The sequence below is a fragment of the Monodelphis domestica genome, chromosome 6, assembly GCF_027887165.1.
Source record: "Monodelphis domestica isolate mMonDom1 chromosome 6, mMonDom1.pri, whole genome shotgun sequence".
NCBI lineage: Eukaryota > Metazoa > Chordata > Mammalia > Didelphimorphia > Didelphidae > Monodelphis > Monodelphis domestica.
Window position 1 is genome coordinate 211,227,547 of NC_077232.1, and position 144,179 is coordinate 211,371,725.

A 144,179-nucleotide genomic window follows, 5' to 3' on the forward strand; every position below is an offset into this window, starting at 1 on the left:
TTTTGTACAAGTCTTTTTGTCCATTATCTCTTTGGGGTACAAACCCAGCAGGGCTATGGCTGGATCAAAGGGTAGATATTCTTTTGTCGCCCTTTGGGCATAGTTCCAAATTGCCCTCCAGAATGGTTGCATCAGTTCACAACTCCACCAGCAATGAATTAATGTCCCTACTTTGCTACATCCCCTCCAGCATTCATTACTTTCCTTGGCTGTCATGTTAGCCAATCTGCTAGGTTTGAGGTGATACCTCAGAGTTGTTTTGATTTGCATCTCTCTGATTATAAGAGATTTAGAACACTTCTTCATGTGCTTATTAATAGTTTTGATTTCTTTATCTGAGAACTGCCTATCCATGTCCCTTGCCCATTTATCAATTGGAGAATGGCTTGATTTTTTGTACAGTTCATTTAGCTCGTTATAAATATGAGTAATTAAACCTTTGTCAGAGGTTTCTATGAAGATTTTTTCCGAATTTGTTGTTTCCCTTCTGATTTTAGTTACATTGGTTTTGTTTGTAGAAAAGCTTTTTAGTTTGATGTAGTTGAAATTATTTATTTTACATTTTGTGATTCTTTCTATGTCTTGCTTGGTTTTAAAGCCTTTCCCTTCCCAAAGATCTGACATGTATACCATTCTGTGTTTACCCAATTTACTTATGGTTTCCTTCTTTATGTTTAAGTCACTCACCCATTTTGAATTTATCTTGGTGTACGGTATGAGGTGTTGATCTATTCCTAATCTCTCCCACACTGTCTTCCAATTTTCCCAGCAGTTTTTATCGAATAGTGGATTTTTGTCCCAAAAGCTGGGATCTTTGGGTTTATCGTATACTGTCTTGCTGAGGTCGCTTGCCCCCAGTCTATTCCACTGATCTTCCTTTCTGTTTCTTAGCCAGTACCAAATTGTTTTGATGACTGCAGCTTTGTAATATAGTTTAAGGTCAGGGACTGCAAGGCCCCCATCATATGTGTTTTTTTTTTTCATTATTTCCCTGGATATCCTTGATCTTTTGTTCTTCCTAATGAACTTTGTTATGGTTTTTTCTAAATCAGTGAAGAAGTATTTTGGTAGTTCAATGGATATGGCACTAAATAGATAAATAAATTTGGGTAGGATGGTCATTTTTATTATATTAGCTCGTCCTATCCATGAGCAGTTAATGTTTTTCCAATTGCTCAAGTCTAGTTTTAGTTGTGTGGAGAGTGTTTTGTAGTTGTATTCATATAGTCCCTGTGTTTGTCTCGGGAGGTATATTCCTAGGTATTTTATTTTGTCTACGGTGATTTTGAATGGGATTTCTCTTTCTAGTTTTTGCTGCTGAGCTGTGTTGGAGATATATAGAAAAGCTGATGATTTATGTGGGTTTATTTTGTATCCTGCAACTTTGCTAAAGTTGTTGATTATTTCAATTAGCTTTTTGGTTGACTCTCTAGGATTCTTTAAGTAGACCATCATGTCATCTGCAAAGAGTGATAACTTGGTCTCCTTCTTGCCTATTTTGATGCCTTCAATTTCTTTTTCTTCTCTAATTGCTACTGCTAGTGTTTCTAGTACAATGTCAAATAGTAGAGGTGATAATGGGCATCCTTGTTTCACTCTTGATCTTATTGGGAATGCATCTAGTTTATCCCCATTGCAGATGATATTAGCTGATGGTTTTAGATATATACTGTTTATTATTTTTAGGAATGACCCTTCTATTCCTATGCTTTCTAGTGTTTTTAATAGGAATGAGTGTTGTATTTTATCAAATGCTTTTTTTGCGTCTATTGAGATAATCATGTGGTTCTTGCTGGTTTGCTTGTTGATGTGGACAATTATGTGGATGGTTTTCCTAATGTTGAACCAGCCCTGCATCCCTGGTATAAATCCTACTTGATCATGGTGGATGACCCTTCTGATCACTTGCTGGATTCTTTTTGCTAGTATCCTATTTAAGATTTTTGCATCTATATTCATTAGGGAGATTGGTCTATAGTTTTCTTTCTCTGTTTTTGACCTGCCTGGTTTTGGAATCAGCACCATGTTTGTGTCGTAAAAGGAGTTTGGAAGAACTCCCTCTTTGCTTATTATGTCAAATAGTTTGTATAGTATTGGGATTAACTGTTCTCTGAATGTTTGATAGAATTCACTGGTGAATCCATCAGGCCCTGGGGATTTTTTCTTAGGAAGTTCTTTGATGGCTTGGTGGATTTCAATTTCTGATATGGGATTATTTAAGAATTCTATTTCCTCTTCTGTTAGTCTAGGCAGTTTGTATTTTTGTATATATTAACCCATATCAGTTAAATTGGTGTATTTATTGCCATATAATTGGGCAAAGTAATTTCTAATGATTGCCTTAATTTCCTCTTCATCAGAGATGCTGTCCCCCTTTTCATCTTTGATGCTGTTAATTTGCTTTTCTTCCTATTTTTAATTAGATTGACCAGTACTTTGTCTATTTTGTTTGTTTTTTCAAAGTACCAGCTTCTTGTCTTATTTATTAAATCAATAGTTCTATCACTTTCGATTTTATTAATTTCTCCCTTAATTTTTAGGGTTTCTAGTTTGGTTTTCTGCTTGGGGTTTTTAATTTGGTCGCTTTCAGGTTTTTTTATTTACATTTCCAATTGATTCATCTCTGCTCTCCCTAGTATGTTAATATAAGCATTCAGGGATATGAATTTACCTCTGATTACCTCTTTGGCTGCATCCCAAAAGGTTTGAAAGGATGTCTCTCCATTGTCATTTTCCTCGATGAAATTTTAATTGTTTCTATGATTTCTTCTTAACTAAAAGGTTTTGGAATATCATATTGTTTAATTTCAAATTAGTTTTTCATTTGGTTTTCCATGTACCATTACTGATCATTATTTTTATTGCCTTGTGATCTAAGAAGGCTGCATTCATTATTTCTGCATTTGTGTGCTATGTTTCTGTAACCTAATGTATGGTCAATTTTTGTGAATGTGCCATGTGGTGCTGAGAAGAAGGTGTATTCCTTTTTATCCTTATGTATTTTTCTCCATATGTCTATTAATTCTAATTTTTCTAAGATTTCATTCACTTCTTTGACCTCTTTCTTATTTATTTTTTGATTTGATTTATCTAAATTTGATAATGGTTGGTTTAAGTCTCCCACTAATATGGTTTGACTGTCTATTTCTTCCTTCAATTCTCCTAGTTTCTCCATTAGAAATTTGGGTGCTATATTATTTGGTGCATACATGTTGATTAATGATATTTCCTCATTGTCTAAATTCCCTTTTAACAAAATATAATTACCTTCCCTATTCCTTTTGATCAGGTCTATTTTTGCTTTGGCTTTATCAGATATCATGATTACCACTCCTGCCTTCTTTCTGTCAGTTGAGGCCCAGAAGGTCTTACTCCATCCTTTAATTCTGACCTTGTGGGTGTCAACCCGCCTCATGTGTGTTTCTTGAAGACAACATATGGTAGGGTTTTGGATTTTAATCCATTCTGCTATTCGTCTACGTTTTATGGGTGAGTTCATCCCATTCACGTTCAAAGTTATGATTCTCATTTGTGGACTCCCTGGCATTTTGATAGCCTTCCCTAATTCTAAACTTTTCTTCTTCTGCTCTACCTTTTAGTCCAGTGATTTACTTTGAATCAGTCCCCCTTGTCCCCTCCCTTGATGTTTCCCTTTTTAGTCCCTCCCTTTTTGTTCCCTCCCCCTCCCCCCTCTCTTTCCCTCCCTTTTTGTTTTCCCTCTCCCCCTCCCCCCCTTGGTTTCCCCTCTCCCTACTCTTGTTGGGTAAGATAGAATTCCAGATCCCAATGTATCTGGATGTTTTTCCCTCTCAGAGTTGATTTCCCTGAGATTAAGGTTTAAGTAAAAAACCCTCTCTTCCTCTCCTTCTTATAGGAGTTTTCTTCCCCTCCCCTTCCCATGTGAATCTTTGTGTGAGAAAGATTATTCTATTTGGTCTTTCTTTACCCCCTATTTATACATTACATTTTCCCCACATGTTAGTATACATAGATTGATAGAGATGTAGTCCTTATAGAAGAGAGTTTGAGTAAAAGAAGAAGATAACATTTTTCCCCCTTTTTTTAATATTTACCTTTTCAGGTATTCCTTGCTCTTTGTTTTTCGGTATCAAACTTTCCACAGAGCTCTGGTCTTTTCTTTGCAAAAAGTTGGAAGTCTTCTATTTTGTTGAATGCCCATACTTTCCCTTGGAAGTATATAGTCAATTTTGCTGGGTAGCTGATTCTTGGTTTATGACCCAGCTCTCTTGCCTTTCTGAAGATCATGTTCCATGCCTTACGATCATTCAGAGTAGAACTTGCAAGGTCTTGTGTGACCCTGATTGGCATTCCTTTATATCTAAATTGTCTTTTTCTGGCTTCCTGTAGGATTTTTTCTTTTGTTTGAGAACTTTGGAATTTGGCAATTACATTCCTGGGAGTTGTCTTTTGGGGGTTTAGTGTAGAAGGTGTTCTGTGAGCTCTGTCAGTGGCTGTATTACCCCCTTGTTCTAGAATCTCTGGGCAATTTGCTTTGATTATATCTTGTATCACGATGTCGAGTTTGGTGTTTATTTCTGGCTTTTCTGGAAGTCCAATTATTCTTAAATTATCTCTTCTCCCTCTATTTTCCAGATCTGTCACCTTGTCGGTGAGATATTTTATGTTCTCTTCTAATTTCTTCGTGTTTTGGCTTTGCTTTATTAATTCTTGCTCTTTTACACGATCGTTGTCTTCCAGCTGCCTAATTCTGGCCTTTAAAGCCTGGTTTTCCTTTTCACTTTGGTCAAACTGGTTTTGTAGATGCGTGAATTTCTTTTGCATTATTTCCCACTTTTCCTCCCAGAAGGCTTCCATCTTTTTGGTCATTTCTGATTCAAATTCTTCATGGGTTTGTGGAGAGTTTCCATTTCCTTTGGAAAGTTTCAGAGCATTTTCTTGTGCATCGTCTTCTATCTCCTCTGTATTTTGTATTTTGGTTCCATAGAATGTGTCCAAAGTTGCCCGTTTCTTCTTATTTTTCTTGGGATTTGGGGGCTTCTGTGCTTCTGTGGAGTTTGCCATCTCTGAATGGGGAGGATTAGCTTTTCTTATCTCTGTCTGGTGTTCAGAGGCTTTAGTCCTGGGCAGATTGTCGGTTCTATGAGCTTTCCCTGGGTTAAATTGAGTATGCCTTCCGGCAATGACTTTCACTGGAACTGGAATGGAAGGGTCGGACCAGGGGGCCACACTCTCCCCTGGCTCTATCTGCTTCCCTGCTGCTAAGGTGCCCCCTCGACGACTGGGTCGGGTTGCTTTCCGGAAGTTGCCTTCAGAATAGCTGGCCGTGAGGCTGTTTTGTCGGCCCTGAGGGTTGCTGTTCTTTCAGATGACCCTGCACTCCAAGGGGGAAGGAGTCGCGGCTTCACGGAGCTCTGAGGGCAGTGATTTTCACTGAGACTTGGATAGCAGGATCCAGCTGGTGAGGCTGTCTTGCCCGCCCTGAGGGTTGCTGTTGTTTCAGACTACCCTGCTCTCTGAGCGGGGTGGGGCCGCGGCTTCCCGGAGCCTTTGTACAAAAAGTATATTAATGTCCCAATTTTCCCACATTTCCAACATTTATCATTTTCCTTTTTGGATCATATTAGCCAGTCTGATAGGTATGAGGTGGTTTCTCAGTTATTTTAATTAATATTTCTCTAATCAATAGTGATTTGGAGCATTTCTTCCTTTAGAAAATTTTAATTCTTCATCTATAGACTATAGATACTTTTAATATCTTAATCTGAAAACTACTTCTTCATATCCTTTGACCATTTATCAATTAGGGACTGCTTTGTATTCTTATAAATTTGGCATAGTTCTCTATATATTTGGGAAATGGGGTCTTTGTCAGAGACACTTACTATATAAAATTACCCCCAATTTGTTGTTCTAATTTTGGTTGCACTGGTTTTGTTTGTACAAAACCTTTTTAATTTAATGTAACCAAAATTATGCATTTCAATATTCTCTGTTTTTTGGTCATAAATTCTTCTCTTATCCATAAATCTTATAGATATACTTTTCTATATTTCCCTAATTTGTTTATGGTAACCCCCTTTATTTCTAGATCAAGTATCCACTTTGACTTTATTTTGGCATGTCGAGTGAGATGTTGGTGTATGTTTAGTTTCTGTCATATTCTTTTCCAGTTTTCCCAGCAGTTTTTGTCAAATAGTGAGTTCTTCCCCCAATAACTTAGATCTTTGGATTTATCTAACACTAGGTCACTATGGCCATTAATTACTATTTGTTAATTTCCTAACCTTTTCCATTGATTCCCTGCTCTGTTTCTTAGCCAGTGCCAGATTGTATTGATTACTGCTTTCTACTATAGTTTGAGATCTGGTATAGCTAGGCCTCCTTCCTTCAGTAATTCCTTTACCATTCTTGACCTTTTGTTTTTCCAGAAGAATTTTGTTAACATTTTTTCTAGTTCTGAGAAATAATTTTGGGGTATTTTGGTTGATATGTACTGAAAAGGCAAACAAATTTAGGTAGAATTGTCATTTTTATGATATTTACTCAGCCTATCCATGAGCAATGAAAATTTTCCATTTCTTTAAGTTTGACTTTATTTGTGTGAAAAGTATTTTGTAATTGGGTACATATAGTTGATGGGTTTGTTTTAGTAAGCATACTCCTATGTATTTTATATTGCCAATAGTTCTTTTAAATGGAATTTCTTTTATATGGCTTATTATTGAATGTGTTGATGATAAATAGAAAATACTAATGTTTGTGGGGTATATTTTGTATCTGCAAATTTGCTTAAGTTATTGTTTTTATTAGGTTTTTTTGGTTGATTCTCTGGGTTTCTCTTTGTATCCCATCGTATCCTCTGCAAAGAGTGATCACTTTAAGGAAAACTTTTTTTATTCCAAATTTTTATAATGTTTTTATAAGGATTGGATGTTATATTTTACCAAAGGATTTTTCTGTATCTATTGAGACCATCATATGATCTCTGTTGGTTTTGTTATTGATATGATCAATTATGCTGATAGTATTCCCAATATCAAACCGTCCCTGCTTTCCTGGTATAAAACTCTGTCATGGGCAAAATCCACCCTTGCCCAGGGTATCCCAACTGGTGGTGAACAATCAGTAAACAAAAATAACAAATGGAAGACAGCTTAATCATTACAACCATGAGATTGTTTTGCATCTGACAGCTGCTCCAACATTCCCAGGCCCGGGATTTATTTTTATACCCATTTTCTTGGCATGAAGGTATACAAAATCAAAGAGAGATAATTGGAAAAGTGATACATTAACTTTTAACAAGTCACTTGATTAACATTCTATATTTTTGTATTGTGATTACAGATAGAATACAAGATAAATGATGTTGTCACAGGTGGCTTACTAGGGAGTTTGAGTTACTGATTTCTGTAATTGAGTCACTGAGGCATATTGAAGCTTAGTGTACCTGTACTGTACCTGTATGTATTGTGTGGGCCTCTATGATTGATTTGTGTGCTGGCTTTATGAGAAAGTTTTGGGCGTGGCCTGTAGCTGTGGTTTTGCTGGGAATTATGTACCTAAGTAAAAGTTAACCCATGATAGTCTTTTGGGATTGGGTTTGAAGGTCTGATCTTTTGGTGATGTTTTGGAGAATAAGGGTACATGTGTTTTGCTCTTGCATTATTTCTTTTGAGACTAGGGGGAATAATAATCATGTCAATTCATAGGTAAGGGGCATTGATGAAAGAGGTCATGCAAGGGGGATAGAGTGGGCAGTCACATCTTGCTAAGGACCACTCTGTGGTCTCCCCAGCTACCATGCGTGACTCTGTCAAGGTGTCATGGACTGATGGCCCCCAGCAAAACTCATATTTTCACAAATGAATTTTAGATTTACACCACCCTGCTATGAACCTTAAAAATTCTCAGACCCTACTTCATAAGGTTAGGATTGTGAACCTTAAAAATTTCCAGACCCTACTTCATAAGGTTGGGTTAAGACCATTCCCTGTTGGGACCATTCCACATTTGGGCAGTGAAGGTACTAGATCAGGAATGTGAGAACTCTACTTCACCATACTTAAGCATGCCTTAGGAGAAGATAAAGTTGTAAACTCCTTGCTGAACAATGAAAAGTACTTAAACCCATACTTATAGTAAGACAAAATGTTCTTAAACTATGCCTATTTTTGGATATAATACAAAAGGGTGCTAAGTACCTATAAAGGTCAGGCAACTTGTGAACTTACAAGGAGCAAAGAGGTGAAAACTTACTCAGAGATTCTAGTCTACTCAGGTGTGAATTACTCAAAAGATTAGTCTACTCAGGTGTGAACTAAGAATGGTCTGTCCTTTGAAAAACGTCTACTGTGATTGGTAGATGTGAGAACTTAGGGGACATGACAGGAGAAAATTCCCTTTAAAAGGAGAAGAGAAACTGAGAACAGAGAGAGGCTCTTAAAACACAGTCTCTTGAAGACAGTCTCCTAAAGGAGTCTCTGAGGACAGTATCTTAAGACAGTCTCTTGAATACAGTCTGAAGGAGGCTGACTCTGGCTGGAACTCCCTCTGAGGAGACTCTGTGCCTCTGAATCCTTGCTTGGACAGATCTTGTGGTGAATGATAAAAGACTGACTGATCCCTCTCTTCCTAGGCTGGCTCATGCCGGCCTAGGCTGGTATGGCCCTTTTTTCCTCATTATTTCCTTTCTCTCTCTCTCTCTCTCTCTCTCTCTCTCTCTCTCTCTCTCTCTCTCTCTCTCTCTCTCTTTCTTAATTCCTCATTTGTATTAATAAAATCTCTATAAAATCCAGCTGACTTGGGTATATTTCATAATTGGGAATATTTCCCTGGTGAACACCTTATATTTGATTTAAAAACAAGACACTGTCTTGAAAACATATTTTCTGTAGTCACAATTTACTCTCCAACTCTTTTATCTACTACAATTTAAGTCTTCCACTATTTTAATCATTACAGTTTCTGGCCGCAACTATTTTAACTCTTACACTGCTTAGTCTTTAGAATTTTAGCAACCAGGAATGTGTACACCCCCTCTTAAGGATTAAGTGTGGGGAAGGAAGGCCTTTGACCCATGTGTGCTAGCAAGTGACAAATCAGAAACAACCGACTGACCCCCTGGGCTATCCAAAGCCAAGTTTAAGCCACCATTGGTACATGTAAGACACAGGAAGTGATGTAAAGAACTGCTTTTATATTTCGCATCACTTTCTGTGGGGTAGACTTGGCAATGGAACTTGACTTGGAGGAGCTGGAGCGTGAGACCTCAGACTACTTCCCTGAGATGATCACGTGGTGAATGTTAAGGCTGATTCCCCTTTCCTTGACTTTCTGGAGGCACCAGCCTCCTAGGAGGCCCCTTAACTTGGAGGAGGCCTCATGGCTGAAAGCCGAGCTAGATTTAATCTTCTGGGAAGGCCCCTTGGCTGAGGTCTCTGAACTCCTGACTGGCTCAGACCAGGCCATAGCAGATCTTCCCTCCTCCCCCCTCATTCTTAATTTCTTCCTTCTATTATAAATAAACCACCATAGATTTCATTCTGACTTGAGTATTTCATTGTGGCCAACTAAAAAATATATTCAGTCTCAACCCTGAATTTTATCCTTAATCTGGCTAATCCATGAAGGTTGTGATGACTACCCTCAATTTCTCTGAAAAATTTTCTTTCCTCTTTTCCTCTTTACTACCTCCTATTAAGCCTACAATTTAAAACAGTTGCTAAATCAGGTGAGTATAAAACATTTCCCCTCCTTTTCTCCTTAAATTGAATTGAACACAGCCTTTTTTTTTTAACCTTAAGCAGCAGGGCCCTGAGGTCTTAGATGGGGAACCTGTTTCCAAATCTCCCTTGCCTTAGGGAACTGTAAGGGGTAAATTTAGGTTTTTTTTTTACTAATATATTATATTTATGGTCACAAGGGATTAATTCAAATCCCAATAAAAATACTCAAGTCAGTTTGGGAATTTTATGGTGGTTTAATTAACATAGAGGGAAGGAATTAAGAAGAGAGAGGGGAAAGGGTATAAATTTCTCCAGCCTAGCCTGAGCCAAGGGGAGTTCAGAGACCTCAGCCACAAGGCCTCCTCCAAGATTTAATCTAGCTTGACTTCCAGCCACGAGGCCTCCTTCGAGATGAGGGGCCTCCTAGGAGGATAGCATTTTAGGAAAGGTAAAGGAAAAAAAGGAATCAGCTTAAACTCCGAGAGAGCTCAGGGAAGATGCCTCACCTGACCCACACCAAGGCGTCAAAACGCTGCCATGAGCCGCACTACTAGTTGAACCCAACATCTCCGAGAGAGAGAGAGACCCTGAGCTCCAAGCCTCTGCTGCCAAAAAGAGAGCAGCAAGAGGAAGTGATGCAAATATATAGACTTTTACATCACTTCCTGAGTCACACTGTGTCTCACAGTACCAATACTGCTTAAGCTTGACAGCCCAGGGAGTCTGTCAGTTGTTTCTTATTTGTCATTTGCTAGCACATGTCTGCCATAGGCCATCCTTCTCAACACTTAATCCTTAAGTAGGGGTGTATACATTCCTGATTGCTAGACTAAGCAGGGTGGGGTAAAACTAAAATTCACAGAACAAGCAACCCAATTAGCCAACTGTCACTGACAGTACTATCTGGCTACATTACTCTTAACTAACTGTGAGGAAAACCTGGAGAAAGGAGCCCTGTTTCAATCTCTCACAACAAAAATGGCTAGATCACCAGAGTAAAGGTATTGAGGTTTTTGTTTTGTTTTGTCTTTTTTTAATTTAAGTGGGCTTTGCTCAAAGAGGTTTTATCCTGAAGGGGAGGGAGAGACTGGATTGTGGCCCCTCCCAAACTTAAAAAAAAAAAAACCTCAGCCTCAGGCAAAAGGATTTGTTTTCTGTCTGTTCTTTCACCTAGAAGAGTTGATTGTATTAAAGGCTTTTAAAAGAGACTACACCCTTACCTTTTGTTTTCACACCCTGACTTTAATCCCTAGCCAGTAACATCATCTACTGACTAAAACCAGAATCATAAATAATTTTTAAAAAATATAAAAATGAATAATATGTTCTATGAAATTTTCTTAGCATTTGAATAATTAGGAACCTTGAAGATTTCAGAATTCCTCCCATTCCTCATGTTCTTAGGTCATTTTATTTTTCTATGCCTAACCTTGTGAAACTTTGAAGCTAAAATGCAGGAAGACATACAAAACCAATTGGATAATTTTAAATACTTCTTACAGGGTCAAATGGCAAATACTGACCCTACCCAAAACATGTCTGACTTTTGCAAGCCTGTTTCCGAACCTCTAAATGAGGAAAATCCTTACCCCAAAATGGAGATGGAAGATACCTCTCCTATAGCTTAGCTGCAGAACTGCTTCTCTTGTGGTCTGCAACTCTTAGTTGACCTTACTTCCCAAGACCCTTCCTCTGAAATCCCAGTTTCTCCTGTTCCTTCTTCCACCCCAAAACCAATTCCAGCAAAAAAAAAAAATCTCATCCTCCTAATAAAGCTGTTTCTAGCCAAACTGACTCACTCTTACCCAATTCAACTAGAGGCCTTTTCCCCCATAGTGCATCCACCTTGTGATATCATTGTGTAATCTCCTTGTTAGTATTTTATTTTAAAAATTTGCATCAAAATTCACTGGGGATGATTACTCTATAATTTTCTTTATATGTTTTAGCTTGTCTTTAGGGAGTTGTTTTCTTCAGGGTTTTGGGGGGATGGGAGACTCCATTTCCATTTGGTCTATTCAATTTCCAAGTTGTTGAATTTTTCAATCATTTATCTTATTATTTGATTTTTTATTTTTGAACTTCTTTTCGAGTTCTTCCAAGAGTCCTTTTGGGTCCTGATATCCTTTCCCATTTTCCTTTGAGACTTCACATGTTTGCTTTTTGCTATTGTTGTCCTCTTCTAAGTTTATATTTTGATTTTCCCTGTCACTATGATAACTTTCTAAGGTTAGTTTTTTTCTTTGCCTTTTGTTCATTTTTCTAGTTATTCCCCCCCTCCCCCCATCTTGTTACCTATCTGTTAAAGTTCTATTCCACTCCTGAGGTTGAGAGAGTCTATTACCAGCTTGCAATGTGTAGCCTATTCTGGTGCTTGGGTTAGGTCTAGTCATCTTTTGATGCCTCAATGTGCATTTCCAGGGACTGGACCAACTGACTTCTTATGAGGAGGCTTGTAGCATTTTTTTTTCCCAGCTGGATTCTGCTCCCCCTGCTTTTGTTTTCCCTTTTGTCTCCCCCCCCCCCCCAGCTTCAGACAGTTTGGCAATTCCTAGGGCTGTTTTCTGCTTTATCTTTTCATTATTTTAGGCCATGTTGAAGGGCAGGGCTGGTGTTAAGCTGCCTCCCCATCTTCTACTGGCTTTGCTGCCTCAGGCAGTAGGGTTCCTCCTGCTTCTGAAGTTTTCCTACCTTCTTTCTTTAAGGCTGGTCTTGGACTATTTCCTTTCTGCTGCTTCGTTGCCTCAGGCATCTTGGCATGGAGTAGAGCTACACCTGTATTCATTCTCTAAGCTCCCCCAGTGTAGCACTCATTGACCTACTTGCTCCTCTCATCCTAGGGAGACATGACCCTTCTGTTTTCCTCTGTTTTGAGGAACTTCATTTTCTACTTTAGTGTGTTTGGAGAGTTTAGGAGAGTTAAGCATCCCTTTCTACCCCATCTTAACTAATGCATGCATCTTGAAATGTTTTTAATAAGCAGTTTATTGTAGTTAACATTTTTTCTTCCTTAGATATAGAGCCATTGGGGTTTGATTTGGGCTCTACTATTGATGACTTTTAAAAATATTTAAAACAAGACATTATTGCATTGTCTGATCAAGCTAGCTATTAAAACCCAAAGTTTATTACAGAAGTTGTTGCCTTTAAACAAATATTTGCTTCTCTTTGTCATTAAATTCTTAAGTTTAGATTTTGAATTTTCACTGAGAAAAGCTTCAAGATACCAATTTAGAATCATGAAATTTAGAACTAAAAAAGCCATCTGTTCATTTTACCAATGAGAAAATTAAAACCCAGAATGAAGAACTGAAGGTCACACAGTGAATAAGCCCTAGTTATTGATGTCAAACCCAATATTCCTTCCATGATACTGTCATGGGCATTGTACCCCCAGAAACTCAGACAAACAATTATCAGGGAAATTCCTTTGCTCCCTTAAACCCTCTGACTCCCAAACCAAAACATCTGACCCTGAAAGGACCATCCTCCTTTGATTGTCCCATTGATTTGAGATTGACAAAGAGACACCTCATCTGTCTTCCAAATCATGAGAACCATCCCTATGCCTTCCGGGAAACCTCCTCCACAACCCCTTGCCCCAGAGTCACGTCCTCATTGCTGTAAAAGAATATAAAACCCCCAGACCTGAGGCATTCTGGGAGCAACCTCATGCTGTCTTGCTTGCCAAAAATTCACCATTACTAATAAATCTCTCTTTACTTTTAAGTTAAGTTTCGGAGTCTTGCATTCTTGCAAAAGGTATCCTTCCTGAACCCCAGGGGTACACATCTGCATCCTACAACATCACCACACTTCTTCTTTCTATATTTCTCTAAACCTCACAAAGCAAATTATTGTGTGCACAAAATGCCAGAAGAGTTAAATCATCACCATCACTGTGACTGTCATCTCCCTTCAGGGTCCATGGAGAAGGCTAGACCATTGAGCCCAGAAACGTTGGGAATAGCAATGATTCCAAGTCAGTGCCCTTAGCCATTATGCAGGTGATACAGCCACATCTACTGAAGACCCAGAGGAGAAAATTCTTGCCCCCAAAGTCCTTGGCCTTGACAAATGGTTCAGCAACAGAAATGGATATAATTTTTAAAGGAGAGGGATTACGCTCATTTAGTTGCTATCCTGTAAGAGACTTTTCTAGCAAACTTGTAGCTAAAACCTTTTATGTGTTGTCATCTACTGGAATGTAAACTCCTGGAGAGCTGGGATTGTTTGACTTTTCTCTTTGTATTTCTAGCTTTAAACATAATGCTTTGTACTTAGTAAGTACTTTCTAAGTACTTCGTTCATTCACATCATACAGGTATTTGTGTTGCATCTTCCTATTATTTCATGAATTTCTTAAACAACTCAAAATAACAACAATGATGCTCTCTTACCGAGGGCCAACTATTTTCTGTAATAATTATTTGATTAGTATTGGGCTACAAAGCAAGGAACTGTGCTTCTTGCTTTGAGGGAACATCAGATTTAAATAAATACACATATCTAGGCTTGTCTCTAATTCCCTTCTTTTCTACTCTTTCAAGTACTTCTTTAAGAGTTTAAAGCTCCTTTGAATCATTAGACCTACTATGCTTTGGGGAAAATGTTCAATACCTAAACTAGGGGATTTAGATAGCTGATTTTTTTTAAACCCTTGCCTTCCATCTTGGAATCAATACTATGTATTGGTTCCATCTTGGAATCAATACTATGTATTGGGGAAGATTTTTATGAAGTGTATAACATAATGAAATGAAAGCCATAAGAGCAGTATAAAGAAGGATTGCAGCAGTCTGAGTAAAACACTGAAAGACAACGAACTCTTATAGTGAATATTGACATTAAAGACTGGTACTTGTACTATCAGTGACAGTGACCATTCTTCCTCCAAAGTCACTGAACTGTGTATACACTTGACCTAGAAATACCACTGTAAGACTTGTACTCCAAAGAGGTCAAAGAAAGAAAAGATTCCTTTGTGCAAAAACTCTTTTTGCTATAGTAAATAATGGGGATGGCTGAGCAAAATATGTATATGAATGTAGTAGAATATTACTGCTCTATAAGAAATGATAAAAGAGATAGTTTCAGAGAATCCTAGGATGACCTGTAAGAACGGATGCAGAGTGATGTGAACAGGATCAGGGGAATAAGTTTTACAGTAAGAATAACACTCTAAAGATGAATGTCTTCGAAAGACTTAAGAATTGATCAATGCAGTGACCAGCCACAATTTGGTAACAAGCATGCTGTCCACTCCCTGACCAAAAACTGATGAACTCAGGATGTCAAATGAGACATTACATTTTTGGACATGATTTATGAGGGAATTAGTTTTGCCTGACTGAATATCTGTTTCAAAAATTTCTTCTCTCAATTTTTTCTTGGTAGAGTAAGTAGAAAATAAATGATTAGTAGAAAAAAAAAGTCAGAAAAAATGCCTCACAATTCATTGGAAGTCATGGAATATAAGACACGAACTGCTCGAGTCAACTTGGAAAAACACAGAACCACTAACGTAGTCAAAAAGACCAAATCTTTCATCAGGATGTCAACTGGAAAAAAACACAGAAGTATTAAATAGTCGGAAAAAACACTCCTGAATCAAGGAAAGGAGTTAGGCGCTAAAATTAGGTCTCCTCCCAGAGCTGTGCACCATCAACCCACAAAGAGTCCCAGACTCTGGTAGCTGGGGTCACCAAACTCCTGGGAGTGCCACCGAGCTAGATGACAACTCCAAGGAGCCATTAAAGTGGGAAGTCTAAATACCTTTCCAAGGGACTGTGGGGACTGAGGATGAGAGGGATAGTTGATTGGCTTTACAGTAGTAACAAAGGAAAATGAAGGGTCCCAGACAGGAATAACAGTGAAGGGCTGATGCTTTACAATGGACACAAAAGGGAAACATCTTCTGACTGGGTATTTTGGGACTTTGCCCGCCTTGTTGGGTGAAAATAATTTGACCCCTGAGCCAAGGAAAGCTGTTAACCACTTATGCAAAATATTTTTTTAAGGGATTAAAGTAGTTTCCATTAACTTCCTTTACTTATTCTCTTACACAATAAGAATTGTTTGGTACATTTGGTGCCTCTACAGGTCTTTTTGTCTATTTGTGTATCTCTGTGTTGTATTTTAGGCAGCTAAGTCTCTATGGGGTAAGAAATTATTTATTAAATGAGTAATGCAAAATAATTATTTTCCATTTGTTTAATCTTGTGCAGTTGATTAATTAAAAAAACCAGAGTTCCTCACACTTTTCCAATTTTAAAGAGGCACAGAAATCCATGGAGATACCTATAAAGCCAACAATGCTTATTGGACAAAAGAGAATACATGAAGGTCTCAAGTTTAGGGCAATAATGGGAAGCAAAACATATCTGTTGGGACTAGAATTAAGGATTCAGGTTTGTTACCTTTGGTTTATAATATTTAAGGTTAAGTTTCCTTTTCCTGTTTTCATAGGACTTGTCCCTCATGTTCCTTTCCATAGATAGAGGATTTATTTCTAAAGGTGGCAGAATGGCTACATTTCACTGATTTTTTTTTTTTTGCTTCCAGTTCTAAATTGATCACTCAGGCTAAAGCAGGAGATCTCAGAGCACTGGGCATTGAGGAAATGTGGAAGCTTTCCATTGTTTATTTTGGGGGGAGGGGAAGTGGGCTGTAGGCAAATTAAGCATGCTTTAATTGCATTGTATTTCAAAGCACCTAACAATACTTTCTACACTTTATCTAGGTGCTAATGGAAACAGTGGTGTTTGGAAGTGATTGCTTGGTTACATGGAATTTTTTAATAGAAAACTTCAGAAACCTGGAGGTAGATTTGAATTAAGAGGGAAGGAAATAACACATCTGGTGTGGAAACCTATTGCTCTAGAAATTATTCTTTAATGAAGTCATAGGTAGGACCAAGGACTGAGATTTAAATACTTCAGTTCTTTTCCTCTATAGGATATACTTTAGAGCTATTCTGCTGCCCACACTGTGGTCAGTTGGCAAGCTGGCTCATCTGAGGACATCAATTCTGTTCCCTCACATCTCCTGGGATAACTTTGAGGGGCTTGGAGTATCTTTTCTAGGACTGTAGCTCATGTCCCCCAACTTGGATGCTTTCTCTTCCATGACTATCAGTTGAAATAAACTAGTCAGCCAGATTTCATTCTTGTTCAGAAATAGGCATAAGCTTCAGTGGATGGTTGGCACAAAACATGCCTCTCAAATTCTCAGGTATAGTCCCTACACTTCCCTGGTTAGCCCTGTCCACGTGGAATCTAGAAGTCCCCAAGCTTGCAGCCTAGGAAGATTAAATGACCCCCACTTTACTTGGCTTGAGGGTAGAGGCTCCTAGTTTGACTCCTCCACGAGGGAAAGTCCTACTTCACTGCCTCTCAGACTCAGAGTGAATGTACCTCTGCTCCCTAGAGCCAACCAGGTTTGGGTTGGGAAATCAATTCTGCCCCTTTCTTCAAAGTTTCCCTGTGGGCCCTATTTTTGTTTCTAGCCTGATAGCGCAAAGATGAATACCATTAGATGCCAGAGCTGGACTTCATGTGCCCAAGTTCCCCCACACTGTACACCCTCTAAAGCTGAAAGCTATGGACACGGCTTAGATGATTTAGATGGAAAGTCATTAAGATCTTGTATTTTTTGGTTTTTATCACCATCCTACATTTCTAGTCTTACTGCTGCCCCAGAGTCCTCTAGTTATGCATAGTTCTAGTACTTTTGGGCAGAGGTTAGGCTGTTAGGTACAGAGTTTGCAATTCCTTCAAAAATTTAGTATCTATTATACTTGTGTCAGGCACTGTGCTAGGCAATAGGAACACACAGATAAAGAAATGAAAGTCTCTTCCCTCAAGGGCCCTAAAGACTCCTTCGATTATAATGAAATGGATTCGAATCAGTTTTCTAAATGATTGATATGCCTCAGAAACCAGAAGGCTAGATCACCTTCATTGTCACAAAGTTGTACAATTGTAGGAAATGTGATATTTAAATAATACCCCTACACCTGAACTGGTGTTTGGTCACAAAATGCAAATAAAAACTCTAATACTAGTCAGACTGACAAGTTGCACTATGCTAAGATAAAGGTGAGTTTTAGACTTGAGATCTTTTAAAAATCCCTATAGTGATCAGTTTTTTGGACCTCTCAATAACCTTTAGTGGCCCTCTATTATTTACCAAGGCATTCAAGACACTCTGTTATTGGATCTTAACATTCCCTTCCAGCATTACTTTATATTGCTCCTTTTCACATGTTCTAATTAAACTGCAATGCTTGCTATTTCCTTATCTCATTCTCCCATCTCCTACCACTGGTCAGTGGTATGTGACATTTCCAAAGACTGGAATTGACCTCATGTTCTCTCACTCTTTCTCTGTCTATCTATCTGTCTGTCTGTCTCTGTCTCTAAAAGTCCTTCATATTAAAGAATCAATACTGTGTTTTGGTTCCAAGGGAAAAGAAAAGAAGGGGCTAGGAATGGGGTTGCCAAACTTCTGATGTTGAACCTCTTTGAGTTTATAGAGCTGACCTTTGGATGACAGACCTAGTCAGGGCCATGACCAGGACCATATTGGATGTAACTCCAGGAGCTGCCAGAGCTTACTTGTTCTCTGTAAACTTTAAATTACTCCACCCTACTTAAACCTTACTTTAGGGGAAGATAAAGTTGTAATCTCCTGATTGAACAATGAAGGTACTTAGTTCTCACCTTATAGTGAAGCTAGAATGTTAAGCTAAGTCTCTTTTTAGATCTTAATACAAAAATGTATTAAGTACCTATAAAGGTTAAATTAATAAAAAAAAAGGTCAAGTAACTAACAAAAGGTGAACTGCTGGGGGCCATCAGACCACAACGCCTTGACAGAGTCATGCATGGTAGTTGGGGAGACCACAGAGTGGTCCTTGGTGAGATGTGCCTGCCTACTCTATCCCCTTTACATGACCTCTTTCATCAATATCCCTTACCTATGAATTGATATGATTATTATTCCCCCTAGTCTCAAAAGAAATAATGCAAGAGCAAAACACATGTACCCTTATTCTCCAAAACATCACCAAAAGATCAGACCCTCAAACCCAATCCCAAAAAGACTATCATGGGTTAACTTTTACTTAGGTACATAATTCCCAGCAAAACCACACCTACAGACCAAGCCCAAAACTTTCTCATGAAGCCAGCACGCAAATCAATCATAGAGGCCCACACAATACTTACAGGTACAGTACAGGTACACTAAGCTTCAATATGCCTCAGTGACTCAATTACAGAAATCAGTAACTCAAACTCCCTAGTAAGCCACCTGTGACAAAATCATTTATCTTGTATTCTGTCTGTAATCACAATACAAAAATATAGAATGTTAATCAAGTGATTTGTTAAAAGTTAATGTATCACTTTTCTAATTATCTCGCTTTGATTTTGTGTATCTGCATGCCAAGAGAATGGGTATAAAAATAAAGATCAGACATCGGGAAAGGGGAGCAGCTGAGATGCGAAAGCAATCCCATGGCCCTAATGATTAAGCTGTCTTCCATTTGTTATTTATTTTATTTTATTTATTTTGACTGATTGTTTGCCACCTGTCGGGAACCCTGGAATTGTGAGTGGAACTAGACCGTGACCACGGCAGTGAACTTAACAAAGAAGTATTAAGTAACTCAAAAATCTAATCAAAGAAGGTGAGAACTAAAAGTATGGGCAGTCCTGGAGAAAGCCTTTGATGTGATTGGTAGATGTGACTTTAGAGGAGGAGACACAAGAGTGAAAGGCCTATATATTTGGGATTTTTTGTCTCTCAAAAAAACAACACTTTCTTTCCCCAGAGAGGTAGATCTGGCTGATCACTTTCTGTGAGCAGCCTGGGCGCCAGTTTGATACTGGAACTCAGCCTGGAGGAGCTCACTCAGAAAGCTTCCTTGAGACGGTCTCTTGGTGACTTGGGTAAGACTGACTTCCTTTTCCCTTGGGCTCAGGGAGGCCCCTTTGATCAAGGCCTTTAACCCCTGCCTGGCTCAGCCTGAGTCGGAGCAGTTTAAATGAACACTTTCCTCTCTCTCTCTCTCTCTCTCTTTTTCTTAATTCTTTCTCTCTATATTAATTAAAATCACCATAATTTCCAGCTGACTTGGGTATTTTATTATTTGGGATATCCCATAGTGACCAATTAATTTAGATTTTAAGTCACAATGATAAAATTATGCTTTACAACTCCATAGCCAAAGAGAGGCCATGGAATGAGGAGCTGTATCAATAAGACCACTTTAGTGAAGAGCCTTATACATTGTAATTACTTCAGCATTTATTGAATTGAGTTTTCTCTCCTTTGTTATGAAATCATTATGAAATCCTATTTCAACATCATGCACATTAGACCTCACTGGAACTCTAGGTCAGATATGTGCTCTTCGTGCTCACCAAGCCAGCAGAAAATGAAGCTGGCAAATTGCTTGCATATTGGGTGGCAGAATTTGACCCAAACCAAGCCAAACACTCAAAAATTCATGTTAGGCCAAAGTAGTATGCTGATCTTGTGAAATGAAATTCAGTAGATACAAATGTAAAGTCTTACTGTTGAATTTTTAAAATCTAGTTTTGAGGCAGAGGATGGATGATACAGAAGCAAGGATATGTAGCAGTTTGACAGAAAAAGACCTGCAGTAGACTTCAACCTCAGAGAGAGTAAACAGCATAATTTGCCAATCAAAAAACTAATTTGATATGGCACTGTATCAAAAGAAGTGGAATGTCCAGGAATAAGGTGATCTCTCTGCACTATACCCTGATCGGCATTGTATAGCTAGGTATTGTAAAGGATAATTTTAGCATTGTGACCTAAACTATATTAATTATTGGTCACCATGGGATATTCCAAATAAAATGCCCAAGATACCTGGAAATTTATGGTGATTTTAATTAATATAGAGGAAAGAAATTAAGGAGAAGGGAGAAGGAAAAGGTGTAGGATTTCTCCCACCTGGCTGGTGCCACCTCCAAAACCCAGACAAATAGCTGCCACCACACCAAGATGTTGGAATGCTTAGCACGCTGCCAGCCTGAGCCACATCTCCAGGGGAAAAGGCCGAAGAGAGGAAGTGACGTGAAATATATGGATGGTTTTACATCACTGTCCTGTGTCTCATTTGTATCAATGGTAGCTTAGCTTGACTTAGGACAGCCCAGGGGTCTGTCAGCTGTTTCTATACATGTCTGTTAAAGGTCATCCTCCTGAATGTTTAATCCTTAAGTATGCCTGTAGACATTCCTGATTTTGTTAAAGAGAGTCTTCATTGTTACAATCAGGAGATAGCTAAATTCAATCTTCATAATCCCCCCTGATGACCATTGGGAGACTAGTCTCCCCACTGATCATTTAACATAATCCTCTTGTAGTCCTATAGCACTTCTAACTACAGAGGTATACAATATTAAATTTCTAAAAGGAAATTACAATAGTTATATAGAAGAGGGAAATAGAAAAAAGACAGACAGCAAAACCAATGTTTGCTGAGCACATTGACAAAAACCAATTAGGGGACAGTCCCCTTTTGGCATAAGAGTATACATTCAAATAAATGTTCAATCAAACTTCAGTTCAATCAACCACACCCAAACTTCATTCTTGGTCTTCTTGATGTAGTGTAGGCTTTCTGGCATCTTTCTGCAACAGTTCATTCTCTGGATTTAGGAATTAGCAAGCTTCTTTCCTTGAAGATCTTTCTCGAACAAAAATTCAAAATCTTGGATTTTTATTAAAATACAATCCCCCCCTGAAGTGGGTATTAACAAACATCCAATTCAGCTCAGGATGCAATGTTGAGTTATGGGGGTGTATGAGTCAATTATCAAAAGAAGATAAAAACAAAGAAAAAAACCCCAAAATATAAAGAAAAAAATGAAAGAAAGTTAAACTTTTGGTAGAAAGAAAAAAAAATTCAAATTCAGAATCAAAATACCAAAATCTATGTATATAGAATGTTGAGTAAGCAAGAATAAATTCATCATAGGACCTTGTAAAGGTCCACTTTAAAGTAATTTCTATCCCACAAGTCTGTAGGAAAGAGTGCAGTAATATTTCACTTACCCATTTGCAGTCAAAACTACAGGAAGTTGCCATAGTATAAGAAGAAAAGAAACTAGAAATTTATTTTGATAGGGAAGTATCATTCCCTCGACTGATTTTTCCTTTATTATCAGGGATAGAGGGAGCCAGGATGATAGCCAAACTTTGGTACTTTTCTGTAAGTATTTTCACAAAGAGTGTGGATATAAGGAAGACCTACGTTTAACATATGTCAACCTCGAGTCTCACACTAGGTTCATGTCCTTTGTATTGGCTTAGAAGTGCATCAATCCAGGGACTTCCGGTCAAGACGGCGGTGTAGAAGCAGCGAAAGTTCAGACCTCAGAAACTCAGAGGGAACAGTGACAAACTATATAGGATGAAAGGACATGGACATATATAGATATATGCATGCATAAATACATATACATGTGTATGTATATATATATATATACATGACTAAAGCTAAAAAAGAAAAGAGGTTATGACTAAAAGAAATGGGAAAAGAAACAAATGGGGGTAAATTTATATGTCACAAAGAAGCTCATGGCAGGAGGGGGGAGAACATTGATACACAGGAAGGGTAAAGAGGTTGGAGATAGGAAATACTCAACTCTTACGTACTTTGAAACTGACCCAAAGAGGGAAGAACAATCCAATCCATTAAGGAAGAGAATAGATTTGCTCCCTATAGGGGAGTAGAAGGGTAAAAAACAGACTGGTGGGGAGGGAAGCAGTACAAGGGAGGGAGAGGGGGGGAATCTTAAAAAGACTACAGGGGAAAATAAGGGAGGGAACAAGAAGGGAGGGGGGTAGAAAGGGAAGTACAAGGGGGACTGATTTAAAGTAAATCACTGGACTAAAAGGTAGAGCTGAAGAAGAAAGGTTAGAATTAGGGAAGGATATCAAAATGCCAGGGAGTCCACAAGTGACAGTCATAACTTTGAACGTCAATGGGATGAACTCACCCATAAAACGTAGACGAATAGCAGAATGGATTAGAATCCAAAACCCTACCATATGTTGTCTTTAAGAAACACACATGAGGCGGGTAGACACCCACAAGGTCAGAATTAAAGGATGGAGTAAGACTTTCTGGGCCTCAACTGACAGAAAGAAGGCAGGAGTGGCAATCATGATATCTGATAAAGCCAAAGCAAAAATAGACCTAATCAAAAGGGACAGGGAAGGTAATTATATTTTGTTAAAAGGGACTTTAGATAATGAGGAAATATCACTAATCAACATGTATGCACCAAATAATATAGCACCCAAATTTCTAATGGAGAAACTAGGAGAATTGAAGGAAGAAATAGACAGTAAAACCGTATTAGTGGGAGACTTGAACCAACCATTATCAAATTTAGATAAATCAAATCAAAAAATAAATAAGAAAGAGGTAAAAGAAGTGAATGAAATCTTAGAAAAATTAGAATTAACAGACATATGGAGAAAAATAAATAGGGATAAAAAGGAATACAACTTCTTCTCAGCATCACACGGCACGTTCACAAAGATTGACCATAGCACACAAATGCAGAAAAGCAGAAATAATAAACACAGCCTTTTCAGACAACAAGGCAATAAAAATAACAATCAGTAATGGTACATGGAAAACCAAATCAAAAACTAATTGGAAACTAAACAATATGATACTCCAAAATCGTTTAGTTAGAGAAGAAATCATAGAAACAATTAAAATTTCATCGAGGAAAATGACAATGGAGAGACATCCTTTCAAACCTTTTGGGATGCAGCCAAAGAGGTAATCAGAGGTAAATTCATATCCCTGAATGCTTATATTAACAAACTAGGGAGAGCAGAGATGAATCAATTGGAAATGTAAATAAAAAAACCTGAAAGCGACCAAATTAAAAACCCCAAGCAGAAAACCAAACTAGAAACCCTAAAAATTAAGGGAGAAATTAATAAAATCGAAAGTGATAGAACTATTGATTTAATAAATAAGACAAGAAGCTGGTACTTTGAAAAAACAAACAAAATAGACAAAGTACTGGTCAATCTAATTAAAAATAGGAAGAAAAGCAAATTAACAGCATCAAAGATGAAAAGGGGGACAGCATCTCTGATGAAGAGGAAATTAAGGCAATCATTAGAAATTACTTTGCCCAATTATATGGCAATAAATACACCAATTTAACTGATATGGATTAATATATACAAAAATACAAACTGCCTAGACTAACAGAAGAAGAAATAGAATTCTTAAATAATCCCATATCAGAAAATGAAATCCAACAGGTCATCAAAGAACTTCCTAAGAAAAAAATCCCCAGGGCCTGATGGATTCACCAGTGAATTCTATCAAACATTCAGAGAACAGTTAATCCCAATACTATACAAACTATTTGACATAATAAGCAAAGAGGGAGTTCTACCAAACTCCTTTTACGACACAAACATGGTACTGATTCCAAAACCAGGCAGGTCAAAAACAGAGAAAGAAAACTATAGACCAATCTCCCTAATGAATATAGATGCAAAAATCTTAAATAGGATACTAGCAAAAAGACTTCAGTAAGTGATCAGAAGGGTCATTCACCATGATCAAGTAGGATTTATACCAGGGATGCAGGGCTGTTTCAATATTAGAAAAACCATCCACATAATTGACCACATCAACAAGCAAACCAACAAGAACCACATGATTACCTCAATAGACGCAGAAAAAGCCTTTGATAAAATACAACACCCATTCCTATTAAAAACACTAGAAAACATAGGAATAGAAGGGTCGTTCCTAAAAATAATAAACAGTATATATCTAAAACCATCAGCTAATATCATTTGCAATGGGGATAAACTAGATGCATTCCCAATAAGATCAGGAGTGAAACAAGGATGCCCATTATCACCTCTATTATTTGACATTGTACTAGAAACACTAGCAGTAGCAATTAGCAAAGAAAAAGAAATTGAAGGCATCAAAATAGGCAAGGAGGAGACCAAGTTATCACTCTTTGCAGATGACATGATGGTCTACTTAAAGAATCCTAGAGATTCAACCAAAAAGCTAATTGAAATAATCAACAACTTTAGCAAAGCTGCAGGATACAAAATAAACCCACATAAGTCATCAGCTTTTCTATATATCTCCAACACAGCTCAGCAGCAAAAACTAGAAAGAGAAATCCCATTCAAAATCACCGTAGACAAAATAAAATACCTAGGAATCTACCTCCCGAGACAAACACAGGAACTATATGAACACAACTACAAAACACTCGCCACACAACTAAAACTAGACTTGAGCAATTGGAAAAACATTAACTGCTCATGGGTAGGACAAGCAAATATAATGAAAATGACCATCCTACCCAAATTTATTTATCTATTTAGTGCCATACCCATTGAACTACCAAAATATTTCTTTACTGATTTGGAAAAAACCATAACAAAGTTCATTTGGAATAACAAAAGATCAAGGATATCCAGGGAAATAATGAAAAAAAAAACACTAATGAGGGGGGCCTAGCAGTCCCAGACCTCAAACTATATTACAAAGCAGCAGTCATCAAAAAAATTTGGTACTGGCTAAGAGACAGAAAGGAGGATCAGTGGAATAGACTGGGGGCAAGTGACCTCAGCCAGACAGTATACGATAAACCCAAAGATCCCAGGTCTTGGGACAAAAATCCACTATTCGATAAGAACTGCTGGGAAAATTGGAAGACAGTGTGGGAGAGATTAGGAATTGATTAACACCTGACACCCTACACCAAGATAAATTCAAAATGGGTGAAAGACTTAAACATAAAGAAGGAAACCATAAGTAAATTGGGTAAACACAGAATAGTATACATGTCAGACCTTTGGGAAGGGAAAGACTTTAAAACCAAGCAAGACATAGAAAGAATCACAAAATATAAAATAAATAATTCCGACTACATCAAATTAAAAGGCTTTTGTACAAACAAAACCAATGTAACTAAAATCAGAAGGAAAACAACAAATTGGCAAAAAATCTTCATAAAAACCTCTGACAAAGGTTTAATTACTCAAATTTATAAAGAGCTAAATCAATTGTACAAAAAATCAAGCCATTCCCCAATTGATAAATGGGCAAGGGACATGGATAGGCAGTTTTCAGATAAAGAAATCAAAACTATTAATAAGCACATGAAGAAGTGTTCCACATCTCTTATAATCAGAGAGATGCAAATCAAAACAACTCTGAGGTATCACCTCACACCTAGCAGATTGGCTAACATGACAGTTATGGAAAGTAATGAATGCTGGAGGGAATGTGGCAAAGTAGGGACATTAATTCATTGCTGGTGGAGTTGTGAACTGATCCAGCCACTCTGGATGGCAATTTGGAACTATGCACAAAGGGCGATAAAAGAATGTCTAGATCCAGCCATAGCACTGCTGGGTCTGTACCCCAAAGAGATAATGGACACAAAGACTTGTACAAAAATATTCATAGCTGCGCTCTTTGTGGTGGCCAAAAATTGGAAAACGAGGGGATGCCCATCAATTGGGGAATGGCTGAACAAACTGTGGTATATGTTGGTGATGGAATATTATTGTGCAAAAAGGAATAATAAAGTGGAGGAATTCCATGGAGACTGGAACGACCTCCAGGAAGTGATGCAGAGCGAGAGGAGCAGAACCAGGAGAACATTGTACACAGAGACAAACACACTGTGGTATAATCGAATATAATGGACTTCTCCATTAGTGGTGGTGTAATGTCCCTGCACAATCTGCAGGGATCAAGGAGAAAAAAACACTATCCATAAGCAGAGGACAAACTGAAGGAGTAGAAACACCGAGGAAAAGCAACTGCCTGACTACAATGGCTGAGGGGACATGACAGAGGAAAGACTCTGAGCGAAAACTCTGATGCAAATACTAACAACATGGCAATGGGTTCGAGTCAAGAACACATATGATACCAGTGGCATCACGCGTTGGCCACGGGGGGTGGGTGGGAGGGAGGAAAAGAAAATGATCTTTGTCTTTAATGAAAAATGCATGGAAATGATCAAAGAAAATACTATAAAATTAAAAAAAAAAAAAAGAATCCAGAAAGTGATCAGAAGGGTCATCCACCATGATCAAGTAGGATTCATACCAGGGATGCAGGGCTGGTTCAATATTAGGAAAACCATCCACATAATTGACCACATCAACAAGCAAACCAACAAGAACCACATGATTATCTCAATAGACGCAGAAAAAGCCTTTGATAAAATACAACACCCATTCCTATTAAAAACACTAGAAAGCATAGGAATAGAAGGGTCGTTCCTAAAAATAATAAACAGTATATATCTAAAACCATCAGCTAATATCATTTGCAATGGGGATAAACTAGATGCATTCCCAATAAGATCAGGAGTGAAACAAGGATGCCCATTATCACCTCTGTTATTTGACATTGTACTAGAAACACTAGCAGTAGCAATTAGAGAAGAAAAAGAAATTGAAGGCAACAAAATAGGCAAGGAGGAGACCAAGTTATCACTCTTTGCAGATGACATGATGGTCTACTTAAAGAATCCTAGAGATTCAACCAAAAAGCTAATTGAAATAATCAACAACTTTAGCAAAGTTGCAGGAGACAAAATAAACCCACATAAGTCATCAGCATTTCTATATATCTCCAACACAGCTCAGCAGCAAAAACTAGAAAGAGAAATCCCATTCAAAATCACCGTAGACAAAATAAAATACCTAGGAATCTATCTCCTGAGAACTATATGAACACAAGTACAAAACACTCGCCACACAACTAAAACTAGACTTGAGCAATTGGAAAAACATTAACTGCTCATGGATAGGACGAGCAAATATAATAAAAATGACCATCTACCCAAACTTATTTATCTATTTAGTGCCATACCCATGGAACTCCCAAAAAATTTCTTTACTGATTTGGAAAAAACCATAACAAAGTTCATTTGGAATAACAAAAGATCAAGGATATCCAGGGAAATAATGAAAAAAAAAACACTAATGAGGGGGGCCTAGCAGTCCCAGACCTCAAACTATATTACAAAGCAGCAGTCATCAAAACAATTTGGTACTGGCTAAGAGACAGAAAGGAAGATCAGTGGAATAGACTGGGGGCAAGCGACCTGAGCAAGACAGTATACGATAAACCCAAAGATCCCAGCTTTTGGGACAAAAATCCACTATTCGATAAAAACTGCTGGGAAAATTGGAAGACAGTGTGGGAGAGACTAGGAATAGATCAACACCTCACACCCTACATCAAGATAAATTCAAAATGGGTGAATGACTTAAACATAAAGAAGGAAACCATAAGTAAATTGGGTAAACACAGAATAGTATACATGTCAGCCCTTTGGGAGGGGAAAGACTTTAAAACCAAGCAAGACATAGAAAGAATCACAAAATGTAAAATAAATAATTTCGACTACATGAAATTAAAAAGCTTTTGTACAAACAAAACCAATGTAACTAAAATCAGAAGAAAAACAACAAATTGGGAAAAAATCTTCATAAAAACCTCTGACAAAGGTTTAATTACTCAAATTTATAAAGAGCTAAATCAAGCCATTCTCCAATTGATAAATGGGCAAGGGACATGGATAGGCAGTTTTCAGATAAAGAAATCAAAAGTATTAATAAGCACATGAAGAAGTGTTCTAAATCTCTTATAATCAGAGAGATGCAAATCAAAACAACTGAGGTATCACCTCACACGTAGCAGATTGGCTAACATGACAGCTATGGAAAGTAATGAATGCTGGAGTGGATGTGGCAAAGTAGGGACATTAATTCATTGCTGGTGGAGTTGTGAACTGATCCAACCATTCTGGAGGGCAATTTGGAACTATGCCCAAAGGGCGACAAAAGAACATCTACCCTTTGACCCAGCCATAGCACTGCTGGGTCTGTACCCCAAAGAGATAATGGACAAAAAAACTTGTACAAAAATATACATAGCTGTGCTCTTTGTGGTGGCCAAAAATTGGAAAACAAGGGGATGCCCATCAATTGGGGAATGGTTGAAGAAATTGTGGTATATGTTGGTGATGGAATACTATTGTGCTAAAAGGAATAATAAAGTGGAGGAATTCCATGGAGAGTGGAATGACCTCCAGGAAGTGATGTGGCGGTGTAATGTCCCTGAACAATCTGCAGGGATCTAGGAGAAAAAAACACTATCGATAAGAAGAGGACAAACTGTGGGAGTAGAAACACCAAGGAAAAGCAACTGCCTGACTACAGCGGTTGAGGGGACAAGACAGAGGAGAGATTCTAAATGAACACTCTAATGCAAATACTAACAACATGGCAATGGCTTCAAATCAAGAACACATGTGATACCCAGTGGAATCTTGCGTCGGCTACGGGGGGTGGGGGGGAGGAAAAGAAAATGATCTTTTTCTTTAATGAATAATGCATGGAAATGATCAAATAAAATACTATAAAATTAAAAAAAAAAAAAGAAGTGCATCAATCCTACCTGGATTGGTTTCTTTCTTTCTTTCTTTCTTTTTTTTGACTTGTGTGATCTTTTGTCACTATTTGGGTTAAGTCTGTGCTCCCTTTTGATCCAGTTTCCTAGAATCAGACACAAAGTTTAATCACAGTCCCATAACAATTATCAATAAATGGCAGGGTCCCACAGTCTAAAGTTGTTTGGGTATGTATTTATATTATAGTAAGTATATATATATATATTCATATATATATATTAAACTTATATTATTGCAAAATAAAATTAATATTGATTGTATGTACCTTAAGTACAAGAAATGAGAAAAAGGAAAAAATCAAATATTCTAATAAAAAGAAAAGCAATAATAAAAATATGGAAAAAGAGAAAAGAGGAAAAATATTCAGGAATTCAATGTGTTAAAAAAATAGCTTCTCTTGTCAATGGATTATTATCTCTAATGCATGTATAGGATACAGTCAATCAATTTCCATAGAAGATGCTCTCTTTACATGTGATCCAAGTAAATCCAAGCAGTCAATCCAAGAGTCCTTCTCTCCAATATTTATAGATGTTGGAGTAGGTAACAATATTTGGAATGGTCCTTCCCAAGAAGGCTGAGTTGCTCCAGTATGCTGGAAATTCTTAAAATATACCTTATTTCCTGGGTTCACGTCATGAAGAGAAAAGTCTAGTGGTCTGGCTTGTATTGTAGCTCCAGATTCATGAAGTTCACATGTGCTGTGATTCCTGTATATAGGAAGTAATAGTAGTATCTCCCCCTAATAGTGATGTATATGCAGGGGAGAAAGGCTTTGCCTGTATAGGCGGATGTCCAAAAAGCATCTCAAATGGTGAAATATGTAAGTCTCCTCTAGGCCTGCTTCTAAGATAAAATAGGGCCAGAGGAATAATTTCAGGCTATTTAAATGTGTCTCAGTGCATAATTTGCCAATCACAGTTTTAAGTTCTCTGTTCATTCTTTCAACTTGGCCTGAGCTCTGGAGATGATATGGAACATGGAATTTTGGAGTTTTCCCCAAGCAAGAATATATCTGATTTAGGACAGAATCAGTAAAATGGCTTCCTCCATCTGAATCAATATGTGCTGGCAGGCAAAACTGAGGAATAATTTCTTTTAAAAGCACCTTAGCACCTTAGCAACAAAAGCCGCTGTGGTTTGAGTCACAGGAAATGCTTCCAGCCATCTGGTCAGTTGATCTACTATGACTAGACAAAATTTATAATGTCTGGCCTTTGGCATTGTTATGAAATCTATCTGTAGGTAGATACGATACGATATGAAATCTATCTGTAGGCTCAAAAGATGTGTAAACCAGAGGATGCCCACCAAAGACTTTGCCACAAAAGGCATGTTGGTTATAGGCTTGGCAGGCAGAGCAGGTCGTATAGGCTATAGTAGTTATAACAGGGGCTATCCATACTCTCTTAACAGAGTCCATGATGTCCTGGGTGCCAAAGTGACCATTTTTATAAATAGTGTGGCATATTTGGTGATAGAAACTTCTAGGGAGCAGGGGTTTTCCTTCAGATGACACCCATACTCCATTAATTTGTTTTGCTTTGAATTTTTGTTAGCATTTTTCCACTTCCATTTCATTATAGGAAAGTGATACATTTAAGTCATCAGTGGTTGTTAATGTTAAAATTAATTCAGGCCCTTCTTTGGCTGCTAGCTTTTCAGCAGCATCTGCTCAATCATTTCCCCTAGAGACAAGGTTAGTGCCACCTGTATGGGCAGAGCAATGAACTATAGCTAGGGCTTCCTGCAACTGGAGAGCAGAAAGAACTTCATTAATAATTTCTGCATTAGCTATAGATTTTCCAGCTGAGGTTAAAAATCCTCTCTGGAGCTATAGCATCCCGACTGAGTGACAAATGCCAAAAGCATATCTCGAATCCATATAAATTGTTGCCCTTTTATCCTTGGTAATTATACAGGCATGTTTCAGAGCTATGAGTTCTGCCCCTTGTGAATCTTAAAACTATTCCACCCTAATCAGACCATTCTTTAGAAGATTTGACTTAGCTATTTCCTGATCAATTACAATGGAGATACTTGGAATAACATAATCAGATCTTGGAAACCCACATTCTCCAAACTACTCAGTTTAACAAGATTTTGAAAGGTCTGCATCAAACCCAAGATTTAATTATCTGAGGAGATGGCCTTCAACAGACATGTGCAAAAAAAAAAAAGGACAGACCTCTGGGCTGTCCCAAATCAAGCTAAGTCCTCATTGGTACAGATGAGATGCAGAAAAGTGATGTAAAAACATCCATATAAGGCACGTCATGGGCTGCCTCTCTCTCTTTCCCTGGAGAGATGACTCTGTCTGGTGGTGTGCTAAGTGTTCTGACATCTTGGAGTGTTAGGTGGTGAATTTTTCCCTGGAGCTGATTTCAGGTTCGGGCATCTTAGCTAAGCCTCTTTGGAAGTCAAGCTGATTCTTTCTTCCTACACACTCAAAACCTTACTTTCTAGATCTCCTATCTTCCTGCCCGGTACTAGCTCCTTCCTTTCTTCTTCGTAGAATCTTATCTACTATATCAATTAAATCACCATAAATTTGGCAACTAACTTGGGTATTTTATTATTTGGGATTTCCCTTGGCGACTACTTAAATTTAGACTTTTTTCAGTCTCAACCATAATTTCACCCTTTACACCCTTAAACACTAAAATTAGAGGGCAGTGAAGCTGACCACTCAGTGGCAAATTCTGTGACTACAGCAGCTACAGTGTAACAAATGCCATCTCTCATAAAAGAAGAACCACTAGTAAATAAGACTAGATCTGGATTGTCTCAGGGAGTGTCCAAGAGATTGTCTTGAGGTGTTTCTGCCAAGGACAATAGTGTTTCACAAGTGTGTAATGGTTCTTCTGAAACTGGTAAATCTGGAAGCAAGGTGGCAGGGTTAAGGGTTGTATAGTGTTTCAAAGTAATGTTTTTCACTATTTAACAAGGTTATTTCATACCTTGGAATTTGCTGATCCAAGAATGCCTGTGTTCTATGCTTTAGCAATGATAATGATATTGGAAACTACGGAGTGTCTCTTTATAACGTGATTGTTCACAGTCCTCAGATCCTGTACGAATCTATAGAGGTGCTTGCCATCGGGTCCCTTTTTCGGTTTTTTAATGGGCAGGATGGGTGTGTTGTATTCAGAGTTACAAGGTATTATTATTCTCTGGTCAATTAATGAGTTTATTACTGGGGTAATACCCTCTATTGCCTCTTTTGAGAAGTAATATTGAGGAATGGATGGAGGTAGGCTAGATTTAGTTTTAATCTGCACAGGAATAGCTGATTTAAGTATGCCTACATCAGAAGAAGATGTGGCCCAAAGAGACTCTAGTATATCTGTAGGTATTACAAAGGTGGGATGCTCTTTTTCCTCCCGACTCTCTGAGAGAATTACAGGGAGTAAATTTAAACATTCTTCAGGTACTTCTAAAGATAAGGAACCATCTGGGAAGCAAGTTATTGTGGCTCTGAGTTTTCATAGAAGGTCTCTCCCCAGCAAATTTAAAGGGGAGTCAGGCATCAAGAGGAAGGAATGTTATACCTTTAGAGGTCCTACAGACACCATTCTAAGGGAAAGGTTTTTTAACCCTTTGGGGTATTCCTGACACTCCCATTACATTTTCTGAAACAACAGAATAACAATGTAAATCACGTGTACTCTTTAATACAGACGTGGAAGCTCCAGTGTCTAAAAGACAATCATAATAGGTGTTACCCACCTTTAAGGTAACATGGGGTTCATTAGTATAGGTGGGGCAGTGGATAGGGACAAGAGGTAGTAGGACATCAGGGTCTGGAAAATCAAAGGTTGTATCCTCTGATTCCTATTGCCCATCCCCACCCCACACCTTCCTTGTATTTGGGAAGTTCCTTGGGCACCCCCCTGAAGGGCACCCCCCTGAGGGGCATTAGCACCCCAAGTACTTTTTGGACGAGCACCACTTAAATTATATTGTTGTGTGGTCATTTGGTTTGTTATTTTCCTAATATCTATTCCTATAGTTATCATTCCTAAAGTTGTGGTTTCCATTATTATTATAGTTATTTCTATAATTGTCACTTGTGTAGTTGTTATTAAACCCCATATTCTTTCTGAGTGCCCTGAGTAAAGTTGTTCACTCTACCATTCTGTAGCCCTTCTTCTCACAGAATTGGCAGGTAACAGATCGATAATTAGATTCCTGGAGAGAGGCAAGTGCCATTGGTTGAGTATCATGCCCACTGTTCAGTTTAGTAATCATATCTTTTAAATATCTCAATTCTTTCTTCATTTCCTCCATGAGATTATTATTTTCTTCCTCCTTTTCTTTGTTTCCCTTTGAAACATATAGAGATATTTTCTGCAATTCTTCAAGGTCCATCTCCGGCCATCTTGAGCAATGTGTTCTAAAATAATCCCTAATCACTTTGCAAGAGTTATTGACAAAGTGCCTTCTAACTTGTCTTATGCAATTTTCTTTAGACATGTCAAAATCCAGGTATCTACCCCCAAACTCAATTATTCTGTCCAAGAATCTGGAGGGTGTCTCTTCCTTATTTTGCTTAATTCTTTCAAATTCTGTCTACTTATCTGTACTCTCTGCCCACTCTTTCATTGCTTTTGAGATATGGCCTCTACAATGGTATAGTTGTAAATAATCCTCAGAGTTGTTATAGTCCCATTCAGGATCCTGAGATAGCCAGTGTGCTGCATTGCGCCCCCGGGTTTTGTTGACATGAGCAATTATTTTATTTTTCTCACATTCAATTAAGAAAGCCTGTAGCAAGTTTTTAATGTCTTTGTAAGACAGATTATACTGAAAAAATATGTCTCTCATCTTTTTTGTTACTAGAAAGGGATCTTGTTCATATGTGGGAATATTTCATGTAAATTCATTTATTTCTTGGGAAGTAAACAGTATATTGTGCCTTAAAGTCATCACATCCCTGTTCCATCCTATTTCAGGTACTTCTCTTAGAGGAAACAGGCCTCAAATTGAATTTGGTACCCGTGGGTCAGTTTGACTAAGATGAGTTTCTTTAGAAGGATGAGATTTTATTTGGGTTGGATTTGGGTTTTGTGTAGGAGAAGGGGCATGAGAAACTGGGATTTCAGGAGAAGGGATTGGGAGATTAAGTTCAGCCAAGATTTGCAGACCATGAGAGAACCAATCTGTTAGCTGAGCTATAGGGAGCTATTCCATTTCTATTTCAGGGAAGGAAATTTTCTTATTTAGAGGTTCAGAAACAGGTCTGTGAGGTTCAGACCTGATTTGGGTGAGTTGGATGTTTGCCAATTGATCCTGTAAGAAACATTTTAAATTGTCCAATTGGGCTTTCATGTTCTCTTGCATTTTAGCCTCAAATTTTTAAATATTTTCCTGAGTTTTATGTTGCATGTTTTTTATGTTTTCCTGTGTTTTATCTTCAGATTTTTGCTTAATTTTCTGCATTTTAACTTCAGATTCTTGCATAATTTCTTGTATTTAGAGTAAAATAATTTTTCATGTTACTATCTCTAAACACTGTACTGAGCAGTACAAAAATGACATTACCTAATAATATAAAAAATTGGAGGTATGCTGAATTCCTCAATGTTCCTAATTCTTCAACTGCCATATAAATGTTGAAGAATGTAGTATTCATTTTATGTATACTCATTTCCTACTACTACTACTTCCTACTACTCATTTCCTTCTTCCTTCTCCTTAATCTCCTCCACTATCAATAAAATTTCTAGCTGACTTGGGTGTTTCATTAGGATTTTATAAATAAAATCCTTGGTGACCAAAATAATTATTACATTCAGTCTCAACCATAATTTTAACCTTTACAAGCCAGAGCCATATCTCTGGGGAAAGAGGCCAAAGAGAGGAAATGACACAAAATATATGGATGGTTTTACATCACTTTTCTGTGTCTCATTTGTATCAATGGTAGCTGAGCTTGAGTTAGGACAGCCCAGGGGTCTGTCAGTTGTTTCTGCACATGTCTGTTAAAGGACATCCTCCTGAATCCTTAATCCTTAAGTATGGGTGTAGACATTCCTGATTTTGTTAGAGTCTTCATTGTTTAAATTAGGAGATAGCTAAATCCAATCTTCACAGTATATAAGTGAATAGAACATGGGACTTGGGAGTCAAGAAGAGCTGAGTTTGAATCCAGTCTTAGACATTCCCCAGAAGTGTCACTGAACCTCTCCATGCCTCAGTTTCCTTATCTGTCAAATGGAGATAAAAATAGCACTTTCCAGAGTTGTGAGGATCAAGTAAGTTAACACATATAAAATACTTTGCTTAATTCTTAAAGTGCTATATAAATGCTAGCTGTTACTCTCACTCCTACTAAGTTTTAGACAGCACATGGAAGAGTTGGAGAGAACCCAGTGGGGGACAATCAGGATTGTGTCATGTGAGGACTAGTTGAAGGAACTGGAGACTCAGAGGGAAGTGAGAGCTACATACTTGTGGAAGTGGGATTTATTTTGTCCAGCTTGACCTCAGGGACCAGAACCAGGAGCGATGAGTAGAAGAAGTCCATTTAGGCTTGATATCAGTAAAAACTTCTTAGCAATTAGAGATGTCCCAAAGTGGAATGGATTACCTCAAAAGGTTGTCGTTTCCTTCCTCTTGGAAGTCTTTAAGTAGAGGCTGCATGACCCCCTGTTGAATATGTTATAGTAGGGATTCTTTTAGGTAGGGTTGGACTAGATGCTCCCTGAAGTCTTTACATTTCTAAAATTTTGCATTTCTGTGTTAGATGCTATAATCACCAACTTGTTGGCTTCCTCAAAATGCACCTTTTTTGTTGCCTACATTTCACTTTTGGATGTCCTGTGTTTCAGTGACCCCTGGATCTATAAGACGAAAAATACAAAAACAAATGAAAAGTCAGAAAAAAAATGCTTAAACATCCATCCAATAAAGATCTCTTGTTCACTGATCACTTGGATGAATGGTGTCGGAAGCCAGCCCCATCACCGTTGTCTCCAGTCTCAGTTGCAGTGCGCCAACATTTATCTCATGAGATGGGAATCTTCTGATGGCAGCGGCTAGATTAGAGCTGCAAAGTGAGTTAGAAGATGTCATTGGAAATGCTCCTGTGGAAATAATTCCTCCAGATGGTAGAGACAGATCCTGGCTATGTTTGTTCTCTGGGACTCAAATGCCTTTGAGATAGGCAGCTGTTTATAGGGAAGTGTTCACCATAATGAATAACTTGGAGCAAAGACTGAGGCATGTTTCATGCTCCTCAAAATAAAATTTCTGATTTCTTAAAGAGCTAGATTTTAAGTGGCTTAAAAATTAAGTAAAACTAGCCAGAGCTTCAGGAAATGTTTTGCCCAGATGTTTATTATCAATAATGGTTTAAATGAATTTAACATATAGATTGTGGCCCCACTCTATTGATCTCCACTCCACGGGCAGGTTGGTTCCCAGATTTTGGATACTTCTCCCCCTCAGGTTCTTGAACTAATCCTAGGGGGTTGGGACAATTTCCCCCCTAATATTGTTCATGATCTCCTATTTCATTTATCTACCCCCCCTAATATTATTCAGTAAGTTACTTTGTCTCTATTGTTAGTTTGACCAGTTGCCACCTTCCCTAATATCAATTGCTAGCAAAATTTTCAACATCAATGACCAAATTAATGTTAAAAAGGGATATTTACTGAGAAGATATAATATGAACCTAAGTATAAAAACGTCTGAAACTGTGATTGTGTCCTCTTTTACCACCTTGATCCCTGAGGAGAGAAGGCGCACAATTAAAGTGGTTGTGAAAACGTGTGCTAAGTGCTTTACAATTATTATCTCATTTGATCTTCATGATAGTCAGGGGAGATAGATGCTATTATTATCCACATTTTACTAATGAGGAAACTGAGGCAAACAGGTTTAAGTGATGTGTCCAGGATCACATAGGAAGTAAGTATCTGAAACCAGGTTTGAACTCAGAAATTCCTAACTCTAGGACTGATATTCTATCCACTGAGCCACAAAGTCATTGGGGAAGGGGAACACTAAGAATTTTGGAGAGGCTTTTTGTAAAAGGTGTCCTTGAATAAAAGAAGTGACAAGAGGTGAAGTGAGAAGATAAGTCCATTTTAGGTATGGGGGACTATGTCAAGATACTGGAGGCTGAAGATGAAATGTTTTACTTGTGGAACAGTAAAAAGGTCAGAGGAGTGAAGAGTGTAATATATGGTAAGACTTAAAAGGCAGACTGGAGCCAGACAATGAAGGACTTTCAATGCCAAAATATGACTATATTTTATCTTAGAGAAATTGGGGAGCCATCAGAACTTCATGAGCAGTGACTATTAGACATCTAAAATACTTAAAAGACACTGTATATACATATCTACCATTTAGTAAGGCAGTCCCTACTTTTCATTACAGCACTATCATACATGCCAATCAAAGAAAAATGGATCATTTTACCTCTTTGTATGTTTTGTCCCAGAAACTTTCTTAACCTTAAATGATGGCCATATCTTAGGAAATAATGATGCCAACTGAGTTTTATATGACTGTTTTCGAAGAGGCACTGATGAATGAATAGATAAAAGATAGGTAATGTGAAGAACAATTTATGGCACATACTTATGTAACATCCATTCGTTCATTCAGGCAACACTGTGAAAGGAAATTCTTCATTCTCTTTGTCTATTTTGAGTTAATCAATCAAGAAATCCCTACTTAACCATCAAGTAAGAGAATTGACAAGTCACTTACTTAGAGATCTCCATCCTTTTAACTCAATCAGTCAGAAACTTGTGAATCCTTTGATAAGAGTTTATACCCTCAGAGGATGAGAGGTGGATCCTACAGACACTGCCCCCCTGGACAGCACTAGGCAATTTGGAAGCTGTGATTGGCCCCTGTGAAGAGGGGAAGGGACAGGAAGTGATGTGGAAAAGGGACTATAAAAAGTCTGGAAATTCCTGTTGTGAAGATTAAATTTAACTCTCCCCTGATTGTGAAGATTAAATTTTAACCCCTGCCTATTTTTAGATTTAATCACCAAAAGTGTAAACATCCCACTTAATTATTAAGTGGGAGGTCTGTGACCCATATGTGCAATAGTGGGCAATAAATCAGAGTTGACTGACTGCCTCCTGGGCAGTCCTAGATTATGATTTGTCCACATAAAAAGTGGAGGAAGACACAGGAAGTGACACAAAAGAAAGTGTCTTTAAAAGGGAGTGACAACTTCCTGAGTTCAGTGCTACTGGCTGGTGGAAAATCTGCTGACTGGACCTGAGACCCTGCTTCTGGTGAGGCTGTTCTAAAATCTCTTCCTTTGAACTGACACATGGTGTGTGAAAAACTGACTCTTAACTGCTGGATTTTCTGAAAACAAACAAACAAACTAGCCTCAGGAGAGCCTTACCTCTTGAGAGAGACTTCTCCAGGTCCTCATCTTTGCTGAGGCCTAAGGACTAATTCTCCCTGCCCAGGTTGAGCCAGGGCTGGGAGTAAGTTACTTAGTGCTTAGGCTAGATATCTTACCCTATCCTCTCTCTGATTTCCTTCTTCATTCTTCCAATATTTTGTAAATAAATTTAGTAAATAAATCTCTTTGGAATAAATTGAATTCTTCTCTACCTTATTTTAAATATAATCCAGTCAAACCTTTTTATATAATTAACCCTTTTTGCTCCTTACACTGTCTTTGTCTCTTCTCCTTTGGACTTCTTTTTTGAAGGACTGCTGCTTGACACTTCTCCTTTGAATGTCTCCTCAGGACTCTCAGGAGAGATTCCTGCCTTGATTGCTCTGCAAGGAGACCCTCTTTGCTCGTTGACCGTGGGACACACCCTTCAGCATGAGTTCTGTGGAGAGACTCTTTTCCTTAGATCCTGCATCTGCTTGCTGGTGAGTGACTTACACATGGAGATTGGAACTTTGTCAGGGAGTGAGCTGAATTTCATTGGATCAGGACTTAGGGTAGGCTAGGCAATTCCTTATCTCTTTCCCTCCTACATTTTATACTTCAACTTTTTCCTTTCCTCTTTATAAATAAAAGCTGCTAACAGTTTTTTTTATGGCTCAGGGATAATATTTTTATTTTGACAACCACAACATTGAATTTATAACTCTCTTGTTTAGTCAAAACTCCAATTTAACCCTTACAACATTCACTTATTTATCATGTAAAACACACCCCCATATTGGTCATTGTTGCAAGAGCACATTCATACAAAAGCAAAACACCAAAATAAAACCATAAATACACTGATGTGAAAGATAATATGCTTTGATCTGTATCCAACTCCAACAGTTCTTTCTCTGGAGGTGGATAGCATTGTCATAATTTTTTAGGATTATCTCAAATTGTTGTATCCCTGAGAGTAGCCAAGTTTTCACAGTTGATCACCTCACAATATAGCTATTACTATTGTAAAGATGAATTTCGATTTGTGACTTAAAATCTAGATTTAATTGGTCACCAGGGGAAATCCCAAATAAAATAAAGTCAGTCTTGTTATCTTATGGTAATTTAATTAATATAGAGGGGAGGAATTAAGGAGAGGGAAGGAAGGGGATATAGGATTTCTCCCGCCTGGCCAGGGGGAATTTAAAAATCCCTGCCTCTAGGTCTCTGAGGAAGATTAGAGGCTTCTAGGAGGATAAAGTTGGAAAATAAAGGAGGAAAACTCAGACAGAAACTCACCACCGAACCGGACAATAGCTTGTAGTCAGGCTAAGATGCTGAAAGGCTCAGCACGCTCCTCTCAGCTAACTTTCCACCGCCAATAAGAGAAAGAGAGTATTATTTTTTGAGAGATGAAAAATCCCAAATATATAGACCTTTCACCCTTGTGTCTCCTCCTCTAAACTTTCATATCTACCAATTACATCAAAGGCTTTCTCCAGGACTGCCCATACTTTTAGTTCTCACCTTCTTTGATTAGATTATAGCTTTTGAGTTACTTAACACTTCTTTGTTAAGTTCACCTTTTGTTACTTACTTGACCTTTTTGTGATTAATTTAACCTCTATAGTTACTTAACATGTTTTTGGATTAACACCTTCTTGTATTAAGATCTAAAAATAGACTTAGCTTAGTGTTCTAGCTTTACTATAAGGTTAGAACTAAGTACCTTCATTGTTCAATCAGGAGATTACAACTTTATCTTCCCCTACAATAAGGTTTAAGTAGGGTGGAGTAATTTAACATTTACAATTCCCCCTGATGATCATTGGGAGACTAGTCTCCCCATTAATCATTTAACATAATCATCTTGTAGTCCTAAAGCACTTCTAACTACAGATGTATACAATATTCAGTTTCTAAGAGGAAATCACAATAGTTAGGGAGAAATAGAAAAGAGAGAAAGCAAATACAATGTTTTGCTAGGTGCACTGACAAAAAGCCAAATTAGGGGCAGTCCCCTTTGGCATAAAAGTGTACATTTAAAATACATGTTCAATCAAACTTCAGTTCAATCAACCACATCCAAAGTTCATTCTTGATCTTCTTGATGTAGTGTAGGTTTTCTGGCATCTTTCTGCAACAGTTCATTCTTTGGATTTAGGAGTTAGCAAGCTTCTTCCTTGAAGATCTTTCTCGAAAAAAATTTCAAAATCTTGGATTCTTATTAAAATACACTATGTACCATGTTCTCCTGGTTCTGATTATTTCCCTCTGCATCAGTTCATGGAGATATTCCAGCTTTTCCTGAAATTATCTTGCTTATCATTCCTTATAGCACAATAGTATCAATATCATATATATATATATCAATATATCAACAATATGGACCACATTTTGTTCAGCCATTTCCCAACTGATGGACATTTCCTCAATTTCTTAGTCTGTGCCACTACAAAAAGAGCTACTACAAATATTTTTGTGCAGGAAGATTCTTTGTTCTTTTTTATTATCTCTTTGGGATACAGACCCAGTTGTGGTGTTACAGGATTAAAGGGTGTGCAGTTTTATGGCCCTTTGGAAAGGGCTCCAGATTTTAAGCAACATTTATTAAGGACCTACTGGAAGTGCTGTGCTAGGTACCAAGGACACAAGCTAAAGAGTATTTGCCCTCAAAAGTTGCTATTTGATTAGAGGAAGGCAGAAGAAAGGAATAGGACATATAGACTGATAAATATACTACACACTCTACATCTAATGTATATAACTTTACAATTCCATTAAGATAACAATTTTTCCCCCAAATGAAATGTTTTGTTTTGTTTTTTTTGCTTTTTGGGATATATTAGTTGTATGGCACAACTTTCCTGGAGAAATCAGGATTCTGATTAGCTAGCATAAACCATTTATTGTGCATCAAGCAACACATTTATCATCAAAAGAATTCCATGCTATTTCTACTTAAAAGGGGAAATCCCTTTTTTATTGTTGGGTTTTTTGTATTCTTTATTTATAAAAAAGTACATTTTTCCCCCACTACATTTTTACCCAAGATTTTTCCCCCCAAAGGGGAACAAATCCCTTGAGTCAGAATGGGGAATCTGGTGGACTCTCCTGTAAGTGAAGGCACAATCAAAGAACTATACAGAATACATTGAAAAGTCTTTACTTCATAGATTCTTGGGGGAATAGACCTAGAATTGAATGGGACCTTAAAGACCATCTAGTTTAACTTCATCATTTCATAGATAAGGAAACTGAGTTCTGGGGAAGTTAAAAGGAACTTGCTCAAGTTCATACTGGTAGTAAACAGTTGAGTTGGAATTTGATCCCAGATACTAAATACAAAGCTCTTTCCACTATATCACAGTGCCTCCTTTGAAAAACATTAAAAAAAAAAAGGCTTAATGAGGCAACTAGATAGCTCAGTGGATTAAGAGCCAGGTCTAGAGATGGGAAGTCCTAATCAAACCTAACTTCAGATACTTCCTAGTTGTGTGACCCTGGGCAAGTCCCTTAAACCTAATTACCTAGCCCATAATGCTCTTTTTGCCTTGGAACCAAATTTTATTATCAATTATAAGACAGGAAAACCCCACAACTTACATTTTTTAAAAAATTAAAAATTTTAAACATAAAAAACATTTTTTTAATGTTCCCATTGTGATGGCAGGCTTTCTCCTATATAGAAATGTCATAAGGTCATAGCTGGAAGAGTTAGAGGCCATCTAGTGAGCTCCTCCATTTTACAGATGAAAACACTGAGGCTCCAAGAGTTCTCATTTTACAGATGAGGAACATGAGGCTGCTCCCAAGTGACTTGTCCAGGGTTATTCCTAGTGGTAAGTGAGGCAGGTAGGCAGCCCAGTGGGGAAGATGCTGAGCTTGGAGTCAGGAAGACTTGAGTTCCAATCCTACCTCAGATACTAACTTAGCTGTGTGCTTCTGAACAAGTGACTTAAATTAGGATAATAACAGCATCTCCTTTCTAGTGCTGTTGTAAGGGGAAAAAAATGCGATAATATTTGTAATGTGCTTGACACTGCATGGGGAACCTAGGAAATGCTTGTTGCCCACACCTCTCTCCTTTTTCCCCAATGAGCGGCAGGAATCACATCCCCATCATTTGATCCCAAATCTAGCATTATTTCCCCAGGGCAGGATTTTATATAGATGAAACCTCATTTTTAAAACTCAAAGTAATATATATCATGAAATGATTCTTTATGCCTTTCAATGAGGCTTAAGCAAGGTCGACAGGATAGACATTTGAACCCAGGCTGAACTATGGCGACCAGGACGTCATCAAAAGGGTCAACCACACTGGCCACACCAGCATCAAAGAAAGCCTGGCCATGGGCTCCCTCTTTCCTAACCTGGGAGCCCCAACTCCTCTTATCTCTCCTGGTGTCTCCCCTTTCCTGCACACCCCTGAGCTTCTAGCTGGACCTGGACCGACCGTACCAAGGAAGAGATGAACTGGGAAGTTGGAATCGCTGGGTCTTCAGCCCTCCTTTTGTTTGCCCCTGCCCAGCATTTGGCTCTGCTTGAGTTTGATGACCAAAGCCAGTGGGGTCTCTTGGGTAACCACGCCTCCGACCTTCTCCCCGAAAGCCCAGTAGCTGCTTCCTGCCCCACGCCCCTAACTCCTCCCAGCGCCAGGCTTTGGGCTATTGTGAGCGCCATTTTGTACACACGTGACTTGTCCAGTTATCAATTCAATAAATTCTGTTGAGCAGGGGAAAAAAATCCCAGTGTTCCTCCAAGTGTGGTTTGGTTATTCCAAAGTGTGCTTCCCTGGCCACCACTCCCCTACGGGTGCCAGCTCACCCATAAAAATGTAAGCTCTTTCAGGGCAGGGAGGAGGGAGGGGGGAATATTTGCTTCCCCCCCCCCCCACTTTCTATCTACAGCTGTTAGACCAATGCTTGACATAGTGTAAGCACTTAATGATCACCTTTTTTTTTTTATCCATTCTTTTATTCGTTGGCAATAGGAATGAAAAGAATTATAAAGTGAATTAATGCCGAACTCATTTGTGTCCTGGGACACTCACTTTCATTGGCTCGTTGTGATGAAGTTGGGTTTATACATCCTTAAAAAAGGTTCTAAAACCCTTCGATTCATATTTATCCTGCTGGATTTTTTAAAAAAATAAGTTCTTAATTTTAGAAGTTACTGCTGGTTACAAACCACGGCATCTGGGTGTGTCTTCAAGGTTTATACACATTGTCTTTGAACTCGCCCCATCTTCATCACCCTGGCCTAGATAATTTTTTCGCTTCTTCCCTCTGGCTGTTCACAGCTGAATTCCCTGGGCTTAATGCCATTAAAAATGTGTTTACTGTGCTACAACAAACCATATGGTGCTTTGAAAGGGCCTTTATAATTATGTTTTTAAAAATTCAGGGAGAACCCAAACTCTTCCTCTTTAAATGATTCAATTAGATGTTTGCTTTTTAATTATAGCAACTAATACTCCAAAGAAGATCGCAATTCAGGTGTAAGCAAGGAAGGAAATCAAGATATGGGATAGAATGTGAATTTAGGGTAAGGAAAAGGGTACTTGTTTCGACTACGGTCAATGACAATCAATTTTCCCAAAAAGATAATTAAAATTCCATAACATTTTGTAAATAACAGCTAGCATTTATATATTGCTTTAAGTTTTGCAAAATGTCTTATAATTATCATTTTATTTTATCCTTTTAGCAACCCTAGGAGATGAGGAAAAAGAGGCAGAGGTTAAATGATTTGCCCAGAATAACAGAGCTAGGAAGTGTCTGAGGATGAATTTGAACTCAGGACTTTCTGACTCCAAATCTGGGACTCCTTCCAATATGACTATATATTTTGAGAGACGAAAGGGATTTTAGAGCTGTGTACTTGTTTCTGTAGCCTATATGTTCTTTTGAACTGTCCAGGCTCTAACAAGTACAGTCTTCATTCTGATTGCATTTATTCATTTTTCAAGAAATGAGGCAACTCGATGTAAGTTTGAAATATTTAAACATTAATTTTGAACACCAAATACAGGGGTGCTCCACTTTAAAAAATCTCTAGAAAAATCAGATTTTGCATAACTCAAATTAAGACAAGGAATTTTCCCACAGTTCCTTTAAATTAAATATTGCAAACTCTCCAAGCAACGCTAAAATATGAATTCTTATGCGTTAATTCTTTTAGGATTTGAGGTTTCATTGGTGTGGCCACTTCTTCCATGAATGTCCATCACTAGCCTTCTGCTTCTTAGTGGATTATTTTCATTATTCCATTGGAGGTGAGTTTCCTCATGATTTACCCAACAGACCCACACACTGTTGCCAGAACTATATTAGTGATTCTCAAAACTATTTTTTCCCTCTGTGGCACATTGAACTATTAATTTGGCTGGGAAAGTCAGCTGAGTTCACAGCCCAAACTGAGAATGGGCAATTTCTCTTCAATAAGGGCAGCTGTTTATGTTGAATTGTTTGCAAGTTCAAGGTCTGATATGTTTTAAGAATAGTAGGAATAGGTACTAGATCTGTAATTTGGTTGGAAATTCCAGATGAAGAATTCTCTTTATTTCTGCTGATGGGTACTTTTGCAACCTAGAGGATTCTTAGAGCAGGGATTCCTTTTATTTTTTGTCTCAGTAAACAGAAATTTTCTTTAAAAAATTAATTAAGTTAATTAATTTAGAATATTTTTCAATGGTTACAAGATTCACATTCTTTCCCTTCCCTCATCTCTTCCCATAGCCGATGCACAATTCCACTGGGTTTTACAACTGTGTCATTGATCAAGACCTATTTCCATATTATTGATAATTGCACTAGGATGTTCATTTAGAGTCTGCATCCCCAACCATATCCCCTCCACCCATGTAATCAAGCAGTTGTTTTTCTTCTGTGTTTTTGCTCCCACAGTTTTCCTCTGAATGTGGATAGTGTTCTTTCTCGTAGATTCCTCCAGGTTGTTCAGGATCACTGCATTGCCACTAAAGAAGTCCATTACGTTCGATTGTACCACAGTGTATTAGTCTCTGTGTACAATGTTCTCCTGGTTCTGCTCCTTTTACTCTGCATCACTTCCTGGAGGTTGTTCCAGTCTCCATGGAATTCCTCCAGTTTATTATTCCTTTGAGCACAATAGTATTCTATCACCAACATATACCACAATTTGTTCAGCCATTCCCCAATTGAAGGGCATTCCCTCATTTTCCCATTTTTTTGCCACCACAAAGAGCGCAGCTATGAATATTTTTGTAAACATATTTTTCCTTATTATTAGAGCTGGTATTCTTAAAACAGTTTTTGTGTTATGGATCCCTTTAGCAATCTGGTGAAATCTATGGAGCACTTCTCAGAATTTTATTTTTAAATGCAGAGAACCCACTATATTTAAATACAGTTATCAAAACAATTTTTTTAAAAGGTTGAATAAGTTAAAATAAGGTAAAAACTCTTATCTTTGGGAATGGCTAGGTGGCTCAGTGGATTGAGAGCCAAATTTAGAGATGGGAAGTCCTGACTTCAAATCTGGATTCAGATACTTCCTAGCTGTGTGACCCTGGGCAAGTCACTTAACCCCCTTTGTCTAGCCCTTACCATTCTTCTGCCTTGGAACTATATTGATTTTATGACAGAAGGTAAGGATTAAAAAAGGAAAAGAACTCTTGTCTTTGAAAATTGATCAGAGCTAAAAAGTAATTTGCCCAAGGGCACATAGCCAGTATCCGAAAGTGGTGGAATTTGAACTCATATCTTCCTGGCTCTGAGACCAGTCTCTATTCAAGAAATTATATATATTATAATTTTTGTGTGTATATATATATATATATATGTATATAAAAGTATATAACCTATATACTTTTTTTGAGTAGATATTAGACTTATACTTCCTGTGCTGGATAAGTAAAATTTATATTATGTTTATTTTTTTTTCTGTGTTTGAAATGTGGATACATCCCCAGGTCCAGTGTATATTGGGGTAAGGGACATCCCTTTTTTCACACACCACACAAAATGCCAGGGGTGGGCCAGTCAGTTGAAGTTATGGCCAGCTCAGCCTTGGAGATGCAGTCAGGAGATGCCTGCATCTTTTCTGCCAAATACTATAGCAGCAGAGGGGAGAGCTGAGAGCTCCAGGACCTGGCAGTGGCTGTGGAGGGTGGATGTAGCACAGAGCAGTGATCCAGAGGAAGAACTGACTGTTATTGACACAACACAGACAGGGTCTTGCTAGTAGCCACCAGAGGGACAAGTTGGTGCAGGGAAGTTTTTCAGAGCATCCCTCCCTCCAGCCGCCCTGGAAGCTTCAGGTGGGGAGGCAAGGAGCTGGGGTTGAACTGTTCCTGCAACAATGCAAGGCAGCTCTCCCTTGGGTGATTTCACAATGTGTTGGATCCCTTCCTGAGACGCTACTCAACCAAAGGATTTGGTATTTTCTTCCATGAAGTGTGTGTGTGTGTGTGTGTGATCATTTTCCACTGGTTGGTGAGGGGTTAAAATATTTTTGTCGTTTGGATTTTCCTCTTATTTATTTTTGGGGTATATTTCAATTAAAGGCTTTATCAGATAGTAAAACTTCCCTGGATGGGGCTTGAGTGAAATAGATCTCCTCTCCCTCAGACTGAATCCAAGCACAGTAGATACCAGTCTGATGAAGGAGAACACAGTCCTCTATGGCTTCAGTTTTATATTAATGAGGAAACTATGGGTTACTACCTTATTTTTTTCCTGTAGAACATCCTTTCTCCTTTTTCTGGCCATTCATTCTCTTTGTTCCTATTTTAGAACAAGGACAAAATTAGATGTAATTGTTGTTGTTAGCTACTGTTCACAAAGGCTAATAACACTCTGCTATAAAGCAAGAAAGCAAATGCATTTTAAAAAGCCATTCATTTATTTATTCACTCATCAATCAAACAAACAAAGTATTTAAGAATACTGCATTAGAGACAGGGAGACTTGCAAGGTTTAGATAAGGCACAATTCCTACCCTCACAGAGCTTACAGCCTAGTACAGTTTTAAGACATGAAACAACTGAATTGTTAGTTCAATACAGATCCATTTGTAGACACTTGACACTTGACTTTTGTAAACAAAGCTATCTTCTAATTTACTCTTTATTTTTCTTTTCTACCTATTGATAAAGAATTAGAAAAGTTCAAAGGTTTCTCTGGCTAATGAAGAATACTTACTGGAGAGTCTCTATTATTTGAAATTTAAAAGAGTTATTGGATAATTCAAGCACCATTTAATTTTAATTCAAAGTGAATTTTTCTGGGGAGGCCTTAATCTCCACAAACGATCTTTAGTCATCACAAAGTACCCTTACTTGCTTTGTTCACACTTGGCTTTACTTTGAATCAAACTTTTTATAAGAAGTATGGGTTGATAATTTCTAGAATGTTTCAGTTGACTTTGAATTCTTGAATGACAAGATGATATGATTTCTTACTCTCTGGTATAGATCCTGCAACCTTGGCCTTACTTGAACATATAAGGTTCTCTCTGTATGGTTCCTAGTATTAGGCTAGTCTAATTCAGACTTAGAACACCTTTGCATGTGCTTATTGATAGTTTTAATTTCTTTATCTGAAAATTGCCTATTCATGTCCCTTGCCCATTTATCAATCAGGGAAGGGCTTGATATTTTGTACAATTGATTTAGTTCCTTACAAATTCACAAAATTAGACCTTTGTCAGAAGTTTTTGTTATAAAGATTTTTTCCCAATTTATTGCTTCCCTCCTAACGTTGGTTGGTTTAGTATTGTTTGTACAACCCCTTTTTAATTTAATGTAATCAAATTATTCATTTTATATTATGTAATATTCTCTATTTCTTGTTTGTCTTAAATCTTTCCCTTCCCATAGATTTGACATGTATACTATTCTATGTTCACCTAATTTACTTATAGTTTCCCTCTTTATATTCAGGTCATTTACCCATTCTGAGTTTATCTTGGTGTAGGGTGTGAGGTGTTGATCCAAACCTAATTTCTCCCATTCTGTTTTCCAATTCTCACAGCAGTTTTTGTCAAATAGTGAGTTCTTGTCCCCAAAACTGGGATCTTTGGGTTTATCTTATACTATCTTGCTGAGGACATTTATCCCAAGTCTATTCCATTGAGCCTCCTTTCTGTCTCTTAGCCAGTACCATACTGTTTTGACGATCACTGCTTTAATAGTACATTTTAAGATCTGGTACTGTTAGGACCCCATCCTTCACAATTTTTCTTCATTATTTCTCTTGCTATTCTTGATCTTTTGTTCTTCCAAATAAACTTTGTTATAATTTTTTTCCATTTCAATAAAAAAAAAGTTTCTTGGTAGTTTGATAGGTATGGCACTGAATAAGTATAAAACGATAAATTCTCTCTCTAGTATTCACTACTTGACTGCCAGTAAGACATAAGAAAATTCAATCAGATGAAAATTCTTAAGAAATTTCCAAGCAATTGAAAAAAGTGGTTTGGAATGCAATCTATTGCAATAAAACAACTAGAAAAAACAACTCTGTAGTCAGATTTTCTATAAAAATCATAATGGCCCATTGTAATTTTTGACAGTCATTAAAAAGCCTTTCAGTAATGCAACATCCATGATTAAATCTCTAAGAAAGCACAGGTATAATCTCACCACCAATTTCTTCTTTGTGAAATATGAAAATTGACAATGTGGAAGTCCATGAGTAAAATGATTCTGCTTTTTCTTCCTTCATAAAGACTCTTTTATAAGTTCAGCCAGTCTCTGAAAAGCCTAAAGTGAAAATAAAGAGATTGTGAGAGAAGAGAGAGCTCTGAATGTTATCTTCTCTCTTTCTCTCCCCTTCCCTTCTCTTTCCCTTCCCCTTATTTTACTTTCCTTTCCCTCTATCTTTTCCCTTTCCCTTTCCTTCCCCTTTCCCTTTTCTTTCTTTTTTTGATATTATTATTTGGGAGCTAGGAGGCATACTGGACTTCCAAAGGTCTGTGTTAGAAACTGTGTGACTCTGGATATCACTTAACCTCTCAGCCTCCATTTTCTCATCTGTAAAATGGGGATGATAAAAAACACCTGCCTCACAGGGTTGTTATAAACTCAAATTAAATAACATTCTCATAGGAGAGTTTTGCAAATCTTTAAAAGAAGCAATTTTCAAACCTTACAAAAGCACTATTATTATTACATTGTTTTTTGTGTACTCTAGCAAAATGCCATCACTGTCCCCTTAACATTCTTAGGAACCAATGTGATAGCTAGGAGTCTTCTGCCCTTTTGTTTCTTGGGGGTCCTATCCTTTATTGGTCACCATTTCCATATTAAAAGCATAGATATGATTGTTTTAGGGGAAAGGTAGTTGTATGCCCACATATACATTCATTAATGTAAATGAATGGAAAATTTTCAAATGGATTTCAGTTTTTTCCTATTTAATCAGTTTCCTCCCATAATATACAACTTCATTAACTGTGAGTCAGGATCAATGTTGTAGCCCAGACATCCTGGTGTCTCTCTGGCTTTTGATTCTTCTGATCTCAGCAGTGCCATCGATGAATGTTGAGCCAGACTGTCAGTAGGTCCAGTCCTTGTGATCTTCTCACCTGGGACACTCCAAGTATTGAAATTCTGTCTGTCTCTAACTTAAAGTCTTAGAGAGTCACCTGATGCTCCAAGAGGTCTGAGTGATTTGTTTAAGGTCACACAGCCACCATGTATCTATTCGAGCCAATATTTGAACCCTCATCTTCTTGATTTCAATCCAGGGCACTCACTAGCCCCCCCCCCCCCTTGCCTCTCATATAGAGCCACAATTGTTCCTTTCATTGTAAGACTTGAAGGTAAACGTCTAACTTGATGTATGGTTAAAATGTGACTATATTACTGCCACCTCATACAAACCAATAGGAATTCTGCTTTCATTTTTCCATTATACATTCATATTTCATATTTACTAGGCTTAACACATGAAAGTTATTGTATTTACTGAAGACAGTCTCTTCATTTTCATTCTATTTTTTTGGAGATTATTTTAACTTATAAAAGCAAATCAATTCTCTTTCATGGTGTCCTGATAATCTGTCAACACTGCTCAGCAGGCTGGGTAAACCCATTTATGGAGGTGTAATAACAATAAAAATAAAAAATGTAAATCCTTACTTTATTAGAATGAATCCTGTGTATTGACTCCCAAGGCAGAAGAATGGTAAGGGCGAGGCAATGGTGTTTAAGTGACTTGCCCAGGGTCACACAGCTGGGAAGTATCTGAGGTCAGATTTGAACCTAGGACCTTCCATCTTTAGGCCTGGCTCTCAGGCCATGGAGTCAACTAGCTACCCCCTATAATCTCTCTCTCTGTCTCTCTCACTCTCTCTAAAACACACACACACACACACACACATGCAGACACACACACACACACACACATACACACACACACACACACACACACACACGGATACCTCCATTTATTATGCTCATAGAGGAGAATGAGAGGGGTCTCGAGATCCTCTGTTCTGACTAATCCCTTCATGAGTAAGGTGTCCTTTGAGGAGCACCCAACAAAGAATGCTGGATATACAATCTCTGTTGAGCTCCATACCCCAAAGCCTTTCCAGCTCAGCAGGACTGGCCAGAGCTGTGGCTCAGGAGCCCGGGGCTGCCATGACACCATGAAGAAGCCTTTGAGGAAGACTTCAGCCGACACTACATCTAACGCTTTCTCATCTTTGCCCAAAAGCAGTATAACAAGGAAGCGCTATGCACCTCATGGGGATGTTTCATGTTATTCAAGTCAGAAAACTAAGAAAATCTTCACTGGGCTAGAAGTTCCAAACACATTGATAACAAATAGGGCTGAGGATGATCCATTTACTGCAGAGCAGAGGTTAGTAACCTTATTGTGTGTGGTGGCGTAAGTCCTGGTGGCAGTCTGCATTAGTCTATGGATTCTTCCTCAAAAGAAGACTTGTTGGTTATACCCAGTGTAAACCTTAAAATTTCTTAGACTTATGAATGTTGGAAATTTCCCCCATTGGGAAATCTTATACTTGAAAAATTACCTACTGATAGTAAGAACTCTATTGGGATGTGAAACTCCTTGATATGGGAGGATCCTTCTCCTCCCTACTAAAGACTACTTTAGGACAGAAACCTTTTGCTAAACAATGGAAAGGGCTTTGACCTATGGATAGAACAGGAAGTTCTTTGAGTCATGATTGATTTTAGAATCGATACAATAGAGATACTTGGAATGACAGAATTAGGTCTTGGAAACTACAATCTCCACCCTACTCAGGGTAACAGGATTTAGGAAGGGCTGCAGCAAAGCTCAAGATTTAATTATTTGAGAATATGACCTTCAACAGACATGTGCAAAGGGGACAGACCTCTGGGCGGTCCTGGCTTAAGCTAGAGCCACCATAGGCACAGGGGAGACATCGACAGTGATTGGTAGATGTGAGAACTGAGGGGAGAGAACTTAGATTTTTCCTTAAAGATAGCAGGGTCTGAGGACTCAAGGCTGCTTGCTCTCTGAAGATTCTCTTGTAGGGGACTTTCTCTGAAGGAGGCTGGAGGTGGAGGCCCTGAGACTGTTTCTCCATTTTGGTCACTTGAGTGATAGGGACTGATCTCTTTTCTTTGCCTCAGCTATCTAAGGGCTTGGGCCTTTGGCCCAGCCTAAGCAGAGGGGGTATTTAAGCCCTATTCCCTTCTCTCCCCTTTCTCTTTCTCTCTCTCTCTCTCTCTCTCTCTCTCTCTCTCTCTCTCTCTCTCTCTCTCTCTCTCTAATACCTTTCTTCCTCCTGTTTGTAATTAAAAACTCCATAAAAGGTTGACTGCTGACTTGAGTTTTCATTTAGGAATTACATAGCTGAATTCCTTGGCGACCTTAAATTAATATATATCAGTCTTTTAAAGTGATTTCCATATCACACCAGTGGGCCATGAGACTTTTCTATTGGAGATGAAACCTTCCATATATGTTACCTCCCTCCCCAAATAGGATGTGAGCTCCTTAAGGGATGATCTTATTTATTTGTATCTTCTGCTTTGTGAATATTAAGCATAAATGCTTTTTCAAGGGGCAGCTAGGTGGCACAGTGTTTGGAGAGCCAGACCTGGAGTTGAGAGTATCCTTTGGGTTCAAATCTGATCTCAGACATTTCTTAGCTGTGTGACCCTGAGCAAGTCACTTGATTCCAGTTGCCTAGCCCTTGCCCCTCTTCTGCCTTGGAACCAACTTGTATTGATTCTAAGACAGAAGGTAACGAATGATTTTTCATTTATTCATTTATGTTTTCATAATGAAGGAAATGCTAAACTTTAGTTAGAAGTTAGTGAAAAAAAAGATGTATTTTTTTTCCCATCTAAGTCCACAGACTCCTTCCCCACTTCCCCCTGAAATCTATCCAGAGATTCCTTGGCAGGGGTCCGTGAACCACAGGTTAAGAATCTCTGGTCTACTGAATAGACCACACTCACCTGGTCCATTTGTTCTGGAGAAGACAAAGAGAAGGAAGCTCTGACATAGGGACTAGGCTTTGAATCATCAATAGAGAATGCATCCCCAGGAACTAGTAATACCTAAAAGAGATCTATGTTAATTTAAATGGTTCAACTGAGTATGACCTTTTAAAAAGGTTTCTATTATGAAAACAACATTTTGGAGACTAAAAAAGAAATTGAAGTGTCCAAGAGAATGTAAAGCCTTCTAGTGATAGGAGTCAGATCTCAAATGCTTGGACTCCTGAAGCCCACATTTTAAATAAAGTTTAAGGCTATGAAAACTTGTACTATAATAAATCATATTAGCACTTACTATGATTTATGAAAGCGTTTATTAAGTGCCTAATAGTAGTTCATGAAAGATACCATATTAAGGTGCCTTCCATGCAGATTTTGTGATCTAAGATAAATACTGAAGTTCACAGATATCTTTGGGACATTGAGGTGAAAGTCAATAACTAGGTGGCTATATACACTGAACAGTGTACAAACGGGGTTGAGCAAAAGAATTTCAAAAAGGAAGAGATGGTGGATGGTACCACAAGCAGCAGAGAAGGCAAGGGCAATGATGGCTGGATTTGGCTATTGGCCGATTATTGATAGAAGATCATATAAATTTGGAGCTGGAAGGGACCTTATAAGACATTGGACACAATTTTGTTTTTACAGGTGAAGTGTCTGAGGCTTAGAGATGTACAGGGACCCAATAACAAGCATATGTTAAAGGTGGGATTCAAGCTCTGGTCTTCCTGATGGCAAGTCCAGCATGTTATCTACCATGTTACACTAATTTCATTGTCAGGTTGGGGGTGGAAGCCAATTGAAGAAAGAGTGGGGAGGTAGAAAGTAGTGAAGGAATATGGAACATTCTTCCTAGAGTAGTATGGGTGGTTCCTTCTTCACTTGGCCCAATTTATTTAATGCTCTTATGTATAGAACTCACAGCCAAAAAAAGAGTGTGCCTCCCACCCCTAATTCTTAGTGAAATTTTAAGCTATTAAAGCTATGTCTATCACATACCCAGGGATGAGAATCCATCATCCTCTGGATGCTTCTTGGTTTCCATGACACTATACCATTCTGCTTCTCCTAATGGTAACTTCTCATTTGTCTCCTCTTTCTGTATCCTCTTTTTCCTATCATTCCCTAAAGGATCACAGATCATAGGTTTAGATCCTAAAGGGGCCTCAGAGATCATTAAGTCCAACTTTCTTCTTTTATATTTGGGAAACCAAAGTCTAGAGATTAGAGATGTTAAATGACTTGCTAAGAGTCTTAGTAAATCTGTAAGGTAGGATTTGAACCCAGGACTTCCTGACTCTAGGTCTAGTAGTCTATCTGGTCCCCCACATGCATCTCAAAACATTTAGTAACAAGACTAATCGATAACTGTTTCAGAGTTCACAGCCATCAAGTTGGGAAACATGGGAAATTTCATGATCATGTAAGTAAAGAATTTACATTTTTGTTGGGATTTTTTTTACCTCTTTTTGTAAGGCCTTTTCCATAATCAGTTGTTTTGTATCAGAAATACCTTTAATCTTAAGCCACAAAAACATCCCAGCAACAGGGACATGCCATTCTGCCAAACCTAGAAATAGAAGAGAGGGGTTAAACTTCTTTCTTTATTAACTGCAGTAGTGATATCAGAGAACCTACTTGATGACACAAAGACCTAATCTGTGTCCATTTTTTCCCCCAAAGTTTTTCTCTCAAATATAACATTTAAAAAAACCCATAATTTTCAAAGTTCTAAAAATGGATATCCTATCATTTCTTTCAATATTTAAATCATCTAGAAGTAATTAAGCCATTTGGTTTTTAAAAATTAGTTCATTTGTGTGTGTGTGTGTGTGTGTCTGTTTTTACTAAATATTAGTACAAATAGTTGAAGGATGACAAAAATTTCCATTTTAAAAAGTGACTTTTGGGAAAAAAGATAATCTTGGACTTTATGTTGTTTTTTTCTTCTCCCTCACCTGTCATTCAAATTTATCAGAACAACATCATTATTCTTGTCAAGCCAGAAAGACTTCAATCATTACCAAGATTTCCCTGGGGAATTAATACTACAAAATTGGTTCACTCAAGTTTAAGGCTTAACTCTAATTGAGAGAAAGGTTTTATTTTTAAGTGTACCATAGATAGTCATGTGAGTCACTCATTCAACTCACCCTCTAGTGAGGAAATGTGACTCAATGATATTTTAATGACATGTCAACAAAGATTTGCAGATAGACATATACATTTGATGTTTGACATAAGATGTAAATAAGCTTGCAGGATTTAAATCACTTTGGAATGAAAGTTCTCAACAGATAAATTGGACTGTTGCCTGAGGTCCCAGGAAAACACTACAAAGGATTTCTAAAAAGGGTTGTCTCTAGAGTCTATTTCTTTAACCAAAGACTTAAGGACCTCAGGGGCTCCTTGTTTACTTCTTTAATCTCAGAGAATCAAAGTCTCAGAGCTACAAGGGACCTCAGTGGCCTCCTATTTACTCTTTAACCTAAGAGAATTGTAGACTCTCCTGGAGAGAAGGAGCCTCAGTGGCCTTCTGGTCCAAGCTGTATCTGTGCAAAATAACTAACAAACGGTCCTCCAGTCCTTGCTAAGACTTCCTGAAGGCACACCACCTTAGGAAGTAGCCCATTCTCCTTCTGATTACCTCTAATTGGTGTTACCTTACATCAAGTCTAAATTTCTCTACAAATTCTACCCATTTTCTTAGTTCTGCTGCTCTCTGGGGTCACCTGTAATGAGTATGGTCCCTTTCTCACAATAGCTTTTTAAACACTCAAGTCTACCACCATGCCCTCACCACATCGTCTCTTCTCCAGGCTAAACATTCCTAGTTTCTTTGGCTGATACCTTTTGAGGCCATTCAACCATCCTGGCTACCATCTTCTGGATTGCTCTATGATTCTTGTTGCTCTACAGGTTAGCAAGGCTTTTTCTATAAGGTGATACACAGATCCAAACTCAATGTTCTATATGAAGTCTCACTGGGGCAGAGTGCAATGGGATTGTTACCTTTTTAGTCTTAGGTACCTCACTGTATATCTTCTGAGAAGTGCCAGAGTCAATTGCTCTTTTTTCTTATGCCATCTTCTATGTAAAGTAATTAAAAAGGAACTCCCACATTCTAGCAATAGTCATTGAATGTAATTTTTAAAAAGGCCAAGCTATAGTTTTATTTAAATTTTAGTAAATAACCCAGGTGTCTCTTTAGACTAACAAATGATAATAAAGAAAATAATGAAAAACAAAGCATGAATACATAGGATTGTGTTAGATATTTGTTATAGTAGAGTTTCTTCCTGACCTTTTGGTTTCAGCCTACAGTTATGAACAATGGGGAGTTGGGCTCAGCCCAAGGAGGGTAGTTATTATTTATTTATAAGGATATGATGTGGAATCCACTGACCTTTGAGCCACTTGTCTGCAGCTGTCAGCATGGCGTCCCGCTGCCCCTTATAGAAGGCTATCACCCTAGAAGCCAAAAGCCAATAAGAAAAAGTCAGAACATTCTTGGAAAAGGTTGCAGAGGCTAACAGGCCTCTAGAGGACAGTTGATGAGAAATTGCTCTGGGTTTCAGGTTTCACCAAAGCATACAGTGCTTCGTAAAAGAAGATAATAGACCTATTTGTCTATGGAACAGCCCCCAAACAATGAAGAAAAATGTAAAAATGTGAACCCTGAAAATAAGGTCACATTTGAAGCAGCAGAATCAATCAATCACTCATATGGGAATGAGGAAAACTAGATTATATTTTCAGGCCCATCAGTAGTGACATGGGTGACTTAGAAACGAGGTCTACGTAAACAAAGTAACTTACTTGATTTGAGTAACTGCCTTGATTATTCAGACAGTATGCCTCCTCAGGCCACTATCTCCAGGTTGCTTTTGTCTACATTTCTGTGCACGGAGCACTCATAGCCAAAAAAGAGTGCCCCCAAAGTCTTAATGACATTTTAAGCTATTAAAGCTGTATCTATGGCATTCCCAGGGATGAGAATCCATCATTCTCTGGATGAGTTTTCAGTTATGTATGAGAAAACCTGCAACTAGATGCTGCCTTCAATGCTGTTCCTAGAATATATATGTACATACACACATATGTTATAAAAATTATTATACACATGCATTATCTGTATAATATACACATATATAAAACTGACACTTTTTAAAAGCTTTTATGATCTTACTATGACAAGCAGTACAGTGTAGTAGATTGAGGAAGTCAGGCAGACCTGGATTCAAGCCTATCTTCGGACATACACTTGCTGTGTGACTCTAGGCAAGTTATTTAAACTTTTGGTGCCCCCAGGAAAGTTTCTAAGACTATGAGTTACAGAGGAGCTGCCCATATGCATCAGAGAAGAGTATTTCCACATCAGGAATTCTTCACACTGAAAAATTCACAAGTCTAGATAAAAAACATGCAACCCCCCCTTCCCCCATGAATTGTACCAGTATTTTAATAGTATCTTAAATTTTTTTAACCTTTATCGTCCATTTTAGGATCAATACTGTGTATTGGTTTCAAAGCAGAAGAGCAGAAAAGGCTGGGCAATGGGGATTGAGTGACTTTCCCAGGGTCCTACAGTCAAGAAGTATTGAGTTCAGATTTGAACCTAAGACCTCCCATCTCCAGGCCTAGCTCTCAACCCAGCTACCCCTGTCAGTAGCATCTTAATAAGAGAAAGTGATAGGAAATGTCATGGAAATGAACTTCTACCTCATTACTAAGGTCTGCATTATTTTGACTGCCCTCTACACATACAAAAGGAATATACAACACACACACACACACACACACACACACACACACACAGGAAGGACAACAGCAATAACTTCCATATAGATATTCTGACTCACATAGAAATCTGAAGCGATCTTCCTGCCACCCCAACACCTACAATAGGAGCATCTGTCCAACACCCAGTAAAACCATCCCGCAGGTGGAACTGTCTGTCCAGTTACAAGGGCTAAAGCCCCTACAGAGCTCTTCCCAAAGACTTCAGTACCTGTCTACATGCTTCAGGAAACCCTCCTCTCCCCACTGTTGCAGAAGCTGGGCAATCAGCAGCTAAAAGAGAAAAAATGATGTCAGGGTCACAGCTCGTTCCCTAAGGCACATAGTAGTCGCTTAATAAACATGTACTGCCTGACTAAAAGTTGCCTATAGCCCACTGCTAAAGGACGCTGACATTTGTTTCCTACTGGCTAAATGTAAAAGTGGGGGTGGCTGCTCATCGTCTTCAGTGGGCTCTGGTTCTGAATGCTCTCAGATTCACACTGCCCTGAAATGGAGCTTGCCAGAGCTTTCCAAGTCCGAAGTTTAACACCGGATCAAAGCAAAAGAAGTAGCTTTGTTCTTATTAATGTATTTATTTTGTCTTGGCAAGTGAAATTCACAGCTATGTCATCTACACTTAGATCCCCAGTTGGAGGCTACTGAGAGGTTACTGATTCTGATCTCATTTGGCACATCAGAAAACCAAAGCCCAGAGAGGCTGGGACACTTGCCCAAGGTCATATAGACAGTAAGGAGCAGAGCCAATATGGAAGACCCATGGTCTTTTGTCCAGATAAAGTACTTGCTCCAGCTTGAAAGCTCGAAACTTTTTTAAAAAACCCTTACCTTCCATCTTAGAATCAATTCTGAGTGTTGGGTCTAAGGCAGAAGAGTGGTAAGGGCTAGGCAATGGGGGTTAAATGACTTGTTCAGGGTCACACAGCTAGGAAGTGGCTGAGGCCAGATTTGAACCCTGGACCTCCTCCTGTCTTTGGGCCTGACTCTCAATCCACTGAGCCACCCAGCTGCCCCCTATAATCTTTTTTGAGATGAGTGAGGCTAAGGAACAAAAACATATAAGCTAATTAAAACACTACCTATGCTAAAACACTTGAGAAGAAACTACCAAAACTCAGGGCTCAGAGGAAAAAGCTATTTTTTTGGAAAGGGCCAGTGTGGGATCCTCTTGATTGACTATGCATATTTGTTATGGGGCATTTATTTTTCTTTTTATCACTGGGAATTAGGAGGTATTAACAAAAAAAAAGCCTGAATTAAAAATAAATAAAAGCAAAATCAGATGAGATATTGCCTCAACTGTGAAAATAGATTTGGAAGGGAAAGGGCTTGGAGAGTCTCTGAGGTAGAGATGGCCACTCCATGGCTAGGAAGAGTCCCATAGCTTCCCATTTCAATTCAACCAATCTAGTGCATGCCTCCCACACAGGGCTAGGTGCTAAGGAAAATGCCAACTTGTCATAGAATGCTTTCACAGAACTTATTAGTAGTGGGATATGACACACAATTAAGTATAAATCCAAATAATAATGCTAAGTCCATTAGAAAAGACCAAAACAAAATACAAAGTTATAGGAGGGAATTTCTGTCTTTTCTGTCTTCCTGTTCAGTTGTTTCTAATTATGCTTCTGTTCTAGAACTTTACTTTCTTTTCTTCTTTTCTCTGATTTTCTTGGAGTAGCTAAACATATGGTAGGTATGTAATGTTTAAAGAGAACTTCGCAGTCATCTCCTCCAACTCATACATGAAAGGAACTCTCATTTAATATATCTGACAAGATATCTTGGATATCTTGAGGATATCCAAGGAGAGGGTGCCTACCTTCTCTCAAGGCAGTTCCTTTGACTTTTGGTGGCTCTAGTTGTCAGGAAATGTTTCATGTGTGAAGCCTAAATTGGCCTCTTTGTCATGGCCACCCATTGTTCTTGGTCTTACTTTCTGAACAAATCTTTTGCGTCTCCTCTCCCCTCAAGTCATGTGTTTTCTTTAGGTGAAATGTGCTCAGTTCTTTTGAACATTCCTCACATGACATGGATTCAAGGCCTTTCACTATCCTGGTTGTCCTCCTCTGGCTCTTCTCCAGCCTGTCACTGTCTTTCTTAAATAATGGTGGCCAGAACAGAAATTCCTAAACTTTTGTCAACAGACATATTCCTATTCCCCAGGAATGGTCTCGTGGACTCTTTCCTTGAGTGAAAACCATGGAGTCATTTTTCACTATTGTATGGGTCATGGGAGAGAAGTGAGGCTGCTCTGTTAAGCTCATAAGGATAAGGAAAAATTCCTCATTTTCAAAGTAATTTCCCTGGAGAATATCAGAAATTGACAATAACGAATAATCTAGCTGAGATGTGTGGGCTGGTCAGATTCCTCAAATTTAATTAAACAAATAGCTATTTAGTAACTATAAATAAACAGATGGAAACCTATGCCTCAGGGGCTATAGTTCATATATAAATCAGTCAATCAAGAAATATTTATTATGTAATAATTCTGGGGATGCCAAAAGAGGCAAATGACAGCCCTTGCCCTCAAGAAGCTTACAATCTAATGGGGGAAATAGCAAGCAAACACATGTGTACACATATATACAAAGCAAACTATATTCAGGATAAGTAGGAAATCATTAATAGAGGGAAGACCCTGGGATTAAGAGAGTTTGGGGAAGGCTTCCTTACCTGCCCTGGCTTCCCTGCCTCAACCTGTCCTTCAGTGATCATTACACTTGAGCCTGCAGAGAGTGGCTCACCTTATCCTTAGGAAGAGAGTCTGAAAAGCATCTCTGAAAACCTCTATTTGAGGGAAATTATACAAAGAGGATGCTGTTAATAGAAGAGTGCAAGAGTCTGCTAAATGTTAACAAATGTTACCCATTATTTTCTTCTCTTTTTCCTACCTTTCTACTCTTAAAAAAAAAAATCCCTTGGTTATACCATTCCTTCAAGGATGTGTTGACCTTAGGCAAATCACAATCTCTATGCCTCGGGCTCATCTGTAAAATGAAGAGGATAATACTTGCGTTTCCAACCACATATTTATTGGCTCTTCAACCCAGAATTACCTTGCCATTCTGAGACTACCGTTTCCTATTCCACAGAATGGGGTAACTGTCACTTGCAATACAGGGGGTTATGGTGAGTGAATTCAAACCCTTTGCAGACTCTAAAATGCTACATATCAGCTGTACTACTGTAATTGTTGCTTTGTTTCATATATACTGTCTACCACCTAGAACAAAATTACTTTGTAATAGATGTTAAATGATAATTTTATCAGTTTTCAGAAGTAGCATAGCTTTGGAAGTGATGTCCTAAATTGGTAGGGCTAGATATTATTTAAGCAGATGGGTATATTTTATAAAAATGAGGGGAAAATATGTAGGAGATATCTAAATGTTACAAAAATGATAAACTTTCATAAGAATCTTTTGGAATGAAGAGAAATATGTAAATAACCTGTTCTAGTATGGTGTCAGAGGACACAGATCTGGGTCACAACACTGTGTACCTCAGTTTGCTTATCTGTAAAATGAGAGTTGAACTAGATATTAATTTCTAAGTTCCTTTTCAGCTGTAGATTGACAATCCTCTTGTCTCTTCAGTCTACATTCTTCAGGATTATTTTTCTCTCTAAAGGCGGTGTTTTGCTTTGTTGACTTTGGAATAGCTACAGTTATTTCTAAGGATGTCATGAATCTCACAGAAGAGTCCTCAAAATAAAAATCAAGCTTAATTTTCCTTATTTAATATATATGTACACCCACATGCACATGCACACATGCACACCTAATATGGTATTCTAAAGAGTAAAGTATGAGCATTAGTGTTTGTGATTAAATAAAGAGGGAAAAGATTACAATTACAGAACTACTTAAGATTCAAAGACAGACAGAATCTGAAGGTACATTGGTCCAGGTTTCATTGTCTGTTCTCTATGGTCCTTTTCTCTTTTAGATCCTACATCTTAATTAAGATCTTACAATTAATTAATTGGTCCTAGAGAAGAGACCATTTTACATTAATGGTTGGGGCTGCAATAGGACTACAGAGATCAGTGCAAAATGGTTCTTATTTTTAAAGATAAGGAAATAGAGATATCATGATTAAGTGATTGACACATATATAGCATTTGTAAAAATTTTCAAATAAGCTTTACAAAAATTATCCCTTTTGAGCTTCACAACAACTCTGCGAAGTAGGTGCTTTCCATATCATTACCTGCATTTTACAAATGAGAAAATTGAGGCTCAAGGCTAAATGACTTTCCCTTGATCACACCTAGGCAAATTAGTAAATGTCAGAGGTGGGATTTCAACTCAGTTTTCATGCCTCTTCTACCCCATGATAACCCTCCTTTCCCCAAGAGCACATGGTTTACCAGAGGTAGGGAAGGCTCCAGAATCCAAATGTTCTAATGTGTGTAAGGGTCCTTCCTAGAATACCTCCTCCCTGTTCCTAGCCCTCTGCTCCATTTGAAAAAAAATTATTTTCCACACTTATCACATAAAAGATATTCCATTTAGTCACTGGTACCTTACCTGTGTAAAAGTGCTAGTGTGCATTGTTGAAACTTGCATGTGCAAAACTATCTTATCAATCAGAGGCTTGGGACCAGTTATAAAACCTATCCTCAACCTGTGGGAAAGGAGAACAAATATTACACAAATGCCAAAAATATCATTTATTGCTCTTATAACTTAACTAGCTACTCAATTCCTTTAAAAGACCCATTTTAACTCAGAGGCCACACGGTGTCTTCAAGGATGTGTATTCTAGAAGTGTATAGCATTCTAATCATATTATTTCATTTCTCACTTAAAGAATGAATTTAAATGTAAGAATAAATTTTTAATGAATGGTTAAACTGTGACCTATATTTCTGGAAGAACTACATCAAATATATATGAAAGTGAAAAATCTAGCAGCTAAAATATTCCACAGCCTGAGTTTTATCAGTTTTACTCAATGATTTCACAACAATTAAAAGCCTTTGAAAAAGGAAGGCTCATTAAGGAAGAAAAGGTAGATATTATTAATCAGATGGAAAAGTTGGCATTTCTCTTCTCAGGGCATTTTATTAAGACAAGTGGGTTAAAATGTGCAAACTAAAATAATAATATCTTCATGATTGACTTTTCTAAAAGAGGTTTTATAGGTCCCTTTCTTTTATTATTTTGGGGTGATTAAAAAGTCAATGACTCAGCAAGTGTCTAGCTTTCAAGAAGGCAAGAATATATATCTCACTGCTGTAGCCACAGGCTTAGACCACACTAAGACTGGTTTTGCTGGTTACAACAGCAAGAACAATCTGAACATAATGGATTGTATTATATTATTAGAAATGACAAATATTAGAAATATGGAGAAAATAAATTTATTAATAGTGAGCATTTATATAGCACCTACTATGTGTCAGGCATTATCCTAAACACTTTATAAATATTATCTCATTTGAGTCTTACCTTAATTCTAGGAAGTAGGGACTATTATTATCCTCATTTTACAGTTGGGGAAACACAAGTTAAGTGACTTACCCAATGTCACACAAACAATACGTGTCTGAGGCTGATGTTCCTGATCCCAGGTCCTGAGCTCTATTCCCTGTGCTTCCTAGCTCTGGTGGGTGTATTTCCTCATTGATCTAGGCTTCCATTACTAGGGTTAAACCCTAAGGGCATTATTGAGAGGGTAAAAATCTGTGAATGTATGAAAATATTCATGGAAGCTTTGTTTATAATGGCAAAATAAGTGGAAATGACAAATATAATGATTGGGAAAATGACTGAATAGATCATGATATTTGAATGTAATGGATTACATCATGTTATTAGAAATAACAAATATTGGAAATATAAAGAATATAAAGGAAACACATGAAGAGATGAAAAGAAAAGAGAATAAGAATAATATATACTATGATTACATAAAAAAGCCACATAATCATGAGAAAAAAGTATCCAAGTAAAAAAGATCCAGTGGGAACTTAAAAGTAGAGGATGTCCATATTAGCACACATATATATAATTTACATCTTTTAAAATAAATTGTAAACAATGTAGAGTTTGTGGTTTTACAGATAATTTTTATACATTTATTTATTTAAATGTTTTTGGTGGTGGTGGTTACTAAGCATATAATAAAAATTAAAAAAAAGAAAGGAATGAGAGTGAATAGTTTCTATTTTTGCTGTGAAAGATGAGATGAAGTTTTCAACTGAAAGGCTGGGGAAGAGGGTTGTATGGATGACTTGAGGAGAGAAGAGAATATATGGAATACCTTCTGTCAGATAATCAATTAGGAGGAAGTAAAAGGATTGCTTAGGTAAAATAAGATCCCAGTTGAGATTAGATAACGTGAATTTGTAGAGGTTGCCCTTTTGGGATTTCTTAAAACTCTTATTTAGCTACCAGTGAGTAGGAGCAGAGGAGAGAGAGGATGGGAATAATATAGGATGAGGGGTCAGCAAGGTGTGACTGGCAGTAGGATCTGGTAAGGTAACAGGGATTTGAGAGTACAGGATAATATAGAATTGAACTGGTTAAATAACAGGTTCAGAGAAAAGTACTTCTAGAGTGGGAGTGATGGCCTGGGAAGTACTAAGAGGCAGGCCTAGAGGTCAAGGTGAGTCAAAGAATAGATATGGAGTGGTGAGGCAGAGGGAAAGAGGGAGCAAGAAGAGGTTATGACCACACATGGGATTTCCAGATCTCTTCAACAAAGAAGGTCATCAAATTTGGGGGTGATGGCAAAATTGAGTGACTGTCCCTGTGTAACTGAGGTGAAGTAGGCTTAAGTAAGTCCTGGGAACTGAGCAGATTGAGGAACTGGAACATAAAGTATCTAAGGAAACATCAAGGTGAAAGAGTCCCCTAGCAGGAATTGGCATAGAAATGACAAACAAAAGGAATTCCAATATGCATATTATCTGAAAAACCATCTTACCCTGAAGAGAGAATTTTTGAGAAAGAATCAGTTCTTATGACACGACCATCAGTATCCATAGAAAGAAATGTTGGCGCCCAAGGCTGAAAAACAAAGCCAAAAGTGATTACAGATCATACTAGATGCCAAAAAACTATTTTCTTTAGTTAATTTTTTTTTCTTCTGAGAGCAAGAGAGCAGGCTTGTTAGGACGGGATTTGTACCATTTCCATTGTCACGTTCGCTTGTCTTGCTCATGACTTCTTTAGTAATATGCTGTACTTTTAGAAGAAGCTCCAGTTGTAGAAGAAACATAATTTTTATGAACTTTAGGGAAATCCCTAATAGTCTCTCTCACTCCACCAGGCTGAAACAGGTTAAGAGAAAGGAGTATGGGACAAGATGAAAATGAAGAATGGCGGACAAAATAGTGAAGGGTAAATGAGGCAAATAAAATGAGGAAAACAGAAATGGGAATTGGCATAGTTTAAAGAATAGGGCTTGGACAACCCTAATTGGATACAAAAGACAATCTTATTATTATTCTCATTTTACAGATGAGGAACTGGAGGCAGACACAAGTAAATCACTTGCTTAGTGTTAGGTAGCTAGTAAGTGTCAGAGGTTGGATTTAGACTCCAGGTCCAGGACTCTCTTCATTGAACCACTTAGCTGCTTCTGGCCTTCACCAGAATGGCCACGACTCCTGTGTCCAAAGGTAAGATCCTTTGACTCCAAAGTTTCCTTCTTTGATGAGGACCAAAGTTTGAAAACCAATTATCATAATAGGTAAGAATCATTGTAGTATCTGCCATCCCTGATTTCCTGCCATCAAGACAACTGCCCAGACCATTACAAGAACTTCCACTGTGATCAAAGCTTTGGTTTTCACCAAAGCCATCTCCCAAGTTCCCAGAACTTCTGTGACTATGTTGGTAGACAAAATCACTATCAATTACTTTCTTAGACAGGCCCTTTCTCACTTGTTCCACTTACATGGTGATATATATATTTTTAAGTTTTGGAAAATTTTATCTAGTTAATTAAATTAGAATATTTTTCCAAGGTTACAAGATTCTTGTTCTTTTCCTCTCCTCCCTTCCCCTCCCTCCCATAGCCAACACACAATTCCATTGGGTTTTACATGTGTCATTGATCAAGAACTATTTCCATAGTATTGATATTTGCACTAGGGTGATCATTTAGAGTCTATCTCCCCAATCATATCCCCATCAACCCATGTGATCAAGGAATTATTTTTATTCTATGTTTCTATTCCCACAATTCTTCCTCTGAATGTGGATAGTGTTCTTTCTCATAAGTCCCTCAGAATTGTCCTGGATGCTGCTAGTAAAGAAGTTCATTACGTTCAATTGTACCACAGTGTATCAGTCTCTGTGTACAACCTTCTCCTGGTTCTGCTCCTTTCACTCTGCATCAATTCTTGGAGGTCGTTCCAGTTCACATGGAACTCTAGTTTATTATTCCTTTGAGCACAATAGTATTCCAACACAATGATATTTTTAAATAATAATCTTATACAGGGAGTTGCAGTCTTCCAAAGTCACAAAAGCATCAGTCTTTGCCCCACATGATTAATAATCTCTATCACTTCAATCTTATTTCAGTCTTGGGTCTTTATTATCTTTGTTATTGTAGTCACAAAAATCTTCATAGTTAGACAACTGGCCTTTGAATGCCATCTCTGGAGATAACTCTCTCTGGTTCAATAGCTCTGCCATTAACCTTGTGTGACTTTCCAACTACCTCTTCTATTGCAGTAGAGATATCAAAATCAAAGTCCCTGAAGTATGGAGATAAGCATATAATTTATGAGTCTGTGCCATTGTTCAAATTGGCTCCTGTTGTTTATGAAACACAGGCTTACATTTAAGAGCTCCAGGTTCCTTGGGGGACTCTACTTTGACATGGCAATAAAGGGCAGTGACATTTGGAGCTCATGAATAAGCACGCTGAAAATCCATTTTTCTATTGTCAGCTTTCAGACCACAGTATTGGCCACAGTGTAATACTTAAGAAAATATGAACCATAGAATACAATTTGGTATTCATATAAAAAAATATCAACTCTGGTCCACTCTGTCAGATCAAAATTTATGGAAAACAAAAAGACCTGGCTAGAACTCATGTTCAATAGCTCATGTTGCTTCATATTTTGTAGGTAAACAAGAACCCTATAATAAGTAAAATGCTAACATAATAAGTAAAAATGCTAACAATTTTGGGACAGAGATAATATTATTCAAATATCAGATAAAGAACACTTCCAGGTTGTGTGACCCTGGGCAATTCATCTTAAATTTCTGTGTTTAGTTTCTTTATCAGTTATTATCTACTTTTTAGGGGCATTAAGAAGGTATTCTGTAAACTGTATAAAAATATTCTCTGAAAAGGAATGGGTTGCAATCAGCATGAGTAAAAGCACCACTCATGCCAAAGATATCAAAGATCCATTCATTTCTTTCCATAAATTTTCCACAAAAGCTTTATTTATTCACTTGAATAGAAATCTTTCGGGTCTGTCATTCTTCATGTTATTCCTTATTTTTGAGAAACAGACACACATATCTTTGACGAGGTTTCTTACGCAACTTTTTGCACTTAAGTCATCTATGGTAACATTCTGTGGACTAATTAAATGCTCACCAATTAGTGAATTCTTCTGTATTGATTCATAAAATTCTGTTATTTACCATTTATGAAAAAAGTTTATTTTAATTTGAACAAGATATCATTTTCAAAACTTGGTACTTAATTTAAATTTATTTATTTAAGTAGTTATAATCAATGTGTATTTTTTTCTGTTTTATTTTTCATTTTGCATCATTTCATATATCTTCCCACATTTCTTTAAAATTGTTCACATTCTTCATTCTTGGTAGGTGTGTGGTGATATGATGAGTTGTTTTAAATCTCCATTTCCCTGATTAGCAGCAATTTTGATTACTTTTTCATGTGCTTGTTAAAATTTTTCATCCTCAATTGGAAAACATGTACAATTTGAATTGGTATTTTCTGTCATATGATTTCTTTCTTTCTGGTGCCTTGGAAGATTCTTACCATGGTTTTGAAGATCTGAAGACTGAGCTCTACATTTCTAGAGGACCTAAATTTGGAATTCCTTTGTCAGTATCTTGTGGATTCTTGAGTTTGCATCTTGCCCTGTTATCAACACTATTGGGAATTTTTTTCTTTGGTTTCCTGAGATTATCTATTTAGGCTATTTATTTCTTCAAATATTTCTGGGAGATCAAGAAGTCTCATATTGTTTAATGAATTTTGTTTCTCAGCTCTCTCTAGCCTTAATTTCAAATCTACTTTTCTTCTGATTTTGATGTTATTATTAGTTCTGCCCACTCTATAGTTCTGTATGTTATTTGAACAATTCTGTTATTAGATAATCTATCTTTTAATTAGAATTTTCCTCAGAAGGTTCCACATAGTTCAGCCTTATATTTACCTTTTTTGTTTTCCCTTATTTTCTCTTTTGATTCATATTAAACTTATTAACCATTTTGAAAGTTTATTTGAAAGATTAAACTTCACTTCTGAGAAGTTTTGTTGTTACTGCTATAGTCTGTCTTTTGCCCTTTTCTTGTCCTTATTTTCTTTTACCCCATAAAATGTATTTTTTTTCCTGATAAATTCTTCAGCCATTCTCTTTTTGTGTGTGTGGTGATCCCTGCTACCCCAAGAGTTCTCTCCTTTTTCCTCTATTTTTGGGTTGGTCTTTCATCTTATTTGGTTCAGTTGTTGATGAAGGGGACCTGGGCTCATTCATAACCATGCACTTTGCCATCTTGCCATTGTGTCAATTTTCAAAGCACAATGTTTCAAGTCATTCCCATTGGAAAATACCAGCAAGATTTTATCATTGTCATATTTTTTTTTGGTAGGGAATGACTTATTTTATTTAGTTAATTTAGAACATTATTCCTTGGTTACAATAATCATATTCTATCCCTCCCTCCCCTACTCTCACCCTTCCCATAGCTGACGTGCAATTCCATTGGGTATTACATGTGTCCTTGATCAGAACCTATTTCCATGTTGTTGATGTTTGCACTAGGATGTTCATTTAGAGTTTACATTCCCAGTCATATACTCTCAAACCATGTAATTGAGCAGTTGTTTTTCTTCTGTGTTTCTGCTCCCATAGTATTTCCTCTGATTATAGATAATGTTCTTTCTCATAGATTCCTACAAGTTGTTCAGGATCACTGCATTGCCACTAATGGAGAAGTCCATTACATTCGATTGTACTACAGTGTATCAATCTCTGTGTACAGTGTTCTCCTGGTTCTGCTCCTTTTGCTCTGCATCAATTCCTGGAGGTCATTCCAGTTCACATGGAATTCCTCCAGTTTATTATTTCTCTGGGTACAATAGTATTCCATCACCAACATATACCATAATTTGTTCAGTCATTCCCCAATTGAAAGGCATCCCCTCATTTTCCAGTTTTTTGCCACCACAAAGAGCGCAGCTATGAATATTCTTATACAAGTCTTTTTCCTTATTATCTCTTTGGGGTATAAACCCAGCAGTGCTATACCTGGGTCAAAGGGCAGACAGTCTTTTAGCACCCTTTGAGCATAGTTACAAATTGCCCTCCAGAATGGTTGGATCAATTCACAATTCCACCTGCAATGCATTAATGTCCCAACTTTGCCACATCCCCTCCAGCATTCATTACTTTCCTTTGCTGTCATGTTAACCAATCTGCTAGATGTGAAGTGATACCTCAGAGTTGTTTGGATTTGTATCTCTCTGATTATAAGAGATTTAGAACACTTTTTCATGTGCTTATTAATTGGTTTTGATTTCTTTAACTGAAAATTGTCTATTCATGTCCCTTGCCCATTTATCAGTTGGAGAATGGATTGATTTTTTTGTACAATTGATTTAGTTCTTTGTAAATTTGAGTAATTTGATCTTTGTCAGAGGTTTTTGTTATGAAGATTGTTTCCCAATTTGTTACTTCCCTTCTAATTTTGGTTGCATTGGTTTTGTTTGTACAGATCCTTTTTAATTTGATGTAATCAAAATTATTTATTTTACATTTTATGATTTTTCTAACTCTTGCTTGGTTTTAAAATCTTTCCTTTCCCAAAGATCTGACATGTATACTATTCTGTGTTCACCTAATTTACTTATAGTTTCCTTCTTTATGATCAGGTCATTCATTCATTCAGAGTTTATCTTGGTGTAGGGCGTGAGGTGTTGATCCAAACCTAATCTCTCCCACACTATCTTCCAATTTTCCCAGCTGTTTTTATCAAATAGTGGATTTTGGTCCCAAAAGCTGGGGTCTTTGGGTTTGTCATAGACTGTCTTGCTGAGGTCATTTATGCCAAGTCTATTCCACTGATCTTCCTTTCTGTCTCTTAGCCAGTACCAAAATGTTTTGATGACCACTGCTTTGTAATATAGTTTGAGATCTGGGACTGCAAGGCCACCTTCCTTTGTATTTTTTTTTCCATTATTTCCCTGGATATCCTCGATTCTTTGTTCTTAAAAATGAACTTTGTTATGGTTTTCTCGAATTCAGTAAAAAAGTTTTTTGGAAGTTGAATGGGTATGGCACTAAATAGATAGATAAGTTTGGGTAGGATGGTCATTTTCATTATGTTAGCTTGTCCCACCCATGAGCAATCAATGTTTTTCCAATTGTTTAGATCTAGTTTTAATTGTGTGGAAAGTGTTTTGTAGTTGTGTTCATATAGTTCCTGTGTTTGTCTCGGCAGATAGATTCCTAAGTATTTTATATTGTCTTAGGTGACTTTAATGGAATTTCTCTTTCTAATTCTTGCTGCTTAAATGGGTTGGAGATATATAGAAATGCTGATGACTTATGTGGATTTATTTTGTATCCTGCAACTTTGCTAAAGTTGTTGATTATTTCAACTAGCTTTTTGGTTGATTCTCTAGGATTCCTTAAGTAAGTCATCATATCATCCACAAAGAGTGACAGCTTGGTCTCCTCACTGCCAATTTTAATACCTTCAATTTCTTTTTCTTCTCTAATTGCTACTGCTAGTGTTTCTAGTACAATATTAAATAGTAAAGGTGATAATGGGCATCCTTGTTTTACTCCTGATCTTATTGGGAAGGCTTCCAGTTTTTCCCCATTGCAAATGATGTTTGCTGATGGTTTTAGATATATACTGTTTATTATTTTTAGGAAAGGCCCTTCTATTCCTATATTTTCTAGTGTTTTCAATAGGAATGTGTGTTGTATTTTATCAAAGGCTTTTTCTGCATCTATTGAGATAATCATGTGATTTTTTGTTGGTTTGCTTGTTAATATAGTCAGTTATGTGGATGATTTTCCTAATATTGAACCATCCTTGCATTCCTGGTATGAACCCTACCTGATCATAGTGGATAACCCTTGTGATGACTTGCTGGAGTCTTTTTGCTAGTATGCTATTTAAGATTTTTGCATCTATATTCATTAGGGAGATTGGCCTATAGTTTTCTTTCTATGTTTTTGTTCTGCCTGGCTTTGGGATCAGTACCATGTTTGTGTCATAAAAAGAATTTGGTAGAACCCCTTCTTGGCTTATTCTGTCAAATAGTTTGGATAATATTGGGATTAGTTGTTCTTTGAATGTTTGATAGAATTCATTTGTGAATCCATCAGATCCTGGGGATTTTTTCTTAGGGAGTTCTTTGATGGCTTGTTCAATTTTTTTCTGATATGGGGTTGTTTAGGTAATTTATTTCTTCCTCTTTTAGTCTAGGCAATTGATATTTTTGTAAGTATTTATCCATATCACCTAGATTGCCATATTTGTTGCCATATAATTGGGCATAGTAGTTTTTAATGATTGCTTTAATTTCTTCTTCATTAGAGGTGAAGTCTCCCTTTTCATCTGGGATACTGTCAATTTGGTTTTTTCTTTCCTTTTTTTAAATTAGACTGACTAGTACTTTGTCTATTTTATTTGTTTTTTTCAAAGTGCCTGCTTCTAGCCTTATTTATTAAATCAATAGTACTTTGACTTTCAATTATATTTATTTCACCTTTGATTTTTAGGATCTCTAATTTAGTCTTCATCTGAGGATTTTTAATTTGTTCACTTTCTAGTTTTTTAATTCGCATGCCCAATTCATTGACCTCTGCCCTTCTTAATTTGTTTATATATGAACTCAAGGATATAAATTTCCCCCTCAGTACTGCTTTGGCTGCATCCCATAGGTTTTGATAGGATGTTTCACCATTGTCGTTTTCTTCAGAGAAGTTATTGATTGTTTCTATGATTTGTTCTTTAACCAGTCAGTTTTGGAGAATCATATTGTTTAATTTCCAATTAATTTTTGATTTATCTCTCCATTTACCCTTACTAATTATTATTTTCATTGCATTGTGGTCTGAGAAGGTTGCATTTATTATTTCTGCCTTTTGCACTTGTTTGCAATGTTTTTGTGTCCTAATACATGGTCACTTTTTGTGAATGTACCATGTGCTGCTGAAAAGAAGGTGTATTCCTTTTTGTCCCTATTTATTTTTCTCCATATGTCTATTAACTCTAATTTTTCTAAGATTTCATTTACATCTCTTACCTCTTTCTTATTTATTTTTTAAATTTGATTTATTTATATATGATAGTGGTAAGTTCAGATCTCCCACTAGCATATTTTTACTATCCATATCCCCCTTTACCTCTACTAGTTTCTCCTTTAGATATTTGGATGCTATACCATTTGGTGCATACATGTTGATTACTGATATTTCCTCATTGTCTATATTCCCTTTTATCAGGATGTAGTTACCTTCCCTATCCCTTTTAATCAGATCTATTTTTACTTTGGCTTTGTCAGATATCATGGTTGCAACTTTTGCCTTCTTTCTATCAGTAGAGGCCCAATAAGTTTTGCTCCAACCTTTAATTCTAACCTCGTGAGTGTCTCCCGCTTCAAGTGTTTCTTGTAGACTACATAAGATAGGATTTTGGTTTCTAATCCAATGTCCTATTTGTTTTCATTTTATGGGTGAGTTCATCCCATTCATGTTCAAAGTTATGATTGCCACTTGTGCATTCCCCAGCATTTTGATATCCTCTCCTAGTTCTGCCCTTTCTTCTTTTGCTATATCCTTTTAAACCAGCAGTTTACTTTGAATCAATCTCTCTAATACCCTCCCTTAATACGCTTCCCTTTCTGGCCCCTCCCTTTTTGTTCCCTTCTTGTTTTCTTAGGGTCTGTTAAGTTCCCTTCCCCCTCTCTTTCCCTCCCTTTTTGAACTCCCTGTCCTCCTACCCCCCTTAGTTTTCTCTTCTCACTTTCCCTGTAGGGTAAAATAGAATTCAATACTCCAATGGATCTAGATGCTCTTCCCTCTTAGTATTTATTTTACTAAGAGTAAGGTTTAAGTATTACCTATTAGCACTCTCTTCCTCTACTTCTTATAAGAGTATTCTTCCCCTCCCCTTCCCATGTGTATCTTTGTGGGATAAAGATACTCCTATTTATTTTATTTCTTCAAGTATTTCTTGGTGCCATCTTCGATTCCCCCCTCCCTTTTCCTTCTTTTGCATGTCATCTTATAGCACTTATTATCCCAATCTCTTCCTGTGAATGATTCTTCTAATTACTATAATAGTGAACATAATTTTTGAGAGGTACAAATAATATTTTCCTCATATATTAATTTAAATAATTTGATCTTATTGAAGCCCTTAAAGAAGAAAGTTTGAATAAAAAATTTTTCCCCGTTTCCCTCTCTTTCTTATTTACCTTTTCATGTTTCTCTTGATCTTTGTGTTTGGATATCAAGCTTTCCACTTAGTTCTGGTCTTTTCTTTACAAATACTTGGAATTCTTCTATTTTGTTGAATGCCCATACTTTCCCCTGGAAGTATATAGTCAGTTTTTTGATAGGTGATCTTTGGTTATAGACCCAATTCTCTTGCTTTCCTGAATATCATATTCCAAGCTTTGTGGTCCTTTAGGGTCGAAGCTGCCAGATCTTGTGTAATCCTGATTGGTGCTCCTTGATATCTGAATTGTCTATTTTTGGCTTCCTGTAAAATTTTCTCCTTAGCTTGGAAGCTCTTGAATTTGGCAATTACATTCCTGGGAGTTTTCTTTTGAGGATTTAGTGTAGAGGGTGTTCTATGAACTCGTTCAATATCTATTTTGCCCCCTTTTTCAAGAATGTCAGGGTAGTTTTCTTGGATAATTTCTTGTAGTATGATATCAATATTTCTGTTTATTTCTGGGTTTTCAGGTAGACCAATGATTCTTAAATTGTCTCTTCATGATCTGTTTTCCTGATCTGTCACCTTGTCAGTGAGATATTTTATGTTTTCTTCTATTTTGTCAGTCTTTTGACTTTACTTTTTTAATTATTGCTGTTTTGCAAGATCTTTGGCTTCCAATTGCTTAATTCTGGTTTTTAAGTACTGGTTTTCTGCTATAATTTTTTCATTTTCCTTTTCGGTTTTGTCTATCCTACTTTTTGTGGCTTGCAGCTATTTCTCCAATGGGGAGTTTTTGTCCTTTAAACTGTTATTTTCATTTTGAACTATTTCCCACTTTTCTTGCCAAAAGGCTTCCATTGTTTTTATAAGCTCCAATTTAAATTCTTTAAGAGCTTGTGGACAATTTCAATTTTTTTGGGAAGGTTTTGGTGTATTTATTTGTATTTCCTCTTCTATTTCCTCTGTAGCCTGAGTTTTTCTTCTGTAAAAATTATCCAGGGTCAACCCCTTCTTCTTGTTTTTTTTTTTTGGTGTTGGGAAGTTGTTGTTCCTGGGTACTATTTGCCATCACTGTGGTGGTTTTTCCTTCCCTTTCCAGTCGGAAATCTGAGTGAGATGGGCAGGCTCTCTGTGTATGGAGCTAAGGAGCAAGGATTTTGCCTAAGGCGATTTCTTGAATCTCTGCAGGTTCTGCTGTTTGCTGACTCCCCGCGAGTACCCACGGTCTCCACTCTTCAGTTTGCTGGGGTTTCAGATCTAGCTGCTCTCAGGGGTACATCTTTGGTGGTCCTAGTCAGCTGCCAAGGACTTAGAGGTGCCCCTCACTCACTCTAGAGGTGCCCCTTGCTCACTCACTGATTCTAGAGCATGCTGGTTCTGACTCCGTAGGTGGGGTGGGGGAGGGTAGATCAGCTAGCATTTTGGTGGGAGTTTTTTCATCCCCTTATAGTGTGGAAATGTCCAAATCCCACGTACCTTCAATGCTGTGCCCTACTGTAGAGTCCCTTCGTTCATATGAATTTGGTTTTTTTGGTCTTTTGAGGTAGTCTATATCAGTAGGTGCTGAGGAGAGGAAGAGTCCTGCGTCCAGACTGACGCCATGTTTACTGGGAATTCTCCATTGCCATATTTTTTAACAGATGACAAAAGTAGAATTCTGAGGAATTAAGTTATTTGACCAAGGTCACATTGCTAATAAGGGGTTGAGCTGACTATTACTAGTACTTGGATTTCCTGACTCAGACCAGTGTTCTTTCTACTACATTACTGGTTTTAGGAGCTTAATGGCTGCCTGCAAACAATGAATCTAAGTTCCAGAAGTAGTTTTGACTATAAAATAAACAAACATGATATCTTACCTTGTTGAACTGGAGAAAATAGTATGGATCATCTTCTATGATGAGAAAATCATATTTTCTTGCCATCTAAAAATATTAAAGTAATATAATAATAATATAATTAATTCTCAGGAATTATTTGGTAGTTAAAGTCAATTTAGCAACTCAATTTATTATATCCATATCTATCCTATAAAGTATGAAAAACTCCTAATAAGATTCTTTTTTCAAATGGAAAAAATAACATCAGTAAAAGTGCATTCTCTTTTAAAATCTCTCTTGAACCTATGGAGCTGGAGACTATTCCAGTTCAACAGTCATTCAGTCATCAGGTCAATAAGCTTACTTTGTTGCAGACAGTGGGCTAAGTGCTAGGAATACAAAGAAAGGCAAAAAAAAAAATCCTGCCCTTAAGGAGCTCACAACCTAATGGGTGATTTTTTAACTTTTTTTCCCCTTTAGTTTAATTTATTTACATTTTTACTTCTCATTAACTCTTTACAAGTGTGCAGTGAAAAACCAGGAAGAATCAATGAATACCTAAGATTAATTCACAAAGTATAGTCCTGGTTTAGAAAGCTATAGGTTGAACTTCTGTACTTACATGGAGAAGTAAGCTATATGTAGTAGAGATCTGAAGTTTCATGTATAATCATGTTTTTCTCTTCTAGGATATATAGGGGAATGTTCATTTTGAGGGGGTTGTTTATAAAGAATAAAATAAATAGGCAAACCCCCCAAAGTACATGTCATTCCTGTTTTTTAATAGAGATAATTCTCAATGACATGAGAGTCCATAGTAGTTAGGAGAGGAAGAAGGTTAAAAACATAAACTACAACATATTACAAAGCAAACTTGGAGGTAATTAATAATGAATGACCTCATAAGTATTCACCTCAGGCACAGATCATATTCCTGTGGATAAAAATTATCCACAGAAAATAGAAAGGGAAAATAAAACCTCATAAATATTCAACTGTAGAGATGTACTATGTTTAAACTAATTATTAGCTGCTTTGTTTGTAGCTAGTTTATGGACCTAGAAATAAGTGAGCAGATGGTGGTTCTATAGCCTGTGTGAGTCAGGGGCAGGAAGTGAGCCCAGGTCTTTTCCATTCTAGAGCCGGCCTGCTCTTCACCACACCATACTGTTCTTAGAAGCTCATAGTGAACAGGCCCAGGAAGAGAGGCACCAGGGGTGAGGGTCTCTGGGAATACCTCGTAGATTTCTTTTTTGCGTTCATATGGTAAGGACGTTCCTGTAGGGTTGCTGCCATTTGGAACTGTGTAAAGGAACTTGGGGGTCTGCCTGTTAGGTTTCTGGGCCTCCTCGGGTCTCCACCTGGAAAGTGCTGCTCGGAGAGAATCTGGAATCAGGCCGTCCTGGTCGCTGCGCAGGCCGATGATGTTGCACCCCAAGGGCCTCAGCTGTGGAGAAAATATGAAGGGAGGAGACATCCTTGTTTAACAGTGCCAGTGGCCACGTGGCTCTGTGTGGTGCCTGTGGGTTTGCTGCTCATGCCCGGGACATTCATGCTCCTGTAGTTGGACCAGGCCAAGGCACTTATCTTCTTGGGCCTCAGCTCTCACTATGGGAGCTAGGAGAGGAAGAAACTGGACGGGCCAGCCCAGGCCTCTTCTTTCTCTGTTGCCCCCTTTCCAATAAAGTGTTTTGGACATTGTAGGCTCTCAGTGAACACTGTTAATGATCCATTATAAAGCACAATGAATTGTACAAAATGCTTCATCGGCTAATACTAATGATTCCTATTAAAAGGTGCTTTATGGCTTGGTGAGGTACCTCGATGAGGTCAGTAGCAGAATTGATATCCCTCTTCCTCAGATTCTCTATTTCTCTGAGATACAAAGAAATTCAGTAACTGTCCAAAGGCACATGGTGAGTAAATGATGAAGACCTTAAAGTCTGGACTTTCCCTTACCTTCCTGGAATCAATACTGTATATTGGTTCTGAGGAAGAAGAGTGGTAAGGATTAGGCAATGGAGGTTAAATGACTTGCCCAGAGTCACACAGCTAGGAACTGTCTGAGGCCAAATTTGAATCCAGAACCTTCCATCTCTGGGCCTGACTCTCCATCCACAGAGCCACCCAGCTTCCTCCCAACCCTGTACTTCTAACATCAATTCCAATGTTCTTTCTCCTAGGCCATATTGCTTTGTTGATTAGTTAATTATTTGCAAGGATGACTGTAGTTTTATAGATATCTTACAGAATCCAATAAATGAAAGGACATCAATTTAGGTTCTAGGAGATCATAGATCATATTAAATATTTCTTTTAGTAGTTAAATGTAAAATTATACACTAAAGGTCAACCATTCATGTTTTATTTGGAATGGCAGAAATCTTAGGGCCATAGATCAGACCTACCATGGTTAGGCAGTCCTAATTAGTTTATACTAATTGTTAAAGGGAGGGGAGTTTGGGGATGTGAAGGGATAGATTGTATTGGGCCAGTGGTAGTAGGCTGACTGTGGGTTGAAAAGTAAATTTCTGACTTTTAACAATAGCAATCAAATTTATATAGTGCTTTATAGCTTTGAATAAATGGTTTCCTTATAATTGTGTGGACTTGTAACAGCTACTTTTTTCAGATGCTTTTTTCAATTTTTATGTTGTTCTATATACATGTTCAAAGTAGATATTCAAAAACCTTAGTTTTTTTCAAATTTTAGTATTCAGGCTTACTGATATTGGGGGGAAATTTTTCAAGTTTTGTTTTTGTTGAAGTGATCAGAGAAAAGCTCCCTAAAATAATTCTGCCTTACCTATTACAGTTTGCAAAGTGCTTTTTCAGTGGCTTTATCACATTCTCATAACCCTATGAGTATTCAGGACAAGTATTATTATCCTCAATTTAGAGATGAAGAAGTTAAAACTCAGAGAGGTTTCATGACTTGTCCAAAGTCATATAGATTAGTATAGATATGTCTACAACTAGAAGTTAGGTCATCTGATTTCTAATTCATTATACTCAACTGATTCTATACTGAAGATGTAGGTCCAAGGACATACAGGAAACTGAATTTTGTAAACTTATAAGGGAAGGAAGTGTAGTTGTTAACACACATACTCACAGCTGCAAGGGTTCCTGGGTAAGCAGGTGTATCCAAGAGGATGTTATCTCCAGGGTTAATGAGCATCTCAAATACCTAACAAAACAGGTATCATTTAGCTTATGATTATGTGTCTTCTAAATTCTCAGGTAACTTATGGTACAAGAAATAATTTACTCTATGGAGAATAACCAAATTTTGAAAAAAAACCTTTATGTTCTGTCTTAGAATCAGTACTATGGTTCTAGTGCAGAAGAGTGGTGAGGGCTAGGCAATGGGAGTTAAGTAACTTGCCAAAGGTCACAAAAATGGGGAGTATCTGAGGTCAGATTTGAACCTGGGACCTCCCATTTCTAGGACTGGCTCTCAATACACTAAGCCACCCAGCTACCCCAAGAATAACCAAATTTTACACCTTATGTCCCAACCAAGGAGAGGGAATCTTTTTTTTTTAATTAAGAGTTATTGACTTATAGAAAAAAGTTCAGTTGAAGACTGCAAAAGTAAAAAGACCAAAGGCAAAGACAGTTAGAGAGACAGACTTGAGTAATAGTCCCTTCTTGGCTGTGCTAGTACATTCCTGCTAATTAGCTAAATCTCATCACGGTCTTGAAACTGCAGAAATGGAGATTCTACTGTTTTTTAGATGTCTCATGGGGTAGATGAAAATAAGTATGTACTCCATTAAGTCTTCAGTGTGGCTTTTCAGTTAATTGTCTCCAAAGACTTGTCATTCCATCACATAACTCTGGTCACCAATCAAATGAATGTTAAATATAAGAAACATCAGAAAAGTGAGCTTAAGGGAAGTTAAAATCCTTATAGCTATTTAAAAATTCCTTTGTCATACTATAATAATGGAAATGGAATAAAGTTGGGTCATGAGATCATGGAAGCCACTGAGAGAATGCATCTCATTGTAGTAACTTGATATTTTGGCAAATACAAGTCTTTTGTTTTTATATTTATTTAATCTTTCTCATTTTTTTTAGAGTACATGTTGACTAATCATTCTCCTGCTAGCTGAGATATAGTTCCCATCTACTTTGTGCTTCATTTCTAAATGATCTTATTCTGAAAGGGCTGAGTCTGGATACTCTAGGAGCCATGATCCACCTTAGGTCATCCATAGGCTGTATATTGTGAAGATTGGATTTAGCTATCTCCTGATTGTAACAATGAAGATACTTAGCTCTTCCTTTATTGTGAAGATTAAATTGTAATCCCCTGACTGTAACAATGAAGGTACTTAGCTTTTCCTTTATTGGGAAGATTGAATTGTAATTAATAATCTATTTTTAGATTTTAATCCCCAAAAGATGATAAATCAGTATGGTAAGTAGATCTACCCATTTTAACAAAAAAAAGGTGTACTAACCAAAAAAGGTGTTAAGTAACCCGAAATGTATAATTTAACCAAAAAAGGTGTGAACTGAAGAGTGGGCAGTCCTGGAGAAAAGCGTCTGCTGTGATTGGTAGATGTGAAATTTTGGGGAGGTAACACAAGAGAAAAAGATCTATAAAAGAGGATCAGAGGCCAGAAGAAGATATATTCTATATTTGATTTGAGGAGATCGAAGAGCTCTCTGACTAGGAAGAGAGATTGGAAGACAGACACGTGAGGAGCAAGTGGAAGACAGATACCCAGACTTCTTTCCTTTCCATTTAGATAGTCACTGTTCGTGAGTGAAAGACTGACTTAGTGACCCTGCCGAGAAAGGCCCATCGTCTTGAGTCTCTTTTCCCTGATTAGGACCTTAGTATTTCTACCTGGCTCAGAGGAAGCTGGAGTTTCCTCTCTTCTCTCTTCCTTAATATCTTCCCTCTATTGTAAATAAACTACCATAATTCCATTTACTTTAGTCATTCATTTTGGGATTTAGAAAATTAAATCCCTGGTGACCACCTATATAAATATTCAGAGTCCAAACACAAAAAATATTTTAACAGTTGGAAGGCTCTGGGCCCTTATGTGAGTCATACCACAAAAATCCTTTCCCAATGCTTTTACCATGTTGAGGAAGTAACTATGGGCTCTCAGAGGCTCTGCCAGTTGAAGACAAGTCTGGAAGATTGTACCAAATTGGAAAGGCTTCCAATGTGGTCACTGTGACAAATCAAGTTTGCTGTGCTGGAAACAGCCAAGTTAAGTGTGAAGAAGCAGAACAATGCTAGACTGAGCACGAAGGGATGAATAATTTGGCTTTTGCAACCTAAGAGAGACAAATCCACAAAAGAACCTTGAGGGAGGGTCCATGTGGGCAGGGATGGTCCTGGAGTGATAGAGAGGGGGATCATAGAGGGACATGAATTATATGGGTTTTAGATCAACTAGACACATTGATTTAACTGTTACTATTTTAAAAGTGAGATTTTATCCAGTGAGCAAAGAATTGATAAGGAAACTAACTTAACACTGATATTCTTGTAAATAAAATCAGAAAACATAAATAAGATGCAGGGGAATGGAACAATATTTGCTTACAAATAAAAGTGCAATGTAAGTAAAAGACATAGGAGCATGACATCATGTACCCAAAGGCAACAAGAAGTTTCACTCAGTACTGGTTTTCTTTTGGTCATCATTATCTTTTCTTGAAATGTTTATGAAAAGTCTAAGCCCTAAGATAATTACAGTTTAATTCAAGATCTACTGTAAATAATGAAGAAATAGAGAAATTATATGAAAAGATTGATTTGGTCCTCTAAATTAGATCCTTCTATTTGTCATTATATACTTAGATACTGTATAAATGGAGATTTTTGAACCCCAGACTTCAATCCCCAGAAGTCCTTGGTATTTCTCAAAATTCCCTATAATTTCACCTGAGTCTCCACATAGGTGAGATCACAATTGGTATTTAACTGACAGTAATGCCTACCATGTGCTCTACTCTTCTCTGCCATTGCAATGATGTAGCAAGTTTAATGGTAAGCTAAGCGCGGGAATTTTGAATGGGCTAATCAGCCATGGGCACATGGTTTTTATTTTGTATCCTTGATTTCTAATGATCCTTCATAAACCTCATAAAAATATAATATTTTTATTATTAGAGAGACATAATTTAATTTTTACAATTCTCAGAGACTTGAAAGTACAGGTGAGTACACAATGTGAGTATAGGAGTATTGTGAACAACTATGTTGAAAAATATGGTTTGAGATTAAAAATCGAGAGTAGCCAGATGTTTTCTAAGAATTTAAAAGGGTCACATTTGTAAAACACAAACAATTTATTTAAGAAGAGAGTCAGAACATAAGACTTTACTCTTATTATTTATGGATTTAAAAAAAATATCCAGAAGAAAATGTACCCTAAAAGTTGTTCTCTTATTAGTTGTCTCATGTGAAAGGAAATTCTTGGTTCTCCTTGACTATTCTGAGTTTGCATTTGTGAAAAGGAAATCCTTTGTTCTCTTTGCCTAGTTGGAATGAACACTTTGGAATAACAATAACTTAAATACCCTTACTTAGTACCTCTCTAGGCTGAAGACAGGATTAACTTTTTTTGTCTATTTTTGAATTAATCAACGAAAGTGAATACATCCATACTTAACCTGAAAGTAAGGGAAGTTCACAAACTCTTACTCCTAGGAGGTGAGAAGCCAGCAAGATACTTGGAAGAGCTCTACCCTTTTTTCTAATTCAAACAGTCAGAAACTTTTGAATCATTTTAAGGATTCACACACTCAGAAATGTGTGAATCCAAAGGTGTGAATTCTAGGAGGAGAGTTGCTTCAGAGGATTAGAAGTGTGACAATTTTGGACACTCTTATTGGCCCCTGTGAAGAGGGGTGGGGATAGGAAACCACCATAAAAGCCACAAAATACTTCAGCTGGGAGGCTGGTGAAGTTGAGTCTTGTGGAGAGTGTCTCTTAGAGATAGTCTTTGAGGAAATCTCATTGAAGACTGCAGCGTGGATCCTGACTTCAACTTAGACTCTGACTCCTGGACTACTTGGTTGGGTGAATGAAGAGGCTGACTCCCTTCCTAGTTTCCTAAGAGACTAGCTTCCATTTTGGAGGAGGACATTTGATTACTACCAGCCCTCCTGGCTGAGGTAGTAGTATAGGTATTTTCTCTAACCTCTTTCTCATTTCTCTACTTTTTTGTTCCCCCCTAATTTTGGTAAAGAAACTGGGTCCAACCATTAAATTTAACCTTTACACTCATATGTTATTTGTTAAGATTTGAGATTCTTTGATAAATATAACAAAGATATAACTCGGATTAATGACCTTTTGACTATAAAAATCAAATAAGTTATGAAGCAGGGAGATATATATTTCAAAATGTTCATTGTTGTTACGAAAAATGCCCTCTGCATAGCATGAGAGGGATTCCTACAGATAGTGAGGTTTTCTGGAGCCTCAGTTTGTGAATAACATTGTGCTGATTCCTTAAAGACTCTGAATACTATAGGGGCTCCTCTGTGAGATGAACCACAACTACTCAAAAGAAATGATCTAGGAAGTAACATTAAGAAGAACTAAGTGAATGAAGAATGCATGTTGCCCAAAGTATGACAAGAAGTTGGATGAGTAGCCCTTGAATTACTTTACAGTAGAAATATCATTGGAAATACCAAGTGCAAAGATAGATCAAGAATCAGGCCTAGAAGGAGGGTGGGCTTGGCTGTATTTGGAAAACTGTAGCACTTTCATGGACACTATAAGCTCCAACTACTCAAAATTGACAGTGACCCAAAGGGTGATGGTTATACATTTGGTGGGGATCCGCCAAACTATAGCAAGTTACTGTTGAAGATTTGGTAGCATAAAAGATAAACCATGTATGACTAGAAAAGGAGATGGAGGAATCATAAAATAAATGAAGGAGCAGATGGACAGATGGGAAATATGGCACTAATAATCTTTTTGTAATGGACCCCTTTGGCAGATTAGTAAAGCCTATGAACTATTCCTCAGATGAATATTTTTAATTGCATAAAATAAAATGCATATGATTTCAAAGGAAACCAATTATGTTGAAATATAATTATCAGGATATTTTACAAATAAGTTCCCTGACTACTGGGTTAAGAATCCATGACCTAGAGGAAGGGCTTCAGTACTACAGTTAGAAGATTTTGGAAGATTTATGGAAGGCCACAGCCAAGAAGCAGGCAGAAGCAGTAGGTATGGGAAGGTTTGTGATTTGTCACTGTCAGTGACTTAAGGATATACTGAAGCAATATTTAATTGGTAATGATAATATTTTAATAAAATTTTCATTCTGTACATTGATAGGAGAAAGCAGAGATGTAGGGAATCACTCCAAAAGTTAGTTCTGTTTTGCTTGGGTTAGACAGTCAGCATCCCTCCCCCCCCTCCCAATATGTGATTCCCCAGTCTTCAGCTCAACTGGTCACTAAAGTGGCACCAACTAGAATCCAGAAAACAAGATGATCCACCAAGAGGGGCATGTATTTCCAAACATATTCAATTCTACCTGTAGGATCTATTTTCCTTTCACTCTTACTTTACAAAGGCCTTCTTGGCTCCCAGTGGTGACGCATATCTCCATTTGTCCTTGGTCAGGACTGAACTCTGCAGTGAGGGGTTTGTGGAGGTTATTCTGAAACTTTTTCAGCCAGGACAACAACTCTGGAATCCTAAAACACAAATTAAATTTCAATATTAGTTCTTCCTTGGTGCATAATTCATTCTATATTATACAGAGGAAGGCCTATACAGGTTACCTTGGAATTGCTTTGGGGCTCTTTGCAGGAAAAAAAAAAATTTTCAATTCAACTCAACAAACAATTGTTAATCATCTACAAGGAAGGGCACAGAGAGGCCAAAGATAAAAGGAGAAGAGTTGCTGACTTGATTTCAAGGAATTTATATTATGCTGGGAGAATATAACATTATTCATTTTGCCACTGGAAACATAGGGTTATAGATTAGAGACATAGGATTATTAGAAACTGGAAAGAACCTTAGTGGCTCTCTAGTCCAACCCCCTCATCTTAAAGATGAGGAAAATGAGGCTCCTGGAGGGCAACTTTTCCAAGGTTATAATACGTAGTGTCAATGGTAGAATGCAAACCTAACCTTTCTGACTCCAAATCCATAGGTATAAAAGTAAATTTAAAAAAATATAAAATTTATTCTGTAATTTCAAGAGAGGGAGTATACTAATGATTAGGGGGATCAAAAAAGGTCTCATGTAAAAGGTGATTCCTGAGCCATGTTTTGGAGGAAGCTAGGGATTCCACAAGGCAAAGAGGTGAGGGAGCACATTTCAGTCTATAAAATGGAATTCAGAAGCTGTAATGTTAGTGTGTGGGGCAAATCAATTTGACTGTACTGAAGAGTGGGGAGAGAGGAGTAATAGAAATAAGAATGAAAAGGGAGGTGGGAACTGAATTGTGGAAGAAGAGTTTTAAAGAAGAAAAAAACCCACCCCTAACTTTTGTCTTGGAATTGATAAAATGCATTGGTTTCAAGACAGAAGAAAGGTAAGGGCTAGGCAATGGGGATTAAATGACTTGTTTAGGGTTACATGGCTAGTTACTGTCCGAGGCCAAATTTGAACCCAAGACTTCTCATCTCCAGGTCTGGTACTCTATCTGCTATGCTATACAGCAGCTCCCCACTCCCCCCAATTGTATTTTAGTCGAGACCAAGAAGATATTCTTTATTACAATGGATTGCTCCATTCTGCTCCATTATGTTGTTATTCTTTGTTGCACTTTGTGACTTAATTTATATAAATCTTCTGTGTGTTTTGGAAAGTTGATCCCCAGATATTTTATATTTGGAATGAGATTTCCCTTTCTATTTTTGTTTCTTGAGTTATTATTGTATAGAAATGCTGTTGATTTTTGATGGTTTATTTTGTAGCTTGCAACTTTGCTGAAGTTATTGTCTTGATTAATATCTTTTGCTGATTCCCTCGGATTTTACAAGTAAACTATCATATCATCAGCAATAAGGATGGTTTTTATCTTCTATTTGTCTTCCTGCCTTTAATTTCTTTCTTGTCTTATTGTTGTTGCTAAGATTTCCAGAACTATATCAAATAGCAGTAGGGAGAGTGGGCATCCTTGCTTCACCTATATTAGGAAAGATATTTAATGGTTTACCCATTTCTTATGATACTTGCTTTTGGTTTTAGAGAGATGCTTTTTAAGAATATTTTTTAAAAGTCCCTCTGGGACTCTACTATGTAAGGTTTTTTAGTTTTAAGAAATGCTATACTTTGTCAAAATCTTATTCTGCATCTATTAAGATGGTCGTGTGGTTTGTGATGGTTTTAGTTTATGATATGATTAATTATATTTACCATTTTCCTAATATTGACCCATTTTAAGTGTCACTGGCATAAATCCTAATTAGTTATAATGAAAGATATCTTGGACAAATCATTGTACTCTGACAGAAAATGGTTTAAAATTTCTGAGTCAATATTCATTAATGATATTAGCTTATAGTTTTCTTCCTGTGTTTAATATATTTGATTCACAAAAAGGACTTTGTTAGGGTGATTCTTCTCAGTTTTTGAGAATGGTTGTATAGTATTGATAGTACTTGTTCTTTAAAAATGTTAGATAATTCTCTAGTGAATCCATCAATAGTGGGAGTCTTTTTCTTTAGTAATTCCTTATAGCTAAATCTTGCTCAGGGTAAAAAAGCTAGAAAGTGGCCAAGGCAGGATTTGAATTTAGGTCTTTCTGACTCCAGGTCTAACACTGTAACTACTGTGTACTGTCTATGTGTCGCTCTGTAGCAATATCCCTTCCTGTCAAATTACTATGAACCTGTGGGAGACCTTGGATTGTAGGACAGCTGTGTTAAAATGTAAATATGAGGTTTTGAGTGTGCAGATGTTGCAAGGGAGAGAATAAGACTATGACACTGCCCAGGACAATATATATAGGCTGAATGACTTCCTTTATGCCCGGTGTAGGTGAGTTGGCATTGTCTAGGCAGGGGGTTGTGATGGTTCCTGAGAGATGGTTGGGAGCTCTGGGCCACCTGAGTAGGTTGATGATGCTAGGGAGGGTGTGGTGGAATTGTGATGAAAAAGGACTCCTCAAGATGACCTCTGAGTTCAGGGGGAAAAAAAAAACCCTGGGAAGAATCCCAAAAGGGATGGAGCTGGAGATTGGAAAGAGTAGAGAATACAAGAGGAATTGCAACCCAGAATGCCTGGAAGAAACTGGTTAATGCCTTTAACTCTGTGCCATGTTAACTGAGCAATGGGAGACTGCACTTTTTTCCTACTCTGTCTAGTTTGTAGCACAAGAGTCTTTCAGATTTTAGTAAAAATATCTGTGAATTCTCCTCTCTTTTGCAGAGGTGGGGGATTCTGATTATAGAATATTGCATTTGGTGTCCAACTTTTCCAGTATGTTGTCTGTTTTAATAAATTACATTTTTTTAAAATTTAGATTTTTGTTATAAGAGATAGTTCTCAAGGAGGAAGCAAGATATCCTGGAAAATGTCAATGATGTAAAAAACAAGTAATTTTCAAAATGACTGCAAATTTGAACAGACTGTGCAGGTACAGGATACTCTGGACATTCAGGACAGTGGGAGTAAAGGAAATCCAGGAATACCAGGGGCAAGATCTTTGAAGAAGCTTCTCCTTGCCATTAAGCTCCCTCAACTTTAATTAGGAGCAAGGGCAGCAAAAGTTTCCCAAGAGCTAGAGTGGCAAACCTCAGTTAGTTAAGAGGTCTTTTTGTTTCAGAGTGTGCTGAGAATTCTTCACTGCAGCATATGCAATGACAACTTCATCTATGAATTCCAAATCTGAAGCGTTGCCAAGGCAACAGGTTCACACAGGGTGGTGAGGAAATGCTGTTTGAAAATTGTTGTTCAGTTGTGTCTGACCTGCTGTGACCCTGTGGATCAGAGCATGCTAATACTGTCCATGGGATTTCCTTAGTCAAGATACTTAGAGTGGTTTGCTATTTCCTTCTCTAGGACACTAAGGCAAATAGAGGTTAAGTGGCTTGCCCTGGGTCACACAGCTAATAAGTGTCAGGGGCTACATTTGAACTCGGGTCTTCCTGACTCCAGGCAGACTCAGCACTCTATCTACTGAGCCATCTAGCTTTATCAAAGGAATAGTCAACAATTTATCATTATAAATCGTTGCCTAGAGCAGAGGTGTCCAAACATGGGCTAGGTTGCAGGTCCAGCCCTCTAGACTGTAGCCCAAATCAGATTAAAATGTAATTAGGAAATATTTTACAAAATAAATAAAAATATACTAGAACATAGATGTGGGTTTCTAAGTCAATATGTGCCTGCAGGGATCCTTCTGTATAGTTTAATGGCTCTTAGTTTCTATTTGAATTTGACACCATTGGCTTTAGAATGATGATAGGATGATTTATTTTTCCAAAGTCATTTAGCTCTGTATGTCAGTGGTGGGATTCCTGGGTTCAAGGCCAGTTCTCTATTCAATAAATTCCATTCCCACTTCATTCAAGCTTAGAGTGGGAACTATTTCTCAAAAACCCAATGAGATAATATTTGTAAAGTGCTCTGAAAGCATTATGTAAATGCCAGTTATTATTAATATTGTCATTAGTATTTTATTCTCAGGCTTTAAGGTCAGGCAGAAAATTCTGGCCTAGTCAATCAAACCACATTTAAGCCCTAAATAAATTCATTTTCTAGGGGCATGCTGAAAATGGGGTATTATGGGCAAAGACTGCATGTTCTTAATGTTGAAGGAAGCAAGGATAGGTCTAACATTCAAATTTTACAAAGGCACATGAATAATTCTGCAGAACACTCTGAATTCCATTTTGGAGTCTCTGCCAGCACAGAAAAAAAAAGTACAACAGTTAATTATTAGAGAATTCTTGTAAAATAAATCAAGAAAGGATCTCAAAATCAATTGGTCATCGTTTGGTCAAATTGAAACTTTTGGGCTATGTAGAAGTCTCCAGAAAGCCTATTGTATCCTTTGGCACACCTGGTCCAAAGAAGTGCTGGAAATGGAAAGGCAGTTAACAATGGCCCTGTGGTGGGTAACAGATCCTCTCAAGAGTCTTCTGCTGCTGTATCCTCATTCTCAAACACTTAACTTCCCCCTGCCCTCACATATATGAAAATAACACCAATATTTTAGCTATCTTGAATAAAATCACAGGGTCTTAGATTCAATGCTAGAAAAGGCTTTAAAGGTCATCTAATCTGACACCCTCATTTTTCAGATGAAGAAAATGAGACTCAGAGAAATTAAATGGTTTTCCTAAAGTGACCTGACAGAACAAGGAACCAAAGGAGGTTCTCTGACATCAAATCCAGTGTGCCGTCCATGTTACTACTTTGCTTCCCAATTATGTCCCAGGGCCAACCATCAAAGAAAGTCCAAAGAACTTAAAACAATGAAGTGTGGGACTATAGAAAGACATAAAAGTAGGCAGGGAATATGAAAGAGAGAGAGTCCAGTAAGCTAGGAAGGACAGAATTAGAAGGGAAGGAAAAGCAGGCTACTTTAATGAAAGAAGACAACTTCTTTCTCCTATCTATCACACAAGGTCTACCACACTTGTTTGTTGCTTCCAACTCATTACTGAAAATTATTCACACGTAGCTTTTGAAGACATTAAATGTACTCTGACTTGGTCTGGACATCAGCTTATCAGATGATGGTCTGATGTCATCTTAACACCAAGTAGTAGACTCTTTCCCTCCTCACATTCTGAGGATGACAGGTCTTGAGGCAAAAAGGAGTTCAGGGACCATCTAGTCCAGTTCTCTTTTGCAGATGAAGAAACTAAGTAACAGTGCCCAAACTACCACACAAGTAGTAACTGTTGGAAGCAGGAAACTTATTCTTATATTTCAGTGCAGATTAAAATATTCCTTTTTTTCTTAAGTACATCTTTTTATGATTAAAGTGACATCTTTTTATGATTAAAAAAAAGCAAAATAAAATAACTTTTGGTATATTTTCTTTTGTCCATACCAAGGCTTTTAATGGTATGAGAACCCTATAGATTAGTAAAAGCTTATAGCCTTAAAGAATTAGCTTGGGGAAAAAAAAAGAATAGTTTGGGACAGTGAGAGATTAAAATATGACTTGCTCAGGATCATACAGTCAGTTTGTGTCATGGGCATAATTTGAATTTACATTTCTATGACCCCTAAACTGGCTTTCTATCAACTATATAATGTCACTTTGTTTTTTAGGCCAAAAAACAGGGACTCCATCAATTTCTAATAGGTTATGTTTTCTAGATTTGAGATCTTTCTTGTGGCTCTCTTAAATACCAACATATCCACCACTTACAAATCTAGTGTGCCAAAGAAATATCTGTTTTTAGTGATTAGTAAAGAGATGGCATGACTTTAAGTGCCTGCTTACAATATTTTGTCTAAGTTCAAAATGCCCTCAGCTTTTCCAATAACTACATGTTAGGATAAATCACACAAACGGTTCATTTACTATAAGAAACCTCAAACTGGGCTGTATAGAAATGTCATTTTAAAAATAGATAGCTACAATTCCACTTGTACTAAATAAATATCATTTTAATGAGTACTCAGTGACCATAAATGGAACACACAAGTCTAGACTATGAACAAACATTTCCATTAGAAAATTTAGAATTAGAATAATTTCAATGAAAATAAGGACCAAAGATGATCTTAATCATTTTTGCATTACCCACAACACTTGGCAATGCCTTCAAAAAATAATTAGATGAATGAATGAATGAGACCATGTGAGATTTATGAACTCCTGGAAGGCAGGCTTTTAAAAAAATTCCTTTGAACCATTAACACACAGCACAGTGACTGGCACATGGAAAACACTTAAAAAAATATCTGTTGTCTTGCTGTGTGTGCATGTTTAATACATATGTCTATATCTAGACATATATATACACACACTATATACCAATGATGGCACACTTACAGGCTGGGTGTCAAAGATGGCACACAGAGTGATCTCTGTGGGTATGTGGCCTCCTCCACCCCCACCCCAGTTTGTTACTAGAAAGGCAGAGGGACTTGGGCAGAGCTGCTCCTTCCTCCTCTCCACCATGCTTGACATTTTTTCACATAACACCCGTCCCTCTGCCCAGCAGCCCAATAGGAGCGTATAGGGGGTAAGATGGGCAGCTCACAGGCAGCCGAGCTGGAGGGGGGAGAGCACTAGGGATACTCCCCTCCCCCTCTCTACACTCACTGAGGACATTCCTCACCTCACTAGCCCTTCCGCCCAGCAGCCCAATGGGAACACTTTTTCCTTCCACTGTGTGGGGTAAGGGGGGGGGGGGGGGGCAAGGGGTACCCTGTGCATATAGTATATAGACTCTGCATGGTCCTGGGACAAGTCACTTAACCTCTTAATGCTTAAGTTCCCAAAGAAAGTGCTGACTTTCATTAGTAAGGAGAATTTTCTCAGGGGGAGTTACTATCCCAGTAAAATCAAATCTACTTCTATCTGTATATGTATATGCATATGTGTATGTGGTTATATACTTTGTATTTTATATTTACTTCAAATTATATTTTTATTTATTTGTGTATAAGTGAAGACCTGAGTTCAAATCCAGTCTCAAGACACCAGTTGTGTGATCCTAGGTAGGTCATATTAAAATGGAGAAAATAATAACACCTACCTTGCAGGATTGCTGAGAGACGATAAAAATTGTAATGTGCTTAGCACAGTGTCTGGTACATAGTAAGTGCTATTTAAATATTAGCTGCTACTATTATTATTTGTTTTCCCTCCACCCCATCCCACCCCCCCAATAGTACAGTTTTCTGAGCTCTGGAGTTCTAGTACCCAACACATAGTAGGTGTTCAAATCCCTGCAGTATTGCATTTACTTCTGGATTCCAAAGCAGTGCCACTGTGCCTACGGAGCAGGAGTATTACTTTGGTATAGTGGATTTCAGAACTCACTGGTGTGAGTCCTCCCTCTACTGGTGTACACTGAAACTTACCCATGCTATGAGAACTCAGCTTTTACTATTGTTTTCTAAGAATCTTTCCATTGCTAGTATTTTCCCCTCTGCTTCTGTTTCCCCAATTCTCCAATTGGACCTAGATTGAAAGCTCTCTTAGAAAATATTGTCATTAAATCTGCTAAGCACAGAACTTACTGTGTTTCTGATACTCTGGAAAATTAGGACAGAAAGTTACCATGTCATCTTTTTGATAGCTACCCTGCTGAGGCAGAATATTGAAGCGCTCTCTTCATTAAATCTTCCCCAAATTCAATGGCAGTTCCATCGTCTATGGTGATCTTTGCAGTCTTAAAGGGGAAAGTGTTAGGATTTGGAGCTCCTCCAGCCAAGGAAATGAGTGATGGTGGTGATTTCTGCATCAGTTCAGCTAGAGGAAATATGGAGAGTGGTTAAATAACAAAAAAAAAAAACCAACAAAAACCCTTCATTCAAGCTGTCACTTCTCAACAAGGAAAGCACACGATGTGTTATAGTCTATAAAAACTGTCTCTTTCCCTCTTCAAGACACAGAATGCTGAAAATTTTCATCTTACTTTGATATATAACAAGACCCACAATTTCATTGGAAAGGGTGATTTTTTTTCACCAAAGCTGAATGAGATTCCTCTATCCTTTGGGAATAGAATAGTGAAGATATCTGGGTTTGAATCCCTCCATAACAATGTGTGACTGTGCAAGTCACTTCTCCTGTCATATCTATGTGTCTCAGTTTCCTTATCAGTACCCACAGAAGTTCTGCCTCTTGACTGAAAAATCTAGTTCTTATTTCATGGAGCTGTTGTAAGGATCAAATGAGACTGCACTGGTCAAATGCTAAATAATGCATTATTAGGTGGTCTTCAAGAATGGCCAATACTCTCAGCTTATCAATGAAATAATTGTGATCTGAAAACCTCTTACTGGATGACCTTTACTTATTTATTTATTGTTTAAATTTTATTCAATTAGTCAATTTAGAAATTAGTCAATTTAGAACATTTTCCCCTGGTTACAAGAATCAGTTCCTTCCCTCCCCTCCCCCCACTCCCTCCTTGTAGCTGACAGGCAATTCCACTGGGTATTATATGTGTCTTTGATCAAAATCTATTTCCATATTGTTATGTTTGCACTAGGGTGATCGTTTAGAGTCTATATTATATCCCCAATCATATCCCCATCGACCCATGTGATCAAGCAGTTGTTTTTCTTCTCCCACAGTTCTTTCTCTGGATATGGATAGTATTCTTTCTCATAAGTCCCTCAGAATTGTCCTGGATCATTGTATTGCTGCTAGTAGAGAAGTCCATTACATTCGATTATACCACAGTGTATCAGTCTCTGTGTACAATGTTCTCCTAGTTCTGCTCCTCTCACTCTGCATCAATTCCTGGAGGTCATTCCATGTCACATGGAATTCCTCCAGCTTATTATTTCTTTGAGCACAATAATATTTCATAACATATACCACAATTTGTTCAGCCATTCCCCAATTGAAGGGTATCCCCTCATTTTCCAATTTTTTTTCCACTACAAAGAACGCAGCTGTGAATATTCTTATGCAAGTCTTTTTCCTTATTATCTCTTTGGGGTATAAACCCAGCAGTGCTATGGCTGGGTGAAAGGGCAGACAGTCTTTTAGTGCCCTTTGGGTATAGTTCCAAATTCTGGCTGACACTTTTAAACCTCTCCACTAACTCAAACACTACTGCTTAGATGAGGCCTTTTCTGATCTCCGCAAGTTATTAGATCTCTCTGTCTTGAAATTATTTTGTATAGCTCTTTAGTTTTTAGTTTATTTTTAATTTATATTTTATTTTCTTATTGTATACAAAGGATCATAGATCAAGAGCTGGAAGGAATATTAAAAGTCATGTAATTAAAATCTTTCACTTTCTAGATGGAGCAAATGAGGCCTATGGAGTTTAAGTAATTTGTATAAGGTCATACAGGCAGTATGACATTTTTTAAAAAACCCTTTCTTTCTTAGTAACAATTCTAAGATAGAAGGACAAAGAGTTGGCAATTGGGATTGGGAGTTGTGACAGAGTCACTAAGGTAGGAAGTGTCTGAGGCCACATTTGAACCTAGGTCCTCTTGACTCTAAGCCTGGTGTTTTTATCCATTTTGCCACCCAGCTACCCCTGCAGTGTGATATTTTGTTTCCTCTCAGAAGATACAATTTCCTCAAAAACAGGCACTTTTTTATTTTTTTATTTCCTGTGCCTAGAGCACTGCCAGTGTAGTATTTATTTTGTAACAAACCTTTCTGCCAGTAATGTCTTATTGACCTAATTTGTTTTCCCCTACCCTCTTTCTAAAGATGTGGAATTACAAGTGGGTGACCTACATAAATGTTCACAGCAGAGATCAGGAAGAGAAATAAAGGTCTGAGATAACCAATACATAATCAAGGCCACTGAATAATTAAGACTTGAAGGGGGCAGTTGAGTAGCTCAGTGGATTGAGAGCCAGACCCAAAGATGGGAGGTCCTAGGTTCAAATCTGGCCTCAGACACTTCCTAGCTGTGTTACCCTGGGCAAGTTACTTAACCCCCATTGCCTAGCCCTTACCACTCTTCTGCCTTGGAACTAATACCAAAATATTGATTCCAAGACAGAAGGTAAGGATTAAAAAAAAAAAAGACTTGAATGTATTTGTCCAGTTGTCAGAAACACTAGTGGAAAACATCTGATAACAAACAAAGTAAAAAAATCACCATACTCACTCAGGAGCCTTATTGGAGATGGCTTTCTTGCTGCACTGACTGCTGTGATGAATCGGGTGTAATTCATGTTTGTTAGGATGATTGGAAATGACAGTCCTTTTCTTCAGTGTGTTCAGGCCTAGAAAATGAAACAGCGAATTTCCAGTACAATAATGTCAAGTTAGGCCCCAAACTTTATTCTGCATATATATAGTTGCTTGTCTACTCAATTTGGTTTGGTGAAATAGCAACTGATAATTAATCCTTTTATAGTATTTTTTATAAACTCTAGAGTACGAGAAGCAGTAGAAGGTTTGACTCCTAAATGATGGAGGAAGGAGGCAACACATGATCTCTCAGAGAAGGTGCCCTTAACCTGTGTATGTGATGGAGCCATTGCTGGTCTAATGAAGCCTATGTATTCATTCTTTGCATAACATTTTTAAAAGCATGAAATAAAATACATGGAATTACAAGGTAGAAAATTTTACAAAGTTATTTTAAATTATTTAAGAATTATCGAGTTATTTATTAAACATCAACTTTATTATTAATAATCACTGCTAGCATTTTGTAAAGTTTGCAAAGCAATTTATGTACATTGAACTCTCATGACAACTTTGGGAAGTAGGTGTTATTATTAGCACCATTTTACAGTTGAAGAAACTGAAGCAGAGTTAAGTGATTTATCCAGGGTCACAAAAGTAGTAAACATTTGTCACATTTTAAACTCAGATCTTCCTGACTCCAAGTCCAAAACTGAAAGGAACCTCCTCCCCCCTCCCTCCCAAAACCTAAGCCAGATTATAACCATTGTTTTACAGTCTGTATGAGAACTGTGAATACAGTGGCCAACCTCAGCTAGTGGCAAGGTACCAAGTGGGGCTGTATTTAGAATATCATTGGATATGGGTTTGAATCCTGATTCTAAGTCATTTCAGGTCCCTGAGTCTTAGCTTCCCCAAATGTAAAACATACTCACAGACCCGCTCATGTAAGTCTACTTCAATCCAGAACAAGCATTTATTAAACTCCTACTATATACCAACATTGTGCTAAGTCCTGGGGATACAAAGGCATTCCTGTCCTCACAGACCAATGGGGGGAGACGATACTGAACCTTGGACAAATCCAAATGTCTATTCTGGACTGGCTGAAAGAGCGGGGGAGGCGGGGATGGAGAGGGAATTTCTGGTTTTCGGAACCAACCAGATTGGCCCCATGGCTTCCAGCCCCTTCCTTTGGCCCCGCCCGCAGCACGCCTCTCGGAAGGACCCACCACACTCTGTCTCGCCCCCGCCTTCGGCCAATAGCATGCTGCTCTGGGTTCCCCGCCCCCTCACGCAGCCACGTGCTAGAGGAATATGGCGTCGCCTTGATGTTGAATGACTCCTTCTTCAACCCAGATCAGCTCCGAGCGACAGGGGCGCCTCTCGTTTAGAGTGAGCTTGTAGGCCGAGCGGAATGTGATCGAAAAGTTAGAAAAATAGCCGTTACCTCTTCCCAGGAGCTCGCAGCCAGCAAAGGTCCTTCCCTTCCGAGGGGAAGAGAATTTCAACGCGGGATTCGGCAGCCTCCTTGCGGCCCGGAAGACCGAATAAGTAGACGGCTCCCGGGAGGCTGGGAGGGGAGGGAAAGGAAGGCATTTCCAGGGGAGAGTCGGGGACGCTTTGTGATCCTTTCCTGCCATCTGCTGGTCGGGCTTGAGAACTGCACACCCGGCAATTAATTCATTTCGATTCTAGTAACTAGCTAGAGCTTTGTGCCTACGGTGCCCAAAGCCGGGGGAAAGTGTTCAGGACGCCAAATTTAAAAAAAAAGAAAAAAGAAAAAGAAAAACGTGTCCCTATCCGACCGGGTTGACTTTCTCCTGGAGAGGAGGGTGGGGTTCAACAGGTCCACCGTGGCGGCAACAAGTATGCATCGAGCGCCTACTATAAGGCCGACACTATGTAATAAATACTTTCCAGTGTGTGTGTGTGTGTGTGTGTGTGTGTGTGTGAGAGAGAGAGAGAGAGAGAGAGATATCAAACAGGTGTGTGTGTGTGTGTGTGAGAGAGAGAGATCAAACAGGTGTGTGTGTGTGTGTGTGTGTGTGTGTGTGAGTGATCAAACAGGTCCACATAGGAAGCAACAAGCTCCAGTGTGTGTGTGTGTGTGTGTGTGTGTGTGTGTGTGTGTGTGTGTGTGTGTGTGTGTGTGATCAAACAGGTCCACATAGGAAGCAACAAGCTTGTAATGTGCTTACTTTGGAGCAGGTGCTGATCATATAGACAAGTAAATATAAAAGAATTACAACTATCTGGTATATCAGAAGGTGACAAGTTGTGTTTTGAAGAAAGATAGGGAGAGCTTCTAAGAGTTGAAGGCTTCTTACACATTACTCTTCCCACTCATATCCCACTCTTTATGGGTTTTTCTTGGCAAAGATCCTGGAGTGGTTTGCCATTTCATTCTCCAGCTCATTTTACAGATGAGGAAACAGAGGCAAACAGGGTTAAGTGACTCGTCTAGGGTCACAGCTAGGAAATGTGGGAGGCTAGATTTGAATTCAGACCATCTAGCTGTTTCTAGCAATCTAGTATACAGCTAGTATACAGCTATACTAGACTATTTGCTGTTCTTCACACACAGTTTGCCATATCTCCCTATCTGTGCCTTTTCATTGGCTGAACCCTCTGCTTGCAATGGCCTTCCTCTTCATCTCTGCCCCTTAGAATCCCTGCCTTCTTTAGAGACTCCAGCTAAATGGATACCTTTTGCAGGGGGCATTTCATAGTCTACCCCCAGTTGCTAATGCCTTCCTCTTTAAGGTTATCTTACAATATATTTTGCACATACCAATTTATTTATATCTTGTCTATCTGAAACCCTCATTCCCCATTTAGATGTAAGCTCCTTGAAGACAGGGATAGATAGTTTTTTATTTTTGATTGCATCCGATCTTAAGATATTGCCTAGGAAATAATGCTTATCAATAGATGCTATTTGAATGATTCATAGTAGAAGATTCATCGTAGAAAAATCTGTCTAAATTCATGACTTCCATTTCTTCATTTTTCATTTTTCAACCCCATGCCACCTAGTTTTTTACAAAAAGTTCTGGAATTACTGATATACTTTAAAATTAATTTTATTGATATCTTTTGTTTTTACATCAAATTTATTTTCCAATTTGTCCCTTCCCCTCCCTAACACAACTGGAGAGGATTCCTTTCTAGTAAAGAAAGAGAAAATATGACAATTCAGCAGAGCTAGCCTATACTTTGGCCAAGTCTGACTGTATCTGAAGTGTTCTTCATCCATAATCCCTCATCTCTTCAAAGAAGGGAGCAAAACACGTTCTCACATCCTTTTCAAATTCAAGCATGGTCATTATATTTACATAGTGTTCAGATTTGATTATTTTATTCTTGTTCTTTCTTTTTACATTATTGTAGTCATGATGTACCTTGTTTTTCTTATTCTACTGACTTCATTGTGTACCAGTAACAAAGCCTTACTATACAATTCTCTGTCCTAATAGCCACCATTTCTAAAAGCCCAGTGATATTCTGTTACGGTCATGTTCTGTGTGTTCAGCCATTCTCCAATCAATAGGCATTACTTTGTTTGTAGTTCTTTGCTGTTAAAAGAAAATGCTGCTATAAATATTTTGGAGCATATCAGTCCTTTTTGTATTTGACCTCCTTTTGGTAAGTGCATAGCTGTGGGATTTTTGGGTCAGGGTATGGAGGTTTTAGTCATCTCTTTATAATTCCAAATTGCTTTCCAGAGTGATTGGCTTAATTCACATTTTCACCAAGGTTATCAGTAAGTCTGTCTTTCTATAACTTACTAACTCATGACCCTTTAATTCCCAAATCTAATGGCCTTTTATTTTGTCCTCATCTTTCTCGAGTTCTTGGCAATATTTGATAACTAACCACTCTCTCTTCCTGGTTACGATCACCTTTTTTGTTTCTTCTCCTACCTATATCTGGTTTTCCCTACTCATTGAACTTTGGTGGATCATCTTCCATGTCCAAAAGAATATAAGCTCAAAGAGGGCACAGGCTGTTTCATCTTTGCCTATATCCTTTGAATCTACTGAACCATGAGTGACCTGAGAGGCTCAACTCTATCCAATGTCTCTAATGAGTAATGGATAGTACTTCTAGTTCCAGAACTTCAGTTCTAACAGTTGAAATTCATTCCCATCTTTTCTGTAAAATTATTCCTGATCTTGGGTAGCTAGGTGGCTTAGTGGATAGAGAACCAGCCTTAGAGATGGGAGTTTTGGGTTCAAGTCTGGCCTCAGTAATTTCCTAGCTATGTGACCCTGGGAAAGCCATTTAACCCCAATTGCCTAGCCCTTACCTTTCTTCTGCTTTGGAACTAATTCTTAGTATTGATTCTTTTCTTTATTTTTTCCCTCTTAGGTTTCATTAAAATTATTTAAACATTTTATTTAATAGAATTTATTCCCAGATATCTCTTCTCTCCCTGTCCCAAAGAAGATATTGTTGTAGGAAAACACACACACACACACACACACACACACACACAGAAATTTATAACAGAGTCTTGCCCCAAGAATAGTAGGCTCAAACTGTTCAATCTAGAAGTAAGGAACAATTTTATTTGAAGAAGAAGAGGTTTTTAAGATAGTATAATAGCCCAGACTGGTAAAATTACCTCAGGGCTGGCAGAGTAGCCTTGGGGGTGATGGAATAGCCCCTGGGCTGGTGGAATAGCAGTTATGGAGCTGTTAGAATAGCAGCTCTCTTGTGTAGATCAGGGTTTGCATATTTATTGAGGGTTTGAGGGCTTGTTGCTTCCCGGTTCAGGGGAATCTTTACCTTTTTCCCAGAATAGCCCACCCCTGGGTGTTTGGTAACCCCAAAAGATGAGCATAGAGAAGAAGGGTTCGAATTCAGATGGAGGTGTGTTTTGGGGTTTGACATGTCATAGGTGAACTTAGAGATGGGGGGGGGGGGCATTCCCCTGGACTGCCAGAGCACTTAGTGCGCATGTTCCATGTTTCCCCCGTTGTCATACCTTGCCATTATTTGTCAATGTGGGAAAGTTCTTCTTGCTGAAATGCTTTCATCAAAGATGGGAACGTGGCAGGGGAGATATAGTTCAGTAGACAACCACTGTGGGTAATTAATAATGCCTAATAGTTCAGAACTAAGATAAATATAGAACAATATGAAAAATTAATAATATAGAACAGCACAAGGCTGATTGATGTTCAGTACAGAACATCACAGATCCAGTACAGGTGATTAGCAATACAGAATGGTCTATTTTTAAATTTTATGTTATTTATCTATCTATCTATTTATTTATTTAATTATTTAATTATTTTTGGCTTGAGCTATAATATTTTAAATCAACAACCACCATATCATTTATAATGTTCATATATTTTAGTCAAACCCTTAATTTTAATTCCTTACAGTTGTAATAAATAGAATTTCCAACTTTATCTCTCCAACTTGCCATCTTGTAATCATGGTAATGTTCCACAGTGGTACTGGGTAAAGTATCATGTTTGGATTAATGGAAATCCATCAGTGCTACTTGACAAAATGATCAAAGTATGAGGTCTACTGATGGCATATCAACAAAGTATCTTTGTTTAATCCAGGTTGGCATAGAGAGACATAGAGAGAGGTTTGATGACACTGTGGTCAGGGTCCAGGGAGGAACATGTAAACATGCAGAACCCTATTGCCTAGAGTTATGATTACTAGCTGTGTATTTCCCAGCATTTTGATTTCTACTCCTGGTCTTGCCTTTTCTTCTTTCACTATTTCCTTCTACACCAATGTCTGTTTTTAATCATTCCCCCTAGTTCCCACCCTTATTTTACTTCCCTTTCTGCTCCCCCTCCCTTCTTATTCCCCCCCATTTTCCCTGTAGTCTTTCTAAAACTACCCCCCCACCCTCTCCCTCCCTCATACTGCTTCCCTCCCCACCAGTCTGTTTGTTACCCTTCTACTCCCCATATAAGGCTCAAATCTATTCTCTGCCCCAATGGATTGGATTGTTCTTCTCTCTTTGGGTCAATTTCAATGCACGTAAGAGTTGAGTATTTCCTATCTCCAAACTCTTTACCCTTCCAGTGTATCGATGTTCTCCCCCCTCCCGCCATGAGCTTCTTTGTGACATATAATTTTATCCCCATTTGTTTCTTTTCCCATTTCTTTTAGTATTAACCTCTTTCTTTTAGCTCTAGTTGTATATATATATGTACATATATATGTATATGTATTTATGCATGCATATATCTATATACCTATTTGTGTCTTGTCCTTTCATCCTATACAGTTTGTCAGTGTTCCCTTTAAGTGTAATTCTTCTAGCTGCCCAGGTGATAACAACAGTTTTTAAGAGTTACCAATGACCTCTTTTCTTATAGGGATACATAACATTTTAACTTATTGAGTCTCTTTAAAAAAAAAAAAGGTTTCTTTTTTCATTTGTTTTGTTTTGTTTTTCTTTTTCCCCTCCTTTAAAACTTACCTTTTGATGATTCTCTTGAGTTCTGTGCTTGGGCATCAAATTTTCTGTTCAGGTCTGGTCTTTATGAATGCTTGGAACTCTTCTGTTGTGTTGAATGACCATACTTTCCCCTGTAAAAATATAGTCAGTTTTGATGGGTAGTTGATTCTTGGTTGTAGACCTACTTCCCTTGCTTTCTGAAATATCATATTTCATGCCTTTTGGTCCTTCAGTGTGGATGCAGCCAGATCCTGTGTTATCCTTACTGTGGTTCCATGGTATATGAATGACTTCTTGACAGCTTGTAATATCTTTTTTTTGGTCTGATAGTTCTTGAGTTTGGCTATAACATTTCTGGGTGTTGTTAGTTGGGGATTAAGAACAGGAGGTGATCTGTGGATTCTTTCAATCTCCACTTTTCCCTCTTGTTCCAGAATATTGGGGCAGTTTTCTTGAATAATTTCCTGGTGTATTATGTCCAGGCTTTTTCTTTTGTCATGGTCTTCTGGTAGACCAATGATTCTTAAATTGTCTCTCCTCGAATGATTTTCTAAATCCTCTGTTTTGTGAATGAGATGCTTCATATTTTCCTCAATTTGCTCATTCTTTTGATTTTGTTTTATAGTGTCCTACTGCCTTGTGAGGTCATTTGATTCTAGTTGTATTCTGGTTCTTAAAGACTGGATTTCATCCCTGGCTTTTTGGTCATCCTTCTCCTTCTGGTCTGATTTTCTTTGGAGGTCATCTTTCGTTCTTTTTACCTCATCTCTCATCTCCTTTGCCTCATCTTTCATCTTCTTTGCCTCATCTTTCATCTTCTTTGCCTCATTTTCAAGCTGGTTGATTTTGGCTTTCAAGACACTTTTCTGTTTCCAGATGACTTATCTTCGTTTTTAAATTCTTGTCCCAATTGTCTTCAGCCTCTCTTAATTGTGTTTTTAATTGCATTTTGAGTTCTTCCAAAACTTGTGTCCAATTCGCTGGGATTTCTGTTTTATTACTTGCCTCCTCCTGTGTATTGTTTGTTTGGTTCGTTGCCTGTGCAGAAGCTGTCAATTGTAATTTCTTTCCTTTTTTTCTTTCTTGTTTTTCTGTTGTTTGTTCATATTTACCCCTTCTTTTCTCCCCGTATTTTTCTGTGCTCTTGCTCCTGTCATTTTTTTGGTTTTGGAGCTTTCTGTCAGTCTCCCCTCTTGGAGCTTTGTCAAATCTCAGTGCAGTCTCTGGGGGAGGAGTGTTGGAGTTTGCCCTTCCCTGTCCTCTGGAGGCTTTTGATTGGATTAAAGTCCAGCATTCAGTGAGGGAGGGGTGTTGCAGGCTAGGCTTCCCTGAGTTCTGAAGACTTTTGATGGGATTAAGCTCAGCTGGGTTGGGCTAGGTGTGCTCTGAGGCCAAAAACTTCCTGGAAGGCTGGAGCAGTATGGAAGATCTCCATGGCTCTGACCAGGCTGCCAGCTCCCTCTCCAGCTCCTTCCCCGAAATCTGTACTCGACGCTCCAAGCTTGGCACTGCCCTTCTGGCAAGGTACACCCTCCAGACCAGCACCTTTGCCGCCCAGAGGTTCCCGCTGCTGCTGGAGGCCCAGTGCTCTAGGTGGGGGGAGGGAGGATGGGTCCTGGAACTTTCCTTCTGCCTTCCCCTTAAATCTGAGTGTTCTCAGATTCCAGCTTTTGGGGAGGGCCGTACCTTTTGAATTGAGTCCAGCAGGAGGGTTTCTTGGCTCTGTCTTATTGTTAGGTTTGATTTTCAGTCTCCTAGGAGCATTCAGTGTGTGATTGGTAAGGAAGGGTATTCAGAGGTCTGAACTTCTGCTCCTTCTATGTGGTCATCTTGACTCCACCTCCCTCTATTTTTTATTTAGAGTCTATTTTTTAGTTTCTTTTTTTTTTAGTTCATTCTCTAAATGTAGATATTCATAAATTACTCTTCAAATATTAATTCTGTAGCTGAATATAATGTTCATTTGGTCCTCAGTTCTGTATAGTTGGAAATTTTTGAACCCCTAAAGCTACATTACCCCAAATTCTTTTCTGTATTACCTAGAATCCTTTTTCCTTTTTCCTGTGCCTCCACTTTTGTGTGGTCACATTATTGTTTTATAAGTTCTGTGGCTTCTCCCTCTTCCTCTCTTCTCTCATTACCAGGCTGGGTTTAGGTAGTTCTTTTACTTTAGTTATTACTAATAAAACTTTAAAAAATATAATACTTAGTCTTTTGCATATTAATTTTAATCTTTACAGTTTACTCTTTATTACTTCATATAGAGCTTTCTAAGTTTTAAAAAAATAATTTGCTCATTGTATTATATGCAGTAATATTCCATTACAATGATATGCCATGCTTTGTCTTGATTCTAAGGCAGAAGGTGAGTTTAACAAAAAAAAAGGAAATAAAATTATTCTTGATCTGTGTCACACATTAGATTGTGAATCTAAATATAGAAGTTTAAACCTTCTTATATGCCGAGAAAGACTCAAGAACTGCTAACTCTTGTACTCCATACCTAATAGTATGGCTTTCTTACTTTTAAAGGATAAAAGCTATCCGTTGGTCTTAGGAACCAAAAACTTTGGTGCAACTCCAAATGAAAGTAATTAATTTTACTTTAAACTCAATAATTCTACTATCCATCATCATGCTAGTATCACCTCTACTGTATAATATACTAATACCCCACAAAACAACTTATTTTCCAACCTATTGTAAAAACATAATTATAATAGCTTTTATAACAAGCCTACCACCCATAATTATCTTTATACTATACGGCCAAGAATCTGTTATTACAAATTGGCATTGATTTTTGACAATTTGACATTTCAATAAGCTTCAAACTAGACTTCTTCTCAATTATCTTCATCCCCATTGCCCTATATGTGACCTGATCTATCCTAGAGTTTTCCTTATGGTATATACACTCTGATATTTTTATCCATAAATTCTTCAAATACTTAGTATCCTTCCTCCTAACAATAATTATTTTAGTTTCAGCTAACAACTTATTTCAACTGTTCATTGGATGGGAGGGTGTTGGAATTATGTCCTTTCTACTAATTGGCTGATGGTACGGACGCACAGATGCCAACACCGCAGCCTTACAAGCAATTATCTATAACCGAATTGGAGACATTGGCTTTATACTGACAATAGCATGACTAATACTAAATAACAACTCCTGAGAACTACAAAACATCTTCTCCACTAACATAAACTATATTGCACTCCTAGGCCTAATTATTGCTGCAACTGGAAAATCCGCCCAATTCGGCCTACATCCATGACTCCCTTCTGCAATAGAAGGCCCAACCCCTGTATCAGCCCTACTTCACTCAAGCACTATAGTAGTAGCAGGAATTTTCTTACTAATCCACTTCCACCCCATAATAGAAAACGATCAAATAATTCTAACAACCATTCTATGTTTAGGAGCAATGACAACACTATTTACAGCAATCTGTGCAATCACACAAAACGACATTAAAAAAATTGTAGCATTCTCCACTTCAAGCCAATTAGGCCTAATAATAGTTACTGTAGGCCTAAATCAACCCCACTTAGCATTTTTACACATCTGTACACACGCATTCTTTAAAGCCATACTATTCCTATGCTCAGGGTCCATTATTCATAGCTTAAATGACGAGCAGGATATTCGAAAAATAGGAGGACTATTTCTCATTCTACCTATTACATCATCTGCATTAATAACAGGCAGCTTAGCCCTAATAGGCACCCCCTTCCTAGCTGGTTTCTACTCAAAAGACTCAATCATTGAAGCCATTAACACATCATATACAAATTCATGGGCCTTAATAATAACTCTTATTGCCACTTCCCTTACAGCCATCTATAGCCTACGAATTATTTACTATGCCTTGCTAGGTAACCCACGTTTCTCTTCTATTTCACCAATTAATGAAAATAACCCAAATTTAATTAATCCTATTATACGATTAGCTATAGGAAGCATTTTCGCAGGGTTCTTACTAACAATAAACATCCCACCAATAACATCAATCACAATAACTATGCCAGATATAATTAAAATATCAGCCCTACTAATTACCTTAGCAGGCTTAGCAATTGGTATAGAACTTAACTCTTTCACTAATAAACTTATAAACTCAATAAAACATACTACTAACTTCTCAAATATATTAGGGTACTTCACTTACTTTACTCATCGAATTTATCCCCTAATAAATTTATATTCAGGCCAACGCATTGCTACCATACTAATTGATATAAACTGATATGAAAAAATAGGACCTAAAGGGCAGACTAATATCCATTCTTCAATATCATCACTACTTACTTCTACTCAAAAAGGCCTAATTAAAGTTTACTTTATGTCCTTTCTGATCTCAATTACACTTACTCTAATATTCGCATCTATATCCACGAACAACTTCTAACACAACATAGATAGTAATAAATAAAATTCATCCTAACAAAGCTAAAGCTCATCCCCCACATCAATATAATAAAGGGACACCACTAAAATCTTGACCAATACAACTTATTACTGTGAAATCGATCAACTCAATATTAGAATCTACATAAGTATTACCAAAGATAAAGTATCATATAATCTCTATAAGTAATACAAATAATAATATACAAAAAGCCAGGATATTTCCAACTCAAGTCTCAGGGTATTCTTCTGTAGCCATAGCGGCAGTATAACCAAACACTACTAACATACCCCCTAAATAAACTAAAAAAACTACTAGTCCTAAAAAAGAATCTTCAAAGTTAACTACTATAACACACCCCAAACCACCACTTGCAACTAAAGTTAACCCTCCATAAACAGGAGAAGGTTTAGAAGAAAATGCCACAAACCCAAAAATCAAAAGCAAAGAAATAATAAAAATTATTATCATTGTTATTTTAGCATGGATTTTAACCATAACCTATGGCATGAAAAACCATTGTTGTGTTTCAACTACAAAAATTAATGACCAACCTTCGAAAAAACCACCCCCTAATAAAAATTATCAACCACTCATTCATTGACCTACCAGCCCCTTCCAATATCTCTGCTTGATGGAACTTTGGGTCACTTTTAGGCATATGTTTAATTATTCAAATCCTAACAGGACTATTTCTAGCTATACATTATTCATCAGACACTCTAACCGCTTTTTCATCAGTAGCACATATTTGCCGAGATGTTAACTATGGATGACTAATCCGAAACCTACATGCTAATGGAGCTTCAATATTCTTTATATGCCTATTCCTTCACGTAGGACGAGGAATTTACTATGGATCCTACCTATATAAAGAAACCTGAAACATCGGAGTGATTCTCATACTTACTGTAATAGCCACTGCCTTCGTAGGCTATGTACTCCCATGAGGACAAATATCCTTTTGAGGAGCTACAGTTATTACTAACCTTTTATCAGCCATTCCATACATTGGTAACACTCTAGTAGAATGAATTTGAGTGGGATTTTCAATTGACAAAGCTACATTAACTCGATTCTTCGCGTTTCATTTTATTGACTCCTAGAAGTCAATCCAATATACCTAGTGGAAGAGTGAACCATTTTTTCCTCCTTCAGCTTGACATTATAACCTCATTCAGTCACATAGAAAATCCTTCCTTTCCTTTCCTTTCCTTTCCTTTCCTTTCCTTTCCTTTCCTTTCCTTTCCTTTCCTTTCCTTTCCTTTCCTTTCCTTTCCTTTCCTTTCCTTTCCTTTCCTTTCCTTTCCTTTCCTTTCCTTTCCTTTCCTTTCCTTTCCTTTCCTTACTTTTCCTTTCCTTTCCTTTCCTTTCCTTTCCTTTCCTTTCCTTTCCTTTCCTTTCCTTTCCTTTCCTTTCCTTTCCTTTCCTTTCCTTTCCTTTCCTTTCCTTTCCTTTCCTTTCCTTTCCTTTCCTTTCCTTTCCTTTCCTTTCCTTTTTTTCCTTTCCCTCCCCTTTCTTCCCTCCACTTCCCTTTCCTCTCCTTCCCTTCCCTTTCTTTCTTTTCTCTTCCCTTGTTTCTTTTTCTTCTTTTATACTGGAGATAATAAGGAGCCACTGGGATTTATTTATTTATTTAGACCTGCATTTTTGGAAAATCACCTTGACAACTTAGTGAAAGATGCATTAAAGTAGGAAGACACTTGATTTGGGAGATCAGTAGAAAGGAAGAAGAAAATAAACATTATAAATATCAACTCATTTGATCCTCACAACAACCTTGTGAGGTAGGTACCATTATTGTGCCCATTTTACAGATGAGAAGGTAAGTGATTTGCTATTAAGTGTTTGAGGTCAAATTTGATGTCCTGCCTTTCTGATTCCAGGCACAATGTACCTATCCACTGTACCACCTCGCTGCCTTCATATAGTCTGGAAAAGAGTTTATGAGGACTGGTAAAAGGGTGTGAATCGTATGAGTGGAGAGAAAGGACAAGTAGGAGAGTTGTTCTGAAAGTAGAAATGACAAGATTTGGCAATAGATCAGATATGTGGGGTGAGTGAGGAATCAAGGATTATACTGAAGCTATGAGATTGGATCACTATGAACATGATGTCTTCCACAGAAATAGAAACATTGGGAAGAAACAGTGGTGTGCTGGTAAATGGTTAACAATCAACTCTGAAAAAAATGCACACAGGATATATTTTTGAGTTTAAACTGCATTATTAACATTTTCTCCATCACTTTCTTAAGTCTAGACAACCAATAAAATGATCTATCGATCTCTGACTTGCAGTATTTGCCAATATCTGAGGTGTAAATACTTCCATACTGAAAATTTAACAATCAGATTTGGCTCCAGAAAAATTCTGAAAAGGGGAAGTTTTTTTCTGGGGGTGGGGAGAAGATAATAAGTTTGAGACTCTTGTCTTAAGGGGATTTATCACTTCTGTCTGAATCTAGTCTCATCAGGCTGCTCAAGGATACTTACTAAGGAGGTAATTTCTTTGAGAGGATGGGAAGAAGTGGTGCTAAGAGTCTGCCTTTAGAAATGCAAGAAAGTGAAAGTGGTAATTTGCCCCAGAAAAGCAATCTGCAAGTGTTGTTTATATTTCTATCTTGTTTCCTTTCTGAAATTGCTTATATGCTTACTGTTGACTCTTTTTCTCACTCTCCTCTCTGTCTCTCACATTCATTCATTCATTGTAGACAAAGAACTACAAATTGAAGGGATGCTCATCAATTGGGGATTGGCTAAACAAGTTATCATATGTGACTGTGATGGCATACTATTGCTCCATAAGAAATGACAGTTAATTTTAGAAAAACATGGAAAGATAGATCTCCATAAAATTATGAAGAGTGAAACCAGCAGAACCAAGAGAACATTATATACAACAACAGAAAGATTGTTTGAAGAATGACTTTTGCATATCCACCTCCCATGAAAGAACTGATAAATAGAAACAAGCAAGACACAATTTTATATATACAAATATCTTTTTGTTAGATGATGCTTTCTCCAATGCAGTGAGGGGAGAGAATGTAGGAGATACCTGGGAATTTTAATATAACAAAGAAAAATTATTTAAAAAAGAGAATTATAGAAAGTTAGAAGAATCAAAGAAAGGAAACTTTAAAAATGTTTATTTTATTCTTGTTACATTTGAGTTGCAAGCTGTTTCTTTCCCTCCAAGTTCTGTATTAGAGAAGGGCACTATTTCACAAATATTTCACACATTAAAATATATAAACAGATTAAAATACATATATGTATATATGCATATGTATGTGTGTATATATGAAACTATACTATCCATAATTCCATATATCAGTTCTTTCTCTAGAGGTGAACAGCATCTACCTTCATAGGTTCCTTGTAATGATTTGAATATTCATGTAACTCAGAATATCTTAGTTATTTACACAGCAATGGAATCATTAAAAACCTAAAAAAAATTAATGAATGGGAAAGTCCATCATAGCATGGGGGGAATGGGTTGAATTTTGCCTCTCTAAAGTTATGTTCTGCAAGCTTTGGCAGGTCCACACTGATTAAGTATAGTCTCAGTGATATATATTTGTGGAAATATAGTCCCAGTGCTATATATTAGTGGTCTGATGACCAGACAAGCCAAGCACAGAGGAACTCATTACTTAGGCAATGTATTTTTAGCCACAGTCAGTCAAGGAGAAGCTCTTAATATAGAAAAAGTTTTGATCTGCATATATGGAGGGAGGCTGCGCATTCAGGAAATCACAGATCCTTGAAGTCCAGAAATTCAGCATATTAAAGGACAAATTGTGAAATTTAAGCCACAAACCAGTTGTTTCTGTCCCTTACTTAGTAGATAATTAAATTGGCTGTGACTTGCATTTTCTGTTTTGTCAGCATTTTGTTTCTAGACTCCACTGGAGGTTAGATAAATATGCAAATTAAATACATGCAGTACCCAAGTATGGAAACAGCTCAGGCACTTGACAAACTGAGACATTAGAAAGCATTTCTTTACCACATGAAAATCTGGTCTCGTATCCTGCCTTGTTTTCATAAATCAAATAAATGTTTAGAGTACTTAGAAAGGTAAGATCCAGCCAATTGATTAGAAGAGATTTTTCAAATGTTCCATTTTATTGGCTTGATATAAGTTACTTACTAAAATGATCTGTTTGGAAATGGGGTTGTTTTCTGCTCTGATGAAGGCATTTTCTGATATATAGAGGAATTTCCAGGCCTTCATTAGATAAAAACCTTAAAACTTATTTCTTACTAGTGGCTAAATAGAGAGGGAGAAATTAAGGGAAATTTATCAATGAACAGAATTCTTTAATACTTTAGGATTAAATAAAAAACACTCTCCAGAGGCTTCAAATTATCTTATCAGGTTTATTATACAGTCCTCCCCTTCATTCATTTTAAGTTTCAGTCAAATTAGCCTTCTTGCTATTTGTCACATATGACATTCTATTTTCCCTCTTTTTGTACAGACTGTACCTATGCCTGGAATTCACTTTCTCTTCACCTCTGCCCTTTAGAATTCCCAGTTTCCCTGGGAAAACATTTTTATAACAAAACTCTGACAAAGGTTTAATTTACCAAATATATGAGGAACTAAGTAAAATTTACAAAAAATCAAGTCATTCCCCAATCGACAAATGGTCAAGGGACATGAATAGGCAGTTTTCACAGGATGAAATAAAAACTATCAATAAGCACATGGAAAAGTGTTCTAAATCCTTCCTGATTAGAGAAATGCAAATTAAAACAACACTGAGGTACCACTTTATACCTATCAAACTGGTCAATATGGCAGCAAAGGAAAGTGATAAATGTTGGGGGGGGGGGGGCTGTGGCAAAATCGGGACATTAATGCTTTGCTGGTGGAGTTGGGAATTGTTCCAAGCATTCTGGAGGGTAACTTGGAACTATGCCCAAAGGGCACTAAAAGACTGTCTGCTCTTTGATCCAGCCATAGTGCTGTTTGGTTTTGTAATAGGAAAAGGATAGAGATAGAATAAGATTTAAGAGAAGTGGAAGGCTGTCTTTAAGACACATACTAGGAACTTAGGGGCAGGATTTTAGCAGGCAGAAGGTAGTGGAGGAACAGTTTGGAAGTGACAACTGCTAGAGTAGTGACTTCCTGTAGGAGGTTGGGCTCTTCCTGTCCTGAAGGGAGGAGGAAAGGCAGCTTGTCAGAGCTTAGCTACCTCAACCTGACTGTGAAGAAAGAGAAACTCCTAAACCATCTTTGGAAGAACTCTGGTTAACTGGGAAACATCTAGAAAAGGATCTGACCATATCTGCTGTGCTTTCCAGAAGGTTTTTATCTAAAAATCCCATCAGATCAACTTTGACATTTTACCTCAGGGTCAGACCCCCTAGGGTGGACTTAGCCATTTGAGAGCAATCATAATGGGTTTTGGAGACAGCTGTTGAACTAAATCAAACCAACTATTGAGGATCGTAGATAGGTAGCTTAGTCAGCTTTTGGGGAACACCTAGATAGAAATAGGAAGCTGGTATGTTAGCTGGAAGACTCAAAGGCTCCCTCTTGCAAGGGACATAGAGGGTTTTGGGGTGAATAGCTAGATCCCTTAGAGTTAGGGATTCCTTGTTCTGATCCTCAGTTTGCATTCCCTCATAATAAAAGAGATACTGATTTTATATATCAATTGTCTCCAAGGCATTTGCACGGCTGGTCCAGTTAGAGAAAGTGATTCTGCTTTACTCTCACTAACCAGAGGTTAGAATACCCAGAAATCATGACTGGGTATTCAGGGAGATCTCTGAGTGGAAACCACTCTACTCTGGGTCTCTCCTTATTTTATACTCTTTTTTAGTCTGTACCTGCATTATTGAAAATCTGTTACCCTAAAAAAAAGAACTACATTTCCCAAAAGTCCATTGACTTCCTGTCATTACGTACTTCCTGTAGACAGAAGATATAATGCAAGGACAGGGAGAGTCCCACCTCTTCTGGGGCTTGCAGCCAGCAGTGATGGTGGTGAGTGGGGATTTTAAAAATGGTTAACCAGCCATGGGCACATGGTTTTTATTTTGTACCCTCTTTATTCCTTGATTTCTAATGATCACTTGATAAATCCCTTAAAATAGATTTTTTATTATTGAAATTTTAATTTTTACAGTACCCCAAAGACATAATATGGAAAAAGACTTGTACAAAAATATTTATAGCCATGCTCTTTGTGGTGGCAAAAAATTGGAAAATGAGGGGGAATGATTGATAGGGGAATGGCTGAACACATTGTGTTATCTGATGGTGATGGAATATTACTGTGCTGAAAGGAATAATGAACTGGAGGAATTCCATGTGAATTGGAATGACCTCCAGGAATTGATGCAGAGCAAAAGGAGCAGAACCAGGAGAATATGGTACACAGAGACAGATATATTATGGCACAGTTGAAAGTGATGGACTTTCTACTAGCAGCAATGCAATGATCCAGGGCAATTCTGAGGAACTGATGAGAAGGAATGCTATCCACATTCAGAGAAAGAACTGTGGAAGTAGAAATGCAGAAGAAAAACACATGACTGATCACGTGATTCAATAAAGAATGATTAGGGTTTTAATGTTAAAGGATCATTCTACTTCAAATATGAAAAACATGGAAATAGGTTTTGAACAATGATACATGTATAACTCAGTGGAATTGCTCATTGGCTCCAGGAGGGGGAGAGGAGGAGGAAGGGAATCATGAATAATGTAGCCATGGAAAAATAATCTAAATTTAAAAAAAATTTCCAGTTTCCTTTAAGATTCAGTTCAAGGGGCAGCTAGGTGACTTAGTGTATAGAGATAGAAGGTCCTGGGTTCAAAGCTGGCCTCAGACACTTTCTAGCTGTGTGACCCTGGACAAGTAACTTAACTCCCATCATCTAGCCCTTACCATTCTTCTATCTTGGAATCAATATTTAGTACTGATTCTAAGATAGAAGGTAAGGACATTAAAAACAGTGACAACAAAACCTCTTTCAAATGCCATTTCTTAAACCAGTCCTTTCCTGATCTTCTCCCCTCTCATAATGATTCTTACCTCTCGATTTTTGTGTATACACACAAACACATTCATTCATACATCCATCTATACATTCACACACAGGGAAGCTAGTGGCACAGTGTACAGAGTGCAGGATTTGGAATTAGGAAGACCTGAGTTGAAATGCAACCTTACACACTAACTGGGTGATCAAGGACAAGTCACTTCACCCTTTTTACCTCGGTTTCTTCATCTGTCAAATGACCTGTGTTAGATTTAAAATAGTTTTGAGCGTTAAATAGTTGTAGATAATAGAGTGGGAGCCATAAACTGTGATAATTAAAATGTTTTGGGAGCAAGGGAAATATATAACAATTATGACCACTGAAATATGTTTTCTACTGTGTCTTGGTTTTATATAAATATAAGATGGTCGCCAGGGAATATATTCCCAATTTATGAATATGCCCAAGCCAACTGGGTTTTATAGGGAAATTTAATTTATAATACACTGATTAATCAATAGGAAAAGAGAGAAAGTAAGAAAGGAATAAGAATGAATAAAGCAGTCAGTTGGTTTTATCACTCACCCAAGATCTCTCTAGGTAAGGCTTCTCATGCCAACCTGAGGCTCCACCTACAAGAGAGCCTCCTTTCAAGAAATGTTCCAGAGAATTCTCCTCCTGACTCCTCCTGAGTTCTCCTTCCACAGCCTCCTTCAAGACCTCTCCAGGAGATCTCCCTCCAGGACCTCTCTCCTCTCAGACTCCTTCAGAGCAAAACCTCCTCAGAGCAAAAAACTCTCCTCCCTCTGTCCTCAGACCCTGCTATCTTTAAGGAAACCCTCTAAGTTCCTTCCCCTCAGTTCTCACATCTACCAATCACTGTCGATGTCCCCCCTGTGCCAATGGTGGCTCTAGTTTAACCCAGGACCACCCAGAGGTCTGTGGCTTTGCACATGTCTGTTGAAGGTCATATTCTCAAATAATTAAATCTTGATCTTTGCTGCAGCCCATCCTAAACCCTGTTATTCTAAGTAGGGTGGAGATTGTATTTTCCAAGACCTGGGTCTGTCATTCCAAGTATCTCTATTATATCAGTTCTAAAATCAATCATGACTCAAAGAACTTCCTGTTCTATGCTTAAGCATAGGTCAAAATCCTTTCCATTGTTTAGCAAAAGGTTTCTGTCCTAAAGTGGTCTTAAGTAGGGAGGAGAAGGATCCTCCCATGGCAAGGGGTTTCACATTCCAATAGAGTTCTTACTATCAGCAGGAATTTTTTTCCATTATGAAATTTCCCAATGGGGAAATTTCCAACATTCATAAGTCTAAGAAATTTTAAGGTTTACACCTGCAGAAGGAAATGGCAAATCACACTAGTATTTCTCAAAAAAAACCCAACCCAAATAGGGTCACAAAGAGTTGAACATGATGGAAACAACTGGAAACATAAAACACACAAATATAAATGCATATATGTGTATACATATACTATATTTTTAGTTATATATGTGTGTATATATATAAATATATATTTGGTTTATATTAATATGTACATATATTATTCCTAGCTCAGGCAGCCCGAGCTCTAGTCGCCACCACTGCCGCCATCACAGCAGCAGCAGCAGCAGCAGCATCCTCATCCACATCCGCATTTTTAGCTGCCACACCGTGCTGTCCTCGTTGGCAACATGTCCCTTTCCAACAAACTGACCTTGGACAAGATGGACCTGAAAGGGAAAAGGGTCATTATGAGGGTGGATTTTAATGTTCCCATGAAGAACAAAGAGATAACCAACAATCAGAGAATCAAAGCTGCTCTTCCTAGCATCAACTACTGTTTGGATAATGGAGCCAAGTCTGTTGTTCTCATGAGCCACTTGGGCCGGCCAGATGGTATCCCCATGCCTGAAAAATACTCTTTGGAGCCAGTGGCTATGGAGCTCAAATCCTTGATGGGCAAAGATGTGCTGTTTCTGAAGGACTGCGTGGGTCCAGAAGTGGAGAAAGCCTGTGCTGACCCACCTAATGGTTTCATCATTTTGCTGGAGAATCTCCGCTTCCATGTAGAAGAAGAAGGGAAAGGCAAAGATGCTTCTGGGAACAAGATCAAAGCAGATCCAGCCAATGTAGAAGCCTTCCAAGCTTCCCTCTCCAAGCTGGGGGATATCTATGTCAATGATGCTTTTGGTACTGCTCACCGTGCCCACAGTTCCATGGTGGGAGTGAATCTGCCCCAGAAAGCAAGTGGTTTCCTCATGAAAAAGGAGCTGACTTATTTTGCCAAGGCCCTGGAGAGCCCAGAGAGACCCTTCTTAGCCATCTTGGGTGGAGCTAAAGTGGCAGACAAGATCCAGCTGATCAACAATATGCTAGACAAAGTCAATGAGATGATTATTGGTGGTGGGATGGGTTTCACCTTCCTCAAGGTGCTCAACAATATGGAGATTGGAACTTCTCTTTTTGATGAAGAGGGGGCCAAGATTGTCAAAGACCTGATGGCCAAGGCAGAGAAGAATGGTGTCAAGATCACCTTGCCTGTTGACTTTGTCACAGCAGACAAGTTTGATGAGAATGCCAAGACTGGCCAAGCCACCTTGGCCTCTGGCATCCCTGCTGGATGGATGGGTTTGGACTGTGGCCCTGAGAGCAGCAAGAAGTATGCAGAAGCTGTGGCCCGGGCCAAACAGATTGTTTGGAATGGACCTGTTGGAGTATTTGAGTGGGAATCTTTTGCACGGGGAACCAAAGAGCTAATGAACAATGTGGTGGAGGCCACCAGCAGGGGCTGCATCACTATCATAGGTGGTGGGGATACTGCCACTTGCTGTGCCAAATGGAACACTGAAGACAAAGTCAGCCATGTGAGCACTGGGGGTGGTGCCAGTCTGGAGCTGCTGGAGGGCAAAATCCTTCCTGGAGTGGCTGCCCTTAGCAATATCTAAAGGTTAGCATTTTCCTGTCTGCTGGTTCCTGCATACAACCCATCAAACTCGACCCTGCAGTGCTTCCTGAACCTCTCTCCTTGGCATTAGGCAAGTGTCTCCCTCAAGACTCAACCAGGGGCCAGAAGATGGGGCAATAAGAGCCCCAGAGGCAACTCAACTCCTTGTTTCCTGGGTGTGCCTGTTGCCAAATCTCACTTGAACTTCCTTAGTATATCTAAACTATTGTGATCTGCAGATCGCAATATACACACATATTTATATTTTGCCTTTAGAAAGAAAAAGGCTAAAGCCGCTGTTAGCCATATTCTCTTGAAATAGTTTGTTTTATTCAGCTTTGTCAGCAGCTGTTTTTGTCATTACCTGCACACAGTATGGAAACAAGAAGAAACTCCAGTTGTTGGGGAGGAGGGAGGGGGGGGAAGGTTGACTTGTTAAGTGAACATTTAATAAAAGTGCCAGCTCAAAAAAAATATGTACATATATTGTCTGACTAAATAAAATGAAAGAAAACTTGAGTATGGAGCATTTTTTCTTTATATCCATCCAAAGTACTAGTGCCTGGCACACAGTAAGCACTTAATAAAGGCTTGTTAATTGATTGAATATATAGTGTTGATCAATCAAATTGTAATGGAAAATTTAACAATAATGTGTAATAGTTAAAGGAATTGTAGGGATTGAAGAAGTACAGGGATAAGGAAGGTTTTGTAACAGGGAATGGAGGAGTTGAAGGGATTGAGGGAATATGGATGCTGGTGAGGTAAAAGGAGAGAGATACCCCCTGCTGAGAGGCTATCTTTGAAAAATGGGGTTCCCAAGAAATGGGCCAACTATGATAGCCTGAAGGGATGTCTTCTCTATTGATTAATGTTGAAGATACCTCAGAGCAGGTAAGCACAGTCCCCCCCCCCCCAATCAAGGTTGCCTAGCAGAGGACCAATAAGGACAATTTATGGTTGAATGGCTGTCCTTAGGTTCAGCTCCTTCTATATCTTCCTGAAATGACAGTCCTCTTATCTGACTACAGGTTATTTAACTCAAGATGAATTTAATAACAATTCAGGGAAGAGGGAATTGGGATTTCCCTAGATTGGGTTTGAGTCTCTCTCAGCTTTGGAGCTGAGATTAGGCCTTGCAGGCTAGTGGAGGGTTTCTTTTATTCCTGTCTATGCTAATCTATGCTACTTTTCTTAAGTTCAGTCTTTAGCAGTAGACAGCAAGAGGAAGAAAAGGTTCTAACTTTCAGAGCTGGTTGGGCCTGTCTCTTTGGGCTGACACCCCTAAAGACTGGCCTTACAGTTCAAACCCCTCCTCTTAAATCCTTTTGTTTGATGACAAAACCACAGTAATCCAAATAGAGCACACAGTTGGGAAAATCCAGAAATAGAGATATTTCTATCCAGAGACAGGGAGAGAGTGCTCCTTCCAGTCTGAGGACCAGGAAAGAAAGTGTCCTTTGAGAGCAACTGTCACTCTCCAAGACACCCCTCCTCTCCCACTAACTGTCATTGCTATTCATCAATTTCAATCTACCCTTCCAACTGCTGTTTGCTCCACCTCAGTGGCAGAAAGTCCAGAGCTTGATTCAGTTTTCCTTTCCACATTGGGTAACAATTTGATTATAATGGTCATTGGAATTTGATTAGTCCAAATTAGTTAGTCTGAAAACTCCAAATGTAGAGTAATGCAAATTATTATACCCCCAAACAATCAAGTATGTCTAAAAGATCAATTAATTACAAAAAAATCAATTAGGATATGAAATTAGGCCTTCTATTTTCCAATTGGAAGGTCTTTCCAAATTGGGAGGGGTAAGGAGTAGTTTTCAATCTAATTGGGAAGAGGATGAGTAAGTTTCAGGGTCCTTTATTATTAAAATGAAAAGATGCTGATTAATTATAATGACTTGTACACATGGAATAACAAGATGATTTATATAGTCTAGTTTCTCATGGATAAATAACAGAAAAAGAACAAAATGAAGGAGAATATATATGACAGCACAAGATGGAATCTACACTCTCAAGTTAAAATTGATTGGTCTTATGATTCTCACACTAAACTAACTTTATACATGATCTTTATTTTCTCTTAATAAATGACAAGTGTGGATTCTTTCCTCGACTCAGACTTTGGCTTGAATAAAAGTCAAAGGGTCATCAGTCTAAAAGGTCATATAGCCCAATCTTATTTTTGTAAACAAAAAAGGGGGATTTAGAGAAGCTAAAGTACTTCCAAGGTCATATAGGAAGTGATTGGCAGAGTCCCAGGATTCACATTCAGATCCTCAAAATATAATTTCACACTTTGGACCTATGATTTTTTAAATCTATGTAGGGAATTATTGGTGTGGAAAATCACTCAATTAATGAAAAGTGGCAGCTTATCTGAAACTTCTTACTGTCTTACAGAGTTGCCTATACCACTGAGAGATTAAGTGAATTCCTGTCAGAAAACTTTCTTATACTTTTCAAAAATGAACATTTTCTGTTAGGCATTGTTAAAACAAGTGGATTTCACTCTACTACGTATTAAATTTATCCTTCTAAACATAGGATATTTTGACATAGATGTTATCATTACCTTTTTTCATTACAGTCTTGGTCATGACTAGTCTTCCCACATCAGAAATGCTGAACCTTCCTGTTGTAGGGACATAGTACTCTGCCCCAAAGGAATATTATATAAAAGCATCTTCTTCCACTTATTCAAATAGCTTGTAAGGATCAAGAAGTCCTTCAGAGATCATCTTGTTCCTCATCTAATTTTATATCCATTGTTTTTTTTCTATTTTAAAAGATTACCTCTCTAAAGGAAGGAGATCCCATAACCTTATATTATCAAACAAGGTATAGCATTTAAATTAGCACAACCTTGAAAGTATCCCTCTCAAGAAGGAGAACAATGTTGGACCTGTAACATGAGCAAATCCATCTTAAAGATATTGGGGTGTATGGAGTCTTAAGTGAGGACTAGCATTTCTGGTGTAAAGGTTTGCTGTGCCCTTTTCAGGGCTGCTCATCCAGTTTTAGTGTCTGCCTTTTGCTCGACCCTCACCCATGGCTCCCAGAACCTGTAGCATATGCAGCAGCCACACCTCAGTTAAACTGACTTGGCAGATGGGTTAAACCAGGAGGAGGGTGCCCGATGGGTCTTGAACAAGATAGTGGGTTAGTGGGGATGTCTATCCCAAGCTGTGAAGAAGGGACAGATGAGAATAATTTGTTCTGGCCATGAAAGCAATGGAAGCAGTTGCTATGGAGTGCTTAGAACTTGGTTAGACATTAAAGATATTAAGGTTAACCACTGCATCCTGAGCCATCCTGATTTTTGTCTTGTACCTTGGACTTTGATAACTCTGGAAGAGAGTGAGACTAATGACTTTATGCAACTCTGCCTCACTTAAGTCCAATTCACCAGCCAATCAAGATGTCACCCTATGAGGTCAGTAATTCCCTTCAAAATGAAGGATGAACAACAACTTTGCAGTGGTGTTTATTTAGAATGGCCATAGGTAAAAGGGGAGGGACTTTGTTCATATATAAGGAACTGCAGTGAGAGGAAATTCACTTTTACTAATGCAAAATTCACTCCTCTCTTGTAAAGTTATATTCTTAGAGTTGGCATTGACAAGTGATTTGCCCACAGTTACATGGTCAGTGTTTGTCAGAGGTAGCTCCCAAACCCTCATCTTTCTGATTCCCATATCCAGTATGCTGTATAGTCTTTCTGGCTATATCATTCTCAGAAAGTTGCTGGAAGGGAATACTTGAGACCATACTAAAGAATAAAAATAACTACTTTAGCTGTAACATTAAAAATATAAAAAATAAAAAGCTCTTTGTGTGTTTCCCAGTTTGAAGGTGGTATATATATATATATATATATATATATATATATATATATATATATATATATATATATATATAGGTCAGGGAAAAAAGGCAAAGAGGCTTTTCATTAAGTGAATAGATTGTGATAATTGAAAACTTAACAAAAAGAACCTCTTGTTGAGACTAGAACATTAATTTTTCCCACTCCTGTAGGAGACCACTGTTTTGACTCTTTTACAGACTATCTTCTTTTTATCCCCTTATTAAGCTAGGGCCTACCCCTTGGGAAGTACCCTCTTCCACTAGATGCCTAACTCACTGAAAGCTTTTTGAAGGCTTCCCCTCGCAGAAGGGGAGAATGAGAACGATTTGTTTCTGGTCATGAAGGTGGCTGAAGCAGGCACTGTGGAGTTCTTAGAACTTAATTAGATATTGAAGAAGTCAAGGTCATCCAATGCATCCCAGACTATAACCAGCTGTCTTGACTTTTGTCTTGCCACTGAATTTCAATGACTCTGAAAGAGAGAATGTGGCTGATGACTTTATGCAACTCTGACTCACTTAAATCCAATTTATGTGTAAGGCAAAAGCTATCAGTAATGATATAATCTTGATGCTCTTATAGTATGAAGGGCAACAGCTGACCAACCCTCTTCCACTAAACTGGAGGCACTCCAAGGGCATCATATTCAATCCATATTCTTCATATAGATCCATGGGAGGAATTCCATTGATTACTTGCTGACAATAGTTCAGGAGGAAGAGGGTAGTGATATGGTTGCTTAACAATTAGGAGTGTTAACCCAGAACTGAATTATGACAAATTTTGATTTTCTTTTTTGGATTCCTATCAATGCTGCCTAAAATTGTCTCAGAGCAGAGGCATGTAGGAGGGCCTGGGAGAAACCCTGCCATTTTATACTTTTTTCTAAATCAAAAATGACTGAGTCATACAAACTAAAACAACCATGAGGTTTTACTTGACAGCCTGAAAATGGACAGTATTGGAAATGGAAAAGAGAAAGGTATGGTGCAAGGGGATGCAGGCTGAAAATTGAGTGGCTCACAGGAGGAACTCAGAAGCTGAGAGGTTGCTGAGTTCCTGTGGGCATTGGAACTTTGGAGTGAGAACTTCCTGGAGGTTAACTGTTGGTCTGGAAGAGGAGTTGCCCAGCCGGTGGAGCCTGTGGACCAACTTTTTCTAGCTTCTGGACATAGCTTTCCCTTTGGTTCCTGCCTCTTCATTCCTTTTCTTTTTACTTTTAAACATTATTTTATTTGGTCATTTTCAAACATTATTCATTGGAAACAAAAATAATTTTCTTTTCTCCCCCCCCCCCATCCCTCCCATAGCCTACGTGCGATTCCACTGGGTATCATGTGTGTCCTTGATTCGAACCCATTCTGCCTCTTCATTCCTATCCTGTACTTTGAGATACAATTTTATTCCTGATAAGAAGTGGAGCCTGAAGATAAATTTACTTGTCTGTACTCAACAAAACCCTTCAGGCTGTTGCCTGTTAGGCTTCTGTGACCCTGGCTCCTGGTCATTGGCCTGATTCAGCAACCTGAATTCTTTTGCCATTATCAAAGACTGTTTTAGAGTGGCCTAGTCAAGATAGCTAGAATAGGGATTTTTGGGGTACAGCACAGAGAGGTCAGGCTATTACTAGCTTCAAGATCAGAAGGCAGATCCCTTAATTGGGGGGAGGAATAATTAGAGTTTTTAGCTTTAGGGTTTGCCTTGGTCCTCCTTCCTAATCCCTTCCCTTTTCTATTTATCTTATTAAACCTTTTGTTGCTATATAAAGCTGTCAGATTTCATTTTTGAAAGATCCAGGACTGAGGGCTGCCATCTTGTCCACTGAGCCTAAGACAGACATAGACAACAGACTTTTTATTTTTCTAAACTTAGAAGCGGTCAAACCCAGTTCTTTGAACAGATATGATGAAAGATGGGAGTAATCAGTGTTGGAAGGGTTAAGGAGACAGTTACCCAAGTGCATTCCTGGTGGAGCTAGGAATTACTATAACTGTTTTGAAAAACAATTTGTAATTATGCAACTAAAATGACTTAAGTATCAATTCCCTTTGGTCTCTATATTCTATTACTGGGTTTATACCCTAAGGAAGTCATTGATAAGAAGAAAATTCCTATATACACTAAAATACTAGTAGTAGCATTTTTTTTAATATAGCAAAGAATTGGAAAGCAGAAGCCCATTATTGGGGAATGACAAAACAAATTATGGTGCATGAATATAATGGGACATTACTGTACTATAAGAAACAGTGGATGTGGTTAATATAGAGAAGAATAGAAAGATTTACAGGAACTAATGCAAAGCGAAATCGAGCCAAGAAAACAATTTACTCAGTGACTACAGCAATGGAAATGTGAAGAAAATCAAGTTAATTTTACAGAATGATACTAACTTGTGGCATAGTTACTGAGTAATTAATCTCTATCAATAACCAGAATCTTATGCAAATGGGTTTTGAACCATAGGTTACATAAAGAATAAACTTGACTTGACATGATGATATACCTACATCATACCATAACACTTATCTGTAGCTGACAACAGGCTTCTGTCATGTGATTCCATGCCTCCATCTTGTGACAACCCAAAATGACATACCTCAATCATGTGACAACCTATAATGGCACACTACTATCTTGTGACAACCCATAATGACATGTCAATCATGTGACAATCTATAATGGCACATCTCCATCATGTAAAAACCCACAATGGCATACCTCTATCATGTGACAACCCACAATGCACACCTCTACCACATGACATGTAAAATCTTTGCATGAGGCAGGTTTCTGTAACATGATACAGGTCTGCCATAATATGTGATACAGGCTTTTGTTGAATGATATATGTATGTCCCTTCATGACACAGGCCTGTTATATGATGTTACATGATTCAGACATGTCATGGTATGACAAGTCTCACCATCGCATGTGACATGTATGCTGTCAGGTGATGTTGCATGATGTAGGTACATCCTTACATTGCACTGCATGACACAGATATGCCATTTTATAGTCCAGGCATATCATCAAGTGATGCAGATATGTTATTTCATGTCATTGCATTATATAGATAAGCTTTTGTGTGACACAAGCATGTTGTGGCATTGTGTTGCCTGACATAGATAGGCATTATTAAATGATAGAGGTATATTGTGGGTCATTCCATGAGGCAGATGTGTCATTGTATGGCACAAACATGATGACACCGGCATGCTATTACATGATATAACCACGAGTGTTGTTTCAGGATAGAAGTGCCATGGTGTGATACAGGCTTGTAATTACATGATATGGGCATGTCATTGTGTGATGCCAATGTGCCTCTGTGAAGCATGAGTGTGTCATGGAGTGACACAGGCATGACATTGTGGGACATAAGGTTGTGATGTAAACCTGACATTTTGGCATGGCACATTGCATGATATAAAGCTGTCATTTTGTGACAAAGATATATTTTTGTGCGACATAGACATGCTTTTGCATCATTCAGGCTTGTCACTGTATGTTGTTTCATGACAAGGGCATACTGTAGGTTGTTGTGTGACATAGATATGTAGATGCTTGTCATTGTGTGATGTGAATTTTAAAAGTCTCCATCTTGGTCTAGCACCCAAAAATTGTGCACACCCACACTACACGGGCATGCGCTAGTCAATGACAAATCAGAAATAACTAACTGCCCACCTGGGCTGTCCTAAGCCAAGCTAGAGCCAACCATTGGATTTGTGAGACACAGGAAGTGAGGTAGGGAACAGCCTCTGGAATTCGCTAACTTCCTGTGGAGAGAGCTAGAGGGGAGTTGGTGTTAGGAGCTTGGACAGAGAGGACGCCCGCAGACAGCTTTCCTTCAGATCGGTCACGTGAGTTAAGGACTGATTCTTTCCACCTGGGCCCTTGGGCCTAAAACTCCCTCTGCCTTGGTCAGAGGTTGAGTAGCCCCTTTCCCTTTTCTCTTCTCTCCTTCTCTCCCTCTCCTTTCCCTACTCCCAGTGTGATTAAACCTCCATAAACTCCATTCTGACTTGAGTGTTTCATTTTAGGAATTTCATAAGTAAATTCCTTGGTGGCCATTGTTCAATATTACATAAATCCTGTAGCCACATTTGTAACCATTACAATATTATAATCTCTCCCAGAAGCCTAAAATTTCTACCATTACAGTCGGCGACCACGAAGGGATAAAAAGAACTATATCAGTCTTCTGATCTCCTTACTAATCACCTGGGAAAAGTCCCACCCTGGCTACCCCCTCTGGCTCCTGGCCCTGCCTTAGTGCTTGGAAGGTTTCTAGAACCTCAATAAATTTCCTGAATTTTCTTGCCCTTTTACCCCACTTATTACTCATTCCGTCAGTCCTTTTACCAAATACCTTGGCTTAAAGACACAGCTGCCAGAACAGGTGAGTATAAAACACCTTTTCTCTTTTCCCTTTACCCCTTAAGTTAAATTGGGGTCCACAGGATTTTTTTTTCCTTCTCCTCTTTGCCTCTCATTTCCGTCTCCTTTTACTTTAAGGAGGTGGCTCAGTAGATTGAGAGGCAGGCCAGGCTTACCTAATCAACTGATTAGCAACGAGGAACCTCAGGAGAAGGAGCTCTTAGGAGCTCCTAGCCCGCAAAAAAAAACAGCTGAATACAGCTAGGGAGCTAACTTAAAACCCATTTTTTTCTGTTTCCTGGCCTTTCTAGTCTTTAAAATTTAAGTGGGCTTTGCTCAAGGAAGATAGCACATGGTCCTAGCGGTTTTAGCCTGAGGGCTAAAGAAGATTGCTGGGACCCACCTATACACATTTTGTAAAAGAAGGAGATTTAGCTCTACCCTTTTGTTTACGGTCTATTCACTCCTAATCAGCCCTTTCATAGCTTCTACCTTCCTGCAGGAGGGCTTTTGTAACCCCTCCCAGAAGCTTGATAAGGAGAATTTACAACACAATAGGCCCTTAGCCTGTATAGGGTTGTAGACTAGGGAGCCACCTACTGTAAAAAAAAAAAAAAAACCTGTAGAAAGTTTGTTGCTTTGCCCTGCTCCCCACGTGCTTTGTGAAATTACAAAATATACATATAAAAATGAGTACTATATTCTTTGACACTTATACGGCAGCTGAAGAAGTAGGGGCATTGAGGAATGAAGGATACCTCCAAATTTTTATATTAATAGGTACTGTCATTTTTGTAATCCTCAATACTATATTTAGAGATGAAAAAATAAGAAAAATTGAGGATAAAATGCAAGCCCAATTAGAAGATCTAAAAAGTCTCTTACAGGATCAATTGGCAAACAACCACTCTACCAGAAACAGACCTGTTTCTGAACCTTTGAATGAGGAAATTTCCTTCCCTGAAATAGAGATGGAAAACACCTTCCCTATAGCCCAGTTAACAGACTGCTTCTCTCGTGTAGTGCAAATCTTGTCTGAATTTAATCCCCAAAACCCTTCCCCTGCAATCCCAGTTTCTCATGTTCCTTCTCCTACAGAAAACCAAATTCCAATGCAAGAGAGATCTTGTCCCACTAGAAAAAACTGTCCTTGTCAAACTGACCCACAGGTGCAAAATTCAACTAGAGGCCTGTTTCCTCTAAGAGAAGTACCTGAAATAGGACGGAATGGTGATGTGGTAACTTTAAGACATAGGATACCGTTTACTCCCCAAGAAATAAATGAATTTACACTAAATATCCCCACATATGAACAAGATCCTTTTCTAGTAACAAAAAAGATGGGAGACATATTTTTTCAGTATAATCCGTCTTACAAGGACGTTGAGAGCTTACTACAGGCTTTTTTAAGTGAACGTGAAAAAAATAAAATAATTGCTCATGTCAACAAAACCCGGGGGCGTAATGCAGCACATTGGCCATCTCAGGATCCCGAATGGGACTATAACAATCCAGATGATTATCTACAACTATACCATTGTAGAGAGGCCATCCTCACGGCCATGAAGGAATGTGCAGACAGTACAGATAAGTGGATGGAACTGGAAAAAATTAAGCAAAAGGAAAAAGAAACACCCTCCAGATTTATGGACAGAATTATCGAGTTTGGGGACAGATACTTAGATTGGGACTTAACTAAAGAGAGTAGTTTAAGACAAGTTAGAAGAATCTTTGTAAACAATTCTTGCAAAGTAATTAAAAATTATTTTAAAACACAATGCCCAAGATGGTCAGATATGGACCTTGAAGGATTGCGAAAAACAGCTATATATGTTTTAAAGGGAAACGAAGAAAAGGAGAAAGAAAATAATGATGACATGGAGGAAATGAAGAAAAAAATGAGATATTTAATAGATAGGATAACTAAATTAGAAAGTGGGCAGGATAATGAACCAACGACAATTGCCCCTCTCCAGAAATCCAATTATCAATCCATTACTTGCCACTTCTGTGAGAAGAAGGGCCACAAAATGATGGAATGTAGAACCTTTCTTAAGATGATTGGAAGGAATACACAGTTTAATAATAGCTTTAGAAATAATAACTATAATGAATATAGAAATAAGAACTTTAGAAACCAGAATTATAGAAATAGGAATTGGGAAAATAATGACAATGCTCAAATTGAAGAAAATTTTAATGATAATACTCAACAATATATGAGAAATGGCGCTCGTCCAAAAATTACTCGAGGTACTAATGACCCTCAGAGAGGTGCCCTTCAGGGGGGTGCCCAAGGAATATCCCAAACACAATGATGGTGTCCGGGGGGGGGGCTGGGGCACAGGAATCAGAGGATACAACCTTTGATTTCCCAGACCCTGATGTCCTACTACCCGTTGTCCCTATCCACTGCCCTCCCCATACTAATGAACCCCATGTTACCTTAAAGGTGGGTAACACCTATTATGATTGTCTATTAGACACCGGAGCTTCCTGGTCTGTATTAAAGAGAACACCTGATTTACAATGTTATTCTATTGGCTCAGAGAATGTAATGGGAGTATCAGGAATAACCCAAAGAGTTAAAAGACTTCCTCCTAGAATGGTGTCTGTAGGACCCCTAGAGGTACAACACTCCTTCCTTTTGATGCCTGACTCCCCTTTAAATTTGCTGGGGAGGGACCTTCTATGCAAACTCAGAGCCACAATAACCTGCTCCCCAGATGGCTCATTATCATTAGAAGTACCAGAGGAATCTTTAAAATTACTCCCTGTACTTCTCTCGGAAAACCAGGAGGCAAAAGAGCCTTCCATTTTTGAAATACCTAAAGATATACCGGAGTCTCTTTGGGCCACATCTTCTTCTGATGTAGGCTTACTTAAATCTGCTGTTCCTGTGCAGATAAAAACTAAATCTAGCCCACCTCCTTCTATCCCTCAGTATCCTCTCTCAAAGGAGGCAATTGAGGGTATTACACCAGTTATTAACTCATTAATAGAACAGGGAATAATAATCCCTTGCAAATCTGAATACAACACGCCCATCCTGCCAATTAAAAAACCAAAAAAAGGGCCCGATGGCAAGCACATCTATAGATTCGTACAGGATCTAAGGGCAGTGAATAATCACGTTATAAAGAGACACTCTGTAGTTTCTAATATACATACTATTATTTCATCTATTCCTAGCACAGCTACATACTTTACAGTAGTAGACTTGTGTTCAGCTTTCTTTTCCATACCAATACATGAAAACTCCAGGCATATTTTTGCTTTCACCTGGAAGGGCTCACAATATACCTGGTGTCGGCTGCCACAGGGTTATGTCGAAAGTCCAAGCTTATTTGAGCAAATTTTGAGCCAAGACACAGACAATATAACATTTAAAAATAGCAAATTAATCAAATATGTAGATGATCTACTCTTGGCTTCAACAGATGCAAAAACATGTCAAGAAGATAGCAAACACCTTCTTTTGGAATTGCACAAAAGAGGTCATAAGATCTCGAAGGACAAAGTTCAGTGGTGTCTCCCCAAAGTAGAATATTTGGGGTTCATTCTGACAGCTGGTGCCCACTCTATTTCTCCCAAGCGAATTGAGAATATTCAAAAATTGAGTGCTCCTACCACTAAAAAACAGTTAAGAGCAATTCTGGGAGCAACAGGGTTTTGCAGACAATGGATTCCTTGCTATGGGGAAATTACTAAACCTCTTATAGCACTAACAAGGGGTGTAGTCCCTGAACCCCTCAAATTAGAGCCTGAACACCTGTCAGCTCTATCAGAGCTAAAAAAGGCTATCTTATCTGCCCCTGCTCTAGGCATCCCAAATTACAACAAGCCATTTACTTTATATGTGCATGAGCGAAGAGGAGTAGCCTCTGGTGTGTTAACTCAGACTTTGGGACCTTCTCAGCGCCCAATTGCTTATTATTCTGCCCAACTAGACCCAGTAGCAGCAGGAGCACCACCATGCCTTAGAGGAGTAGCTGCTACAGCCTTACTAGTAACAAAAACCGTTGATTTACTATTGGGATGTCCATTAACAATAATGTGCCCACATGAGATTGAAGCATTATTGGTAAAACATAGAACACAGGCATTCTCGGATCAGAGAATTACAAGGTATGAAATAACCTTATTAAATAGTGAAAATATTACCTTGAAACGCTGTTCAACTCTTAACCCTGCCACCTTGCTTCCAGATTTACCTACTTCAGGAGAACCACTACATAACTGTCCAACTGTCCACAAAGTGTCCATGGCAGAAAAGCCTCGAGATAATCTCTTGGACACTCCCTTAGACAATGCAGATCTGATTTTATTTACCGATGGTTCCTCTTTTATGAGGGATGGCATACGTTATACTGGAGCTGCCGTAGTCTCAGAATTTGCCACTGAATGGTCAGCTTCACTACCTTCTAACATTAGCGCTCAAGGAGCAGAACTCATAGCTCTAAAACAAGCTTGTGTAATTGCCAAGGATAAAAAGGCAACAATTTATACGGATTCTAGATATGCTTTCGGCATTTGTCACTCAGTCGGGATGCTATGGCTCCAAAGAGGATTTTTAACCTCAGCTGGAAAATCCATAGCTAATGCAGAAATTATTAATGAAGTTCTTTCTGCTCTCAAACTGCCTAAAGCCCTAGCTGTAGTTCATTGCTCTGCCCATACAGGTGGCTCTGACCCTGTCTCTAGAGGAAATGACTGAGCAGATGCCGCTGCAAAACTAGCAGCCATAGAAGGACCTGGATTAATTTTAACATTAACAACCACTGATAATTTAAATTTATCACTCTCCTATAATGAAAAGGAAGTGGAAAAATGGAAACAAAAATTTAAAGCAAAACAAATTAATGGAGTATGGGTGTCATCTGAAGGAAAACCCCTGCTCCCTAGAAGTTTCTATCACCAAATTTGCCAATCTGTTCATAATAATGGCCACTTTGGTACCCAGGGCTTCGTGGACTCTGTTAAGAGAGTATGGATAGCCCCTGGTATAACTACTGTAGCCTCTAAAGTATGTTCAGCCTGCCCTATTTGCCAGGCATATAACCAACATGCATATCGTGGCAAAGCCTTTGGGGGACGTCCTCTGGCTTACACACCTTTTGAACATCTACAGATAGATTTCATAACAATGCCAAAGGCTAGACATTATAAATTTTGTCTAGTAATTGTAGATCAACTAACCAGATGGCCAGAAGCATTTCCTACGACCCGAGCCACAGCAGATTTTGTTGCAAAGATACTTTTAAAAGAAATTATTCCTCGTTTTGGCCTACCAGCACGTATTGACTCCGATAGAGGGAGTCATTTTACCGATTCTGTCTTAAATCAAATATATTCTTGCTTGGGGATAACTCCAAAATTCCATGTTCCATATCACCCCCAGAGCTCAGGCCAAGTGGAGAGGATGAATAAAGAACTTAAGACTATGATTGGCAAATTATGCACTGAGACCCATTTAAAATGGCCTGAAATTCTCCCTTTGGCCCTATTTTATCTTAGAAGCAGGCCCAGAGGAGACTTACATATTTCACCATTTGAGATGCTTTTTGGACATCCACCTATACAGGCTAAGCCTTTCTCCCCGGCTTATACATCGCTATTAGGGGGAGATATTACTATTGCTTCCTATATACAGGAATTACAGCACAAACTGCGTGAGCTACATGAATCCGGAGCTGCAGTACAAGCTGGACCACTAGACTTTTCACTTCACGACCTGAACCCAGGAGACAACGTGTATATTAAGAATTTCAAGCGTACTGGAGCAACTGAACCTTCATGGGAAGGACCATTCCAAATATTGTTAACTATTCCAACATTTATAAAGGTTGGAGAAAAGGACTCTTGGATTCACTGTTCTCATGTAAAGAGAGCATCTTCTGTTGAGACTGATTGACTGTATCCTATACATGCATTGGAGATAACTACCCATTGACAAGTGGAACTGTTTTATTCTGCTTTTGACACATTGAATTCCTAAATTTAATTTTTTTCCTTTTTTCCTTTTTTTTCTCTTTTCCTTATTTTATTATTATTATTTTTACATTATTTTATTTTTTCCCTTTTTCTCATTTCTATGTACTTAAGGTACATATGATCAATATTAATTTTATTCTACAATATTAGTTTAAATATATATACTTGCTGTTATTATTAATACGCACCCAAACAGCTTTAGACTATGGGAACCTGCCATTTATTGATAATTGTTGTGGGACTATGATTAATGTTTGTGTCTGATTCTAGACATGAGATCAAACAAGGAGCACAGAGATAACCTGGATAATGCCAAAAGAGCTCACAGGTCTAAAAATCAAAGACCAATCCAGGTAGGATTAATGCATTTCTAAGCCAATACTAAGGACTTGAACCTAGTGTGAGACTCGGGGTTGCGACACTTGACAGACGTTAAGATGTAGGCCTTCCCTGTATCCACACTCTTCGTGAAAGTACCTACAGACAAGTACCTAAGGTTGGCTACCATCCTGGCTCCATCCATCCCTGAGAACGAAGGTAAAATCAGACGAGGGAATAACTTCCCTAGATATATAAAAAAAATCTGGTCCTCTTTTTTCTCTCCTATAGTACAGCAACTTCCTGTAGCCTTGGCTGCAAATGGGGGAGTAAAATATGCTGCATTCTGTCCTACAGACTTGTGGGATTAGAAATTACTTAACTGGACCCTAATACAGGGGCCTGTGGAAAAAAAAAATTTTTTATTCTTGCTTTCTCAAATTTTGTATACATAGATTTTTTTGATTTTGATACTGATTTTGAATTCTTCTTTAATATAAATATGCATATATAAAGGGTTTATATTTTTCCCTTAATTTTTTCCCTTTTTCTTCTTTTGATTTTGATTTTATTTTCATATTGTTTTGTTTTTCTTTTGGATTAACTCACACATTCCCACAACTAAAACTTGAATCCTCAGCTGGACTCAGTGTTTTTTCAACACTTTCTTCAGGGGGGATTGTATTTCATCAAATCCAAGATTTAAATTTTGTTCGAGAGAGAAATCTTCAGAGAAGAAGCTTGCTAACTAACTGAATCCAGAGAATGAACTGTTTGCAGAAAGATATCTAACCCTTTTCACTACAGGAAGATCCAGAATGAACCTTGGGGTGTGGTTGATTGAACATTTTTAATGTACTCTCTTATGCCAAAGGGGACTGCCCCCTAATTGGCTTTTGTCAATGCGCCCAGCAAAACATTGGTTTGCTGTCCTTCTCTCTCCTCTATTTCCCCATATTTACAACTATTACAATTTTCCTCTTAGTGGGTAAAAAAAAAATTTTTTTGTATACACTTATAGTTAGAAATTTTTGGGGTGCAGTATGCTTATGTTTAGTGATCAATTGGGGAGACTAGTCTCCCAATCATCATCAGGGGGGATTGTGAATTTTAAAAGTCTCCATCTTGGTCTAGCACCCAAAAATTGTGCACACCCACACTACACGGGCATGCGCTAGTCAATGACAAATCAGAAATAACTAACTGCCCACCTGGGCTGTCCTAAGCCAAGCTAGAGCCAACCATTGGATTTGTGAGACACAGGAAGTGAGGTAGGGAACAGCCTCTGGAATTCGCTGACTTCCTGTGGAGAGAGCTAGAGGGGAGTTGGTGTTAGGAGCTTGGACAGAGAGGACGCCCGCAGACAGCTTTCCTTCAGATCGGTCACGTGAGTTAAGGACTAATTCTTTCCACCTGGGCCTTTGGGCCTAAAACTCCCTCTGCCTTGGTCAGAGGTTGAGTAGCCCCTTTCCCTTTTCTCTTCTCTCCTTCTCTCCCTCTCCTTTCCCTACTCCCAGTGTGATTAAACCTCCATAAACTCCATTCTGACTTGAGTGTTTCATTTTAGGAATTTCATAAGTAAATTCCTTGGCGGCCATTGTTCAATATTACATAAATCCTGTAGCCACATTTGTAACCATTACAATATTATAATCTCTCCCAGAAGCCTAAAATTTCTACCATTACAGTGACAGGTATGTTGTTACATACAAAAGACCATCACAAATAGTCAAAAGTAAATAAACCTATTTATCCAAACAAATAATAATGAGAGCATGGAGAATATATAAAGATTAGACTATACCAATGATGGTGAACCTGTGGTACGGGTGCCAAAGATGGCATGCAGAGTGCTCTCTGTGGGTACTCAGCTGCTCTTGTCCCCCAGTTAGTTACTAGAAAGGCAGAAGAACTCAGGTGGAGCTGTTCCCCTCCCCCTCTCCACATGCACCTGATGACATTCTTTCATATCCCCACTCCTCTGCCCAAAAGCCCAGTGGGATCACACAGGGAGTAAGGTGGGTGACTCATAGGGGACAGATCTGGAGGGGAGCAGAGCTCTTGTTCTATTCCCCTCCCCCTCTTTACCTGCATTGAGGACATTGGTCACTTCCTCCTTCCCTCTGCCCAGCGGCCTAATGGGAACAGTTCCTCCCTCCCCAGTGTGGGGTAAAGGGTGGGGCAGGGCACACCTGGCAGTCAGTGGTGGGGAGGGGAGGAGCAAGGCCCTTGGTCTGGGGGGGTAGAGTGGGGGCAGGGCCCGGCACTCTGTCTTTAGAGGGTTTGCCATCATTGGACTATACCAATGAATTCCCATGGATGAATGAGACCTCAGCTCAATTCAAGGGAGAGAATAAAAGTTCTCAAGTAGAAGATGTCCATTCTAGCAGTTCCTAGAATTTCAAGCAAGCTAAAAGACATGATATGGCTGACATCTTAGGAATGTCTCCCATTTCAAAGTCTTTCTCTTTGTTTTCTCTGTAGTCCCCTCTTATCTCAAAATACAGGGTCTGTCCCAAAGAATCTCTGGAAGCAACTCACTAAGTCCATAGCATTCTTTCCTCCAATCAGGAGCCATCTCTTCTCCACATACAGCACTCAGTACTAGGCTGCCCCTTTCCTACCCTGTTTAGTGGGGAATTCTGTTGCCCAGGGATCATTAGAAATTCTTCTTCCAATTTATCTCCCAGGCAATCATCTCCTGGGGGCCAGTGGAAAAGTACTGAGAGAGAGATCAAAGGGCAAACTATCAGAGCTATGCTTTGTTCAGTGACCAAGGAAATAGGGGTTTCATACTTTCAGGCAGAGTTTAAGAATCAATGAGGTTTAAATTTCAGTAAAAAACAAAACAAAACCAAACCCCAATGCGCACACATACAATCCCAGGTTCAAAGGAAGAGTTCCTTTGGGTCAGTTATGAGGAGGGATTGTTTTTTCCAAAAGCTGAGGCTCTCAGCAGGAACATGGCCTGGAGCAATGTCTAATAGTTTCTATAAAAGTCTTACTTTTAAAAAGTGATTTTATAATAGTTTTCTAAAAGAACATTTGAGATTTCATTCTTTTTTATAATATAATTTCCTCTTCATTGTGTGAATGTTATATATAGTCACAATGATAAGCTATTTTCTGCAAGGGCATAATACTGAGCACCCAACTCTATTAACCATTCCCTTATCAATCATTTTAATTTGTCAGCTTTATTTGTACTTATCAGTTTAAAACAGATCCTTCTTTTTTATATTTTGTAGTTACACTTGTAATTCTTTTAACGTGAGTTTTTAGCAAAGTAATACAAGAATATTTTTTGAATGCATTTATACACTTATGTAGACATTTAGTCATTGGAATCTAATTGTTTGAATTAAATTTATGCTTTGCCCACCCCTCTCTCAGTCAGCTCCCCACATCTGCTACCTTGTCCTAGCCCAATGGAGAGAGCAACTTACAGTGAAAGGAATAGTGGATTTGGAACCAGAGGACTTGGGTTCTAATCCTCGCCATTTATTCATTCTGAGACATTGGAAAAGTCATTTTATCTTTAATTTCCAAATTGGAAGGTCTTTTCTTAGTCTTGATCCTTCTTAGACTCTCTTCAGTATTCAGCATTATTGAGTCCCCTCTTCTCCTGGCTATTCTCCTCTCTGGATTTTCTACACACTGCTTAATCTTGGTTTTCTTTTTTTCTTGTCTGATGGTTCTTTCTCAATCTATTTGCTGTTTTATATCCCATTCCGACCCATGATAAAGACTCAACAACAAACTGAGACAAACGGAGGTCAAATGACTTGTTCACAGCCACCCAACTAATGTGTCTGAGGCCAGATGTATATTCAGGTCTTCTTAACTCCAGTAACTGTAGGTATGTCCCAATGTAAAGATTAAAATTTAGGGGAGACAGGGAGACTGAGGCAGGTAGAAATTAGTTTCTCTCTGCAAGGAGTATTATATTTTTGTAGAGGTTTATTAAAGGTTAAAGATTAAAGAATATACAAGTAAGAAACATGTGCCTAGGCCAGAGGCCTAGACAAAATAACCTCACATCACGCAAGAGACCACCTGCTCCAAAACGGAAGTCCAAAAAGAGCCAAGAGAGCGCCTCAAAAGCCTTTGAATCAGCTTAAATACCTTCTCGATCTCGGCCCAGGTGAGATTACAAGGCATTCTGGGGAAGTGGAGCAAAGGCTCTTGGGGATTGTAGTCCTGTATTCGAGTCTATTTTTTACACCAAAGTGCTATACTGATTCTCCTTCTTTTCTCTCTCTCCATTCTCTCTTAATTACTCTTTAGCTCCCAAGGTTTCAAATATTTTACACAAGAAACCCATAAATATATACATACACATGTATGATGCACAAATGGTCACATAGTAAATACTTTTACCCTGTTAAATTTGCTAGATGTAAATATAGCTTTATATATAAATATGTGGGTGTGGGTGTACTTGTGCATATATGGGTGTTTATACATAGACACCTGATAGATCAGTAAAGCATAAATGCCTATCAATATGGCACATTTTAACTCACACAAGCTCGAGGCCTAAAAAAAAAGACATCCAAGGATGGAATCACAGTAGCGAGGGCACCATCTTGTCACACTGTAGTCTAATACCAAGTATGGAATGTTACTGAGTTACTTTGGATTAGACTTCAAAGATAAACAGTTGCATCTAGGAGCTTCTTGCTATTATTTCCCCATTTTAGTGTAAAGGTCAGTCTCCTAGTCCCTTATCTTTTCCCAAGGACTTTACTTTCTTCTCTCTAACCCAAGGGTAAGCTTTTGTCCTTTAACTTCCTCACTGATCTTTGTAAGAGCAAAGTCTTTTCGAGTTTGGCCTCCAGGCTCATCCATTGTGGATTCTAGCAGCTAGGTGGTACAATGGATCAATCACCTGACCTAACAGCTGAGTCCAAATTCAACCCCATATATATATTTATTAGCTGTGTGATCCTGGGTAGGACATTTAACTTCAGTCTCTTCATCTATAGGGACAATAAAACCACCTACCTCCCAGGGTTGTTATGAGAATAAAATGAGATAATATTTAAAAAGTACTTTGCCGGTCTTGAAGTGCCATACGAATGCTAGAATAAGTGATTTTTGGATGCATTTTATTTTTACATTACATCTATTTACAACTATAGTATCACTTCCTTCTTTCTAGCCAATGAGCATTTCCTGGTATCAAAGAAAACCAGTTAAACAAAACCAACTTAAAGAGTGACCTTATCTGACAGTGAAGGGGTCCTTCTGTACCTGTAATCCCCTACTTCACTGAGGAAGGACCATTTCCTCATCATCTCTCCTCTGGGAGCAAGATGGGCTACTCTTGCATTTACACAGCATAGAACTTCATTTTAGTGTTCTTTTTGTTTATTTATTATTGTAGTAATATAGTAATTACTATGTGTAACATTTTTCTGATTCTGTTTACTACACCCTGAGCCAGCTGATACAGCTCTTTGAATGCTTTTCTGAATTCTTTATATTTGTCATTTCGTATAGCCAAACACAACTGTTTTGGAGCAGCCACATCCCTCGCCAGTTAGGGCAGTCCCTCCCTAAATGTTCTCTCTGTGTATCCTGATTTGTTTCTGACTCTTCTTTCACCTTTGCTCTTAGATGCTTTTGATGGCCAGTCAGTCTTCATCAGCCCCTAGTATCAACTCATTCTAGGTTCTTTCTGTCTTTCTCTTCCTCTTTTGTTTTGCTGTGTTTGGGTTTTGGGTGGAGATCTCTTGTAGCCTTTCAGAATCCTCCTATTAGCAACTGACCTCACTTAACTTGTCTTTCCTATCCTCAACTCTTCAGTCCCTTGTAGCTTCGTATCTTCGTTCACATCTCCTTAGCTTTATTCCTTTCCAAGCTATATTTAAAGAGAGTAACTTAATATGATAAAAGCATTTACCATGTGTCTCTGAGAAGGCTTTTTTGTTTGCCTCCTTTAAAATATCTAACACAGAACTCATGTTCTCATAGAAAATACTAGGATTCCCAGTCCTCCCCCCCCCATTTGAATTATTGACAGAAAACTGTGACCACTCTAAGGATATTCCTAGGGATAGGTGGTGATAGTAATAAGGAGAGGGATGGACAAAGAAAAGAAGAAAGTACAACAATGAGAAAATGGGGATAATCAGAAAAGGAGAATGTTGAGGGGGTTTTTTTGTTTTTTTTTTTATCCCTATCTTACTTACACCACGGTGATGGCATTGAAGTATTAAGGACCTGGATATCAATCCCCACTCTTATGTTTAATATTTATTTGACTTTGGGTAAAGCCATTAACTTCATTGGGCCTCAGTTTCCTCATCTATTAAATTAACTGTTGAACTGGAACTAATTTACAGAGTACTTTACAAATATCATCTCAGTTTGGACTCATAACAACCTTGAGAGAGAGCTGATATTCTTCTTCTTCTCATTTTTCCAGTTGAGGAAACTGAAGCAAAAACATCCAGTAGTAGCATAGAAAATAGAGCACTGGGCCTGAAATCAGGAAGGCTCATCTTCATAAGTTCAAATCTGGCCTCAGAAACTGACAAGCATCATCACCCTGAGCAAGTTACTTATTCCTATCTGCCTCATTTTCCTCATCTATAAAATGAGGTGGAGAAAGAAATGGCAAATCATTCCAGTATCTCTGCCAAGAAAATCCAAATGGGATCAAGAAGTGTTGGGACACAACTGAAAATGATTCAGCAACAAAATGAGGCAAACAGAGGTCAAATGACTTGTTCACGGTCATACAGATAATGAGTAACTGAAGCTGGATATATACTCGGGTCTTTTTGACTCCAGGTACAGTGTTCTAATCACTGCCCCAACTACCTATCTCAATGAAAAAAATTAAACAGATGATGGTTTTCCTCAGTGCCCAATTTTTAACTATGAAAATACTGTAGTATAAAGTTCTTTGAGAGAGAGCATGGCATTGTGGCTATTATGGCTGCCGATCTTAGCAGTCAGAGAAGGCCATGGGTTAAGTCATACCTCTCTCTCTTCATAGTCATGTCACTGGGCAAAGCATTTAACATCTTAGGGGCCCAGGAAATTCTCTAAGAGTGGGGTACAGAGGATTTACCTATTGAAAGAGGGATTTTCTTCATTGGGAGCTTTTGATTGATAAAAACATGTCTGAACCCAAAGAAAATGACAAATCTTGGTCTTGCTCTGTTGTGATTATAGTGTTTTTCCCCCCTTTTGTATATAGCTGATCTCCTCTTTTGGGTTGTATGTTCTTCAAAGCCTGGGACCATCTGTCAATTTTGAACACATTCTGTATCCTCCACCACACCTGACACAATCTTTTTGCATACAGTAGGGTTAACAAATACATGTTGAATAAATGAGTAAATTTATACAATAATTAAAAGATGGGTCCCCAATGAAACATTTTTCCAGTTAGAGTCTGTGTTGTGATTACTGAGGTTTTCAAGCAGTTGAGGGTTATTGACCAAGTGAAGAATTCATCAGCTCTCAGAAGGGGAGCAGAGCACATTGGGAATTTTGATGTAGAATGTGCAGCAGATGCAAAAGAATTCAGAAGTTTGACTGCCAGCAGTGAAGGGGATGAGCCTAATTTAGAATAGATTGAAGAGGGAATTACAGGGCTGGTAAATGAGAAAGAAAAACAAAATCCCCACAGATAATGAGTGAGGAATTGGGGAATGCTTAATAATCAAGATAGAATGTAAGACTTAACTTGCCTTTTTGGTTTCTAATGGATTGAATGGGCATTAACTACCTTTTGCATTGTTTTCTGCTTCAAGAAAATCTGATTTATGAAACATTCAGAATACTAGGCAGATTAAATTAGGTGTGTGATTACTTACATTACAAAAGAGTTTTTGTTTGTATTAAAAGATGCTTCCTTACCTTTCCATAAAGGTATTTTGAAATAGCTATTTATTTAACTATTGAAGTTATCTTATTTAAGAAAACTGTTTTAAAATAGCTGTTATTTAAGATAGCTATTTTAAAATAATTTATATGCCCGCTTTTAATTAAATTTTATTTATTTTGGACCCACCTAGTATATGGGCGGAAGGAGCAGCCCAATCCACCACTGCTGTGCCATTTCCACCTAGGGCTAATGTAGCCAAAGTATTTGATGGAAATAGACAGGTTGGATAACAGTTGGGGTGCTTTGGTACTTTATATAGTGATGGATCCATGATTCCTTTAATGTTAATACTTCTCCCACTAAAGCAAATTGCAAAGGCTCCGTGCCTTTTCATCCTGTACAATTATTTGTCCACATTTTGCCATAAAACACCATAGAATCATGGCTTACATATAGCACATTAAGTTTTACAAAGCGTTTTATGTCATCTTGTTTGATTTTCACAACAGCTCTGCATTACTCTGTGCTTCTTACAGAGAAGGAAATTAAATTTAGAAAAATTAAGTGACTTGCCCATGGTCACCATAGCTAGTCTTAATAATAGTTAGCATTTAGATAGTGCTTGAAGGTTCACAAAGCTTTATATTTGTTGTTGTTTTTGGTCTTCGTGACATCCCTGGGAGGTAGGTGCTCCTCGTATCCCCATTTTGCAGTCAAGGAATTTGGGGAGTGAGAGAATTTAAGTGATTTGCCCATGGATTCACAGCTATTAAGTGTCTAAGACAGGTTTTGAACTCCAAGTCCAGCACTATATCCACTAGGCTACTTATAAATTTCAAAAGTGAGATTTAATCCCAGGTCCTTCCTAGGATAGGCTTTTTTTTTTTCATTTTAATAATCTTTCCCCCCAATATATGTTAAAACAATTTTTAACACTGAAAAAGAAATTGAGTTCCAAATTCTCTCCTTTTACATACAACTTTTTCCCCCTCAAGAGAAACCATAATATAAATGAGAGGACTGGATTTAAAATCAAATGACCTTGGTTTGAATCTTAGCTTTGCCACTTACCATATTGAGAGTCCTAGGGTAATTAACTTAACTCTTATGTTATTGGAAACCTTGTGCCTTTGAACTACATTTCCCAGGAGCTCACTGACTTCCTGTCATTATGCACTTCCTGTAGACAGGGGGATATATTGGATAGGGTTCCTAGTCTAGGTCATTTTTGCTTCCTGTTGTGACTGTGGTGGAGTGGGCTTTTTGAATAGGCGACTTAGCCATGGGCATGTGGTTTTATTTTGTTACTTTTTTATTTCTTTATTTCTAGTGATCATTAATACATCTCTTAATATATAATATTTTAAATTATTGTAGATTAATTTAAATTTTTACACTCTCTAGTTCTAGTTCCTCATTTGTAAAATGAGAGAGATAGATTCATTGACCTCTGAATTCCCTTTTAGCTCTTCATTTATGATTCAATATACCACATGGTCTTCTAGAACAGAGGGTGTCAAATACATGGCAGTGAGCTGCATGAGACCTGCAACATTTCCAAGTACAGCTGAACCAGATTAAAAGGTAACTTGGGAATATTTAACAAAATAAATAAAGGTACACTGTAACATAGATAATGTTAATACGTAGGTAGTTTTCTAAGTCAACATGTATCCTTTATATATAGTTTAGTGACCTCCATTTGTATTTGATTTTGAAACCAATGACTTAAAAGACCTACTTAATGTGCCTTCATATCTACATCTATATCTATATCTATATCTATATCTATCTATCTATCTATCTATCTATCTATCTATCTATCTATCTATCTATCTATCTGTCTTTCTGTCTATTCATCTATCTTTTTTCTTAAGAGTATTAGGGTACTATTTAAATTGTTCATTTGCTGGATCTCATCCTTCCTACAAAGACCTTTTATGATCATATGACACGTCGCATGGAAGTCATCATTGGTAACATATTGCAACTTACTTATAATTACTATATGTTTTTCTATTGTTCCTCAGATTGTTGGGGATTATGTTTTAGATGATTTATAACCATATTGTATCAAAGGTAAAATATTTTGTTGAAGAAGAGACTCTTAGAAATGGCCATCTACTCTAGTATCTTTGCCAAGAAAACCCTAAATGGAGTCATAAGAAGTCAGACATGACTGAAAAGTGATTGTAAAATGCCAATAACCTGTTGATATACCTTGGACAAAATTTGTTTTATATTTTCTGAATTAGGAGAGAGATTGTATATAAATTAGAGGGAGAAAGGGTGAGGTATATGGATGTGGTGGTTTAGAACATAGTCTGAATATAATCCTAATGTGTGTTTTCATATGTTTTGGTAATGATGTCAGAGGAGACCATCAGTTATTTCTCAATTCTATATATTTCTAAACTCTCACCTTCTGCCTTACTATCAATTTTTAAGACAGAAGAGTGGCAAGGACTACACATTGGGATTAAGTGACTTGTCTGGGGCCACATAGCTAGGAAGTGTCCAAGACCAGATTTGAAACTAAGTCCTCCTGATTCCAGATTTGACATCATCCACCGTGATACCTCTTCCTCCCCATAATTATATTCTAATCTGCTTCAGCTATATTGCAGGTATCATGCAGCCCACTGCCATATTTGATACTTCTGCTTTAGGAGACTGTGGTATATTGGACAATAGCTGAATATTTGGAAGAGAATTCAGAAGTCATTGAGCTTAATTTCTACTTGGGGTAGGGTGGTGAGTGGGAAGACTATGTATATTGATAGATAAACATACATTATACACAAAATAAATTCAAAATGAAGCAGTTTTGGAGCTGAAGAGGGATTATAAATGTAGAATTGGTAGTCATCTGTACAGAGATGATAATTGAACTCCTGGGAGTTAATTAAATCAACATAAGAGGGAGTATAAGGAGAGATTTAATAATCAACAAATTAACCAATAAGTATCTATTAAATGCCTACTTAATATTCCAGGCCAGGCACTGAAACAGTCCTTCCCCTCAGGGAGGTTATATTCTATTGTGATACAACACTGGGGTATAAAAGATATGTACAACACAAGTTTCAGTGAATATCAGGGGGTATTAACAAACTGGGGAATCAGAAAAGGTCCCTTAAGGAGGAAGCACAAACCAACCTTTGAAGGAAATTTAAGGGGTTCCAAAAGATGTTGGAGAAGAAGCACCTTTCAGGAATGAGGGCAAGGAGTTGGGAAATGTAAAGAATAGAGAAGAGCAAGTAGAACATTTTGACTATAAAATAAAGGGTGTGGGGAGGAGCAATGTGTAATCAACCCCAAAAGGAAGTATTTAAGAATTTTACATGCTAAATAGAGTAGATTCTATTTCCATTTAAAGGGAACCACTGATGACTCTTGAGTAGAGATATGACATGGTCAGATGTATACTTTAGAGATATTAATTTGATAGTTGTAGAGGATGGGTCAGCTGAATCAGGATAGATGGGGCAGATAGTTGGCAAAGTGGGTAGAGTACCATACCTGCAGTCAGAAAGACTCCTTGAGTTCGAGTCTGGCCTCAGACATTTGCTGGCTATGTGACCCTGGGCAAATCACTTAACCCTGTTTGCACCAGTTTCCTCATCATCAAATGAGCTGGAGAAGGAAACTACTCCAGGATCTTTGCCAAGAAAATCTCAAATGGGGTCACAAAAAGTCAGACAGGACTAAAATGACTGAATTATAACAAAAGGATAGACCAGAGGAGTGAAAGACTGGATACATGGATATCAGATAGGAGGCTACTGCAATAATGTAGAAAAGTAGGCATAAGTAGATTAGTTTGGTTGTGGTTTGAGTAGAAAGTAGACAGTGGAGATAAATGCTGAGAAGATAGAATTAACATAACTTGGCAATTGATTGAATATAGAGTGGGACTGAGTGATAGTGAAGACTGTCATGTGAAAGATAGCAAGGAGGCCCACTTGAATGGGGCATAGGGTTTGGGAATGGGAATGATGTATAATAAAGCTAGAAAAGCAGAGAGGGACCATGGTTGATCTCTAGAGAGCCATTGGAGTTTCTTGAGTTGTGGGGAAGTGTGATGTGGTCACACTCATGTTTTAGGAAAGTCATTTTGATAGCTGTGTAGAGAGAAGGGGATGGATACAAAGGATATTTGAGAAGCAGAAATAAGGTTTGGCAACTGATTGGATATGTGGTGTGGGTGAGAATGAGAAGCTAAGGTTACACCCAGGTTGTGAACTTGAGTGACTGGAAGGATGATGGTATTTTCAACAGTAATAAAGAAGTTTGGAAGAGGGATAGGTTTTGGAGGAAAGATATATTTTGTTTTGAATATGTTGCATTTGATTTACCTATGTAATACTCAGTTTGAAATGCCCAGTAGGCAGTTGATAATCTGTGAGTAAGCTCCTTGAGGGCAGGGACTATGTTTTGCCTCTTTTAAAAAAATCAATAGTGCTTAGCACACTGCGGGTAGTAGGCATTTAATAAACATTTATTTATTGCTTAATTGATTGAATAGAGCTTGGGAGAAATAATGGGGTGGATACATGGATCTGGGAGACATCTGAGAGATGATCATTAGAACCCTGGAAACAGTAGAAGTCACCAAGTGAGAATATAGAGAGAAGAGGCTTCAGAACAGTCTTAGAGACACTAGCAATTTGGGGGTGGATATGGTTGAAGATACAGCAAAGGAAATTAAGAAGAAGCAGTTGATCAATCAATAAAATGTTATTGATGACCTACTATGTGCCAAGCACTGTGCAATGTTTTGTGGATACAAAAAAGAGGTAAAAGACTGTCTTTATAATCTTAGGATTGTCAGGCAGGCAGGAGGAGAACAAAGAGAAATGCTATAAAACCCAGAGGAGGAGTGTGTATCCAACTGGAATAGTCAGTAAGCATTATCAAATGCTGTAGAGAGGTCAAGAAGGATGATGATTGAGAAAATACAATTTTACAATTCTCAGAAACAATTAGGAGATAACTGGTGACCTTGAAGAGAGTTGTCTCAGTTTGGTGATGAGACTGAAAAGCTTGATTTCAAGGAACTGAGAATAGAATGAAAGATGAAAAAGAGCAAAGATAGGCAGCTTTTTCTATAAGTTTTGCTGTGAAATGGAGAAGAGACCTGAGGTATAAAATTGTAACTTAGAGGGATGGTAGAATCAAGAGAAGTTTTTGTTTATTTTTAGGATGGAATTTATCTATGTATATTTGTAGGCAGGAGGAAAGGAGTCAGTTGATAAAGAAAATGAAAGCTAGGAGAGATGGGATGATCAAAGGGGGAAAATCCCCAGAGGAGAAAGATAAGAGGGCATGGGATCAAGGGAATAAGCAGAGGAATTGGCCTTGTCAAGGAGGACTATTTCTTTCTTTGAGATGAGAACAAAGGAAGAGAATATGTACCACTAATCAGGGGATTTGAGGAACAGAATTGAGAAGATGGTGGAAGTCTAGACAAACAAAGTCTGCTGAGAGGTGACTAGAGAAGAGAAATGTGGAGTAGATGTTGTTGTGAAGGGTGTGATAGAGTCAAATCAGGGAGGATTACTGAGCTACAGTGAGGTCCTAATTGAACTCAAATGACATAAAGTTTTGATGAAACACAGAATAACTGTGTGCCTCCTACCAGTGGTGTTGAGTTGCATGAGAGGGTATATATGGACAAAATGGATGGAGGTAGTATTCCGGCTTTAAGGCTTGGATGGACAAGACCATCTAATAACTAGATGAATGACCTCGGGAAATCCCTTCAGGTCTTTGGGATTTCGTTTCCTCATGTTTAAAATAAAGCACTTGGATTCGATTTTTCTGTAGGTCAATGGAATGCGTGAGTGGAACACGAGAGCTCCAAATATCCTGTTTCTTTGCACAGTCATGGATGTGCTCTTGAGAAAAGAGCGAGATATGAGAAAATTAGTTTGTGTCTCTCAGTATCATAAGTGCTTTAATGATATAAGAAGAACAATGAAAAAACTCATCCTGGGGTTTTAAATAGGAAACCTCAGACTGTGAGTGAAGCTTCGTTTCTGACCACTAGGTGTCGCCTTTTCTCTTCCTTTCAGAGACAACAATTGGTTTGCTTCTGAGCCCTGAGCATCCTGCCCCATCCACCCATTTGAATTGCTTGTCCTTGGAACGGATTATTCTTTCAATAACTAAATGTTATCTCAGGAATTTGCCCAGCTGCCTCTGCTTGTTCCCCAGATAGTTGGTTAGATGGCTCCTTTACCCATCCCGGTTCCTCCTAAATATTTCAAGAGTACATAGTTATGAGGATGATAAACGGACTCCAGAGAGGCAACCTCTATGATTTTACCACTGTTCATAGGGAGGTTAAGGGACTTGTCCAGAGTCCTTCAAGGCATTGGGTCAGAGGGAGGATTTGAATATAGATTCTCTGATTCCAGACTTAGTGGATCTCTGGTGTCATCCGTGTGGGTATTCCCACTGCGAATACAGATCATATCCATCACTATTTTCTTATCTTGTGAAATTCTTGTCCACATCCTCCCATAACTCCTTTAGAGACCCTGTATCTGAAATGCACTAAATGCCTTCCTCATCCTCCAAAAAAATTTAAAAATATTTTTCTCTTCCTTAAGAAATGTCCCTAAGCCATTCCCAGAGCCATGTTGGACTTGGGGAATCACTCTTCAGAGTGTGTCTTCATCCACTTGGCCACAAATCTGTCATAATACCATGCCTAAATGTCTCTCTTGTTTCTATAAACAGAGGGAGAATGTGGGGG

At 38.0% G+C, this 144,179-nt stretch overlaps 2 protein-coding genes across 9 annotated transcripts; one reads left to right on the plus strand and one right to left on the minus strand.

Moving 5' to 3' along the window:
- Window positions 1-36,089: 36,089 nt before the first annotated feature.
- On the minus strand, window positions 36,090-95,768 carry LOC100617752 (kynurenine/alpha-aminoadipate aminotransferase, mitochondrial). 8 transcript variants are annotated; one of them, XR_008912958.1, is made up of 16 exons: window positions 95,634-95,768; window positions 94,158-94,275; window positions 91,651-91,819; window positions 83,980-84,112; window positions 78,519-78,593; window positions 76,641-76,850; window positions 75,443-75,508; window positions 64,876-64,958; window positions 62,472-62,568; window positions 58,145-58,206; window positions 56,540-56,604; window positions 54,597-54,703; window positions 53,089-53,190; window positions 49,264-49,383; window positions 47,345-47,404; window positions 36,090-36,108 (listed from the first exon to the last, which is right to left on the minus strand). XR_008912958.1 is itself a non-coding variant. In XM_056802893.1 (14 exons), exons 2-14 carry the CDS (start codon window positions 94,222-94,224, stop codon window positions 49,342-49,344), a joined length of 1,278 nt encoding a protein of 425 aa, XP_056658871.1. In that variant the 5' UTR covers window positions 94,225-94,275; window positions 95,634-95,768; the 3' UTR covers window positions 47,504-49,341. The 8 variants fall into 8 exon arrangements, 6 of the variants coding, with proteins under 6 accessions (XP_056658871.1, XP_056658873.1, XP_056658870.1 ...); XR_008912957.1 differs by lacking the exon at window positions 36,090-36,108 and adding an exon at window positions 36,630-45,755; XM_056802893.1 differs by lacking the exons at window positions 36,090-36,108; window positions 47,345-47,404 and having other exon boundaries at window positions 47,504-49,383.
- LOC100014996 (phosphoglycerate kinase 1-like) lies at window positions 95,599-115,513 on the plus strand. Its single transcript, XM_056802898.1, has 2 exons — window positions 95,599-95,737; window positions 113,622-115,513. The coding sequence occupies exon 2, from the start codon at window positions 113,742-113,744 to the stop codon at window positions 114,993-114,995; it is 1,254 nt and encodes a 417-aa protein (XP_056658876.1). The 5' UTR covers window positions 95,599-95,737; window positions 113,622-113,741; the 3' UTR covers window positions 114,996-115,513.
- Window positions 115,514-144,179: the final 28,666 nt, after the last annotated feature.

What these genes read in the sequence shown, in the direction of transcription:
- LOC100014996 (XM_056802898.1), top strand. Translation starts at nt 113,742, where the DNA reads ATGTCCCTTTCCAACAAACTGACCTTGGACAAGATGGACCTGAAAGGG.
- LOC100617752 (XM_056802893.1), bottom strand. Translation starts at nt 94,224, where the DNA reads ATGAATTACACCCGATTCATCACAGCAGTCAGTGCAGCAAGAAAGCCA. An exon ending in GCAAAAAAGAAATCTACGAG is followed by an intron (nt 75,509 to 76,640) that starts GTATTCCCAGAG and finishes TAATATTTTTAG; the next exon opens with ATGGCAAGAAAATATGATTT. An exon ending in AAAAGGCCTTACAAAAAGAG is followed by an intron (nt 53,191 to 54,596) that starts GTAAAAAAAATC and finishes GATCTCTTTTAG; the next exon opens with GTATTACTAGTTCCTGGGGA.